Source organism: Prinia subflava, chromosome Z (assembly GCF_021018805.1).
Source record: "Prinia subflava isolate CZ2003 ecotype Zambia chromosome Z, Cam_Psub_1.2, whole genome shotgun sequence".
In the NCBI taxonomy this organism is placed as follows: domain Eukaryota; kingdom Metazoa; phylum Chordata; class Aves; order Passeriformes; family Cisticolidae; genus Prinia; species Prinia subflava.
Genome location: NC_086283.1, coordinates 2,193,539 through 2,309,984, shown reverse-complemented (window position 1 = coordinate 2,309,984; position 116,446 = coordinate 2,193,539). Strand labels below are relative to the sequence as shown.

At 38.0% G+C, this 116,446-nt stretch overlaps 4 protein-coding genes across 5 annotated transcripts; 2 read left to right on the top strand and 2 right to left on the bottom strand.

Moving 5' to 3' along the window:
* Nucleotides 1-4,709: 4,709 nt before the first annotated feature.
* Nucleotides 4,710-47,449, top strand: GUCY1B1 (guanylate cyclase 1 soluble subunit beta 1). 2 transcript variants are annotated; one of them, XM_063421824.1, is made up of 14 exons: nt 4,710-4,817; nt 5,079-5,152; nt 21,285-21,385; nt 22,400-22,518; nt 26,906-27,103; nt 35,594-35,824; nt 36,217-36,333; nt 37,170-37,303; nt 37,998-38,195; nt 39,898-40,135; nt 40,959-41,099; nt 42,245-42,399; nt 42,696-42,822; nt 46,124-47,449. In XM_063421824.1, exons 1-14 carry the CDS (start codon nt 4,815-4,817, stop codon nt 46,145-46,147), a joined length of 1,860 nt encoding a protein of 619 aa, XP_063277894.1. In that variant the 5' UTR covers nt 4,710-4,814; the 3' UTR covers nt 46,148-47,449. The 2 variants fall into 2 exon arrangements, with proteins under 2 accessions (XP_063277894.1, XP_063277895.1); XM_063421825.1 differs by lacking the exons at nt 4,710-4,817; nt 5,079-5,152 and having other exon boundaries at nt 21,285-21,398.
* Nucleotides 47,450-57,648: 10,199 nt separating this feature from the next.
* ASIC5 (acid sensing ion channel subunit family member 5) lies at nt 57,649-76,679 on the bottom strand. Its single transcript, XM_063422032.1, has 10 exons — nt 76,640-76,679; nt 74,175-74,481; nt 72,046-72,277; nt 70,794-70,913; nt 69,722-69,871; nt 69,007-69,154; nt 67,454-67,510; nt 65,286-65,454; nt 61,645-61,736; nt 57,649-61,011 (listed from the first exon to the last, which is right to left on the bottom strand). Exons 1-10 carry the CDS (start codon nt 76,677-76,679, stop codon nt 60,812-60,814), a joined length of 1,515 nt encoding a protein of 504 aa, XP_063278102.1. The 3' UTR covers nt 57,649-60,811.
* Nucleotides 76,680-84,656: 7,977 nt separating this feature from the next.
* Nucleotides 84,657-98,480, top strand: TDO2 (tryptophan 2,3-dioxygenase). The gene is made up of 12 exons (XM_063421817.1): nt 84,657-86,454; nt 86,814-86,919; nt 88,035-88,125; nt 88,946-89,016; nt 90,717-90,844; nt 92,509-92,695; nt 93,453-93,560; nt 94,525-94,636; nt 94,767-94,824; nt 95,345-95,424; nt 95,977-96,067; nt 96,914-98,480. The coding sequence occupies exons 1-12, from the start codon at nt 86,420-86,422 to the stop codon at nt 97,065-97,067; spliced, it is 1,221 nt and encodes a 406-aa protein (XP_063277887.1). The 5' UTR covers nt 84,657-86,419; the 3' UTR covers nt 97,068-98,480.
* On the bottom strand, nt 97,771-106,783 carry CTSO (cathepsin O). Its single transcript, XM_063421818.1, has 8 exons — nt 106,500-106,783; nt 105,819-105,924; nt 104,674-104,807; nt 103,433-103,600; nt 102,310-102,431; nt 100,953-101,116; nt 100,408-100,500; nt 97,771-99,057 (listed from the first exon to the last, which is right to left on the bottom strand). Exons 1-8 carry the CDS (start codon nt 106,644-106,646, stop codon nt 99,023-99,025), a joined length of 969 nt encoding a protein of 322 aa, XP_063277888.1. The 5' UTR covers nt 106,647-106,783; the 3' UTR covers nt 97,771-99,022.
* Nucleotides 106,784-116,446: the final 9,663 nt, after the last annotated feature.

Below are 116,446 nucleotides of genomic sequence, written 5' to 3'. Positions count from 1 at the left end.
TTTTCTCAGATCTACCAAATGGGAAGAATGTTTAGAAGGGAATTTCTTTTTGTCCCTGGAAGACAACTATTGCTGGACTGGATGATGGCCATGTTTAAAGACAAATTCCATACAGATCTGTCATTACACAGGATGTTCATAATGGCAGTTCTTGATACATTCTTTAGTGGTGACAACCTTCCAGGAAGAATTCTGATATTGTGCTTTAGTGTACACAGAAAGCAGCATGCTTGAGTCTCAGTGAAGTAAATAGGATTTAGGCATGTATTTAAGACAATGATTCATGAAAGTGCTTTGAAATGTTGTTGTGTTCAGACCTGTTCTACAAAAACCCCTGTAAATGTCCGTTTAGCTTTAAACATAATTTAAGAATTTAGGTCTCACTGAAGCTGTTCCTCTGTTTAAATTCTTTTGCTGAATAAATATGTATTTAATAAGGGACAAATATTCTAATTGGTCTTTTCACTTAGATCTAAAATATGCCTTTCACCTTTTAACTAATCATTTAACTTAAATTGAAAAAAAAAGGATTCAGAAAGCTAATAAGCAAATTGTTGAGAAAAATGGAAGGCAATTTAACTGACACAATACTGGGACATTTTGAAAGAAAATAATAGAGTTGTTTTTAAGTTGATCTCTTCTGTAGTATAGTGTATGATATTGTGGAAATTTTCAGAGACTATGCAATGCTAGTTATATAAATATAAAAATACCTTAGTATTATGTCCAGAAACAGTTTTGTTATGTGTGAAATTTTGTTTTATTAGTTCATAGAGATTCTGTATGGCTGATTCCTGCTCACACTTACACTATGTGATGGAAGATACATTTTTATCACCGCAGTTTCTTTGCCAAAGAAGTGTAAATGGCCCGAGAAATAAAAAGTGGGTCTTTTGAATCTTAACACTGACATAGTTAAAGTGAAAGCTATGGCAAAAGAATTCAATTAATTTTATTTCGTTAGGCCTGACCTGATAAGATTTCAGCAGGATGCTGGAGAAAATTTGCATTGCTGGTGTCAGAGGAAGTGCAATTAGTGTGGAGCTGATGCTTTCATTCTCTCTGAACTGCTGTGCAAAACCAGAGCAAAGGGAGTCACAGAAACTGACAGAACAGTGAAGTGCACAGATAATTGAGCCCCTGGGACAGATCTACTTCTTCCATGGAAAACTTGTGAAGGCAGAATTCAGACTTCCCCCAAACCCAGTTTATTTCTCCCATCATTTTCTTTTGCAGTCTTTCCAGAAACACCTGCAATAGTACAGGGGCCAAAATCAGTATTTCCAACTAAAGACCATCAGAATTAAGGGAATTGCTCTTGAATCTTGGCAAGGGGACCCTTTTTCAAACTCCACCCATCCTACAACCCAGCAGGCCACTCCAGCTGCTAACATTTTTGTTATGCCTGCCCATTGTTCTGCAAAAGCAGTGGGAGATTTGTTTCCTGCAACAGCAAGGACTTTTGTGGCTGTTTGCCATAGAGGTACTGAGCTGCTTTCAAAGATCTGCTCCAGTTTATCATAAGTGAGCTTGGCAGGAACCAATTTAACTTTCTGAAATGAGATTTAGGACTTGCTTTTCTGCCTAAAATGTCTGCAAGGTGTGTGCCACAATAGTCTTTTGGGACTTCACTTCTGATGGTATGGCTGCTCACAACTGCATAGGAAGAAAATAATCAAATATAAGGTTTGTTTGGGTTTGTTTTTATTTTGAATTTTCCAATTCCGTTTGCATACATTGACTGGCAATCCTTTTCTGCAGAGCATGGAGGGAGAGTAAAAGCCACTGTCTTAGGTTACTGAGCATTGCTCTGGTACTCAAACACAAATAGAAGATAATCAATGATTCTGGAACCTTTGCTACGTCCAGATGCAACAGTTTAAAGATACATACCCTCCAGAGCACAAACAGTAGGATCTGAATGTTAAATACGCAGTTAGGGTGGAACATGAAGCTGGAAAGCCAGTCAAAGAAATAATAAACTGTGAAAGAATCTGAAACAAAGTAAACAACCTTATAAAGTTGTGTGTCTCATCTGCTTCGGCAGACTTTTGATGCTGAAAGCAGAGTCAAACCAGTGTTTTCCTAATATAAATGTAAATGAGCACACTGCTTTGCAGCCTCATTATAAGATGGCCTTTGAAGATCTCTGCTAAAATTGCTTTTCATTTTTTGAGCAGTACAAAATTACAACATTTTGTGCCACTACAGCAAATGGATATCCTGCACACACAGCAGCATGTAGTGGGAAATAATCGAGAGAATACATGCACTAGCATCCCTAGGATGTGAAAAGGGGTGGGTTCAGACATAGAAACATTTCCACTCTTCTGAATTTTCAGCCCAAACAAAACCTGCCAAAGAAGTATCAAGGGCAAAGGCATTCCCATGGGCTTTGTACTACAACCATGTGAAAGTGGACAGGAGTCTTTCCACTGATTGCAGATGATGTTGGGGAAAATCTGTACACATGATTAATTTGCTCTGCATGGCTAAGATTACATTCCTCTAACAGAAGGATGCAATAGAGCTCTCAGTTTCTCAAAGGTACACATGTTACTGCATTACAGAACAGCATGGAAATATCGGGGGCTGGATCATCATAGCTTGTCAATACCAGGACTGAAAAATTAATGGTATAGGAGAACATTGTATAGTGGTACGGTAGAAATAATGAATCTTGCTGAAGTGAACTTAAGAGGGTATTTCTGCACCTGAGAAGTATTCTTATGACAATTCCAAATATCAGATCTCAGTCCACAACTAGAAAATAGTTCAGTCCGTGTCAGTAAAGTAACTCCCTCTTCAGTAAGTGGAATCCAGCAGTACCATATAAAGCAGTCTTTTTATTCAGGACTTCAGTAACAAAATAAACTGTAAAAGCAAAGTCAAAAGTAAAAAATGCAACTTATTAAAATACTTCCTATGTTTTATAGTGCTTGTGCATTAACACAAGCCATATTGAGCTGAATGCAGATGTTCTTGGCCAGCTAGCAGTTTTCCCTAAGCAACTGCCCTTTCACACAACATAAAAGGATCCTTTGCTACATTTTGCTTTCATGAATCTCACCACAAATTGCCAGATGAAGTCAGCATCTCAAATCAGGAAGAAACATGTTTAAAAAAAGCATGTATAATGTGTACCTAGCTCATGAGGGTCCCCAAATGGGAATATGATTGTGTGCTTTAGTGGAATAAGCTGCAGGCTTTATGGAAGTGCATCAGATACAGTCCAAATGTTTGTGTGATGTGCATAATGCATGTGGCCTGACAGTCCTGATACTGACATGGTTGGGCCTTGGAAGCACAGCTCAGTATTAACAGCTTAGTTTGACATTTATCCTACTGACTTTGAGCCTCTCCTTCAGATGAAAGCAAATCTTGTTGCCTAAGACTTCCAGGCAGACTTGACTGAGCAGGTATCTGAAATGGAGGCTTGTCCTTCTCAACAAATCACTTGGTTGAATTCTTTAATTCAGCATCTCCCAAACTTTTAAAAGGAGACCCCTGTTTTAGAAAACGAAATCAGTCACTGCCTGCTTTTATTCTGACCACGCTGTTTTCACTTCACATTTTACAAATTTCACCGTGGCTAGAACTTCCTTTTGTATTATACTGGGTTAATCACAAGAACAGTCTGCAAATGCAACCTACCAATCCTGAACCAAATAAGAAGAAAGGCAATTTAATATTTATCCAAGGAAATTTTGACCCTTGTAGATATCAGCACTTTCGAAAAGGTGTCACTTAGGTACACAAAATCACCAGATAATCTACCTTCTGAAAACTATAACCAAAAATAATTTCATATAATCTCTCTAGTACTTCATGAGCATGAGGGCTTACCCCATATACAAAGTGGATTCCCTTGGAATCTGTGAAGAATGAGAATATTTTTTTTACACGTATTCTCAATATCATCAACTTGTTTCCTGCCTGGGACATGCTGCCAGGAATTCCTTGACATTTGTATCCTCAAAACTGTTTAATAAGTGCTTGAAGGAGAAGTAAATAGGATTTACGAGGGCAAAAGTCCCAGGTATTGTCTTCACTACCAGCAGTGACAGAGTGTTACTTCCAAACTGGCCTTGGTATATTGTCTTTGCTCAAAACCTCCTTTTGCAAGGGTCATACCTTACTTAGAGAGCCCCCTAAGTATTCCTATTCTGCAAGTTAATGATACAATGCAGTGTTTATTCACACTGACACCTGAGAAAGACTCAAACCCACAAAAAGCTCCATTACCGAAAGCACTCATTATCATGCTTTTAACTTCACTGGCCTTTGAAAAATGAATGCACAGCAGCAGAAATGTCTGCGATCACTTTGTCACTCAGATTCTTCCCTTTTTTGGGGACATTTTTCTTCCTAAAAGCCTAAGTGGTTGCGTTGGTTCAAGAAACAACTGAAGCATTCTTGGGAAGGCAATCGCTGCACAGGGAACTGACAGCAGGGCAAGCACGCGTTGCCCTCCAGGTACCCCCTCAATCGCTTCGAGCAGATGGGGTCCGAGCAGGAACGCCGCGGACACCGGGATCAATCCCGGCTCTGCGCCGGAACCAACAGCGGCCGCCCCCCAGCCCCGGGCGGCGCCGGCCCGCGGGCCCCGCGCGGCCCTGGCCTCCCGCAGCCCCGCCTCCGCCTCTGATTGGAGGAGAGCGCGGCGGCCGCGCCCGCCATTGGCCCCCCGGGCAGCGGTCGCGCTCGCCATTGGCTGCCGGCGGGTGCCACTCGGGGCGGCGGCGGCCGGGGAGGCGGTGAGGCAGCCGGGCCCATCCTCTGCTGGCGGCGGCGGCGGCGGCAGCACCGGCACCATGGTGAGCTCCGCCGGGCCCCCCGCCCTGCCCGGGGCCGGGGCGCGTCCGCTCTGCCCGGCACCGTGCAACAGAGGGAAGGGGCTGAACCCGCTTGGGAAGCCGGGCCCCAGCCCTTTGTTTCGGGGGGGATGGGTGATGTTTCGGTGGGGTCGCTTCCCGCCGGGGTGATGGGAAGGGTGGAGTGGGATGCTGCGGGGCGGGGGAAGGGGCTCCCCCGCCGCCCGGTGCCTGACAGTGCCATCGCCTCATCCTGTCCCGCAGTACGGCTTCGTCAATCACGCCCTGGAGCTGCTCGTCATCCGCAACTACGGCCCCGCCGTCTGGGAGGACATCAAGTAAGTGGCTGTGCGTGTGTTTTGTGTGCGTCCGTCTGTGTGTGTGTGTGTGTCTGTGTGGATGTGTGTCTGTGTGCGCGCCTGTCCGCGGGGCCGCGCAGGGCCGGCAGCCGGGGCCGGCCGGGTCCCGGGCAGCGGCGCCCCGTTTGCCGCCTCTCCCGGCCGCCGGGCGGGTCTGCGGGGCCGGCAGCGGCACCCGCGACGCGTCTCCCCGCCGTGACAAGAGCAGCGCGGCTCCTGCCGCACCTCGTCCCGCTCGCGGCCTCCGTCAGCGCCTGCAAGACCCGCTGTGTTCCATCTTTCCCGGTCTCCAGGAGCCGCAGCGGGGATCCCCGCGGTTCCCCCGGTTATATGGAGTATATGTGTCAGAAGTAATGTCCTTACATCAGGCCACCAGGTGAACCGTGCAACAGTTGCATCCCTTTGCATCGCTGAAGGAACTAAGATACAATGTTTATTTAATAAACACTGTCTGAAATACTGTCAGATTTTCACAACGTCCTCAGCTTGAAATCAAAAAAGTCACTGATTATTTTAGGGAAATATATATAAGAATGTAGTAGAAGAATGGTTTTTGGTTTCATTTCTTAAACCTGATTTCTTGTGACCTTGGTTTTCTGGAGTTATAACATTTTTCTAAGGAGTGACTGCCTTCACTCTAAACCTTTGATTAGTGGTGAGATTGCACAAAAACTTTTAAATGAGTGTGCAAACAAAATTCTGTTTACATGAAAAACGATAGTATGAATTACTGGGCAAAACTACAACAAAAATTTTTAAAAGGACAGTTTTAATTACCTTGCAGTTGTAGGCTTACTTCATTTGGCTTTAGGCAACATGTGGTCAGAAGAAATGGTTTAATATGATCTCTTGATAAGGCAGAAGTAGATTATCCAACTTTGAGAAAGTGATCCTCTTTCAACTGGATGCCTTGTGTATCCCTCTGTCGCATTTATTTTGGGTCAGTTTTAATATACCAGTGTTGATGTTGATTTTATAATATATTGCTGTTGTCTTAATACAATTTTGGAGTCAAAGGCCAGTTTTGATTGTGAGATTTTTGTTACCATGACATATTTTTTTCATCAAACATTTGTTGAGGATGTGGTAACCTTGCTCAGTACCATGAAATCAGAGAATCATAGAAATGTTCTCTGGAAGAGGCCTCTGAAGGTCATGTAGTCCAGTTTCTGTTCCAGCCTGGATTGTTACAGGCACTAGATCAAGGCTCAGCTATGACTTTTGTCTAGCCAAGTCTTTAAAATCACCAAAGGTGAGTCCACAGTTGTGGTTCAGCAGGCATTCATTGTTCTATTGATCCCTGACAGGTACTGTGTAAATTACTGTTTGCAAATACAGTTCTGTGCACACCACAGATGAACCTTTAGTATATGCCACAGAGTTTTGTGATAGAAGTGCGGCATTTATTTTCCTTCCGTACGAAACATTTCTAAACACAGTGATCTATTTTGAATGCCTAGATTTTGATTTTTTAAAATTAAATATATAAATTAAGAGGTGATAAAAGTGACACGCATCATTTTCCATGAAAATTAAAGTAAGTAAATGTATCAAATACGGTGTTCAGTCTTTCTTGGCATGGCATCCCCTAAGAAGATGCCTTTAAGTATCGTGGACCACTTTTTTGTCCAGATTGCCCGCTGAATATGTATTTGTATTTAAGATCAATCAATCAGAGAAGATACAGAGTTTCATCTTGTAGTGTAAGACCATGCTGTCAGAACACAGCCATAATTCATGTTGTGTTCTGTCTCTTTAGATTTTGGAAACACCTAATAGAATACTGAAGATAACTAAAGCCCATGAGGAATATTTGTCATATAACATTTTGGAGAAATTTAATAGAAATATACAAAATAATTTTCTAAGGTCAGCTGTGAAAAATCAGGAAGCTGCTATGTCCTGTTTCTTCTTTTCAAATGAGAAACATTTATGTCTTGTGGCAGCCCAGCAGGTAGGCTCTGCTGTTAGTTCACAAGAAGATGGCTCTCTGGAAGGAAATTAGCATGACCACCCAGCAGAAGACTGGAATGTGGTCTCCAAGAAGGACCCAATGCATTTGCAACAGCTGCCGTAGTTCCTTATGTGAAATTGGTCACCATGGGGTATTTATTCAGCAGGATTTCTCAGTTGTGTATCCTAGAGTTTAGAAAGCAGTAAACCAGCCATCTCTGGAACATCTTATAGTGGTGCTGATTTAGGGAATGGGAGTGTCAAACTGGTAGCCAAGTGATGTTGGGGAAAAGCCTGGGTGTTTTATAAGCAAATACAAACTTCTTGCAAAGGCCATTTTGTTAGAACTGGTCATTTAGGAAACAGCAAGAAAGTACAGAACAATGTTGTGGCATGCTGAGCTGAATCAGTTGAATCACTGTGACTGGAGAAATAATTATTAAAGACAACAGTCTTTGGCTGTTTCAAAAAACCAAAAGGAACTTTGCACTATTAGGTTGAATTTGCAATAAAACTTCAGCATTTTTGTGAAGTAGAGAGGCCTCTGGGTAGTTCAGTACAAGATTTCTTATCTAAGCTTTTTTGATTTTGGTTTTTTTTTCAATGTTGAGCTGATCACATATTGCTATTTTGTTCTCTCTGAGGTCACCACAGAAGACGTGAACCAGCATTGCAGAGTGATGGGTTATGATTGCTGAGTGATTCTCAAATGTCAGCAGGTGAACTTGTACTTAATATTGATTGAAGGGAGAAGAAAACATAGAACTAAATGAACTGAAGTAATGAAATCTGGTCATTCCAAAAAGTGCATTTAAAAAAGTTAATACTGAATTGAAAAGGTATACTCCTCCTGAAACATGGAAAATCTTCTGTAGCTTGTTCAGTCAAAAGTGGTGTCGAATGAAGTTTTTACGTAGAGAATTTGGGTACACAAATTTGATGCTCTTACAAGAATGGTGTTTTCAGTGCCATCATTTACTGTTAATTGAGTTAGAATGATAATTTCAAGTCTCCATGTCTGTTATTTTTTTAATTTTTCAGCATTATTTTCAAACCATGATCTATCCGAAAACAGATACATACTGATTTTCAATGGCCCAGAGTGGAATGCTTGGGGAAGCTAGCCTCCATGTTATTTTCATCCACTTTTAAAAAAGGCATAACTAAACAACAGGCTTCTCTTATATATATATAATAAGACACTAAGTTCATGGAAAAATTACAGTATATACTTTGATATAGGGCTTGGCTTTCCTAAAGAGCGAGAATTAAAATGCTTAACACACAAAATGGTTCAAAGCTGCCTATTTCTGAACCAGCATTCTGAATCCCAAATAGATTGAGTTTAAAACAGGACTAAGAAAGCTGGCATGTAAGTATTGAAAGTTAATCTTGATTTATTTTCTCAACAGTAGAGCCTCCAGAATTTGCTTCTCCTTAGGGTTTTCTCTGCCACTTACAGAACTGAAAATTTGAATTAATGAACAGGGGTTTTGTGATGAAGCCCTAGAATCATTAGAGGGATTTGGCAAAGAGGATGAGCAAGAGGGAGTCAGAGGAAAGTCCTTCTGTAGTTGCAGTAACAATAAAAATCTGCAGTAGCAGATTTTTCTTGGTGGAAAGTGACGATGATTCACCACAGTCCTTTCTTTTGCTTACTGGCAATTGTAAGCTGCATGAACACTGCTCATTTTGTCATTCATTATTTCAGTCCTTGGAAGGGGAGACTTACGACCTGCAGTGCAATGAAAGTAGACTCTTTTGATCAGTGCTTCATTAGCTCTGCAAAGAATTGCTAGTAAATAAACAGTTGGTTGACATCGAACTGTTAACCACACTTTTGCTGATAAAACACTTTTCATTTGTTTCTTTCATACTTAAGAGAAGACCTCTTCTGAATCCTTTATTTTGTGCTTGTTACATCCAGAGGGCTGGTTTAGATCGTGTGGCCACAATTGCAATGGCTGGTTCTCAGGGGTGGTTCTCAAGATTCCTTTGGCATTAGATATCTTCAAGTCCTCTGCAGCCAACATAAACTAAAAGTTGTCCGGCCTGGCCATTCCCACATATGTGCAATTCCGTGCTCATGTCTGTTTAAGGCCAAGTTTGTACTGCTGGGTGATACGGTAGCGTGTGCACACATTTGTAAGTAGTGCACGTGGAATTACTGTCCATGTACCTGTCCAAAACAATGCAGAGAGATTACTCATATAGTCAAAACAAAAAAAAAAAAATTCCAAGGCTTAAGAAATTATATTCACTAAAATCTGAGCTCTTCTGCGGCAGGTATCCCTTATGGCTGAGCTGAACAGCCAATATGTGAAATTCTGATCACTCCATTCAGCAGTTTGAGGGTTTAATTGTGTAGCAAGCATTGACAGGGATGTCTTCTTGAAACAGCTCCAGGTCAATATGTGGGAGCTAGGACAATGTTGTCAGCTGGGAATATGTACAGAGTCTTTTTTTCCTGTGTTTCCCAACACTATTCCTCTGTGTTTGATTAAATGAATACAGGATTTTCCCACAGGCTCCTAAATCTGAATTGGGGCCAGGTTAGATGCTCAAACTGTGACACTGAAACATTCTGCCAAGAAAATAAATGAGAACTCAATAAATCTAATAAAGAAATGCATTAAAACGTTTCATCACAAGCCTGTAGAGTAAATTAGTATTTTCCCCACATAGGTATATGAAATATCTGGATTTGGAGAATGAAATGGCACAGCTACTCATTATATTCCTTCTGTTTTTATGGTAGAGGTCCCCACAAACACATGTAGTGTGGAAAAACTAGAATGGAAGTTGAAACTCAGCATTTGCTAAAGGCAACTACCTTGAGGTGAAAAAACTTTTTGTTTCATTCTGGAGAAGTGTTCAAACTTGCACAGTAGAAAAATAGGCTTTTTTTTTCCCCTTTGCTGTCTGCACCTTAGTGTGGGGATATGTGTATATACCAAGTATAGCCTTATATCTCTGGTGCTCATGATGCCTTAAGTTTTAGCTTTCATAATTTTTAGATGCTGTACTGCCTTATTGTGTAATTCTAAACTTCATATTAAATGTTAGTAAGCTCTTTTCACAAGGTAGTTAGACAAAACAATCCTTTTCCAGCTTGAGAACCAAGGACAGCATTGTGGCTTCGGGCCCAAAAGTGTAAACAACAGTGAACTGAAGAGAGCAAACCAGGAGGATGGGACTTCATAACCTGAAGCTGTAATTGGACAATTAACCTCTCAGGGTTGCTGTTCCCTGAGATTCTCCTCGGGGTTGCTGTTCCCTGAGGTAATAATGTTTTCTCCCAAGGTTGCTGTTCCCTGGGAGTTTCCCCTGGGTTGCTGTTCCAAGAGGTAATAAGGTTTTCAGTCTTCTCTTTGCCCTAAGTGTTACACACCGGAGCCAGAGACGACAAGCTGAGTCCGCCGGTGCACATTTCCAAGGTTGTTTATTCTTCATTATCTCAGTTCTTTTTCAGCTCTGCCAGGCCTCCCTGGCAGGGTACATTATCTTAGTTCTTTCTCAGCTCTGTGAGGCATCCCCAGCAGAGCAGGACACGCGGGGGACTGGGGCGGATCAGAGAGCCCGACACCTTATGTACAGTACCCCTCACCCAACCACCATCCACAATGTACTTTTTATTTACAAAATTTTACCAGTGCCTACTACCTATGCTAACATGTCATTTCTACTCTAAACCAATCTCTAAAATCCAACTCAGCAAAAGATGGGGGATGAGAGCAAGAACAAGGAGCACAGGGGCCACTCCCCAATTCCTCCATCTTGTCTCTTCAACCCCATATACTAAAAATCCTAGATTCTTCATTTGCGTATATGGTAAACTAAATACTACTTATTTTGAATTCTGTCAGCTTGTGATTCTTCATACAATGTGGGCATTCACTCCCGTGGACAGGGATCAGAGGCAGTGTCCTCCTGGGCTCTGTGTGAGGCTGGCTGACCCCCTTGTACAGATCCCAGACCCCCCTGTCTGGTCTCCAAACTCTCCAGGGTGGCCCGAGGGATGTTCTAGACTCTGACATTAACCCCAATGTGTAAATGGACCAAAACTTATAAACTGTGAAAACTCTGGTGACTGGTCGTCCATCTTGCATCCATCTTGGGTCTGTCTTGAGCAGAGGCCTGGTCACGGTCTTGTACTGCCCAAGGTGTATCTTTTTAAGGCCTTTTATAAATACCTACTTAACTCTCTCTGGCCTCTGTTCTAGTCAGCCTATCAAGGCATCACTCAGTGCTTAATGCAGAATTAAAGCATCTTCTCCTGCCTTTACCCTGTTTTGTCTTTTAGAGCCGTTAGGATGGCATGTGCTGTCCACACTCTTAAATGCCACAACTCCAGGCCTGGGGAGCCTTCTGGCCAGCACAAACTTTACAGGGCCCAGTGATGTGGAAGTGCATACTACAGAAGAGCAAAAGTCAATTGCTTGTCCCAGGAGGAGGGAAACTCTTGCTTCCCGAGCTTCACAGAATGTCATCTACCTAGGCACCAAGCTCTTAAAAGATTTTTTTTCTGTAAGTCTCCTGTTATGGTTAAAATGGTGTAACGCTGACAATTGAGAAATTGTCCTGGAGCAGTGTGGAAAAAGAAAGTGGAAAGCTCTGCTCAGTTTCAAATTGGGTTCAGCCGAAGTGGTAGAAGACTGTACCATTTGGGGAAGTGAAAGAAACTGCTAGGCCTGAAAATGAAAACTAAGCTAAACAGACAGTAACTTCTACATCCTATTGGTGAAGGTTAGCATAGGTCAGACTGTAGTGACTTGGTGTGGCTTTTGCAGTGAAATTTAGGTGATTTAAGAATAAATATTTTTGGATAAATTTTCAAAGTCATTCCTAGCAGTTAGGTTTATTAGTAGGTTGCTTTCTTAAGTCAGAAGAGGTAGATGCTTTTATTCATTTACATGTCTAAAAATGGCACTCCACTGATTTCACTAGCATTTAGATAATTAGGGACTTATTGACAGGATGTGCTATTCTCATGAATTATATTTATAGTTACATTCTAAAATAGTAAATAATGCAAATAAATAATATAAAATAAATACTAAATGCCTTTAAGAAGATATTTAATCATTTATTTCACAGGACATGGACTTGGACTGCATTGTTTCCTAGGAATTTCTCACATAGCAAGAATTGTCCATTTTTATGCTACTTAAAACAAATAATAAAAAACTTTCTTAGCTGCAGAATGAAGGCCCTAGTTTGGCTTACTGTGTCTATATGCTGAGTTCAGAATGTCACTTTGTCAGAGATGTTTTATTCTTTTTAGTAATATATCAAAACACAACTTATATTCGTTGACAAATCCTGCAAGAAGCAAGATTTTGGCCTTCTGCTATTGCTTAGCCCAGTGTTTAGAAGTAGTAATAGCTGCTACGACAGTATAGTTTGCCTTTCCAGAAACCTAGGAAAATATCCACAAGAGCTCTAGTGAAAGTGTTTTAAGTTGCAATAGTAAGATCTTAAAATTTGTGGGAATTTAGATAATTTTTAGGTCTGATTCTGGCTGTAAAGTCCAGAAAAGTTGTGTTTTGAGCATAAAAAGTGCTTAGTATCTTCAAAAACCAGAACCACTTGTCACATACTGGGCACCCTAATGAATGAAACCTTTTTGATCTGTGGTGTTCTTGCCTATTTTAAATGGAAATGGTATAATTGGCCTCATGAGATTGTTGGAGAGCTAATTAATGCTTCTGCATGCAATTAGTGGACATCAATTCCACAGGAATTAAAATGGAATAATTCTGTCGTCAGAACTGGGTTTGAAAAGTGTTGCAAATCAAGCCTGAGGTTATATATTGAGGAATGGGATAAATAAAACACGAAATAGTTGTGCATTAGTGGAATAGGATCTAGCCTCAGCACTGAAGGAACTGGGAAGCCTGGAGGAAAAGGAACAGGTTCTGTGGGCTCATGGGTGTGGCTGGAATGTTGCGTCATACAGGCTCAGGAACAGAAGGGGAAGTGTGGCTTGCAGCAAACTGCTGTAATATTGCTAAGCGAACCTGAGTCTATCTTTCCTGCTTTCACTAAACTACAAAAAAAAAAAAAAAACTTCACCAGACAGTCATGGCTCTTTATGAGATATATTTTATTTCTTTGTAATTGTTCTGGAAAGTGCTTTTCAAGTTTTCAGCTGACTGTAGTTTCTATAAATAGGGCAGCCTTTTAAAAAGCATGTAAAACAGTACCACAATCCATAACAGTTTGTCTGCAGTGGTAACAGCATCACTTCTGGTAGAAGCTGGATAATCATCAGCTTAGAATGTAAAGTTTTTGGAGAAAATCTGTTCGTGTATGTAGGTACATATGCAAATAAATGTTGATGTGCATGCCTGTATGTATGTGCAGATTATGTCTGCGTCATCTCCATTGGGTGGCCTGGGCAATAAAAATGCAAACTAAACAGGAAATAAGAATCAAATATCTGTACAAAACGTGAGATGGGGCACTTAAGTTAGTAGTCATCTGTAATGGACACAAGTGAAAAGTATTCCAGTTATCTTTGTAATTTCTTGTCAAGGGATTGATTTGCAGGAGAACCTTGGTGCCAACCTCCTTGTAAATTTCTAAGTATAGGTTTTGGTGTGTCTCGGACTTCAATTTTGTTTTATCCTACTAATGCCTTTGGGATTTTTCCCACCAAAATGCTGGCTTTCCTGTTCCTGTCTTCTGTCCTTTTCCCCCCAGGAACTGTAGAAGTCTGGGTGGTGAACAGGTGAGTTACAGAGTTTACCACGTAGACATGCATACCTGTGTCAGTACACAGTGGTGGCAGTCAGTGCCCTGTGAATCTTCTTTTCTTCTTTGTTGAACTGCTGGGAGTTTGCTCAATACTTCCCTTTCCCAGCCCTTGACTAATTATTGTAAAGAATGCTTGCTTTACAGTTTACTTGAACTTACTAATTCTTTCATGCTCAAAAGTGTTGCAGATGTAATGTGTTAATTATCTTAACTGTCTTGTCACAATGAGCAATGGTGAAAAAAATTAACTATTCACTAGAGTTTAGATTGTGAATCCGTTCTTATTTTGGATCATGTAGTTCTCAATTGTAAATAATTGCAGTGATCTGTTAAAAAGCAAGAAAATGGAGGTTTTGCTGCCTCTTCTATCACCCAGTGCTGAAGGCAGTGGTCTGTTCAACCAATCTCAATAATTTTGAAAAAAATACAGATTGCCTACAAATACATATGAGAAAGACACTTTGGAAAGCTCTTAGGAGTGAAATGACAGTAGATGATTTCTTTTTAATCCATACTCTGTCTAACATTAATGAGTTTTTATCCAGAAAGTGACATTTAATTTTGTTTATGTTTTTAAGTCCTTATTTCATACTATTCCAAAGGTCTAATGAGTATTTTATATATGTATATTTTTAAATGATGCTGATTAGATGATTCTTCATGGGTAGGGAGGTTGATATTTACAAGCTTCATAGGGTTAGGACACTGTGCTTCCTGCTCTTTCAATTCCTCACAGTGGAAGGACCTGCTTTGAAGGTCAGGAGTTAACTGAGTGGATACCAAATTCATTAATTCCTCTGTAAGAGGTTGCCTAAAAGGAAATACTGGCATGTTATGAAACTTGGTATAAGTGTTCTTGCAGTATCTCTCAGGTACTTTGCAGTTTTTCCAGAATTAAGGACTATTAGATGTGCCAGGATAACAGGTGTTATAAACACATCATTCACTTTTGTTAATGAAATGCATGAAAGAGTATTTTTAAATACCATTCTTTTTATTCCACTTACGTAAAAGGAAGCAAAATAATACTAGCGTTATGTTTTTAATAATACTTTTAGTGTTTGTAGTAGCAACAACGAACTTGTACTTTTGTTAACTGTATCTTTTAGTATTATCTTGTTTTGAAAACCTACATTAAACACTCCTGTATCCAGCCTGTAAAACTGGGAAATAGCTCAGAACTGTGAAGTCTATAAATATACCTATTTACTTTACCCAGAACATCATTTTCCTGGACAGATTCCCATTTTTATTTAATCTTGTAACTTAATATAATTTATGTTCTTCCCAGCTGGGTATTTTAAAATATCTTTGGATCATACAAAACATGTACAAGTTTATTTGGCTTTTTTCCTTTTTTGAATGGTGGCTCAATGCTTTTTAATAACTTTTAGTAAAGCATCTTTGTGAAATACATTAAAAACAAATGGGAAGCATTTTGAAAAAAACAGCTGTCTGTGAAGAGGTATGAGCAGTGAGTTTGCCATTTTAATGTAAATGAGATGCAAAGACAATGATTCTGGGTTCACAGATACCATCTTTAGTTCTGACCCATGTAATCCTGTTTAAGAGTGCTACTCTTGGAAGAGAATTACACTTGACTTGCTTCTATCAGTGAGATCAGAACCATGCTGTGTTTCTAAGTGCAGTAGAGTTATTTTGTCATTAAGATTGTTTTGTCTGATCTCTTCAATTTAACGAGCACTTTTTCCATCCTTGGTACACCAAGAATACTGAAGCACAATGGTGGCAAAAGTCCCAACAGAAACAATGTGTATCATGGAAGAAGTCCTGGAGGTGGTGTTGGAACTAGCTGTTGTTTGTGGTGTGTTCAAGGTGACACACCCAGTGTGCACACTTTGGACTGAGTTTTGGTAGGCAGAGATCCAGTTGTGCTTTTGGGATACTGGAAAATCCCTTAAAGTGACTCCAGCAGCTTCTAAGTAATAATCATATATCACAAAGAAGCCTATGCATCTTCAGGATGCAAAGTAATTGTTCCGTGCAGTCTTCTACCATATCTTTTTTTCTCAATATTTGCTGCATGCAAATTGAAAGGCTGTAAGAATTTTCTTTGAGTGCTTGTCTACACATAGCATGTCAGCCATTTCTGTGAATTATTAACATTACCTTTGAACATTAGTAGTGTGTTTAAAAATACTGAACTAGTTGCACAAGGGGAAAGATTTTCAAAGGGACCATTGTGTACAGATATGTCACCTGTAATGCTGTTCTTTGCTAAATCAACTAAATCAACAGCAGTTTGGGGGGTGTTAGCATGACTGATGGAGGAAAAGCTGTTTTAAGTCTTGAACCTGCATTGATCTATTCAGTAGGAATTTTTCCAGTGATTTCAAGGCCAAACCTTTATGTGAAACATATCTTCTGTATAGCTGTTATTTTCCATGGTGCAATGGTTAAGCTTCTACTCTTGCCCAATTAAACTGCCTCACATTAACCTGGATAATAGAAACATTCTGGAAGAAAACAAAAGCATTTTAGAAAAGTCTGTGCTGGAATCTTTGTTTCCCACAATTGAAATAGCTCTGTGTAATCATTCAAAATTAGTCTAGAGTAAATAAAAAGGGCTGCCAGACTGTAGAAGTTAGGACAGGCATGTCATACGATGTAAGTTCTGAACCATGAAATATCACATCTTGTGTAACAGGAGTCAGTTTGTGTGAGAGCACTAAAATCCTAGGGTGTTTTAACGTATTGAACATAAATTTACAGGGGAGCAAAACCCACGCTTATTTTGTCACTATAGATGTAAATGAGACAATAATTGTAAATTCTGTTCTATTTGACTTGAAAGTTATTTTGAAAAAACAGGCATATAAAAGTAAAAAGTTTGCTACTGTAATACTGCTTTTTTACTAAAGAACTAAGCAGGGCTTGGGAATTTGCCAGAGCTTGTTGCTTTTGGCTCATTTCCAGTCAAGTTCTTAAGAAAGCTACCAACATGTTATTGCGGTTCATGTCTTTGTGATCAAACACCGCAATCTGCAGAAAACATTAGAACTATGCTAATTTCCTCCCATAATTTTATCTGGTCAAAACCTCTAATTTAAGATTGCAGCAAAACATTTCAAGGGAAATGCCACAGTTTTTTTGCAAAGCTCTGGATTATGAAGTTTTCTCTGAAATGTGGTCAGCCAAATACAGTAAGGAATTACGCTCGATGCACAGCTGACCACAGCAGCTCTGCAAAGCTGACAAAACAGCCTCACTCTTAGCTTTAATTCCAGCAGTTGTCATGACACTATCATATATTTCTTCCTATCACCCTTGGTATAAAGCTGTTCCCTTAGTGTAAGTGCATGCAACTTTGAGAAATAGGTAGGGTCAGGTAATTAGGAAAACTGCAGCCATGAGGAAACAATTTTAGGTATTCACCTGAATGACACTGTCCTGTTTCCTGAGCTGCTGGAGGTCACTCATGGTCAGTCTCTGGTGCTGATAGCTGTGATGCTGTCTCAGACAGGTTCATTAGAAGCCCTGCTGTTTTGTGGACTTGCTGAAGGACCAGTGCATCTGAAAAAATAGGTTTGCTTTCACTTTGCAATGGCCATTTTGGATAAAGTCCTGGCACCATTTTCCTCTTACATATAGTCTTAAGACTACTGTTTCAGGGAGAAAGACTTTTGGAAGCGCTCACTGCTGTTAGATTGCTGAGGGAAGCAGAAGGCCTTCAGAAGCCTGTCCACAATCACTCTGGCTACGTGTTGTCTGTATGCAGAGCAGCTTCTCTGAACAGGTGATGGAGCAGACAGGAAAATTCATCTGGCAAAACAATAATACAGAAAAACAGATATCTAACTGAATTTTATTTCAGCTGAACACCTATCTAAATTGCTGGGATGTACCAGCACAACAGATCTTAGAGGTATGGAGAAGAAATTGACTTGGAAAGAAAAAAGAAAGTTCTGAACTCTAATAATTCTCAAGCATGCATCTTAAAAAAGCAGTTTATCTTTCAACACAGGCTTAGATTAGCCACTGTCATGGTATTTACCATATTTGTAGAACAAACCAAGAAATATTTGCCCGCATGGTTTTAACAACAGGTGTAATCCCCTGCAGGAGTAAATATTTATTTTGACAAATTTTCTAGAAAATTTTGCTCAACTTTAAATATTTTTAATGTAGATACATCAGTAAGGCTACAGAGATGGCTGTTGAGTTGTACAAAGGATCTAGAGTAAACTAGAAAAAAATAGTTAAAATACTTAAATGGTGTAGACTGAAATAACTGAAATAACCAGTGGTGATTTTAAAAAGTGGTTGCTCAGAGAAATTGAAGATACTGACAAAAACTTTGACAGAGTAAACTAAAGACAAATAAAATCAGAAAGAAGAAGCATGGCTTGGCACAGAGAAGTAATCAGGAAAAGCTCCAGTCAGTGTAGTTGTAAAGATGTGCAAGAAGTTTTGAAGGAGACACCAACATCATCAAACTGGGTCAATCTTTCATAGAGAAAATTCTCCCACAGAAAAGCTGTGTCTGTTGGACTGTGCAAGTATGCAGTATTTTTGAGGATGTTCATTGCTTTTCCAGATGTGTGTTTTATCCTTTGTGGTTTGGCTCAGATCAGAGAGACTAAAAAAAAGCACAGCATGTATCAGAGATGTGGGAAAGTTTGTTCACTCTTTGCAAACATCCCTCCAAACTGTAGCTGACTTGTAGTTACATACCATGTTATGAGAATCAAATAATCAAGATGGTTTTCTTTTCTCATATTCATTTCAGTTCTGTTCTTAGGAAATATAAACTTTACCTTCTTGTCCCTGACTGATCTCTTATGCTTCAAGACATCATTTCCCACTAACAACTCCTCCTGCTTAAGATCCTGCGTAATTAAGGTTATTGTAATATTTTTCATGTAATTGGATGGAGAATGATGTTTCTTTTATGTGGAATTATGAGGGATATTTAGTTGCACCTCCTCTACAGCTTTGTCAAATTCCTTTAGGAAAATTGCTTAGCTTGTTTTTGGTTCATCAGTCTTACAATGGGTATAAAAATGTTTATTTTAAGTAACAGTTACAATACATCCGTTAATAAATAATATATTTTTGAAATATGGAAACAATGCTGTGTAATTTTTGGGTGTTGGAAAGAATGTGAGGAGCAAGATTAAAGGAAGATGAAGAGGAAAAAGAAAATAATGAGTTCCAGATATCGATTAAGTGAACAGATTATGAAAGACTGAAGATTACAAACTGGAGGGTTAAAAAACAAGTAATTTCACTTAGGTCGGTAGACTACTGCCATATGAGATTGAATCAGTCTTTCTCAGCAGTACCGTTTGCCATCTAGCAGTTTTAAGATCACCAAGAATACACAATTCTCAGACCTCTCTACTTTCCCCTGGAGTACATCAGGAAACATTTCTGTTTTAATGGATGGGTAATTCCCCTACCTCTGTAAGTGCTTGAATTGTTCTGCAAGTATTATTATTTTGTATTAATTAACTTTTAAAATCAATGATACCACCTTATGAAATTAAACCAAGAGAAATTCAGAAGTTAGAAATTTCGTCTGTAGGCTTGAGCCTTGAGCCTACCACTCATACTCTGGTAAAAGCTCTTCATTACCATGGTACTAGTAAATAATTGTTTACTCATTGTCTTCTTTCATTTGTACATTAGAAAAATAATTATACTACTACCAAGTTGATTAATGTCTTGATTTGCATCTTTGTGCTTAGATTTTTTTAAAAACCTACCTCATAATCTGCTTTTTTATAGTTTTTCTAATGCTAAGGGTTTTTTTTTTCCTGGAGAAACTGATTTTTTTCTGGTGTGATGTAAGATATGATTCATTAATTCATTTCAAGACTTTCTTGTCTCTTTGCCTTTCTTTTGGCTTCCTGAAATGAACTGCAGCATAGAGATAAGTTTAGATGAAAGGGTAATTTGCTTTTAATGAAGTAGCTGTGACCCTCTACCTGCAAATATACTAATGATGCTGTGATCATGTTAGTTTTGCTGAGCCAAACATCAGTTAGAACACGAGTGCTTACAAATGTCTCTCATCACTATTTCTGCAAAGCACACTATCTCTATAGAGAGTCATTGTAGGCAACACCACAGGAGGTGAACACCTATTTTAAAAAACATACTGAGAAAGCAGGCTGTGCTCATTTTCCAGATGACGACTTCAACAAAAAGGTCACAACTTCATCTGAGGGCACAGCAGGCCACTCTGCACACCTCATCTGCTGAAGGAAAATTTGCAAGGGAAATAAGAGCAAATACAGAATACTGCTATACTTGAAACTAGGCAGAGACAGGGCCATGTCCATCGCCATGCTCTGTGCACAGCAGGACCAGCCACATGGGCAGCTGGCTCTTCAGTATCCTGGGGTCTGCCTGCCCATGGAGATGCTCCCTGTCCCCCTCCCAGCAGCTGGGACTTGGCCATTCCTGCAGCACCAGTGCCCTGGCTCCTATGCTGTGCACATGGGGTAAAGCAGGGAGGAAGGCACTTGTAGGTCCTCCCTAGTAACTCGCTTGTGCCAAATGCAGAGCTTAGAAGACACAACAGTTCATTCATTGTCTGGGGATTAACTTGTTTTCCTCAGTACAAAAATATAACCTACAGATTTGTACAAGCCTTTTGGACAAGCTGCTGACTTGATGCTCAAGTTGAAGAGAATAGTAAATAACCCGAAAAACAAAGCAGTAATTTGTTTTGGTTTTTTAGTTAGTAGCAGTAGTAAGTGTCCAGAGGATATATATATGAGTCTTGTCTTGAACTTGGGGTAGAGAGTTATTTCCTTTATGAAAAGAAGAAGAAACATGAAGAAATATGCATTTCTATTGTGCTTTAGGTAAGTAGTGACACATGCGAATTGATGTGCAATGTGAGAACAAGGCCTTGCAAAATCCTTGCATCCTTTTTCTTCCTATCTACTGGGCATGTGCAGAATTATGAAAAAAGATGTTTGATTTGGTACCTGCATCTGTATTTTAAATTCCTCTTTGGACATATGTGCAAATGGTTGTTAAAAACATCCAATGCCTTTTGTAAATAAAGTGTAATTAAAATGTGATAGAATGAAAAAGCTTATAAAGTGTTTAAAGAGCCTACCATGGCCTGCATTATTGGATAGTCTCTTATTTTAAAATGCAGAACATGTCTTTATTAGTACAGCAACTTTTTTTTGAGGCCCTGGACTGAAAAATCATGTTTATGTTCTTGTTGCTCATTATTATTTTCAGAACATTTGCGGTCTGAAATATCTGTATTGTACACTAATGACTGAGATATGGAACAAATTTATTTCTAATTTTCTGTCTTGAATAGCTCTACAAACTTATTTTATTTAAAAAACTTTCATCCATATGGTGCTTTTTCCTCAAGCAAAAAGATTTTATTCTATTTTCTTTTTAGGAAGGAGGCACAGCTGGATGAAGAGGGACAGTTTCTGGTCAGAATAATTTACGATGATTCCAAAACCTATGACCTCGTAGCAGCTGCAAGCAAGGTTCTTAGTAAGTAATACAGGTATCTACTTTGCCCATTCATCAAAAAAAAGTAATACCCTCCTGACCCCCAAATCTGTGTAGCAGAGAGGAACAAGATTCAGCATGGGAAGTGAAAATAGAGCATTGGTCAGAGAATTTTTTTTAAATCTTAGGAGAAAGAATTGTATTGTTTTTATTTTTCTAAGAAAATTTTACTCTTTTTATTGCTTGAAATTAATTTTATTCTTTCTAAAGTATTCCATTTTAAGCTGGAGAAATATACCTCACCCACACAACATGGGCAGTGTAACAAGCAGTTGTGAAGTAACAACATCCTGCTGCAACTGTCTTCCAATACACCCAAGTTTCAACCACTGCTGCAAGAGCAGTGAATAAATGAATGAACAAATCCTTGATCTCTTTTGAAGAATAGTGCTGAGTCACAGAAATGCTTGTGGCATGGACACATTTCATTTAATTGCATGTCAGCCATTGATTTGGGTTGCATTCATTTTCAATCATTGCAGCTCTCTGGTCTGGAATTTAAACGGTAGAATTGTGCACATCAGCATTATTTTATCTGCAGACCCAAGTGTGGTATGAAATCGTTCTGCATCGGTAATTAGCCAAGAATCTATAGGACTGATGACTGTAGTAATGCTGAATTGGAGCAGCTGATGTGGTTTCATGCTATTGTAAATTAGAATTAACTCTGCTGAGGCGAGCACTACTAACAACCAAGTTCCTTTTTTTTCAAGAAGTGATTCATTTTTCTGCATCAAAATCTAAATGCTATATATGTATGAAGCATACCATACGGTGAAGTTATAATGGTAATTGGTAAATCTTAAAGAAGTTCTTGTATTTCTCAGTATAGAATACTTAGGATTTATAGGATACTCAGTATTTGCGACATGAATCCTGAATCTTGCTTTGTTCTTGACCTACTACATCTGTGTAGTGTTCATGAATATAGGAGTAAAGAAATTAATGCATGAAATACAGTATTTGGACTGAATTGTATTTTCCTGTTTTAACTAGATCTGAATGCTGGGGAAATTCTACAAATGTTTGGGAAGATGTTTTTTGTGTTTTGTCAAGAATCTGGTTATGATACAATTCTACGTGTCTTGGGCTCAAATGTCAGAGAGTTTTTGCAGGTAAGAATTCTGTGCCAAATTGTTTCAGATACCAGACAGAATTATGGCCTAGTCAACAGAAATTTAATTTGAAATTCCAAAGAGAAATTTGGAACAAGAATATTCATATGCAGCAAATTGGAGGGGGTGTATGTGTTAGATGGAAAGACTTACCGTATTTATAGTAACAGAAAATGTGATGTTCAGGTTTTGTGATATTTCTTCTATTATCTCTGACTAATTATAGATACTGGATATTTCTAATAGTATGTTATGAACAGAGCTAGGGCTCATAAGAGCTTATCTCTTAAGATGTTATCCTTCATCCAAGAACTGAGGATGGGATACTGCAGAACAGCATGATATTGTACTATAAATAAAAAGAAATAAAAAATGATTCTTTAATAGCATGGAAGAAATGTACGGTCTTCTCTAAAGTCTTATTTCTAAGTGTAGAAAAATGGCCTTCCATTTTATGTCACCTGAAGATTGTTCACTTCAGTAAGCACTTTGTATTTAATATTTGTGATGTATATCACTCTTGGAGAGAACATTGTACTGTAATGAGGTTAGAAGCATTGCACTGAAGACTGCCCAAAAGCTGACTGTCAAAACTGTTGATTTTCTCTGAAAATGCAGTAGCCTCTTGTCATCTGTACCCTTAAAATCTCTCCAGCATTGAGGGAAAAAGAATCATAGTTTGCTGGATTACTTGAATATTTAATTGTGTGTCTCCCCAAAACCTGGATCATTCTATAGCATCCTAGATACAGTCAACCCAGACTTCTTGTATAAATCCCACAAACTGTAGATGCTGGGCAGACAGGGTATGTGTATGTTGCAACATGTGCATATCATGACAGATCTGTAAACCACTGTCTGCCTACAGACAGCATCCTTTATATTTTATAGCTTCCTTCACAGGCTGCTCTCAAAGCAAGCCTTCAGATAAAAGTAGTTTCCAAGGATAACTCATGTACTGAACTCATGTACTGAAGTTGTGGCTAAGGCTGAGCAAGAATAGGGGAGGAAATAAAAGGTGTAGCTGGCCCATTGCATTGTCCCTTTGGTTACTCATGTATGGGTCACAAATACAGATACTGTTTGCTTTCCTTCATGCCCTTTTCCATATAATATACTTCTCTTCTCATTCCTTAGCACATGTGTTGGTGAAAGGACGGAGCATGTTTGTTATACACACCAAACATCTATGAAAGTGGAAACAGCTTACATTTATATTCTTCTAATGACAGCATTGTAAGCTGCTTTGAATTTCAGTGTTAACAGATGACATTGGCTATTATATACTTCTCTAAATGTTAACAGGACTAATGTATTAGTAGCTATGCCAGAAGTGTACTTTTTAGCTTTTTATTACAATGGAAAATCAACATTATCTGTGATTTATTACTTTTGCATCTTCCAGCAGTCATATTAGGTCAGGAAACTATTTTTATACCTGTTACAAAAATAAGTATGGCTCGAGTTTGTCCCAAACTTTTCTCAGATTCTTAAAATACATAATAGAGTTCCAAAAGTGCTTCTTGAAATGTATACTGAGTCAGGATATATAGAAAATAATTGAGAACTGCAGCTTTTTAAAATATATGAAAATAAATCTCACATTTATGTTCTGTTTCCTTTGACATCTCAAGAAAATCTAGTTTATTCATAGTTGAAGCACAAGTACTTCAAGCTTCATGAAAGCGGAAAATAAAAAGGGCAACTAAATCAAACATATATACTTTATGTGAAAAACACAAGCATGGAAAATTAGCAAATCATTTGAAAGAGACTGTGCCAAAGGAGAAGCAGTGTGAAAAGAGGTATCTCCCAAAAAACCCAGAGTGTGCTTTTATGTTCAGTTTAGTAGCTTTCTATTGAATGAAAATCAAAATGGTTAGTGCTCTCATTTAAGGAATTGTTTACATGGCTATTTAGGTTTTTGTGGTTGCAGTGCAATAAAATTCAGGGGATTGACTCCTCTTTTAGATAAGTCTCCAGGTGCTGTGTACCACACAGCAGTGAACAGCATATCTTTGTATTTCAGGTGCCAACCACAACTCTCACTTTTAGATAGATCAGGATCAGCCCCATGTAGTATGACTGCTTGTTCTTGCTTGGACATTCCCTTGTATTTCCGCACTGAGCTGATCACTGTTCCTCATAGCTCTAGAATTGCTTCTTTGGTCCCAGCACAAGCTCTGACATACATCTGAGCAGTCTCGGATTCAGAGAGAGCTTAACCTATCTGTACCTGACCTCATCTCTGGCTCACAGCACATGAAGACACAATAAAAAAGACAATTTTCTTTCAGAAGCTGCAATATCAATTTAGAATGGATCGAAAACAGCAACAACAAAAAAGAGGAGTAGGACTAACAATGACAGTGTCTAGATCTAGAAGTGATTTCAGCTCCATGATCTGGAAAAACATGTCTACTCCTTGCCTATGGGTCAGAGTGAGGTTTTACATACAGTGAGCTTTAGATCCCCCACTCTGGAAGCTTAGAGAGTAAAAACTGAAGGACATATCACAAGGGCTTCACCTGGGACACTGCTTTGACAAAGTCAGCGGTAAAAAAGTGGAAGGGTGGTAAAGTGGTTTTGCTGCCAGTTGTTGGTCACACTTGTGCCAGACTTAAACACTTAGACAACCATTTTACAACAATTCTGTCCTTGACACTGGCTATTCCCTGTTTGAAATTCTTCAGCTGGTGACTGTGTAACTGAAAGATTATTGTCTTTTCCCATGTATCTCCCTAAGTTTTTTTCCAAAAGGTCAATATATCCCAGCTGTTTCTGAGGCATATGTACTGAAACTGCAGTTCTGCATGCAGTTAAGGAGATGGCAGGGCAGTCCTTCAAAGCCAGTCATCTCTCCTGCTCTTTTCTCATCCTCTCTCTTTCAAAGCAGTCTCTTCCAGTTTCATTGTCTTGAACCCTGGAAAGACTGCCAAACCCTTGAACCCTGTTCTTACAGAATTTGTCTTCAAGAATTATGTTTTTTTGTCAATGCCCACTAACAGCTGGAATGAATTGACACCCAGATTGTTGCCTCTTCATGTTCTAATTTGGAGATGTTGATATAGCAACAAAAACATGAATTTGAAACAAGCTAAAAAACTGAAGGAGGAAATTCCAGGCTAAGTGCATCCCACGGAATTCATTGCTAAGAGTGTCATTTTGTCTGGAGGTCTCCAGGAGAAGAGGCAGCTGTTCAAGCACTTCGCAGCTCACATGAAAACAAGTTCAGTATGCTTCCACAAATTTGATGATCGACAGATGCTCATGAAAGGTGGAGAATTTCCCAGACAGCACAGTGAAAATATTTTCACTTCACTTCCTATGTTGGCAGAAAACAACATGCAAAGCCTGTGATAGCAGTCACTTGCAGGGCAGTGAGAGAACATTTAAAATACACAGTAATGTTCTGGACTTAAGATGTAAAGTGTTGTATGAATTTTACATCATAAATAAAAAGTTGTGGGTTGCAACTCTATCCTGCAAACTAGGTTGCTCTTTTTATGTTAAATATACAGTAAGTAGCAACTTGGAGCCTTGATAATTGCTTCACAATCAAAGTTGAATCTAATGTTGTGTTTTAAGTGGGATTTTGATCTCATTGTTCTCTTTAATGTCCATATTAGCCATGCCTATCAGTTGATAATTTTGTTTTCCTCTCCAGATCACAATTGGTCTGGTTAAAATTTAAAGTTAAATACATGAGATGTCTGGGACAGTAGCAGGAAAAAAAAATCTCTTCCCTTTCCTGAACAACTTTTTTTGATACGTTATTACAGTAGCTGTGATATTTCTGTTTATTCTGTGGGGTTTTTCAATTATTGTCAAAGAAAAGATATACTTGAATTTAGTCTTTCAAGCATTTAAATCTTTACTTTAAAATTTGAACTTGGTCAGACCCTGTAAATTTGATTATTATGATGTCAAAACTAGGCTTTTTCATTAGTAAATGTTGATGTTTATTCAGACATGCTTATTTGTATTTGGCTTCTTCATTAATATTTGAAGAGGAGGTGATAAAGACTAGACTTGGAAGGAATGAAACTGGATGAGGCACCAGACTGAGAAACACACAGAAGGTCTTTAATCATCTGAATGTTTCAAAATACGGCATAATCAAGCACGACTTCTTACTATCTAGAGTAATTTATAATAGTCCTAATTTTTATGCCATTCATTGTTCAGATGTTACCAGGGTAGATAGAACATTTTGGGCTACCTGAAAAGCCTGCTGTGATGACACTTCTACAGAGAATAAGGCAAACGTGTAGAACTATGAGCAGTAGGAGAAAGGGGATGTTCAGATTGGACAAAATATGTGCTTACTTTCTTCATAAATAGTAAGTGAATGCCTTATAATCATGTTTTTCATTTCTTGTTCCAGAACCTGGATGCTTTGCATGACCACCTTGCTACTATTTACCCGGGTATGCGAGCCCCTTCCTTTAGATGCACTGACGCGGAGAAGGGGAAGGGACTCATTCTGCATTACTACTCAGAAAGAGAAGGTCTGCAGGATATTGTCATTGGAATCATCAAAACAGTAGCTCAACAGATCCATGGTACAGAAATAGATATGAAGGTAATGACTGAAGTGGTACACTCATTGAAAATTTATGTCAATAGGAAAAAACCAAGAAAATCAAAAGTGAAGTGATGACAAACAGTAGTTTTCACTGTTGCTATCTTCTCTGAAGAAGTGGCATCAGTACTAACTCTCAGGAAGAGCCATCATCATTTGTGTTGTGTGAAGGACACATCAGCCATGTGCAGAGCAGGCCAGCCCTAATTGGCAGGCAGACCTGACTGGGAATGGTACAGAGCAATATCCTCTTATTCAGAAAAGGATTGTAAAGAGGACATGTAAAGAAATTAGATCCTGGTGTATTTGGGGTGTTTTTTTCCCCCTTTATTTTATGTTTGGCATGTATTTCTTACTGTCTGCTGTGTTCTCTGAGAACACAGACATTTCCTCTGTCCTAGATTCTTCATCAGTGTGCAGACTGTGAGGCTGATGTGCACTGATGAGGTCTGGGTGGCAAGCAATGTTTTATTCCCAGCCAGCATTCCAGGTTCTTCCCAGAAAAAAGATATGTTTGTGGGTTTCTCGCTGTCATTGCATGGAAGTATGACTGGATATGCACCTAGAGCCCCAAAAGTGAACAAATGTTCCTCAAGGACAAGAGTTTATGTAATGACATGTTTGCTCAGTCACTTGTGAAACGAGAAAGAGATTCCTGCTTTGCCCACAGCAACAGGGAGATTTAATTGATCAGGCCTTGCATATATAGTAGTATAAGATCGGTTTGGTCCAAGGTGTAGATATATGTGGAGGGAGAAACAAAAAAATGAAAGCTTTTTTCTGTTAGGAATATTACAGTTGATACAAGTTTTTTTTCATCAAGTAGAAACTAATCTGAGCAGGTACACCAGCCATTCTTTGGATTTTTAAAATATTCTTTTCCATAATACATTTCTAGCACAGTTTCATTGTATGCTTGTTGAGAAAATCCTTTCATTATCACAAAAACTTGACCTTGCTCAGGTAAGAGATTTGCAGGCAATCCAATGATAGTGATATTTGTACTGCTATGTTGGAACATTTGCCTTCTAGGTTTCCTGTTCTAAGCTAGCTCAGGTTTATAGTAGATGTCTAGTTGTGTATAGTGTGGTGACATACTTGTGCCTTGTTTAGATTCTATTTTGTAGAAAAACCACAGTTTAAACTTTTGCAGCTGGTGTTAGTAATTAGATACAGAAGGATTCAACAGAATCAAAACAATCCCCTTTTTTGGATCCCTGTTTATTTGAAGTGTTGAGACAGACAAAAAGGACGATGTTGGAAAGCTGGCTGCAAAAGTGCTGAAGCTGTCGCTTGACAAGCATTTCTTCTGGTAGCACAGGCAGCTTAAGCAGTCCCTGTTCTCTCAGTGCTCAGGCTTGTCCTACAGCAGCTTCTTTGGCTGTGCCTTCCAGCTGGTGTCAAGTTATAAAATAAACTCTACTGAGGAAATGAGCTGGGTTCAAAACAACAGGAGTTTTTTGGATTTTTTTTTACCTTCACCTGTTCCTGTACATGGTTTGGTATTCTGTCTCTCATAGGGTCACACTGAGGCAAAAGTGATCCATGGGGCAGTGGGGGAATCTGGGTTGTCCCAAGCAGCTAGCAGCACAAACTTTTGATAAACTGTGCTCTCAGTCTTAAGGCTACTTTGCTGAGAAAATTGTATTAATATCCATCTAAAACTTCTCACAAATAATATGTTCTAAAGAGGTTTAAATATTTATTATATATTTACTTCTTATTTTAATTTGACTTTTTTAGGCTTTTCTGGAAATTTTACTGTTGTACTGTAAGTAAATAGATATTTAATAATACTAGTCAAACAAAATATTAGTCAACTAGAAATGAATGCCATGCCTAATTTAAATCTACACTATTTTTCTAGACTGAGGTAAAAGCACATAGGTGCCTAAAGAGTTTTAACCTCTAAACTGAAGAAAGTGTATATTGTCTTATTTTGTCTGTTATCCCAGTTTTAACCTTTTCCCTGTTAAAAAGTCATGTACTCTTAATCCTGAACTTTTTCATGACTCTCCTGATTAATATAGCCTATGTCTTGACATTTCTAAGACATTACACACAGCTGTACTCCACAGGTACTCAGAAACTTCAGTGGTATGTAAGCAGAGAATTGATTCTCTAAGGTGAGAGTGGTGAAATTTGCAGCTTATCCACAGACAATGAAAGTCTTCCTCCATTACCCCACAGGTCAGATATTAATCATGAATGATATGAAGATCTTAAAGTCAAGTCTGGCATTGTAATAACTAGGTAGTTTTACTATTCAAAATATTGTGAATAGGAGAAAAAATAGACCAACTTCTTTCATCTCCATTCTTTGCCACACAATTTAGTAAAGTAATACTTCTGTGTTTTAATCTGTTAGCAATGCATTGTTTGAAACAGCACAGCACAGAAAAGCAATGAAATTGCTTTTAATTCCTTCAGTTTTTGTGGACCAAGCAGTGCCTCTATTGTAAAAATTTTGGTTTGGACCTCAGTTAGAATTTTGCCTAAGGAAAGATGGAAGTTTTTTTGAATCTGATAAAAAACCTCAGTGTCTAGCCCAAAGTTTCCAGTGTTACTATGGGAGTCGTCTCCTGTCTTGCAAAAAGTGATTCCTGAGTTGTCCTTTCAAATCCAAACCATTTACATAACAGTTGAACACAGGAGTGACTTAGTAAGTTCTGCAGTTCTCTTTATATTAGTATAATGTTGATATTTGATGTTTAATACTTTGTTACCCACTTTTCTTCTCCATCTGTTTTCAACAAATGCTTATATAAATCTGCTTGAGAGAATACATGCTTCTAAGTCTGTATTTTCATGAAACTTTGTTTGAATTCGTCTAATATATTGCAAGTCTCTGTGAAAGTGGTAGCAGATCTTGTTTTTGATAATGCTGGTTTTGTTTCATTGAGTGGTTAGATTCTGTTTCATGGGTTACAGGGTAGCTGAGATTGGAAGGGACCTCTGGAGGTCATTTTGTTCAACCTCACCTGCTTATGCCTGGCCACTTAGGGCCAGTTGTTCTTCCAGCTGTCTCTAGGGATGGATACTCTGCAAATTCTTTGCACAACAGGTGCCAGTGCTCCATCTCTCTCACAGTAAAGTAGTGTTTCCTGATGTTCAGACGACACCTGTGTTTCAAGTTGTGTCCATTGCCTCTTTCCCTGGCACTGGGCACCACTGAAGAGAGCCTGGCTCCATCCTCTCTTCACCTTCAGATATTTGTGTGCATGGATGAGATCCTGCTGAGCCATCTGTTCTCCAGGCTGAACAGTGCCAGCTGTCTCAGCCCTTTCTTTTCTGAGAGATGCTCTGGTGCTTTGATCATCTTAGAGGCCCTCCCTAGAGGGAGTGGACTCTGTCTCGTAGCTCTGTGTCTCTCTTGTACTGAGGAGCCTACAGCTGGACACAGCACTCCCAGTGTGGCCTTTCAGTGCTGAGGAGAGGGGAAAGATCACTTTCCTCAACCTGCTGAAAAAGCCATGATCACAAGAGGAAACTAAATATTAAGAAAAATATTGTTCTGGTTTTGTCACACATTGTTTCGTTATATGGAGAAATCACTAAATAGAGGAAAAAATATCACCGTTCTTCAGTCTCTGACAGAACAATTTTGTGTATATAAATATATATATATTTTAAAAATCTATAAAATCATACACCTTCTTCTGAAATAAAGTATTCCTTTTTCCAGAATAGTGTCCTTCAGGAAATGTGTATTCTCTTTTAGCACCTAGAGTATGTGTGTGCAGAAGGAAAGGGGGGACAGGAGGGGAAGTGTCATTTTGTTTCTGTTAGGTGTTGTTAGCACTGAAAGGAAAGCAATTTGTTTTGAACTTGGATTCAAAAATCCAGTTGAATGATTCAGGAAAGTCCAAGTTGACATTAATTGATTAATTAGTTCAAATCCAATTTGCCTTATCTTCTGGGATATGGTAATCAGTTTTTAGCAAATATAGCTAAGACTGTATCATTTTTGCAGCAGGTATTGTCTCAAAAATAGTTGCTGACTTTGTGTATGCACTAAGAATGTTCATGTTCTGCCAGTCTCAGCATGAGAACTAAAAAATCATCACAGTGCTGGTGACAAACTTTGTCATGAGATCTCTGTTACCAGCCTACTGGCTATGCCTTCTCTTGCTTCACTTGTCAGAGGTTGTTTGTATATAAATGAGGGTGACCTGTGAAGGTGAAGTCAGGGCAGGGGTTCCCTCAAGGCTACTAATAGTATGGGTCAACAAAGAATGTTGTACATAATCCAGCAAAGCCCAAAAATCTGTTGGGAGAGCAGACTTTTGCAGTTCTGTTATTTGAGAGCAGACTATCAAAATATTTTACATAGGGAAGATGTTTTACAATGTAAAATGAGAAAAGAACGGGGGAAGTTCTTGACAAAATGGTAATTTCAGGCTTACTATTGGCAATGTAAAAAAAACAAAGCAAAGATGTGACCAGCTGGAGAGCTGATCTAAAAACTACTTGGGTGCTTGTCATGGTGGACAAGTGGTACTGGTCCACCTATTAAAATGCTAACTGTGTGTGAAGATAAGTCAGTCATGGAGCATGATCAGCCTCTAATTTTGGCACTGAGGCAAGCTGTAAAGCTCACTATCTCTAGGCACAGTGGTTTGCTGCAGTGAGACAGTCTGCACTGAAAACAGCTGCTAGGGGAAGATATGCACATGGTTCTATCTTTGAGTATGCAAAAGTGAAAGCGGTGCCATTTTCACAGTGAACTCCTTTGTCTTGGGATCATCCTGAAAAAGCTACAGTGAGCTTTATTAAGCAGCATTGCACAGTCAGTTTTGATCAGAAGAGGTCAAAAATTTCATCCTGTATTGACCTTTGAAGGGCAAACCCCCCATTTTTGTATTAGTTTTCACAATCTCATCTAAAAAGATCCCTGTCCAAGGACATTCTATACTGCCATGCTGAGATATGAGTTTGTCCTGGGGATATCTACAGAACTGAGTCTTGTAGACACATCAGTGACAGCTTAACAGATAGCATGTGCTCATTATATATTCTGTATCACAGCAATACTTGATTTAATATCTTGTGTGCAGCTCCAAATACACTAAACCACATTCATTTTCAAATAACTTTTCTCTGAATTGTTGTTTCCTGAAATATTGGTGTGACTTTTCACTTGATTAGGCAAGGACAAACTCTGAAGGTGTATCTCCTGGAAGGCACAGGCAGGTTAGCAGTTAGATGTTATATATTCTCTTTGAAACCAAGAGAGTGATTCTCCCTTCAGTTTTAGCTGCAGTTACTATGGTGATTGAGCTCTTAGACGTTGTGAACTGATGTCACTTCACCAGCTAAGACTGCAGGGCTAGGAAGAATTAGACTTGATTGCTGGCTTTGTTGCTTTGTGACTGAACTTTGGTTTGTCAGGCATTTATCAGAGGCTTCTTCACCATATTTAAATGATACTGAAATTTTGTGACTTGCAAACCTTGGTTGCAGAATGAAACGTGTAAGTTCTATTCTATTTAAGCTTAGCAGAGTATCTAGAGCAGGTGCTTATGCCAGACAAATTTCTGCCCAGTTAGATTGGATCTGTAGGTGCAAGAGTGAAGGAACAGAATTTAACATCTTATGTTAACAGTCAAAAGTGCTTATTTTAACTGTACTGACAAGGTGGATGAAGTAATGAGATAGGAAGATTAGATAGTTCATAAGTTGCTTGAGCAGAGAAAACATCATGAAGTTGAATATCCACTGGGAAGTTAATTAGGGATGCATCAGTAGATTTCCTAGCCTGCAGAGGGGTACGATTAAAGCATCTGTTAATAAGTGTCTGTGCATGAATGATCAGAATAAAATTGCATAAACCAGCCATGTCCACAGCATATCATGTTTACCAGGAATGTGCAGCTGGTTCTGTGTCTATCTTGGAGGTCTGACACATGTCCATGTGTTTGGCTTGGTGTTCATTTGCTGCACTAACGTGTTGCACTAATAAAGCAAGCATTTCTAGATGCCCTGGAGTCTGATGAAAAATAGTTTTTCAAATGAACTTGAAGATGCTTGGGAAATTTGCAGCTTTGCACTGTTACTGGCACAATTCTAATCTGTAAAGGTTAGGAAAATAGCACAGCATGTGCAAGGACTGACTTTGTCAGTGTGTGAGCTTGTGAGATCTGCAGAGGGTCATGGCTCAAACTAGCTAGACATCTTGAAGCATATAGCAGTTCTATTTTTATCTTGATTTTTTAAAATCTAAGCCCGAGTTTTGTTTACTGATGCATCATTGATTTCTAATAAATGAAATAAAATGGGAACTTACTAAAAACAACCGGTTAGGTGCTGCATAGTAGCAGAAAAAAGTCTGTAAGTACAGGTAGGTAACAGAATACTAGTGTGCAATGAGTAAGATGGCTGTAAGGAGATAATATCTCTGGAAGGTGATGTGCTGTAAATATGAACATTTCCTTAAAAAATATTATCTTCTTTAAAATCAGTTTTGCTGAATTTAGAAGGGTTTTTTTTTTCCTTTGTGTGAAGAGCAACACTTTGCAGATCCAAGACTAGAAATTATCTGGAAGCATAGATCAGTTCTAGAGATAAATATGCACAATTTGAAAAAGGTTTCTGTGTGTAATCTCAGCTATCTCTGGCCACAATAACAGTGCTGTTAAAATAAAACCATGTGGGAATGTGCATGAGTGATAGAAAGTAAGAACTAAGACTCTTAACTGCATTCTGATAATCTTCAATATGACCACAGTCTCATAATATCAGGGATAATGATTTAAAGGAAGACCTGGAAAACCTTTAAAAACTGAATTCAGAGGAAAACTAGATGTCCATCTACTGTGTTCCACTCTCCTAGACAAACCCACTTAATGTGTTTTCCTCAGATGACCACCATATTTTTTTTTCTGAGGCTTACCCCTTATTAGGTCATAATTTCCCACTTCCCTTTGTCACACACTGGCATATGGATTATTATATTCTTGAGGCAGTTAGGTTTTATCATCATCAACATTTGAATTTATTGGTACATCCAGCTTTGGTTACCTACGTTAGCTGGCAAATTTAGTAGGCTGATCTTTATCTAAGTTACTTACATAACTAATAGAAAGAGAAGAATAATGCAGCACACAGCTATAGAGCACCTAAATTGGGCTCCTGCTCCAAACAGTCCTCCAGAAAAGCCTCTCTTTCCTTCCAATGAGTAGTCAATTTGTAGGTCAAAGAACACTGCCACATTAAATTAAACATCATTTAACAATAAAATACTGGTTTTCTTTTTAGACTCCTTCATTTGTGTAGGAACAAATAAAGGTGTCAGGACTCTCCAACTCATCAGCTAGTATTTTTGGCAGTTTTGGAGAACCAGTATTTTATAAGTTTAACATCTTAGGAATCAGTTGCAATGTTTATGCATATCTTTTCTGTTTTCAAATTGTAACTGTTAATTTCTGTGGTTAAGACTATGTGTTAAGGACAAAATCATGATGGCTTAGAGATGTTAAGAAATCTTTGGGGTTTTTTTTGCTCCAGTGGCTTTAGGATCAGACTCAGCATGAAAGTAGAATCAGTTGGAACATGTTCCAGAAAACTGCTGCTAAACAATACTATGGAAATAGAATTGTTCTTTCTCCAATCATTAAGTCTAATTAAATTTGGAAAGAGGTGACTTTGGCTTCTCAGAGCCAAATGATATTATTCTACTAGTTATTAGCTTAAGTTATATTGCCATACATGACTCTTCGCTACAAACAAAATAATCCCTATTAATTTCATATTTTTTACTTATTTTGAGTAAAATTACTGAAGGGTATAATGCTGTGTTAAGGACACCTTTCTCATCAACACTGATGTAAATGATTCTAGTTTTGTTGTCAATTCCTTTAATATGGAATACAGCCTAGAGAAGATTGTAATTGCTTTTAGTTTTATCTGTTGGCTCTGATCTTGCAGTCTACTGGAATGTATAAGGACTGTGTATCTTAACATCTCCTTCATCCACTTTCCTTCTTGCTGTCATGTAAGACATGCCATGTGACATGCCTACCCTCTTAGCACTATCTAGTCATCATGAAACAGTCAGCACTATTTGCTGTTGTGTTACAGACTTTGCAAACAGCTTTGGTGAAACTAAGGATTCAAGACTCACACAGGTTCATTTGAGGGGAAGGGGCCACCCTGTTTTCTGGCAAATACCAGTAAAAGCAAGCACGACCTGAGCCTTGACCCCTCATTTCAGGATTTGCATTTCACTCAGGCTTAATAAATTGTATTTGAGTGATCTTCAATATGTGCTCTTGCAGAGAGCCAACTGTGGCTAAGCAAAGATGTAATTATTCACCTGGAATTACAAAGACTTAATTACAAATTCTTATTAGAATACTGCTTTTTCAAGATGTGAATATCATTTTTGAATTTATCTTTCTCCTCTAAATACATTCCTATCTCCATAGTAGCATTCCAGTTACCAATGATTAGCAGAGTTTTCAGTTTTTCTTTTTTTCTTCATTTCTCTAGGTTATTCAACAGAGAAATGAGGAATGTGACCACATTCAATTTTTAATTGAAGAGAAAGAGTCTAAAGAAGAGGACTACTATGAGGACCTTGACAGATTTGAAGAAAATGGTACCCAAGAGTCTCGCATCAGTCCCTATACTTTCTGCAAGGCATTTCCTTTCCACATCATATTTGACAGAGATCTGGTGGTCACACAATGTGGCAATGCTATATACAGAGTCCTTCCACAGGTTAGATGATTCTTATACGTGGATAGCAGTAGAAAATTCATAGTGATAGATGCTTCACAGGTTAATTGTAAAGATGAATAAAATAAATACAGGATTTTCTGTCTAAACAGCATTCCAAAGTAAGTGTGTAATATTTACTAAATTGTGCTTCTCTTGTTAGAAAAAGGACTTGAAAATATCCAAATTCTACAACAGCTTTGTTCTTTGTGGTCATATGCAGTAAGAGAATAATTTAAAAACCTTGTGATTCAATGGAGAAATGCATAAAGTATATATTCTCTTCCATTCAGTCTTGTAATCTAAGAAAATGGAACATAATTGCTATATGTATATTTTCATTATAAAGCATAACTGTCTGGTTTTTTTCTTTTTTCTGTTTTTTAATATTCTAGCTGCAGCCAGGCAATTGCAGTCTGTTGTCAGTTTTCTCCTTGGTCCGGCCTCATATTGATATCAGCTTCCACGGGATCCTGTCCCATATCAATACGGTCTTTGTACTGAGGACTAAGGTGACTAGAGAATATTTTCCCAACTTTTCTTTAAGGAAGTGTGCTTTGGAGAGATAAGAAGTTCAGAAAGCTCAGAAGTCTTCAGAGAAAATTCTCTGTAGTATCCTCAAACCTTTTTGAGTCTTGAGCCAAGAGAGGGTCACAGGTTTGAATTTGTGGGAGGCTGTTAAGCAGAATGTTTTTATAGGAATGTTGAAGTAAATGTACTTCATGCCTGATGCTTTTTCTGCAAGGGGCCAGTTTAGTTTATGGTCTTGTATCAAAGCAAATGTAGAAAGGTAATTACATTTACTTTTAGTCATAAGAATGTGGGAGACAAATATGAAATGTGTTCTTGCTTGGGCCCATATGTTCATACAAAGGTCTGTGTCCTGTTCTCTAAAGAGGGGAGGAGACAAGGTGGGTGATAGAAACAGATGCGGTGTGTAGAGTAATACCTACTATATCAAGGAGCCTGTTTATTTAAAGAACACTGTACCTGAGAAAAAACAGGATGATTTCTTAGAGATGGTCCCAGACACAGATAGAACTTCACAGAATAGGCAATTCTTTATTCAGATTGTCAAAACTATTGTTAAGAAGTTATGTGGAAGGAAACAAAGAGTTACGAACATGAATGTAAAGAAGGATACCATCCTTTGTGTCTTCAAGGTAGCAAACCATAGTATTAAAATACAGGTAGTGCATGGTGTTCAAATGAGAAATTAATCAGGGTTTAATTTAATCTGTAAGTCTATTCCAAATATTCTGACTGCCTTCATGGTGAATGCACTTACATACAAGGCCTGGTGCCTACACACCATTGCCCTTTCACAATTGTGGCTTTTCATCACCAGGAGGGGCTGTTGGATGTGGAAAAGTTGGAGTGTGAAGATGAACTGACTGGCACAGAAATCAGCTGCTTACGCTTGAAAGGGCAAATGATCTACTTGCCTGAAGCAGACAGCATTCTCTTTCTTTGTTCACCAAGGTACTTTGAACCTAAAGAGTTCTATAATACTGATTTTCATTTTACAGTTACTAATTTTAAGAACACTTCTGAGAGTAGTACTAAAGAGACTAATTGGTTCAAGTATTGATTTAACTGGTTTTGATGTGTTTATGCTAAAAGAGGTAGGAGCATTTAAACATTGGAACTTAACTGATTATTAAATACTCAGTATAAATATTGGCTTGCTCTAGTTTGTACAAATGGTTATTCCTCATATTCAGTTGGGGTTTTTTTGGCAAGTTTTATCCTATGTTTTTTACTCAGGGAATGCTAAGATATATGATGATGATTTGGTTTTCTGTATAGATTCATGGATTTTTGCAGTAGTTTTAATGTAATAGATTGGTGATAAAGAAGTGGTTGGAATGGAGGACTGAATGGAAAGATTCTTTACATAATCTCACTTTTTGTGCTGAAGTACATACATTTGATATATTCATGGAATTCGTGAGAATTCTGTATTTAAACACAAAAGTCAAGAGCTGTGGGTTAAAGTGAATGGTCACAAATAAGGTGTTCCATAGAAGGGATATTCTAATATCGTACAGCTTATTATAACTCCAGAAGCTTCATCTCTCTAATGATATTCATCAGACTCTGCTGTTTGAGTTTTAAATGTTCCTTTGGCAAGTTTAATTTTACCTATATTATTATATATTTCTCTGCTTTGCAGTGTGATGAACTTGGATGATTTAACCAGAAGAGGTTTATATCTGAGTGATATTCCATTGCATGATGCTACCCGTGATCTGGTTCTTTTGGGAGAGCAGTTTCGAGAGGAATATAAACTGACCCAGGAGCTTGAGATCCTCACTGACAGACTGCAGCACACACTGCGTGCACTGGAAGATGAAAAGAAAAAGACAGACACGTAAGAACCAAATCCCGATTTTGAGCTGAAACATTCAAAGCGATATAGTATTTATAGCTACCTTCTTTAAAGAATAACAGAATCTTGTAAGGAATATCAGAGATAGTCAGGACTGGTAATTTTGGAGTCAAGAAAGAACATTTAATAGGGTATTTCTTTATTTAGATTGTCAAATGTCACCCACAGTCTAGGCCATTATATGCCTAGATGTTTTGATGGCTCCCTCCCTGACAAGAAAAGGTATAAAAAATGAGCTGACAATTCGTTTTTATTTGTGAGTTACCTAAAATTTTGGAAACTTACATGCAGTCACTGTAGTGAAGGTGAATTTGATGAATACCCACCCAAGTGCTGTTATTTGATAGAGTTCAATAAACCAACTTTTATCTTTCTGGCACAGGATAACAGAACAGAAAAAACATATCCTATAAACCTTGAAAACAGTTTGTGTAAAGATGAAATTTTGCAATAGCATAATGCTATAAATTTGATTTAATAGTTACTTGTAGAAATGAATTTAGGTTTACCTAGATATAACACATAACAGTAAGTGTGCATTGGGCCTCAAATCCAGTTCTACAGATAACTATAAAGTCAAAGTCGAATGACATTACTCTGTGGCATTTCAGCTCAACAGTGACTGGCAAATTAAACAGAAGCTTATATGAAATGTAGCATGCAGTTCATGATTGACTCTTACTTATAAAACACAGTCCCATATCTGTATTAATTCTATTGACAGATATGTTTTTTCTCTAATGAAGTAATGGAAATTATTTCAAAAATATTTGAAAGGGATGGACAGGAGAACAAGAGACAACAAAGCCCAAGAAGTATTTTTTCTCTTCATTCCTGTTGACTTGCTTTATAAAGGCATTTTTTCTTCAGGAACTCTAGCCTTTATGGCAGCTGCTGGAACAGATAGTGTCAGTTACTGTATGATGTGCCAAAAGTATTCACTAATTATAACTCAAGTAGTCAACTTGCCAAAAATGCAACTAATGAGGGTTTGTGCAGGAGGCTGTGTACAAAATGATGTTCAAGATTTGTGAAACAGTCGGCGATCTTCAGCTTGTCCACTTAGCTGTGTCAGGAGGGAAATGGACCTTAAGATGGCAGTTGAAGGAATACACATGTGAACAGGGTGAATTTCTGTGTATGTGATTGGATTTTACTTGCATAATTTGTAATATGAACAAGGGTTACTATATTGTAGAGACTATTAATTTAAAAAGACACTTTAGACCCTAAAAGCAGCGTGCTCAACAGAGAGGAAGCATTTAGAAATGCATGAATTGATCAGAGATGGAAAACTGTTTGATCTCTTCATGGTCTTTTTTTGCAGTTTTTATGGTTCTGTGAGCAAAACCATATTATATGAGCCGAGGATGGGGCAGAAAGAAGTAAAAATGATCCAAGACACTATTAACAAATCATGTCAGAAGAATTAGTAATACATGTCTCATTTTGTTGATAATTTAGGTGTATTAATGTGTTTGAAATGGTATGCTGATGTAGATCAGTTCCTGTTTTCTGAATAACATATTCTTCAGTAAACACCTTTTCTATTGTCTGTTGATGGTGGGAGTATGTTGTAAACCCTGTGGGGGGTAGGAAGTTAATATATGAAGAGTGCTGCTGTAAACATCTTTCTCCACATTCTCTCTGTTTTGCTTCTGCCTTTCTTTCCTTACCTGTGTAGGTTACTGTACTCTGTTCTGCCTCCATCAGTGGCAAATGAGCTGAGACACAAGCGTCCTGTTCCAGCCAAGCGCTACGACAACGTCACCATTCTCTTCAGTGGCATTGTGGGATTCAATGCCTTCTGCAGTAAACATGCCTCTGGAGAGGGAGCCATGAAAATTGTCAACCTTTTAAATGATCTCTACACAAGATTTGATATTCTGACTGATTCACGGAGGAATCCATTTGTTTATAAGGTAAGCATAAGATTTTTAAAGTATCTAATCTGTTACTTTTCCATAATTTACTATGAAGTCAGTATTTTCCACTCATTTTCTGGACTTTAGGCTTTTTTAAAAAAACTTACGTTCTCATTGTCAACTGTGTTACCGGATATTAAATAGCTACAGAGCAGCGTGTTGGTTATCTCGAAATGTCTAAAGGAACATAAAGTGCTAAGTTCTCATCATGATTTCTGCAGTCACCCATTAGGTGGACATATAAATGTACTTGCACATTTACCAGATGTGAAGGCATTTGTGGTCCTTCTGACCTTGTGCTTTAAGATTTTCAGTTCTATTCCTGCATCTTCTAGTTATAAATTATTACTTATTATTCAGTTCCTCAATGTGAATTTCATTCCTTCATAAGGAGTGAGGTGTAGTTGGCAAATGTGCCCAATAGCAGGAAGGTACCGAGATAGATCCATATATATGTACATGTGTTTACTTGTGTTTTTATATCTATGGAAGTTCATTCCTAGGTTTTGCTAAAACTGAATTTTATGCCTGTACCATGTGAATCAAGGGTGTGAGTCAGAACAAAAATAGAGCTAAGTTTCACTCAGAAGACACTAGAGGAGATACTCAGGTTTACAGAATCACAGTGTCATTATAAGTTGTTACATTGTGGGTTTACAATAAATTCTCTTCAATAACAAGCAGAGATGACAGTCATTAGAGTGATTTGAATGAAAGGGAACTATTTTAAAGGAGAAGCAGTCTTGAAGGAAGCACTACACCAGTTGTAGTACTCTAAAAGCCATGATAATGAAGTAATTGAAAAATACTGTCTTCATAGGTGGAAACAGTTGGGGACAAGTATATGACAGTGAGTGGTCTGCCAGAGCCTTGCATGCATCACGCACGATCTATCTGCCACTTGGCTTTGGATATGATGGAAATAGCAGGCCAAGTTCAAGTAGATGGTGAACCTGTACAGGTTAGTAAATGTGAGCCTGAATGAAACACCCATTCTATGATAGGATTATAATGTTTTGAAATAAGATGATGCTCTAGTTCCAGTCCATGCAAGCTTTGTTATTGTTAGATTTTGAGACTGATAATATACAAATAATATGAGAAGTCACATGTAGCTGTGACATGTTCAGTTCCCAGACCTTAAATTGCTTATTGTGCTTTAAAAGATAAAGGACTAATTTAGATCCGTATCATTTATGTCTGTGTTCTGATCATTTCAACATAATCAATGAATTCCTATTGTGCATCAAGTACAATCTGTTGAGTCTTCAGCTCAAGGAGCAGAAAATAATATTCCCTCCCTGATATTTTTGATTACGCCTCAGATAATCATGTCAGAATGAGAAACTACTGCATTAAAAAGAGGATTACAGTTCCCTAGACAGTTACAGCAATGATTACTGACACCTGTGTATATTAGTGGAATTTCATTGTGGGACTTTCTGGAGATGTTGTAGCACTGGTACAGAACTGGGCAAGCAGCATTGATTGTCCTCATCAGAAGGCTGTGAGTGGAAAATGATTAGTGAGAGCGATGCATATTTCTATTTACATTAATGCTGCTGTTCCATCACCTAGCTTAGAGCTGTGTACTTCACTTTATCATGGAGCAAAGCAGTGAGAAGGTTTGATTTAGGACTTTACAGTAACTGTAACATGCTACAAGAATGAGCTTCTCCAAACCTCTGTCCTATCTCTTGACCTTCTGAATAAAAAATACCATGATTGTTCTTTGAGAAACATTTTTTCTTGACCTATGCCATCCTTTTCTGCACCTTCTGAGCACTCATTAAACACAGACCTGCAGAGTATGCCTCTCTGCCCACCTCTTTTTTTATTTTCACAGTACATCATAACAGCAGGGTGCATGCTGGAAAATTACAGTTTGATTGTTCATGTGGAAGGCAGTGGCACAACACTGTACTAAAGTAAAAAAAAAAAGAAGTGGCAAAACCCACAAAATGCAAGGCTTTGTAGAAGCAGGAATAGCACTTTGGAAAAATAAACTCTAGTAGATATAAGTGGCATGTTGCCTGTATTTAGTCAGAAACATCAGATTAGTTACATTAATTTTGAGTATTCAAACTTATTTTTTTTTCTCTAAAGATAACCATAGGAATCCATACTGGTGAGGTAGTCACAGGTGTCATAGGTCAAAGGATGCCACGGTACTGTCTCTTCGGAAATACCGTCAATCTAACAAGCAGAACAGAAACTACTGGAGAAAAGGGGAAGATCAGTGTCTCTGAATATACTTACAGGTGGGTGATGTGTTATTTTTATTGGTGTTGACATCTTAAAATAAATCAATTTGTCAGTATACCATAAAAGTTTTTTTGGAGTTGAAAGTGAAAGTCCTCCTGCAACCATTATTTAAGTATGTGAGTTCTTATGAAACTGTATTATAATATACAGTTATTAGTATGCAAACATAATAATGATAGATTTGAATCTTTTGATAGTTTGCTCATGTACATGTAGCATGTTTAATATTTTACATAGTGTGTGGCGTGCATGCAAAGTGCATTCATTTCCATGTTTTCTCTTTCAATTTCAGGTGTTTGATGACACCAGAAAATTCAGATCCTCAGTTCCACCTGGAGTACAGAGGTCCAGTTTCTATGAAGGGCAAAAAAGAGCCAATGCAGGTTTGGTTTTTGTCCAGAAAGAGTACAGAGACAGAGGTATGAGTAACTAGAGTGTAATTTTGGGTTTTTTTCAAACATAAACATTAAAAATTTAATCTAAACCACAGAGATCCATTTACATTTGCAAAACTAAATGTTCCATAGGAAAAAAATGATGAGTTTTGTGCAACACTCTTTCATTAACACATTTATTATCTTGACAGTACTTGAAAATCCTTGATTATTTGTCTTTACAGTTTGTGCTGTTCCTGAAAGAATACTTTTGATTTCAGAAAGTCCTTGAGGGAATGCCAAGTGTTTAAATATTTATATCTCCCTCTTACAGATTTCTGCACTGTACTAGATTTTGCAATATAATTTCAGTTTCTGTTTAGCTGACATGTCTGGTTATCAGCACTTCAAAATTTGCCATTTGCTTTCTTGCAGTGAGTGAAAAAATATGCCTTCCAATATTTAGGCAACAGTCAAGTAACTATTTGCAAGCAGGTTCACACCTTATGTATATGGTGGTCTCTTAACCGCACATGGCACCTGCTTGTTCAGGGACTGTTGCATGGCTTTGGAAATATACGAGGTGAAAACTGCTTCTTGTAATTGGCATATCAGCCTAAGTCTTATTCTCAAAATGAGGCAGGGTAAAGCTCTTCTAGCACTGAGGGACCTTTACGCTTATGCCTCAGTTTCAGAATTCTGAGCATGTATTATCCAGAATTTCAGTAAAAGCCAATGAGCAATAAACTCAAAGTGTGCTACAAACTTAGACAATAAGGTTAGAGTATGCCAGCTGCTTTGTCATAGCTGAGCAGGTGCATACATTCCATCCGTTGTCAACAGGAGGAAAAAAAAGATGAAAGTAATTTACATAGCTTGACTTTTGCCCTGAAGTAATACAAAAAGAATGAGTTTTCAGCTAATGTATTTAATTTTAAAAACACACTTGACTAAAATAATGAAAGTCATCAATTACCTTGGCTGAAATAATTCTTGTAAGTCAGAGGAAATTAATTATGTGTCTGAATGCTTGTGTACTTCTGAAAACGTAATTTAGGCTGTTAAACTGTTCAGGCTTTTTAGGAGATCTAATGCAGATTTATTACCACTGGTACCCAAGTATTTGAATACTGAGTTTTTAATGGTAACTCACAATATTAACGCCCTGTACTTTAACTCTACATTTTAATTCTGTACTTTAATATATATTACTTACAATTATATTCTGGATGCCACTTTTGAGAATACTTTTCTATTCTTATTCTACAGTAAGATAACTACAATTTCACATGGCTACCATTATTTCAAATCTATTGTTGTATTTAAAATATATTTTAATTAAACACCTTTCACTTATTTTTCTGCATTATAAAGTCCTATCATTTGTAGGAAGGCACATTATAATTTTAAATGTAAATTCCAGAGAGGTACTGAGTCAGGTGGGTATTTTCTTTGTTTCAGCCTAACAGATGTTTAATATGAACATAGGGTTTAAGTGGTTTAAGACTTTAAATATTGCAATTGCTTTTCAGGGATCTTGTACAACAGCTGGTTTTGTTAATCCTCACAGCAGTCCTAAGAGACACTTGCTGATACTATTATCCAGTAATTGAGCTTTTTAGAGGGAGATATGGGGGCAGGAATAAACCTGACTGAGAAATACTGTGTGCCTGATTTTCAGGAGCACTTAAGACTCACAGTTTAAACACACTCAGTCTTTCTAATTTTGTTAGTTATTGTTAATTCTGAAATTCAGATATAGATGTAATTCTTAGAGACCGAAGGACTTCTCCCAAGACAGGTATCTCTTCTAAACTGTACTAAATTAGGGAGCATTGGAGAAAAAAAAAAAGTGACGATGTGAACTGATAATCATTTTGTCTGAGGTGATTTTGAAAGGTGAAAGAATAAATTCCCCTAACCTTTTGATTCTTTTTCACTCCCTGCACAATTTCATCTGTCCATACACAAAAAGTGCACAAAGTTTTATTCCTTTAAGATTTTCTGAACTCTTCGCAGTTTCTGCTGTGAAGGTACTCTTCATGTTTTTTCCTGGCACTTTATAGCCTGTGCATAATAGTTTTAATCCAAAAGCAGAAATCAGATAACCAACTTATTTATGTTTGATCACTTTAAAATAATCACTTTGCTTTATGAAAATATGTAGTCTTGGTTTTATTTCCAGAAATTTTTCAGAATGCTAATGTATTATTGTGTGCAGTGCCATTTATTTCAGGGGGACTGTACATAACAATAAATAAGGGCATGTTAACATATATTGAGAAACTATATGGTAAACTTCCTGAAAGGTCACTCCAGAGTATTGCAAGAAGTGGCATATAGAAGTAAGCATGAAAATATTTCTTAAATCATCCTGAAGATATTTCTGCTCATTATGCTTTTACTGTGAAGTTGTCTAACCTCCAATATCTTCAATCTAGGATTGATGCACATTAGTGATGTATTTTTCTTTTTATTATATCCATTAGAGAGTTATTAGCTCAACATTTGCAAATCTATCAGCGTGATATTTTACTCTGAAGATCAATAGTAAGGACATGGTGAGGAAAAAAGGACAAAATATTTGCAGATGCCATAAGAGATGTGAAACCAAGGCTTAAAATATACTTTTGCTCTACTAGGCTGGTAGAAAATGATAGGGCTGAAGCAGCTCAGCAGGCCTCAAACTTGATTCCTAGGTTGACATCTCTAATATCAGTCCCCATGAGCAGCAGTTACTTCTGAGAAAGACCTAATTTATGAGAACAAGTGTTGGTTTGGAGTGCTGCTCTTTCACCTTTTTTCTTTGATAGCTCTTCCATGATAGCAATACAGCAATAAGTAGAATTGCATCAGAATTACACATAGAACAAAGCAACTGTGACCAGTTTTTCATTTTGCATCTGCTTGTTTGCATGTTATTAGATTAATTATTACTGTTTTCATTATTTAAGCAGAGGTTCAGCTGAAGTTTCTCTCTTGAGAAACAGGTTTGTTGTAAAAAATAAATCTTGTCAAGAGCCTCAGATGTATGACTGCAATTTAACTCCCTCTCCAGTTTTTAATATCTTTCTCTTTTGCCCTGTTCCCACATTACTGGTGGGAACAAATTGAAATATCTCGAACAGAGCTGGTAGTTCACCAGAGCATGTAGGAATTGCTTCATTTCTACATACAATACATAGGAAAGAAATACATGCACTATGTACGCTTTTTGGTTTTTAAATTTTTATTTACTGATACTGGTTGCAACTTGTAAAATGTATTTTGTCACTGCATAAACCCACCATGTTGTTGCTTCAAAGAAAATTCCTTACTTCTCAATTTCTGCTTGCATGCTCTCAAGGAAACAAAGCAAGATGCTTTCTGAGCTGAGGGAAGAGGAGGAGGACGCTGAATAGGGTGCAATACTGTCTCCAAATAGGGTGCCAGGCAGTAAGGTTATGTTATGGATGTTCTCTGACATTCTATCTCCCCTTGCCATGTGCAATATTGTTGTCTTTTGCCCTACTCCTGAAGTCACACTTACCATTTTTCTCCAGGCTTGCTTGCGAATTTTTTGTCCTTATTGTTTGGTACTGTTGTATCTCTGCTATGAGCATGTATTTCAAGCTTTCCTTTTTTTTGATATGCATTTTTGCATGTCAGTCATGTGACCATTCCTACCATCAGATAATACTGAATGAAACCATGTAGTATGCACACCACAACTAAGCACTTCAATCTGATGCTTCACATCTTCATCTTCATCTCTGAAGTACTGTGGTTATGTGAATTGATGACATTTCTGGAAAGATAGATGTTTCAGTTGATAGGCAGAACAATGAACCTAAGGAACTATATTAAAAAAATACCTAAAGCAGAAAAAATACCTAAAGCAGCATTATGGAAATTATTGCATAAGTATCAGATTTAGTTCTGCTGTTACCATGCTCCTCATTCATTTTGTGAATAACACTTGATGCTCTGTAAATTCCTGGTTAGAAAAAGATTTCTCATTTGATATCATCCTGCATTTTCCCTTTGTGAACACTGTAAACATCTTCAGTATTGGAAGGGGGCAGCTGTTTTTCTGATACTGCCATTTGAAGCATGTGCCAATGTACTTCTACTGAAATGCTGTTAACTTGCAATGTATTTCTCATTGATTTATATAAACTAAATTAAATTGTCATATTAATAATAGATTGCGGGACAATTTTAGACCACTCATAGTGCATTGATTCTCATCTGACGTAGCCCCTGGAGTTGGACGGCATGCTGCTGGAACATGGCTGCCTTTTGGTTTGGTCTCTCTAATTTCAGAAGTGATCCTATTTATTCCCTGAGAGGACCTGGTAATATTCTAGGCATCATGACATAATTAAGAGATGTAAAGCTTGGAAAGGGACATAGAGTGTTTCATCAGCTGATACAGTTAGTAAAAGTGGACAAGTTTTCAGATGCATAGACCTTCCATAACTTTGATATATAGTGCATTTTTATGTGAATAGTATCTGTTCTTATCTGACTGATCATTTCTGAATATTTGCATTATAAAATAGAATAGTGCAATTACTTTGTGTATAAAAATTGTCTATATCTAGTATACCTTATTAGCACAGAATATATATGTATAAATGTTTCACGTTAATGTGCAAAAGAAATTGCAATAAATTATTTTTTCCACTGACTTCTAGAAATCTTGTGACTTTCTTTTGGTAGAAAACTTTATTTCATTGTTTGATGCAAAACAAGTATTTTCTCCATTAAATATTTTGCAGTTCAAATTTAAATTGTTGAGTCGTTGTTTCAATGTTTGCAAATGTCCACGTGTCTCACACATTCAGGTTAATGGATCACATCCTCAAATTAAAGTAGTGTTAAAAATGTATAAATGAATTGAGGTTAATGCTTCAAAAATAGTAGATGAGGTGACAAAAATGCATAAAACATTCCTTTGAAACTCTTGGACAACATTTAACAATCCAAAATTGTTAGCTGTACACTTTGAGCAGAATGTGCATTAGCAACCAGAGCTTTAGGAATCTGAAATGAAGAGAGGAGACTGCATACTTTCTACCTTATCATCTTACTGCCAGACAGCAACACATCCCAGCACATCATCAGGGGTTACCCTCTCTCGGGTACACAAGAGCAATTTGGATTGATCAAGTTATTCAAGCTTACAAAAACTTTATTGTGACTCTGAAATACATGGAATTTGTGACAGCTGTGATTGTGTATTGATATAATTCATATCCAAATGGTGAAACTGAAGTTCTGTATCAAACTTAAAGTTGATGGAAGATGGCGTGCCAGAAAATTTAAATAGTGCTCTGGGTTTATACTGTACCTTCTTAATAATTTCAAAAGATTAAAGCTCCCATTAAGCTACTTTGTAACATAACTGTTTCTTAAAGCATAGAATAATAGCTCTTATTGTATTCATGTAAGATCTTTTTATCTCAGTACAATTTAGGCACTTAACCACTTCTATTACTAAAAATGGTCTTCACTTAAATGCTGCATTCAACAACTAAATTCATAGTTTGGTTAAATATTACCCTCGGCTAACAGTTAAACACTTCTGTAGGGTTTCAGTTCTTTTATGTGTGTTCTACTGCCTCTTCTGTTTAACTGTAATGATTTGCTTTTTCAATAGAAGCTCTCAATAGCTGAAACATGAGGCAGAGTAATTACCAAAGTCTGTTTCAAAGGTCTTTATAAATGGGTGTATTTTATTCTTGTATTTTTTGTAAAAAAAAAAAAAGATTAAACAAGGAGAAGAAAGGGGAGATCAGCCATGAAATTGCAAATTAAGGAATGCTTAGTTGTTTACAATCTGCTGGATCTTATGCTTTTGTTTGAATTCAGTCAGGCAAGGGAAATTGATTTTCGGTGGCTGTGCTTTGGCTGCGCAGCAGACTCTGTGACTCTTGCAGTCTTAAAGTGGGCACTGCAGTTGGCTTCCAAACCGCTGGTTCAGTCCTTGATAGGAGCAACCTCTGGGAGCATAACTTCATGTCTGATTTTTTTTTTTTTTTGACAGGATGATAAACAATGGATGAGGTGCTCATTTGGATATCTGCTTATAGGATTATCACAAAGGGTCTTCACTGAAAGGGTAGTCAGGCACTGGAACAGGCTTCTCAGGGCTGTGGTGGAGTCACGATCCCTGGAAGTATTCAAAAAGCTTATAGATGTAGCCCTTGGGAATGTGATTTAGCAGTCAACACAGTAGTGCTAAGTTAACAGTTGGACTTGATGGTCTTAAGAGTTGTTTTCCAAACTGATTCTCTGTAAAGGACATCCTCCAGGAGGGACAAATGAAGATGAAACCAATAAGGTTATGTGAGATGTTTTTTACTTGGTTCCAGTGTTTAATGTGGTACTGCAGATCATACCTGATTGGCTCCAAGCTCACTTTTGAAAGACAATCACATGCACAAGAAGGAAATAGGAAGGGATGTGCGAGCATCTGATATGAATAAAAACTGAGTGGTGCTGGAGGCCCCAGAACCTTTGCTTTGAACAAACCTCTAGTGAAATCTGAAGCTAATAAATAAGTGTGCTGCAGGCAGTTGTGCACTACAATATGCACTTTTGTACTCTGAAATGACAATGACCTTGTCAGTAACACCTATCTCCATGGAGCCAGAGCAAGGCCTGAGGCATCTGTATCCTGAAATGTGTTTTTCATTCACCATGTAGATGGTCAACACTTTACTGTGTTGTGACAAACTGTGAAACAGTTATTCCATGCCTTTCTAGAACCATCAAATATTAAAAAAAAAGAAAAAGAGAAAAACGTTGGGTCATTGGCTTCTAGCACTATTAGAACTTGAAGAAAATTTTGTATTCATATTCTCCAGGCAGTCAGCATACTGGTACAAATGGGAGCTTTTGGGCACTTGTAAATTAATTCTGCCAGTCACTTTGTTGGCTTATCATATCCAAGTAAAGGGAAGTTACTGGGCTTATAGTCCTGTTTTATTTTTACAAAACTTTATTTTTTATTATAAGATCCTTTCTTTCCTGAGGGAGAGTCTGAAACTCTTGTCATTTCATGCACTGAGAGTTTCCATTCCCCAATCTATAGCTGCAAATACAAGGGTTTTATCTACTGTTCTTTAGATGTCTGTCTGACTTTGGGTGACAGTTTGGAAAAACTGCAACAACACATGCTGTCTCCACCAATTCATTCTTTGTTATTAACAGAAAAAGGCTAATGTTCACTTTCATCATAATCAACGGGTCTTTTTGCCAATATAAGTGTTTTGGAGATAATGACAACAGTGGAATGTGAAAACAGTATTATTATTATTCTGGGATGAAGATGTGTTATAAAGGTTTTGTTCCAGATTATTTCCTGTATCCAGCAGTCAGATTGGCATTATCTTTGTTACTGTTTTTTTCCAGAGATGATTATGGACCTAGTACAGACTCAACACCACAGGACAGCTGTGCTTTCAAGGGCAGCATTTCTGTGTGCTGAGGATCTGTCTGTTTATATGCTAGACACTTTGGCAGAAAACTTGTATGCCTTTTTATATTGCAGGTTCTCAGGGTCATTTAGCTTTTCAAAACAGATTTTATGCTTTGATAAATGTGCTAAAATCCTGTCTAGTGCTCAAACAACTGACTTGTGATTAAAATGACAGAACTTAGCTGAGTCCCAACAAAAGGCTGAAAAATGTTCACGGTTCCTAGCTGGTGTTAATCATGATCCTGAACTGGAGACCAATTAAGCCAATAGTCCTTGAGCCTTTGTTTAAAAATAAAACTAAACAACACCCCCCCCCCCAAAAAAAAAACCCCAAAAAACAAACAAACAAAAAAAGCACTACATGGCCATAGCTTTTAGAGTTCTTTTCAGATGAGAATTAAAACTTTGAGTTCAGTATTGCTGCCTTCAGCACCTATGTCAGTATGAGCATAATGCTCTGATGAAGTGTATGAAAAATAAACCACCTTCATAAATTACACTGAAGTATGCAGTGTATTAAGTGTGAAGAAATGGACATCTATTTCTTGCAAGTCCTAAACACTGCGTGTAAGGTTCCTGGAAGGAAAAGGCAGTCTGTTATGCCTTGTTATTTTCAGATATTTTGTGCAAATCAACTTAATAAATGTAAGCTTTCCTACGCAGAGTGTTCAGAAACAACCTAATTTCAAAAAAACTCCATATAAACAGGTTGAATAGTAAGTATCCTTTTTGCACAGAGGGCTTAGTAAAGCATACAGAGCTTCAACTACGTGTACAGGAAATTAAAGCCTTGCTTTCTGTCACATTATAGATGTGTTTCTGGGCAATTTTGTAATGATCTAGAGGATAAGAAACTTGCCCCCAAAATAAGGATACATACCTTTTCACACAGCCTTTCCCACATCATCCTACCCTTCAGGCTTTATCGATGCATGTATATACATACACACACACACATTTGAATGCTGCATGCTTTTGCATAGGGTAGCATGAGTGATGCTAAATCTAAAATCAGTCTTGGAAGAACTCACTTTTCTGAGGTACTCAGTTCTCCAAAGGAAGACCATGGAAATAACTACTGAACTACTGTTTTGTTTTTGTCATTGGAAGAAAAGATCAATTTTGTTTATACAGATAAATATTTAGTTTTAAAAGCAATTGCTTCCTTCCATTGCTCATTTGATAAGTCTGAAAGGAAAGGCTAGCTGGGCAGAAGTGCTGGGTTAATAATAACATCTCTGTGAGAGACTCAGTCTCAATTTTCACTTGAACCTTATTTTCCAAACCATGCTGCATATCTGTTGAGGAACTCTGTCCATCCTTTTGGTTCATTGGTTTTGTTTTTACTAAGTGTTAAATTTTCACTTTACCCTTGACTGCCCCTGGCACCCTGAAGAAAGTCAAAAGCCTTTTCCTTCTTGACTGCTAACTCTGCCTTGGACTTCAGATGTCAGTGCAATATTTGTGGTTGTTTCATCTGTTACTGGTGCTATTGATGCTGTACAAAACCCATACATCATGTAGCTCTTTACACTTTAGTTCAGGAATACACAAATCAGGTGTTTTGTCTCTGATTGATGTGTCAGTACTTTGTATTGTAAGATGTCTCATGCATAGAAGTATGTAACATAAGCTGCCATTTAAAATGAATATACAATATTCCAACATCTAACATAAAACATGGTTACAATGGCATGGATCTTTGGTAACATTTTGGATTATGTAACAATAGTGTTGTTACTTCAGTTCAAGAAAAGGAGTTCAGCTTTGCCCAAGCAGCACCCAGCATTCCTATAGCTACATTTACAGGAAGCTCTTATAAGGAAAGCATCCTAGAAATAACTAAAGGTTGTTCCAGTGTAGGTAATATTTGTAAAGATAGTTTGTTTTAACCATTCAAGGATTACAAGCCAAAGATACTTCACTGACAGGTCTATCTCAACATTTGAATTTATCATTCATATATAGTTTCTCATACAAAGATTTTTGGGTTGTTTCTGCTTGCATAGTGACTGATTTTATTGCCCCCATGAATGTGGAGGCCTGTGGCAAGTGTAACACTGCTGCAAAATATTTATCTGGTCTGTTAATTAATTGTTTGAAAGAGCTTGTCAGCACTTCAGGAGTGGCTTCTGTTGTAGAGTCCTCACTTTTCTGTTAGGACTTTCTACTGACCAACAGTACTCCTGATGCAGAGTAGTCTGTTTACACAACTCTTTCTGTACTTTATGTTCATTTTCCCTACAGCTCTCTGGTGAATACACATGAATAGTTCTAGTGAGACAAGCGCTACTGAAACTGTCTCTGAATTGAAGACAGAAATTAAAACTGCTTGCAAATTGGGAAAAACTAATATATTATTTCCAGGCTGTTGGTCAAACCTGGAGTATGCCAGAAGTCCATGCATCTGCTTTTATTCTGTACTGCAGTTCTTCTGTCTACAAACTACTTCCATGGTTAATTGTGAAGATGTGGACAAACTGGAGGGACTGATGTTAGAAAGCACTTGCTTCTTTCCCTCAGCTGTTTCTGTAACAATTTACTTTCTCTTCTGTGGGTCTTGGTAATGCAGATTTGAACTTTGGGCTCCATTTATCAGAGCTGTTTTAATTGGTCAGCCTACTTGAAAACATCCACATGTCATTAGAGTTACTAACTGCAGTCACTAGGTTGGAACATCTGCTCCAAAGCAAAAAACCATATACTGTAAAGCTCCCTTCTTGTGGGAAAAACAAAAAAACCAGCTTTATTCTGGCTGATGTGCAAGTGAGTGAATTCTATCAGTGCACAGCTTGGTGCAAAAAAATTTAGTAGTAATCACTGGAACAGGATTCTGAGTGGGAAATTAGGCTATGAAAGGAGTACTCCCCACTCACCAGCACACAGCTTAATTGGGCAATAACTTTAAGCACTGCCATGGCCTTTTCAACTATGCTTCTTTTCTTCCTGCGTGGTCAGGTGGAACAGATAATCAGGAGGGTGAAGAAAAAGAGACTTCCTGACACCAGGCCTCATTTGGGCTTCTTTCATTGTCTGGAGACTTGCTCAAGCAGCAGCGTTTGGGATGCACCTGCCCTGCCCTGTAGCAGAGGCAGTGTGGCTCTGGGGATGCAGGGGACCTGGGCAAGGTGCTGGAGGCCTAGGTCCTTGCTGAGGACTTTGTCTTCTATCAGCATCCAAAGCAACAACAGCACCAAACAATGTTGCTTCTTTTCCACTTTTAACAAGAAAAAGAGGGACAGAATTTGAGCACTAACAGATTCTGTAAGCATGGCCGAAAGAATTCTTTTGGGTTACAGATCTGAGAGCTGCCTGGCATATGTTTTGTGTTCTGCTGTCCTTCACCCCCTTAGGGCAAATACTCATCTACTGATGCATGTGAACTATGAATTCATTTTAATTATCAAGTCCTGTAAATACTATTTAATTAAACTGCTATTGGTAATACAAAACCAAATGCATGCATTCAGAATATGTGATAGAAATTCTTTCCACTTGTAGCTTTCTCAGCAGGAGAGCCATTCTGTTCAGCTGATTGCTGACCAATCTCAGAAATTAACCCTCAACCTCTTTCTACTGACTATTTGAAGACAGAAAGCTTTTGAGTAACATAGTATTTATAAATTAAGACAGAGAGATTAAAAAAAAAAAAAAGCAGTCAAACTTTGTCCTTGATGTAACCTTCCAGAATTTTGCTAGCTTTAACAACTGTTGCAGAGAGTTTGTTGTTAATGACATTCATATTGATAAGAAGCTGTTACATATTTTCCTTACAGGGCATCCTAGGTCTGGTCTTGATATCACATAAATTACTGATAAGTTTGTGGACTTGTTTATAGTCTTTATTAAGGCAAAAATGTCAGAATTATGCAGTTGAATTCAGAGCTATATTGATTTTACACCGTGAGAATGTGATGAGTGTTTTTTGTAAGCGTTAATTAATGGAGCTGAAGAGCTCAATTCCATTGCTGAGTGCAAACTTAGTGGAAGATTATACCTTTAGAAGGTTTATTTCCTGTTTGGCGTTATGAAAGACATAGAGCTTAAGAAAGCAAAGGTATAGTGTTTCCCTTAGCACAGTAACTGTTTGGATCCTCAACCCTCCTGATTTTCCTCAGAGATATGAACTATACCATTAGGAGAAATACTCTCGTCTTCAATTGGAAACTACCCCTTCCTCTTCCCTAAAAGACGGTTTTCATCCTTGGATGTATCTTTGGAATTGAATACCGTTATTAATTTGCTAATAATGTTCTTGATTTTCAGACAGAGTTTTCTGGCAGAAGTTTCTTACTGGCTTATTGTACTGAAAACCTCCCATGGAGTCTGCGGAAACTGGCATTGCCAGCCAGTGAGAATTCAGTCATGTGTCAGCAATAAAGAATAAATAGATTGTCTCCAAATATAGATGGAAATTTCATAATGCAGTATTTGGTAGTGTCACCAGCAGAGCTTATGTGGGTGATTATTTGCTGGAGCAAACCCAAAGATGTCATCCAAATAACTAGGTGATGGGAAGTTGTGCTGTCCATATAAATGAAAACCATTGTTTCTCCAGCCTTCTTCATACACCAGGTGCAAAACATGTCTGCTCTGCAAGAGAGGCCCAAGAAGAGTCACATCTATCACATGATAGTGCTGTTGCTGTTCTCTGCTTACTATGAAGGCCATTTGTTTTGAGACATCTAAACTTTCTGTGCAAGCAGGGAGAATGAGAGGAAAGGTAGTTGCCAAAGCCTACCCAACCACACTTTCTTATCTGACCATGTAAGGTGGCATCCCAAACACACAGGTACTTTGAACTGAGGAGCAAGCCAGGCGCCTTACAGTTTTTTAAAGCTGAAGGACCTTTGGAACAGGGTCTGCATTTTGTGAAGAAGTTCACGCAGTAGTCCCCTTGTCTGAAGTGGAATACTGGAAAATAAAGAACAAGGAGCAACTTACACTTCAGGGCAAATTAATTCTCTAAAATCTGGTGCTGTGCTGCATCTATGACTTCACTTCCCTCAGATTTTTTTTAGAGTTATGTATGTCTCTTATTAACAATATTGCCTTTTTTTTTTAAAAAAAAATTGCTTCTCCTACTTGCTACTGTTTGCTTGACTTCCATGTTTAAACAGTGGGCAGCTTCTTGTAATTAGTTTTAAAACAGATTTTTGTGATGTTTCTCCAGTCAAATAGGGCTTTTTTTCTCATACCTGGTTTGTTTCATATGGGGCACTGTTTGCCACTTTGATTCATACATTGCTTAGATGTTTGGACTAAAACAACCTCAGAAAATTCCATTTATTCAGACTGCAGGAGAAGATTAGGATATGATGCAGCACTCTGAGACTAGAGCATGGACAATTTGTAAGTGAACTGTATATTTAGGTGGGCATGGTCTGAAGTTGTTTGGCATTTTAAGGTTGGAGAATTTCTGCTGAACTCTGGATCAAGTGTGTAATAAATAATCTGAGTTCTGTGCAGTGGGGCTCGAAACAGTTAGTTGTAATTCAGGTTTACTAATGTAGTGGGCCAGGTGACCAACAGGAAAATATTCCTGGGCTAGTCCTATTAGCCAGGATTCACAGTGGACCCTCTAAATATGTTTTCTTTGCAGTACACAAAGACCTGTTGGTTACCCCAAGAAAAGGGGTTATATTAAAATTCTTAGCTAAAGTTATTGGGAGTATCAGTTATGGAAACTGCATAAGAATTGAGTCATTGTTGTGGGAGGCATATGGGTTGAGTTGAAAAACACCAGAATAAAATTTTCATTTTTAATGAACAGTTTTTGCATGTTCTGTGGTATGTGTGCAGCCCTGACAAGCCCACGTTTTTTACAGCTTAGGCATGAAAGCATTCCTATTGTAACTGTTGCTATTTCTTATCTTCAGCTGATTCACAGTATGTGAGGGATACATCAGGAACGGTCAAGTGTGTAATCATCAATCCTGCCTTGCATACCTATTTGCCAAGTCTTAAATAAGTAGAAGTAGATAAGGGAACCCAATGCTGTGCTCAGATTGAGACCCACAAGGGACACAACCTGTGTTTATTTAGTGTTCCTCTCTAAGTCAAATGACTGGCTAAGGTGAGAATGGCTTTGCAAGTGTCACAAAGTAGGCAGAAATACTAACAAGTATAATGTGGACTATCATCCTTTCCATTAAGGACCTTGAAGTGTATTGGAAGTGTTACTAAATTTTCTAAGGCTCAGAGTTATTTCTTTGAAAGTAATCCCCAAGAATTAGCAAGGCCAAACTAGATATGCACTTGACCAGGCTTGCTGTTGCAAAATGACATGCTTCTCTGGAGATAGAAGCATGTTAGATGTTAGTATTTCACTCTGGAAAGCTATATGTGTGAACCTCTCTCTCCTAGTTTTGTGGAAGTACTCCTGATCCCAAAAGATGCTAAAAAAATAAACAACCGAAAACCCACAAAACCCCCACCACTTTGGGCATTTCTGCCCTGAGACAAGAGATAGGTGGGGATTTCCTGTTTAAACATCAATTGTGTGTGTAGTGGGAAGAGCCATTTAGAAATTTTTGTGTTCTGAAGAAGCTTTCCTTCATGTGGTGACTGCTTTCAGTGAGGAGTCAGCAGAGGTGAGCATCTCCTGGGGGATAAATGTACAGAGTGCAAGAGGGTGAAGAGTGCAGGATGGCCATAAGCAACATGAACGAGGTGTGATGCTACCCCTGGGTCTGCAGCAGTATCCTCACCATACAAAATTTATCATTTATAACCCTGTCATGTTTCAACATTGCACTAAGTAATTAATATGGTATGAAATTGGAGATATTTCCTGTATCCTGAGTTTATTAAGCACACCAAGTACCAACACAAAAATGTGTTTAACTCTGGATACAGTTAGTATGACAAGATGTACTAATGTTTATAGCCTAATAAGGGATATTTGCTTCTGTGTACAGAAGTATGAAGTTCTGGAAACACTTCATACTTCGAGAGGCGGTGTGAGGGAAACACTATGGTTTATGTTGGTCTGGGAGTTTTTAGAATTGCATGATGATGTTTGGATTTCCAAAATACTGAGCAACTGCTAGGCAATGTTTATTTGTAAGAAACTTGGCTGTTTCATGCTGCCATGAGGTACTGCTTAGGTGAGAAAGGGTTCTTTTCTGAAGTTTTGCCAGCACCAGATTCACACACAGTGCAAACACTTGTATTTGAGCTAGGGTGTAGGCACAGCTAACTACCTTCCAACTTGAGTGATTATATAGGGAAATACTTTCTTCCCTCCTTGCATAGTTTCAGCTTAAAGAGTTGGTGAGGATTGTATTACTTTAACCAACACTTTCTTAAGCAACATTAGATAACTGGCTTGTGTAAGCTCCTTAAGAAATGCTTTGGTCAACTTATTTTGATGCAGAGTGGGGGTGGCTGTGTACTTTTGTTTGTTTGTTTTCTTCAGAAATCAATCTAAACAAAGTGCTGTAAAAATGATGTCTCTCAGTTCAGTCTAAACAATGGCAGGTTTGCCAGCAGCTCCTTTGAAATATTTCCCCATCTGATACATCATTAACCAGAGGGAAACAATCTGACTTCAGTTACACTGAGAAATTTTATAATAGGTGCTGAGAAATCAGCAGGTGCAAGAGAAGCCTTATGAACAGCAGCCTAAGGTAAGTGGGGCATCTACTGGTGAAAAGTTGCAGTGATTTCATCTATTCCATGAAAGTCTGCTCTAAATCCTTCTGTACAGGCCATTTTATACATTCTACATTTTGCTTTGCCCAATAAGGAAGTGCCAGACCTGTTTCCTGAACTGTCTGGGAAAAAAAAATGCAATTTCTTCTTGAATAATTCCTTACTTTTTGGTACTCCTTTAGAAATGTCTACCATGGACATTGCAATAGTCTTGTGAGACAGTTAGAAGAAGAGAAATGAGCTAAAGAAACTTGTCAAAAGGTGTGATTCCTGTCTTTAGCTATCTCCAACCTTCCCCTGCCCCAGTTGCTCATGGCAAGTTCTCTGATAATTTATTAAGTCTGTGTTCTTTGTACCAGGAGCTCTGACACTCTGACCAGCTGTCCAGGGTTGGAAATGAATACTCTGCATAAGGTGATTGAACAATTCTCTGTGAAAAATACTTGTAAGATTCATAAGAGAATGCAACAATACTCTATAAAATCCAGAGTTCCCAAACACAGGTCATTATCCACATAACTAAATTGCCTCCCTCTGTTCTTTATAAAATGTATGCAACAGTGTGAGAGTCTGTACAGCATTAAAGAAAGTTTAATGACTTCTGCAGAATGTATTTAAAAATGTATTTTGAAATTTTTTTACTAAATTCTACATTGCATCTCTTTTTGCACATTAGACAAAGACTTGGGAGGAGCCCAAGGGGGCTTTCCCAGTCATGTAAAACTAATTGTTAGGACTACCATTTTAGAACCAATGACTGTGGGAAAAGCTTGCCAGTATGTTTACTTGGAGTGTGGTTGTTCACTTGTGAAAATGAAAGCTGAATAAATAAGCAGTAAAATAATGCTAAACTAGGAGGTGATGTGTTCAAATTTTTAAAAGATCTTGCTTCTGTTGTCCTTATAGATATGACATTGTCACCCATCCAGTAAAGCCAGACACTTTAACACTTTTTAAAATTGTATTGCCATAATAGAGGAGGAGTGATACATCAAAATACAAAAGCACCCTTACTTCTGCTCTGCTGCACAGCACATTTGCTAAATTTAGCTGTGCTGGGGAATCAATTGCTTTATATAATCTTAGCACAAACCATTGCTGAAAAAAACCTATCTGAGTCTGTCACTTGACCTTGGGCAAAACAAGTCTTTGTGCTTTCTTCAGAGCTCCTTCTGTCACGTATGTTAAAAGAATCTGTAACCAAGCAGTGATTTCAGCTGTCCTTGTCCAAAGTCAGTGGAGTAAGCAAAAGTCTTTTTTTAGTCTTGTTAAACAAAGCAAAGATTCCAGTACCTTCCCTTTCTGGGCACTGGTGCTTTTTTTGGCTGATCTTTTAGCATGTTCTGTGCTTCGTTTCACTTGAACCTTTGGACAGAAACAATACCAGTTCTGTTTTGTTTAGTCCTTACAATACTAATGTTCTTTTATTTAGCCCGTATTAGTAGAAGCAAAAAACCCAAATCATTGTGATTGATAGCTACAAGACACTTTGATCTCTGAAATACAAGGTGTGCTAGATTACTGTGTTTAAACTTTACCCTGCTTTTCTTTTTATCCAGAAGTCAGATAATACCTGGTTGCTATTTCCAAACCTATAATTTCTTTTGGCTTAAGAGTTCCACAGTTAGAAACTGTTTGAGGCTGGGAGAAGTCCTTAGAGAAATACAGAAAAACATGCAGTATGTTTGCTCTGTTCTTTCCATTCTTCCTCTGTGTTGTCTAGTACACACCTTGGACAGTAGGGTTAGAATGACCTTTTTGTAGGGCTGGTGAGCCAAATGTGCCTGTGCTTGGTAACGGTGCGGGGAAAAGTCCCAGCAGAAGTGGAGTGACCAATAAAAAAGAATAGAGAAAAAAATCTTTGACTTATGCTTAAGGTTAGAAGAAAAAAACCAAGGTATCTCTTTCTAGGCAGCAAAAACATTTCCTTTGTTTCCTGAATTGCAGATCCTAGGGCTTATGTTGGAGGGAAACTGTTGCCAATGATGGCCAAAGGGTAGCATTTTCATTACTTTATATCTGACCTTAAGGACCTGGCTCTTCAGTAAATGCATTTATTACTTTATTTAATCATTGCAATCTTCTTTAAAAAAATAAGACAAAACCACTACTGCTCTATAATCCTAAACAGATGCAGGAAATAACAGAAGCTTTTCTGAACACTTTTAAAGAAATAAATGTTCAGGAAACCTGAATCAGCACCAAAGCCGCAAAATTCTTACACTGACTTATACTTAGTAAGACTTAGATGAGACTTTAAGCTTTTGTTTTCATCTTTCATGGCATTAAACATTGAACTTGACCCATGTTTTCCCATTTTCTATCCACTTGGATGCCTGGTGGTTCTCTATAGTAGCTGGCAGACTGATGAGATTTTTTAAAATGTGTTTCAGAGAGATGGTACTGTAAATTTTATTGCTATTAGGCACATTGCTAATTTTTCTAGGTGAAGCTACCATATTCTTCACTCAAATATGTTACAATGACAACCTGCTGGAAGAATTGTTAATAAGGAACCTGCATTTTAAGAAAAGCAATGCTCCATATTTATGGTAGTCAAGAAATTTCTGGGAGATAATTTGGCATGTGTATTATTCTAATCATTCAAAACACAGAAAATAAAAACTGGGTCATGAATGCTAAATTGTATCATATGTCAGCATCACTTGCTATGTTATTAAAAAATATTAAAACGAATGTAAAGACTGCATTTTACTGTATGTGAGAAGGAAATTGAGACTTTGTGAAATTCACTCTTTAAAGGTATTTAGCACAATTAAGTAGTTTTAGGGAGTAAAAGGGAGAATAAAGAATCCAGAGAAGGGAGCTGTATAAAATATTACGGTCTCCTTTGTATCTTAAAAGAAAGGGAATTTGCAAAACTAATTAGTTCTGGACTTCTGTAAGCCCCTAACATTCTTGTATTCCCCTCTTTTTTTCCATGTGTGTTGATTGATTCTGGGATGGGTTGTTCCATTGAGGCATTTCAGGAGATTTCAAAAGAAGAAAGATGCACATCCAACAGAAGTTAGTAAAAATATACTCTAGCAGTTCTATGATTGTAATCATACTGGCACCACAAAACAATCCAAGCTGGCCACCTACATCGGCTGTAATAGAAGGAAATAAACATGTGTCATCTGAAGCATCTGGTTTAGTCTAGCAAGCAAACATAACCCTGCCAGGCTCAAGTGTTAAATAAATTCAATATATGTAATCCATCCCTTTAAGAAAACAATTAATATTCTTAAGAGTGTTTACCGAAGAAGAGTAATGTGTTTTTGAAAATTTTAAATAAAGCAAGTACAACACAAGACATCCTACTGTGAAACAGATACTTAAAATATTTACTACTTCTATGCCTTTTTAAATGTTACATTGCTTCTCATCCCCATGTTCTCCCTCTTCTCTCCAAATCCCCAAAACATCACTATTCTTACAGTCCTGCCTGTGATAGAGCAATAAACTATTGCCAAACTTAATTCTTACTCTCAGCTGCTGTCCATACTACAGCTTTTTTATTGGAATGACAGGAGACAGTATCAAAAATGACCATGAGAAAGACATAATTATTATTATTATGGTATAAAAATTATGGCTACTTTTTCAGAAGCCCACATAGTTTTTTATTCAGGAGGTGAGAGAATTTAAAAAGTGGTTTTTTTTGTTATCTGGTGGGGTTTTAAAAATTATGATTTTTAGATTAATTATTAATCAATAATAAATATTAAGAATTCACTTACCAAGCAACTCAGAGATAGTCAAGGCCTTCTGCTGCTGTGTTATTTTGTAGCTCAGATCATGATATTTAATCTCAATACGCACAAGGTTTTGCCTAATGACAAATACATAGAATTTACTTGAGACAGGAGTGCTGATTGTTTTACTAACATCTGTCAGCATGGTCTGAGTTCAGGGAGAGTGATGGTGTCTTTAATAAAAAATTAGATGAGTGTTATAAAAATCAATTACATGAGAGAAGGGAAAAAACCCAAAGTCTGATAACAAGAGCAGTTTATCAGGAGTAGATCTTCCTGCTGTGTTGAAAAGGTAGCTCTAGATCTGTACAGTGGGATAGACTCATACTTTTTAAGGGTCACTGAGAGAAATGTCAAGCAAAGTGACCGCTCTTAATTATGTGCAGCTGCATATTTAGTTGCTGGCATGTTTGTGCACAGCAGTGCTTGTCCTAAACTTGGATGTTCAGTTCTACCCTCTGCTAGTAGCCTCACTTAGCTAATTATATTCTTGCCTGCTGCAAAAGTAGAAGAGTGGGTAAATCTCAGTTGGAGCAAGACCTGTGTAATGACTGAGCAAAGAGATCCTCTTTGTGGTATCTTGTCTACAGAAGGACTCTGCCAAGTCTTAAATATATAAAATATAAATGAATATTAAAAAATGGGCTTGGAAGAAAACAGACACAAAACCTGATTCCACGCATGTCAGTGGCTCAATGTCCAAGTGGAATATTTGGACCAGCGCTGTTTAATATCTTTTGTAGTGGCATGGACAGTGGCACTGAAGGTTCCTTCAGCAAGTTTGTTGATGACACCAAGCTGTGTGCTGTGACTGATTTGCTGGAGGGCAGGGATGCCATCCAGAGGGACCTGGACAAGGTTGAGAGGTGAGCCTCTGTGTACCTCGTGTAGTTCAGCAAGGCCAGGTGCAAGGTACTGAACCTAGATCAGGGCAAGCCTCTGGAAAGAAATCATAGTGGCCTTCCAGTACCTAAGGGGGGCCTACAAAAAACATGGAGAGGATTTTTTTACAAGGACATGTAGGGATAAGACAAGGGGAAATGGCTTTAAACTGAAACAGGATAGATTTAGATGAGATATTGGGAAAAATGTATTTACTCTGAGGGTTGTGAGGCACTGGAACAGGTTATCCAGAGAAGGTGTGGATGTGCCATCCCAGGCAGTGTTCAAGACCAGGTTGGGTGGGGCTTTGAGCTACCTGATGTAGAGGGTGGTATCCCTGCCCACAGGAAGTGGAACCAGGTGATCATTAAGGTCCCAATTCAAACCATTCTATGATTCTTCAGAAGTGTTAACAGCTACAGGTTTTTCTTTGACAGCGACAATGAACTCATTAACAACATTGCTGAAAATAAAGCATTTTCTATACAAAATCATCCCTTCTAGCTCTTTGGGTGATAATTCTAAAACTCAGGTAGCATTAGTGTATAAAAATAATCTTATTCCCCTAGATTCTGTTAGTAAGGCGCCTACCCTTGTAATGGATTTGCTAGCAGAACTATCCAATAAATATTTCACTTTTTCCTCCTTACATCTTCAGAAATAAATACATCTCTGTGTTTTATCATTTGAAATGTGTACTCATTACTGTGTTAACAGGATTCCTATTGGTTAAGGCCTGGTAACAGGGGAATTTCCTTTTTGTTCCCTTGCTTAACTGAATAGTTACTGAGTTGCGCATGATGTTTACAGACAATAAAATAATCAACAAAGATAAAATGTCCTGAAGGTATTAATATCATTTGCATATAACAACAGGTTTAATTTTCATAATGTTCATTGGGAACAGACTTTTTAATTGGGCCTGTAGATACAGGACAAGAGGTAAACTAAGAGAGGATAGATCCAGACTAGGTATAAGGAAGGCATTTTTACAACAAGGGTGGTGAAACACTGGAACAGGTTGCCCTGAGAGGTGGTAAATGACCCGTGCCTGGAAACATTGAAGATTAGGTTGAACTGGGCTCTGAGCAACCTGATGTTGATGAAGATGTCCCTGCTCATTGCACGGGAGTTGGACTTGTTGACCATTAAAGGTCCCATCCAATCCAACTGTTTTATGATTTGTATAGTTCCTGTGCACGTATAAACAATGCAAGCATTTGCAGACTGATGGCTTCAAAAGTGAGCAAATTAAAATCACTGAGACAATGGAACTCATAAATATTTCATGAATCAAATTTTCTACAGTTGTTTATAGACATGCTTTCATTTGTATATACTGTGAGTTCATGTAGCACCTGCCTTAATACTTATTTGTTCTGCTGACATCCCTGGCTATAAAAGGCAATTCAGTGTATGAAACAGTACTCAATTTTCTTTGACAACTAGATCATATCTTTCTAGCAAAAAAAAAAATCTGGGAATAATTCAATTTTTGTATATATAATGCTTGTGTTTGCGAGGAAGTCTGGCACCAATTTGTTATAACAGTAAGGCACATATGGTCTGCTAAAGCGTAAGGACACATGGCATCTCTGAATCTAACAGTATGAAGATTAGGCTAGTGCAGTCTGCATACTGAGCAACACAGCTCTATGCATAACACACGTCCTGTCACCTTTTCCTCCCTAAAAGTTGTAGTCAGTACTGTTCAGATGTTTTCACACTAGAAGGTATCTTCTGTTGGGTGGAGAACTACCTCCTTTTACTGTGTGGTGCTTTCAATCACACAACCATCCTGTTTCACTCTTCTGCTACCTTGTGAGAATTAATGTTATATAAAGATTTTCTAAATAACTTTTATAATATAAATGGTATTAGGGAATTCTTCTAACAATAGGAAATCTTACTGAATCTGTGGCATTGCTGCTACAATAAAACCAAGGTCTTCAGTACTTAAAAAGCTTCCTTTGGTAATAGGCTCAAAGGAGAAAAACTTTATAGAGCATCTATTTGTGTTTTTCCATTGTCTTAATCTGTGGAATTGTGAAGATTTGTCTTCTCCACTGAACCGATTATAAATAGGTTTGATAACCCTACTTTTTTTATTCCTAGTTGGAACAGTGATCAAAAAACCTTGTTAGATTAGCAACAGAGAAGGTAATTGAGAATATTACCTTATAATTGCATTATCCATTTTTTAGATTACCTTTTTATCCAGTCTTAGGTGCATCCAAATAGATATATGTATATATAATATATATACATGTAATATATATCTAAATATATCTATAGTATATATGAATATAACTGTAGGATATTAAATTCTACAGTTATACTGTAGTATTTAAGTATAACTGTACTTAAATATATCTGTAGTATATATCTAAATATGTATGTATCTGTGTATAATCCATATCACATCATATCATATCATATCATATCATCGTATCATCTCATCTCATCATATCATATCATATCATATCATATCATATCATATCATATCATATCATATATCATATCATATCATATCATATCATATCATATCAATATAATCCATCAATATAGATAAGAATTTGTATAAATCTTAACCAGTTTTGTCAAAGAGATTATATTGTCTCAGAGACAATGGTAATAATACCACACAAAAAATATCTTTTTAAGGTCATATTTTCATCATACATTCTGCTAACATGGTTAAAAGGAATTGATAATTTGTTAGACAAGATGTTAAGCAAGATTACCTGATGTATTCTGGGTTTTTCTTCAGTTTTGTAGAAAAATATTTTATGGCTTTTTCTCCTCCAAAGTTTGAATAGGTGACAGTGGTAGGATAATCTGTTTCTTCACATGGGGCAGGACAAGTGGAATTGTGTGTTCCTACTGTACATAATCCTTTTATCTCTATATCATCTGAAATTTCAGGAGAAATAATTTATATAACATTTCTAAAAAAGCACAAGGTTTAAAAACTTTTAAAAAAATACTTCCTAGATTACTTTTTATTGGTTTTGATAAATGTGTGGATTAATTATCCCAAGAAAAGTGAATACTTATCAATTTTGAAGGATCAAATAAGTATTTACAACTGTCATTTGAGAAACTGGTGCACAGAAACAAGGGCTGAGATATTTTTCTCACTTTTTCTGTAAAAATACAGCACCTCTAAGTCTTTCTGCCTTCATTGGGGCCTTATGTGCTTATTATTTCTCACTCACAGTTAAGCAAAAAGACAACAGAAGACTTTCGATGTTCTGTGCTAGATTTCTAATTAAGTACTTAGGTATATATCTTTGGTCTTGATGCCTTAGTGCCCAGCTCATTTCAGTGCACAGAAACAGCTTCCAGAGAAATTCCAGTTGTAGTTGGCTATCAACTGATAACTATAAAAACCTTGGTAAGCTAAGTTCACTTTACCTTAACCCCTGCCTGACATTTGATAATTGGGCTCAAGACAGGGCTCAAGACAGGTAAGAAGGCTTAGGGGAAGCTTTCTCTCTTCAAATTCTGAGAAATCATAAAATTCTGCAGGTCTGGCTGCTCATGAAAGTGGGGAGCTGTTCATCTCACAAGGAATTACAGAAAGAATTACAGAAAATAATCATTACAGAAATCTGGGAAAGCTACAGGAAAACACTGTGGATGAACAATTGTAAGGTATAAATATTTCCAAATCATAAGCTATGCTTGTGAGATGAGTACTGTAATCTCCTGCTCGTGATGCTCTATTTGTCCTGTTTGTGGATTGGCAGAGGTTGTGTTTGTTCACTCTGCTTGTGGGCTTCTCACTTTTGCAAAGCACAGAGGAGGAGATATCTCAGCCTGTTAGCTGATGATTTGAAATACTCTCCAGGGATGCTGGGGTTGTGGATTTTATTCTGGAGAGGCAGCCTTTAGAGTTCTTAAAATAATGCTCTTAGTAGGTCCCATATTCTGGGATCCAACTGTCCATCCTGTCCAGTCCTGTCCATCCTTCAGAGGAATTTGGGGTCATTTTTGCTTATTGCTCTGTGGTTTCTTTGAAATTCAGTCACTGAATATCTATTAAGTAAAATAATATACATCTTCCCTCATGAGTGGCTCTTAAAGGTCATGGTTATATAAGAATATGAACTCAGTGGAATTTATTTCAAAATAGCTACAGGAAAAAAGTAATTGTTCACAGTAGTACACATGGCCTGAATGTTGCACACACCTTATCAAAACCCCCCACCAACTTCTGAGTCTACTAATCACTCACAGAGAGTCACATTACACAATAGAAGCCAAAGCAATTAAAAAAGAAAGCTTTCTGAAGTTCATGAAAAGTTACTTCTCAGATTATCATTTTAAGTATTTTCCAGTCTGTTGTAGTGATTTACAAATTTTATACCCAGTGTGTGCAGATTATTTATTTATGGAAAAGAGTTGCATTTGGAGTGTTTTCAGAATTTATAATTTACTTTTAAAAAGATAAAACCTTAAAGTCCAGTGATTTATGTTTTTACCAGTTAACAAAGCTGTTACTGCAGTGCTGTTTGCTCTTCTTGCAAAAAGAACACAACCTTGGATCTAGAAGGATACCATGAAGATGTGAAAATGCTAGCCAGAGGCTTGGTGATTGAAAACAGATTAGCTGGATGTTCTTCCATTTTAAACCATTTAGATTGCTAAAATGAATTCTTCTATTAGTTTTTAAAAAATATATACATACATATATATACATACACACTTATTTTTGGGGATATTTTTTGCGTGATTTGTTTTTTAATAGGCATATATTTCATGCTCTGTCTGGTCTTTGTTTTCAGAATATTAAACGAACTGGGATGTACTCCATTTCAGATTACTTTCAGTATTTTGGTTTAATTGATAGATATTGTCTACTATTTGGAATTGGTTTGGAAAGCATGAATATGAAGTTATTACTTACAGACTGCTGGATAAACACATTTGTAAAACTTCAGCAAGTCACATTCTGTTCCATTTCCTAAAAATAAAATAAAAAAAAAGATTAGGAGCTTCAATTAACCATTTAACCCTTAGCTCTATTTGTACTAAACTGAAATGTAATGTAATCAAAGTCTGCTCACCACTTCATGCTAATGATTACACAACTGAGAAATACATTCAGTTGGGCACAGTGCAGTTGCCAACACCAGAAGGAGTACAGAGTGAAGAGACACAACAGACCAAGCCAGGAGGCTGCTGTTGGAGCAAACACCATTATGGGTATCACTCTGAGCTGCCTTTAAGTTGTGGCTCACTCTTTGTCTTAGCTTGTTAAAGACAGGAATTTCTGCTTTTCCTAGTGGAAATGAAAAAAAAATCCCAAAGTAAGATAGATTTTATATGTGATTAGATGCCATGTGTTTCTGCAGAAATTTTGATCTTCATGCAGGAGTTTTTTTGAGACCTAGGGGGTGAGATAGTATGCACTGCTAGAGCAAACTTTTCAGATTTCAGATGGCCTCAGTTTCACCCCATTTTTAATTTTTTTTCCCCTCACATGGAAATGTTGTGTAGCAGTTTAGCACACCGTTCCAGAAGGCATCACTCTCCTTTATCTAACTGTCCTTGTATAAAGTTGTATAAAGCTGTCATCTCGGGAATGGGAGACCCAGACTTAATTACCTTGACAACCCCTTTTCCATGACAGTTTGCAGAAGACTGCCAACCTCCTTTCCCAGGGGTTCTCAAACAAAAGGCCTAGAGATTACACAGTAATGGGTCTACTTTAGTAAGACTATTCTGCCTTGCTTGAGCATATTTAAAAATACAATGAGTCAGAAAGTGCAGGCTTTCTTGTGACATTTCTTGTCATCTAGTGGCTTTCTTGCCCACCAGATGTGAAAAAAGATGTGCAAGAACAGAAATTTGGGTTCCAGCTCTTGCTTTAGGTGACAGCATTGCTGTTACATTTAATGCTGGAAAGGTGTGAGACCTCAGTGTTACTGCTTTGCATTTCTAAAATGATTAAGAAGCCTGGATACTGTAGAGGAGTCTTACAGCATGCACCTGGTGCTCCACATCTGAGGCTGAATAGAAGGCTCCATACAGCTTTTTGGCTTTTGTAGAGCCTTTGCTGCTGCCAGGCTCTTTCCATGGCTCATATAGGGGTCCTCAGATTCTGTCTTGAAGCAAGCTCTTCTGCTGTGGTTGCTGAACACCTGCCTGCAAAGTAAGTTGTCTGGATTACGTAGTTCTAGCCCCTTAGGAAGTCAGGCTGAAGACTACAGGCCTGTCTCACACTCCTGAGGCACAATTTTTTTTTCTATTTTATAGCTTGTCTCCTAAGAATAGACAATGACCCAGATGCGAAGTCTAGGCTTGACCAAATATCTTGCTTGTTTCCTTGGAATTTTAATTAATCTCAGATGGATATTATCCGCAGATATATGCTCTGTCTCCTTGGCTGTTCAATAATATGTGAGGTGTTCCAAGAGGATGATCAGTGTGTGGTATGAGGATACTACTGAGAAATACCTGGAAGAATGAATGGCAAACAGCCACACCAGTCCTGTATGTACCGGGCTTTGCATTCCAGCAAACATCCATTAGTACTATAAATCTTGTGGTACTGAAGCTTTATATCAGGCTTGCACTCTCCCCATGGGTATTCTTGGATAATTGACTGTAGGGTAATAATAACAAAAGATGTGATTTTGGGGGGTCTGTTTTAAACACAGATACTGCTTTTTCACATTTTCAAGTGCTGCAGGAAGCCTGTTGAAGACATAAGGTGTAACACTGTGATTTTAATTAGAGGCAATTACAGTTCATGCTCTTGGGATTAAAAATTTATCTCCCTTCTCTTACAGCAAAAATAGGGCCTGATCAGACAGCTTAGTGCAAAATGGTACTCCGCTCTGCCTGGATTCTGCTAGGAATGTGAGACCCCCTTAATGCTAGCAGGGTATGTTGATAAGGAAATTCTGTGGTTTTTACCATTATCTGTCAATGAGGCTGTAAATTTACAGGAAAGAAAGGCTGACTTTGACAGAGACAAATTAGGAAAACCAGTGATATCCTCCCCCAAACAGCAGTAATTTTGTTTGTCTGGAGGAAATGTAATTTTTTTGAGTCACTAAGACATAATAAATATTTTACATTCCAGAATGTCTAATTCATTGTCATTGCTTCAGAAGAGAACTAGAGACAGTAAAAAACGTTACTTCCAGTTCATGGGCTAAGTCCTTACCTTCAGCTGGCGGATTGCGACCTGTGCGTGCGTCCCCACTGGTGTCAATAAACCTAAACCATCAAAACGTGGAAGCTCTTGGGGTGAATGGATAACAAAAGTTATCCCAGCATCAGTGTAACCAAGAGTAGGTTCATCAGTGAATTTGTCCTAAAACAAAAAGAATTGTTTAAAGTAGTTTTGGCTTTGCTTACCATCTCAAAAATTAGTTATATTTATTGTGGTACTATGCTATTTAGTAAAATTTTGGCAATTTACAGGAAAGTATAGAAGCAAACTGACTTGAATTTCCTTTGTTTATTACCTCCTTGGGTTTCCTTCCAATTACTATAAACTTTTAATCTTTTTATTACTTTTGGCATCCCTCAATTTTAAATACAAGAAGTCATAGATGAACATTTACTGATAACTTGGAGATTTGTTCCTTTTGCTTGCAACTACCCATCACATTTCAACAAACTTTCCATTGTCTTCTTCAGAAGCTTTCACTCCTGACCCATAATTCCTTGAGAGCAAAAGCAAATATCTAAGTCATTTATCAATCTGTTTTCTTGCCCATTCTCACAAGGTGATATTCCGTGTTTTCTGCTTTTTGTTGGTCAAAGACAATTCTAATTTCAGAAACAATTTACAGTTCAAAGACCAGGTCTTGGCTGGCACTGAGTTTCTGCCGCTGCTGTAACTAAAATTTGGTGCTACTTAGAAACTGGCACCAGGTGACCTTCCCTACTGGGCCTTTTATTAAAATGAACTGCTTGTATAAAATTAAATTGCTCTTGTGATGACATGCTTTAGTTGTGGGTGGACAGTGCATGTACATGCTCATTCACAACCTTCTCCCCCTTAGACAGAGTCAATAATAATTCTGTCTTTTTAAAATCTTTATTTGGGCCTTTCCTTTAAAATACCCTCTCACTTGGAAATAGTCTTGATTTTGAATTTTCCGTATGAAATTCTGGAGGTCTGTGTAAACTAAATCAAATGAAAATCCCAAACCAAACCAAAAAAACCCCTCCACTAATTTGTAAGTTAGTACACGATTCATTGCATATAATCCTTAGGATAGCTGTACCTGCTGGACATCAAAAAGCAAATGTAAGCCTCTTCCAGACAAACTCACTCTTCTTGCTGAAAGATCATTGTGATTAAAAGTAAAGCAGTTTCCAAATTCAGTGAATACATGTTCAAAATCCTTCAATAAAGGAAAATAGGGAAGAGTGAAATGAAAGAAAGAACATTTGCAGTTTCCTTAGTTAATTACAATGCAAAAGAGAGACTACTGGAGTTGTTGGGTTATTTTGTTGTATTTTTTCCTGCAAAGTCCTCAATATTAGAGTCAGAAAAGTGGGAGTTGATGAAATATTCAAAAGTATTTAAGCCCTTTCTATAGAAAATGAAGTTTGAGGAAGAAATTTCACATTGTTTATTAACAGGAGCTGCTCAAAATAATTTAATGTGGTCCTGTGTGATTTCTATACCTGTTACATTATATAGAAATTATATACTCAAAAATAACTTTTTAATTTTTCCATTAGTTGCTTAGTGAAGACTGCTTAAAAACTAAATGTCATGTTACATATGAAAATACAGTATTTGAATATTTTACCAAAACCACCTCATAATTTAATATGACTGCATCTCATTGCTTTAGTTTTAGTTCTTAGCGCTAATGTCTTCCAGTTAAGAGAAGTCTCTAATGCCTAATTTTAGAAACTACAGCATATCTAAAGGTTAGATTAAACTGAAAGGATATAGACTTGGCTTCTTTGTTCACATTTTCCATTTAAATTGGGAATTCCTTTACAGAAGAATTGACATAAAAATGGGATGATCATATTTTTGGCTGTTGTCCCAAATTCCCAAAAATGGGCTACTTTCATTTCAATATTTAAAATTCCTGTGGACTCTACATATAGTTACCCTGGTTGTCTAAATTCTTAACTTCAGGAACAAGGCTACAGAATCACATCATGCAAAAAACTTTGTTCAAACTGTCCTTCATTATAGCCACTGCTGGAAAAGGTTGTTATATCCAGCCTGGAGGTATGACAGCTTTCTAAGGCTGCTGTCTGTGCAGAAGTGGCATTAGGCAGAGAGCAATTTAAACTGAAATCCTGTCTTGCAGCTCAGACAGTCCAGCAGGCTGCCTCTGCAGTCAGTGGGAGAATCAAGACCCTCAGGGTAATTTAGACCAGGACTTTTGTCCTCTGTTGTTGGACTGTGAAGGAACATAGAGGAGCAGCTGGCAAAGCTAGATGTCTTGAGTATAAGAATATATCCCCCTTCTCTCTGTGTTGCCGTTTTAATAAAATAAACACACTTACCTGTGGGTAACATGGCTTTCCAAAAAAATCACATTCTAGCAATGTGCTGCTGTTCAGATAAAACCCGTTTTTCCTTGTAAAGTCTTTGATGCTGAAGTTCTGGTTCCCAAGAAGGAAATAATTTAACTCCTGGGAGTATTTATCATCCATAGAAATTTTTTGCAGAATTGCAGATACAATGTTCCAAATTAAAAAAATTACTTTCAGGTTACTCACTGCATGAGCTTGAAACCTGTCAGTGAGAAGGAGAAAGAATTGGTTGGGATACTGTAGTTGTAGAACTGATCTCAGGGCTGCTCTTGACAAAACTGTGACACAATTTGCGGTCTGCTCACAAACTATAAGTGATTCTTGCCCACTGGGTTGCAGTTTGATCTCTACAACATAAGTAAACAGTATAGTCTCTATCTCTAGGAGTGTATCTTCCATATCTGGAAAAAAAAATAAACACCTTCCCATGGCTATTCTGGTCAGTCATACAGGAAACACTTCTGTTGGGTGTGGTTGTTTATTAAACATTAAAACCCAACCCCCCTGAGTAGATTAACCATTCACATAAGCCAACAACCAGATTTGTAGAACCGGTGACAAGCTGAAAAATTGTGTTTGCATATGAGAAACTGGCTGAGAGGAGCTGTTCCTTTCACAAAAAAAGCTGTCTTCCTTAATTTGGAGAATCGAATTCTAAGCACATTTGCAGTAGTCTCATGTACCTGCTTTACTAAGGCACTACACCCCACTGTAGACAGTGTACCTTCCCATGGTAGCATGGTGGCTTAAATCAAAGATGATCTTTACTCTGAATCCACTTCAAGAGTCTCAAAAACATGATGAGACTTTGGTGATGCTTTCCTTATGTACAACACTGAAGTAAAGTGAGGCTTTACAGAAATTCTACATTTGAAGAGAGAATAAACACAAATGAAATTATAATGCCATGTTCTCTAGAACTGACATTTTATCTTATTTTTAAAAATGTGTTAATGTAACATCTTTGCGTAATAGATCTTGATGCCCCAGTTTAGGGAAGATTATTAGAAACGGCTCTTCACAACTGAATTTGAGTTAAAAAATAAAGACAAAGGGAGTGCTGTGCCTCTTTGACCTGCTAATAATCAAACCCCCAGTTAATAAAAACAGGAGGGGAGGATAAGCACAGCATGACTGGCAGATGAATATGGCAGCAAACTGTTACTTAGATGGAAAAATGCCATGCTCAGTAGCTGGCTCCCTACAGTGTGCTGCCGCTATAGTTACAAAAAGCGAGGCATGTTCATGACAGCCAGCCCACTGCAACCAGAGGGACTTCTGTCTGCAGTGCACATTGTGTGGTATAACCCAGGGTGGCTTTGTGCAGGTAATGGAAGGTGGCATAGGGAGGCAGAACAACTTCATGTCTTTGAGACTTGGACTTCTGGCTGATTCTGCCAGCCAAAAGGTAGAACATAAAAAAACTTACTATTTTTTGAGGAAAAAAATGTAGATAAACTTTCTGTGTTCCTAAAACTGTTCCTAAATTATGTGTTTGCTCTAAAAACCAGGCCACAATTTTATTAAATTATATTTGAAGTGGCTGCACTAAATGTTGGCCACTGTCTTCAAATGTAGAAATTTGTAGTGATTTGGAAATCATGCTTAGACACATGATTTCCAAACAACCAAATACTTTCCTCCTGCAAAAATCTCAGACATCAGCTGGAGTTGTAAATGCTGAGCACCTCTGAAATAGTATCTGTTTTACCTCAGATTTTTGCCTCTGCATGAGGTTTCTACTTAAAATTATTTGCAAATCTTGCCTTTTATTTTTAACTTGAATGTGGCTGATGGCTGGCCCTTAGTTACACTGAAAAGCAACACTCATACAGAGGAGTTTTTCTATTCCAACTTCTGTTGTGAAACTTAAAAATCATGTCTTCTGAAGGAAGGGGAAGGTTATAAAAACAACCTCCCTTTCTTGTTTCTCATATTTTCATCTTCATTTAAGTATCACGAGGTGGTGTGGAAGACATGGCCCTCATACCCATATTTTCCTTGGTTTACGTGATTTGTCCAAACAAGTTGTGGAGCCTGACTGCTTTCAGGTAAGGATGCGTTGTGTCTCAAGAGTCAATAACAAACATAATTTTTACCTGTTCAAGTTGCAAAAGGTCACAGCGGGGAATTTGACGTTTTCCACATACTGAACCACCACTGTAGTTGTGGTTGGCCAGCTGAAGTAGTAGATGAAGCGACTGCAGATCTGCCAAATGACAATGGCAAGGCAGCCTAGGACTATCAGCAGCCACAGCGCCCTGCGAGCCTTGCTCTGCGTGTGGACAATGTTATGCACGCCATGGAATGAAGTGGATGAGGCAAACTTCTCATGATATTTCCTCCTGTCTTCCAAATCTGGCAGCAGTTTCCTTATTAAACACAATCGTACCTTTTCCAGTATTCCTGAATATGGAACAAGGTTAAAATTTCAAAAAAATTAGCATTTAACTAATCAGTTAAAAAAGGAATCCACATAATTCTGAAAATGAAAAGCAGATGTAAATTTTTCCTTTAATTGTGAATTCTCTCCTTAAGTAATGAACTTCCTTCTGAGGATGGAAGAGCTGTGTGCTAAGAGATGAGCTCAGTTCTGCCCTAAGTACAAATTATATCTTGCAGTATTTCAAGCCCACAAATGTTTAAGCACTTTAACTTAAAAGAATTGTTCTGTTTCTGGGGGAAGATTGGATTTTGACCAATACCTCAGGGGTCTGAAACCATGAGCTGCTGTGAGCTTATGTGAAAAGTTAAACATCTCATTTTTAAAGTAACAACCCAATAAAGGACTGGTCCTTCCCACATGCTCTGACAAATAAAGATAAGAACTAAGGAGATGGAATGATATGAAAGGGAATTTCACTCTTTCACTATTAAATTTTTTAGGATAAGGCTTGGAAGGTTGCAGGTTCAAAAGAATATCTAATCTCATTTTCTTAGGTTCATACTTGTCTGATTCCATAACTTTGAAATAGGATGGGTTTAGTTTTCATTTGTGTAAAAACAAAACAGTTTTTAAATCTAAGTTTCAGGGCTATAACTAACAATGAATGTAATCAATACCAAGAACAGCAGTAACTTTCTTATGCTTAATGCTGAATAATCTTTTGGACATGGATTTAAGCATCATTTTTTCTTCCAAAATATCCAGATGAGGGAAATTTCATGAGACCTTTATTTTACCTCATCATAATTGGATCACTCTTTTTGCAAAGTTCTTTTATGGATTGTTATCCACTACTTTATTTTGGCATTAAGTAAGACCATAAGAAGAGTAAATCAAAGAAAGTTTGTGAGACAGTTATATACCTGAAAAATGTATTATTTAAATCAGTGTTTAACAGCAATTAAATGCTTCCCTTCTTCTGTTTTTAACCAAAAATTGGGTTTAATAGTTTGCATGTGTGGTAGGAAGAGAATAAAGCCTTTTTATGACTGACTTACTTGAGGCTATTACAGCTGGGCAAAGGAACAAAGGGATGTAAGAGTAATCTGCCAGAGCCGCATCAGCCACATCGTGACCACATCAGTACTCTGTGGTGTTTCTTTGGTCCACAGTCTCTGGACCGTGATAATGAAATCCTGGATGGATTTCAAAATGTTTCTGAAGGGAAAGAATTTACTTTATGGTGTTCTTTTAAGGGCTGTGTGAGAACTTTGATCAATGTTATGTAATTTACTATGACCTCGTTTTATCATCAAACAGTTTTCCACAAAACTGTTCAGAAGTTTCTCTCCTAGCTCTAGTGAGTATTGAAGCCCACTGCAAATCTGTTCAGCCACGTGTGGTTTTGTACATCATGCTGGAATGGAGAGGACTTCAGGTTTTGCTGTAGGCTTCTCTATTATTAGCACGTGGGCAGTGAGGCAAGTTCTTTGCATGCTACCCGAAAAAGAGCAGAGGGAGGAGTATGTTCCTAACACGTCTGCATCTGCTGCCTGTAGACTCCAACAAGAGACCACAGGCAAGTCAGATCCTTTTCTCCAAGGATAGTGCTGTGAGTCTTTATTTCTCCTATATGCACTGTTCTAGGTATGAGAGTGATAGCATATCCCTACATAAAAGTCCAGTGCCATCAAAAAACACTAGTTATTAATCAGCAGAGGTGTAACTTTGAATCTAAGCAAACATGAAACTAAACTGTATATCAGCTCTGGAGCATAGCTAGTACAGTAAATAGTAGTAAGTAGAAATGATGTTTCACCTGAGAAAAACTTTAAAAGTTTTCTTTTATTCTGATGTGTAGGATATTCTAATAATAGCATGCGGCTGCTTTCATTACCACTACTTTGTGAATGTCTTAAAGAACCCTTACTGCCAGATTTCTTACAAAATGCTATTTAGTAATTACCCAGTTAAAACTGTATTAACTTTTTTCTAAATACATAGAGGATCTAAAGACTTTTTAATTGCTTAAGCAAGAATACGAACCTTTTTCTAGAAGCTTTTTTTGAGCTCTCCCTCCTTTGTTGTATCTTAAAAAGGTACATGATTGCTACTATAGGACAAGATGACAAATAACAAAGCTCTTGGTCAAGTATTCTAATATACCTAGTCACGTACCTTTGGCATCCAATTGAATGAATCTCCTGAGCTGGTCCATGAGGCCGTGCTTATTTCAGTGAGGAAGGGATGGATAACGAGCTGCCTTACCACTGGGATCACTGCTAGGTAATGGCTTTTATAGAACTCTAAATGGGAGGTGATTCTTGATGACACATGAGACTGGGTAATTTACCTGCCAGGGTTGCTATGTTTTGCCTTTTATTAATACGGTCTGCAATATGGAGGAGAAGATAATTTTGATTACAGGATCAGATGTACACATTTAGATACATTTAAATTACTTATTATGCTAATAGTAGTACAAGTGCACTTGTGTATTGCATCTCCTTACAAATTTCTTTCATATATTTTCCTTTTGTTTTAGAAAGGCCAAAATACTGTGCTGTTCATAACTGAATAGCTTCTCTTGAAGTAAATAAGGAGCCCCTTCCTGGTCTGGAGGGCAGTAAATGTCTCTCTCTAGGTTCCCCCCAGGAGCAGGATGCAGTTCATCTACACTTTGAATAGCTGTCTTCATAAGCAGCTCCAGATTTCGTGTACTTGTGGACATTTCAGGAAAAATGAGTGGTTACTCCCAAGAACTAACCCTGTAGGCCAGGATGAATATACCTGCAGGGTCAATCATTCCAGCAAGACCTTATGCAAAAGTACAGAGACTTCTTTTTTGTTAATGTGCAAATATTTTTTGTTTGAAATTTATTTCAAGAAAAGAACTGAATATCTAGTAAAAGTGAATAAAAACGCTAGAAGATTCAAACCTGGTATGTACTCAATGCTTTAGGAAAAGCTAAGAAAAAAGCCCCTCACATTCTCTTTCTGACCTCTTTATTTCTTTCCCTCTGTTAGCAATTGTCCTGTTGGTCACCTACAGAGGTCTTGGGTTATCAAGATAAGCTTGGCTCCTTGGTGCCTCACTGACTTGTTGCTTGCGATTTTCTGGCTGTGTTTTTAATGCTACAAGCAACAAGGTAAAGCACTGAACTCCATTTAATTATTCCTGGCTGATAGGATTCCATACTCCTTTGAATTCCCAGCTCCATTTGTCACTGTTGCCTCACTGGTGGGGCTCTCAGCCAGGGCAAGCTTTGCACAGCACCTGTGTTGACTCAAGCAGTTTTGAAGATCTGTTTGTACTCGAGCTCAAGTGATGCTCTGCCGAGCAGTTTCCGAGCGCTGCAGATCCACTGACTCCTATTAATGCAAACCCCTGTAATTCACAGAACCCAGACAACACCTCTTGCCCGAGTTGCTTGAGTTCACAAAACAAATTATGTCACTCTTTTATACTGTTATGTGCAAAGAATTAAAAAGCACAAACTATAAGTTACTTGGCTCTCTATATGGTAAATGATTCAACTTACTTTTTTTGTTTTTAATCGTATTGCGGCCTTACAAAGAGTTGTTATGCTTATGCAACATTTTACATGAGGAAGGCTTATGTTGTCCCCTTGTGTTTTATGTAAGAAATTTGAAAAATTTCTTTCTTTTATGGTTGTTTTATATTAATTCTTAAGCAAACACTAAGGGGCGAAGACCAACCATCTTTTGTTTGTTCATCATTCCCAAATGGCTTGAACAAACAGGTTCCAGGTTGTAAATTGGTCACAGGCAGCTTGCTCTGTCCACTCAGTCCTAGCATATGTATCTCGTTGTTTAAACCACACATTCCCTAATACTTAATGCAGTAAAGATTAGGAAAATCAAGTGTTTACAGAGACTGTCACCATTTTTTGCATTCACACATAATGCAAATTTTGTACTCAAATTATTATTATTTGAAGTCAGTCTTAAGTGCTGTTCAGTCCTTATGTTATAGTCCTAAATTCAAAAATAATGCTGCAGCCAGCATAACTACATAGCTATTTCCTGAGACAAATAGATAACATGTTTCTGATAAAGTTAATTCTTTATAGCCTAGTTGCAGCAAAATGTTTTCTGAGAATTCTTATGGGTTGCTGAGATAAAATACATGCATACACAAGTATGTATTTGGTGTATATTTAGCTTTCATGGACAATATTGTATTTTTTAGAATATATTAAAGTGTTTCTTTCCAATGCCTGTTACATTGCATGGCTCTATAAGTGCTTTCTTGACATTATTGCTTCTGGTGTTTTGCTTAGCTCTCTCTTTTAATAGAAGCATCTCAAATATTATCTACTTTTACAAGAGAAGTAATTTGCTATTTTGGCAGACTACAAATACTTTTACTCAATTCATACAAAAATATTCACAAAAAAAGGCAAAACAGAGGAAGAAACAACGGAAATCACCACCTGGATTGTTTTAATGTATTGTCATTGCCATTTCATGGAAGGCTGGTAATTAATTCCATATGCAAACATCTGTCTTGCTCCTTCCTTTGAACATGTACTGAAAATGGATTCAGCAATGGGGGGCAAAAGGGGCTGCAGCAGGAGATGCTCAAGAAGAGTTTGAGGACTCATTGAGTCTCTTTCTACATTGACAAGAAATCAGCTATGACTGGAGAAATTATGAGCTCTCATCATTGTTTTTAAATGCTTAAAGATAGTAGAATTTCCTTATTTTTTATTTTCTCATGTCTGTATTATCCTGCCATAATTTAAACTGGTTACTCCTTTTCCTGTCCTGTGGTGTATTGGAAGTTGGTTATTGCCTTATTCCTTTTGAAAGGAAGGTATTTCTCACTTTTTCACCCACAGTCTTCTCTTAGTTATACAGGTAAATGCTTTCCATCTTACAGGGCTATATTTTCTACATCAAACATTCATTGTTCTTGCCATCCTCTTCTGAATGCTTTCCACATTTTTTTCATTTATTTTGAATGGTGGTGCCCAGGACATAATGTAACAGATAAAGTCATTCTGATGCTGGATAGAAATGAGTGATTCCATGCCATGTAGAAAATTGCTATTTAGCATAAGATTTGCTCTAAAGGATTTCTTACTTGCAAGATTGGTGTCATGGGTTGGCACTGGCCAGATGTTAGTGCACCCATGAATATATGTTTTTTCTCTAACAACTACTGTGGGATGTGATCAGGAACAGAGAAGAGCAGGCTTAAATCTTGAAAACAAAACAAAAAAAACCCACTAAAACTTTATTACATTACGTAAGAACAGAGACAGAAAAACTCTTAAACACACACAGAGACAGAAATAAAAACTTCTTAGAACATTTCCTTTTTTCTCCCAGTTTCTACCCCTCACACATTACTCTTCACAGACCAAACCTTTGGGTTTTAGATTAAACAATTACTACTCAAAAAAACCCTAATCTTCAGTTTAGCAAGGGAGAGAGGAGTCTCTCTCGCACCACAGACTGTTCTTTAGAAAACACGGGTCCACCCCTTATGTGTTTCCATGTCACCCGTGGCACTGCCCGGAGAAGTCTGCCAGGGTGACACTCTCTTTTTCCTATGTCCAGCGCTCTCACCACTGTCTATAGTCTAAGGCTGCATACAGGGCTCTTTTAAGGATACTTGCATGCCGAGCTCTCCCCTTTTCACCCAGGGGCCAGGGTTCCAGGAGCAGGTCTCCCCTGAGGGCAGAGGGCTCCACCTCACCCTCCCCCTCTCTTCTCTGCTCCCTCCACTCTTCAAGTGCCAGTCACTGTAGCAAAAGCAGGGCAGCTGCATCTACCCAAAATGCAGTTTATGTTCAAAAGAGACTCAAGTTCAGTCCATGGCTGACATTATGCAAGAAAAGTCCAGCTCAGAAAGCTACTCCTCTCATTCTTTGCCCATCGGGTTCCTTCCAATAGTGCTTTATCATCTCAGTCCCAGGCCGCTTCCTTCTCTTTTCTGAAACCACCAGTCATGAGAATCAATGCCTAAGAAAAGTTTCTTTCTGCCAAGCAAGGGTTAACAGTTTCTAGCTCTCAGCAGGGCTGCAGGATCAGGCACTCCCAGGCTTAGCAACCCCCACCTGGCTCGGCACCTTCTCCCGGAGTTTGAGGGGGAAGGGGGGTGAGCACACAGAGAAGGCACTTCTACAGTTTTCCACCCCTCCATCCTGGACGGGGCAGCTCAGTTCCAGTCCTGTCCACTCTCTTCTCCCCCCCGGGGCTCCGGCTTACCTGAGCCCGACCACGTGTTTCCCCTCTCCCACCCAGCCTCGTGGCTGGGCAGGGGAAGGAGGCTTGAGACGTCTCTCTGCTTAAACTAGAATCTAAAAAGGAAGCCGAACCCCCCTGGAGTCCTGCTTTTAACTCTTTGTGTCCTCAGAAGCGTGTCCAAACTTCTGAGTGACTAATCTAAGTGCCAGCAGAAAAGCTGATTACTGACTGGCCTGCTTACATCTCCTTAGAAAAATTAACCTCTCCCCGCAACCACGACAATTGGTTATCGCAGCTGAAGTTCAAAAGTACTGCTTTTTGCATCAGAGAAGCTGCACATTATTAATTTTAGTGAATTAAGGTAATTCTGAATTCTAGTTCTATCTTTCAGCATGCTATTAGACTTTTCAGGCTGCTCTCATTTGTCAGTTTATGAAGTGCACAACCTATTCCACCTCTCCAGCCATTAATGATAACGCTGAACAGGATGAGATGAGCAAATTTCTATTAACATTTGTCCTAAACCAGCCCTTTGCACTTGCCAGACAGCTGCACCATGGAGTAAACAGCAGCACGAACTGAGCCACGTGGAGGCATGGGAGTAGCTTGTGGTTCCAGGTTTGTGCTTCACTGGACACTGTAACCAGGACTGGGGTGTCCAGAAGGGGACAAACAACCCTTACTAAAGAATTTCACCCTACAATGTGTGGCTGCAGGGCATTAATACAGGATATGTTTGTCTTGGGACAGCACTGTGGAATGTTTTCATGATATGTTGTTTCTCCTAAGTTTACAGTTCTGGCTGGCATTGATCCATTTACGTTGATGAAAGCAGGGTTTTTGGGCAAAAGAAATAAAAGAACATTTTCTCTATACTTGGGGAATAATTATCAGTGAAAAATTATCAGCATGTGAAATAAATACTGCTGCATTCTGCTGAGCCACAAATGAAAGACAGTGAGGGGAAGATTGTGCTGAGATGTGTGAAACATAAATGAAAGTTGAAAGTATGCTGGGAAGTGATGACACAGTTATTTGTGTTTAAGAATTTGAACGATTACAGTATTTAAAAAGAAAAAAATATTCTTTCCAGCACTATCTCATCTCTTTGTTTGTACTTTGCAAGACCTTGAGCTCTGTTCCTCCCCCAGGTACAAATGTCTGATTGGATTATTAATATTGCATCAACTTCAAGCTTGTTTGTTTTAGAATGGAGTCACCAAATTTTAGTTTTCTTAAAACCAACTGTTCATTTCAAGTGCTAGATAGCAAGTCCAGTTTGGAAAATCACAATATCACTCACGCAGAGGACACATTTTGATTCCAAGTTTATCTTCTGCACTTCACTTTCCTTTTATGTGTATTTATTCACTTATCTCTTGTTATGTTATTAAATTGGGTGAGGAAGTGATTTTTGTTTAGCTCTGGCAGAGTAGCCAACACAGTGAGGTTCTGGCTTAGGACACTGGGGGTTTCACCTCTACAATTTGAGTTACACTTTGTCAACCAAAACAGTAGCTGCTGTACTGCATTTCACTATTATAGTTGTGTGTTTGTTATCAAAATTATTTCATCACTATAATTGTATGAGATTAATAATGCAACATCTATACATAGAAAAGATATTTTCCTTTTAAGTACTTCGTCTCACAAAGGTCACAGCAGAATCTGCACAAATGCAGAACAGGGTGACTGGGGCTACAAAGGTGTAGTGCACCTATTTATCATTAGCCATGAATTAGTACCAAACAGAAATGAAAATTACTTGATTTTTGGCAGGAAGTTTGAAATTTGCACATGGAGATAATCCTTCACATGGTATGTATTTCAGTTATGGAACTCATTGCTGCAGGCTGTGGATTCACAGAATCCACAAAAAGGTTATTAAATGTGAGGGCACAGGTATCTTAGGAAGTCCTGGGCTATCAAAACTGGGAAGTCACATGGATGTTGTGAGGAAATTATTGGACTGTAATCTTGCTTTTTAGTTAGTTGGGATTTTTTTTTACTAATGGTGTTTTGTTTTGTTTTTTAATGTTTGTTTCTTTTGTTCAAATAGCTCTTCCCAAGAAATCTTTTACTTTCTCTTTGAAACTTTTCAGCATGGCATGACCTACTTGGATCTTTGACTCACTGCAGGCATTGTTACATAGGTAGAAGCCATGTGGGCTGGGTAGCTCCTAGTCTGCAATTGTTGGACAAGAGTGTTGGGAGCTTCAAACGTCATTTGTTTGCAGTCAGACGTTCTCTGAGCTCTTTCTTCAAGTTAGCAAACGCTAGACAAACAAATTGATTTGTGATGATTTTGTAATCAGAAGAGAGTTTGAGCAGTAGAATGGGAGGCATTGTCCAAACCGCTTGTGTGTGTACTTTTTGTTCTCCATAAGTGATTTCATGTAGAAAAAGTTGAGATTTGGCTTGGGTGAACAGATTATTTCCAATTCTTTTTTTTTTTTTTTTTTTTTTTTTTTTTTTGATTCATGACAGTACATAGAAGGTCAGCATTACTTACCTGTCCTCATCAGACCATAATGTTTCAGACAGAGAGCCCCACAGTGAGAACATGCAAACTCTTGGCTCTGGCTGTGTCCATAAATCATCCTGCAGGCCACCTCTGCCTTACACCGCACCTCCCTCGGCCAGGCTGGAGAGAGGCTCCCTTTTTGCCCATATGAATCCCTTCTTCTCAGTCCAAGTAAGTTCAGTTTGTCTCTGCTCTGTCACCCTATTGCAGCCAATCCAGCCACCCTACATCCACCTAGGGAAGGGGATGTAAACAGAAAGGGGACAAGGGTGAATGAAGAAGGGTGCTTAACAATCCCATGCTTGGTCATGAAGGCCATGACAATCCATTTGAAGGCCACAAAGAGCAGTTCTGGGAAGCTGTGGGTTTGGTGGGGCTTTTTTTTTATTCATGCTGTATGTAACTGTTTGTCTTGTATTCAGCCCAGTCACAAAACAGAACATTCTCACTGTCTGCTGAAGGTTAGAGTCCCCTGTGATGAAAAGAAGGCTTTTTATCTGACTTTCATGCATTAAAAGTAAGTAAAGAAATAACTAAATAAAAGCTCAAGGGCGCACACTCTCTTGGTTTTCACAGCCTTGCTCAGTCATCTGCAGCATGAAGAGTAAGTTATGTGTATGGTTAGATCTGCTTCTTTGTGGTTCTGAGTGTTCAACATGAAAAAGGGAAATGAAGGTACATTTTGAGAAAAAAAGCAATTCCATCAATTAAAATTAAGATTATGTTTTGCTTTCAGATACATTCACATTGAAGAGTTTTTCTCCTCAAGTCTTGTTTATGATTATGCTAGTAGGGAGAGATGAAAAAGTGGCTATACTTCTCTGTCAGGATATGAAGGACACTCAAAGAAAAATCAGGTCCCTACAGTGAGCCCCAGATTTGAGCAGCATGGCAGAAGCACATTTATTTCTGAAGGTGTCCGCAGCCACGCCAGAGCTCAAGGCTCTGAGCTGATCCAAAACTGAAGTTTCTTGTAAACTGTGCCATCATCTACACTGCCAACAGAAAGTTTCATAATTAGGTCATCAAAGCCACTTAAATTATTTTACTAACAAGTCCATTACACACTTTGAAACCTTACTGAGATCAGATGAAGGCAGCGAGTTAGAGGAATGAATGACCTTTATTGTCTATGGTTTTATTTTGGGGGTTTTCAAGTCCTCATCAAGACACCTTTTTCCACTTTGATATTTGAGAGTTTGAGATCTACTGTAGTTGCAATGGATAGAGAGCTGAATTCAGCTAGTGTGAGATTAAATTTTCTTAAATGAATGGATGCAAATATTACCCATAACCTTACCCAGTTTTTCAAGAATTGGTCAGTTTACAGCTTTGGGTCCAATTAGGCATGAGGACCTTAAACAAGGAGTTTGAAGTGTTGGAAACACTGGAAAAAACTTTCTAAATTGCTCTTGTCTGGATGATTTGATTGACTGAAACCCATCTGTTGCTGAATGGGAAGGGGAATTTGTATAGTTGTTGGTTAGACAGTATCCCCAGTTAGACTTCAAGTGAGTTGGCTAACCGAGTGAATTAATGGTACTATTACTTCCCAAATAGGGAGTTAATGTTTTGTTAACTACAGAGTGTAAAAGGGCTCTGATACTTCAAAGTCCTTTGCCTACTGAGTAGAGAATGTAAAGGTTGTCAGTCAGAGATAATTGCACTGGAAGTTTATTATTCTCTGTATTCCACAGAAGAAAATAAAACTGCACAAGAAAACACACATTAAAATATTTTGTGAGGTTAGACGTTCAGTATTTTCCATCTTTCCTTATTTTTCTTAGTTTCACATTCTTTGTGTCATGAGAAAAGATAACAGCTTGATTTCATTATGCAGGCTCAGTCTGGATGTTTCAGGTGAAGATATACAGGAATGACAAGATAAACCTTCTTTTTCTTTTGAGATCTATGGATGTGCAAGATGTCTGCATTTGCAAATTGTAAATCAAGCTGTTTGAGTGCAAATATGTGAAAAGCAGCTTTCAACATTTAATTTCTGATGTCTTCACTTCTATCTCCAATTGTCCACATTGCTGACCACATGTCTAGGTGTGCGTGAAGAGAAGATTGTTTTCTTCTGTCAGGTTTTATATCATGAAGGAAAAAGTCCTTAACCTTGTTTGGTGGGTTGCTTTAGTATAAGTCCTACATTTCATGTGGCTCAACTTAATTTTCAGCTGATTAGGGTAAACCCTGACAAATGACATCTGGATGAACAGAGTATCCATCCTATCACCCACATCCTTACATCTGAATTTTTTTTGTGAGCAAACTACTCTTAAGTGACTGGAGCAGCTGAAACCACCACACAGACACCACTAAGCAGAATAAATTTTGCAGAGAGCAAATGATCCAGGGTCACAGAGGTCCTGTAGTTTTGTTTGCAGTGAAACTGAGCATTAACTTTTTTTTCAGAAAGGTCTGGCAGGCAGAAAAGAAGTGTATGCTAGTTACATGTTACTTCATTGTGTGTTAAGCTGATGACCAGATAGAATTGAGTAACATTTGTCAATAAATGAGAGTGAAACTTTTGTGCAAGGAGATAAAATTAAGACATTATTCTGAATTAAATACTTGGAAAACCAGCATGAGAGGTTCATGATGCTTTTAGTTCTTTACTTAATCTGTGTACATTTTTTTTTTGAAATCATATATATTATTTGAATAAGCACTATTTAGTCTGCCATAGAAACATGCTTTTCCACTTCCCTCCACCCATGTTTTCTCTTTCCATGTGTTTGATTTTTTAAACTTTGATTGTACCCTGATATAAAAGGCTGCAGGTTAAAAACCTACTTTAACAATTCCTGCATTTATAAAATACTGCCTTTTTATCACACACAGACCTCCCATTAACTTATACACTACACCTTACAACTGTGTCCAAAGAAGCAACTGATGGAAACCTTGCAGTAAAAAGCACAAAAATCTTGTGCCATAGGATAAAACAAGCATGTCATCCATTCATTTTTTAACTGGCAGAGAAAAACACAGTCCTGGAGAGCCAACAACACATGAACTTCCTGACCTTTGTACTGTGATAGTTTCTGTAATTATTGAATAGTGGGGATGGGCTGAGGGCTAAGGAGGGGAATTTGGGGGTTGGCCTTAGCAGTGAGATAAGGCTACATATAAGGGAGCTGCAGCAGGTTTGGGAACATTAACAGGGTATTTTCCTGGCGTGCAGCTCAGCGAGTCTGGATCCTGAAATCATGAGCCAGTGCCCCTTCGCGGGGAAGAATTACCTGTGAGTCCTTACTCTCTGTGTTTTGCTTTGTAAATTCAATTCAAATGATAAAGTGTTAGTGCAAAATATGAAATCTCAGAGAGAAAGTACTTATTATCAATAAATAGATAGCTACAGAAATCGCTAAATTAATAGAGATCCTACAAGGACTTGTCTGGGGACTTGTTATTTGATTAACTGAATGTGATGTTACACTGTGACAAGAGGAATTTCAGTTTTTATCAAAAGCCTGCTTTACTGCTTCTGTTTATCAAAATAAAGCATGGTTTGAATTGTAGATGCATCCGTTAGAAGAGAGGCAGGTATATTCATAGTTCTTTAATTAAATAGTTCACACATTTTCTTCATTTTCTGCGTAGATTTAATTTTAGCAAGCTATCTTTGGAAGATGAAAATGATGACAAATCTCAAGAAGGAATAAATAAAGCCAGCAAAGGTGGGCTTATCTATGGAGAATACCTACAAGTAAGTGTAAGGATTTCATGTTTGCTGTGCTGGTTGCTCTTGTGACTTAAGGCAGGGCCTGTGTTTCACACTTCTCCCAGCAGTCAGTTGCTAAGACAGGTCTCCAGGTGTAACAGGCACAGGTACTCATCTCATCTGGGACCTCGAGGTGGTCTGTGGGCAGACTTTTCAAACTGCAAAAAAGATGGATATTTTGGGGGGTTTGGTAGGGAATTATCCATATTGGCATATTGGTAAGCCTAAACTGTAAAGTGACACACCACAAAAGGTTTTCTTGGATCTGACAATAGTTACTTGGCTATTTCTGCATGCCAGCAGGCTCTGTGAAACTTCCTTGAAAGCCTGGAAAAATATATTTCAGAAATATAGGGGGTAGGATGATGACTGGGGGGGACATAATAAAACCCAACTAAAACCTGAAAAAATTAGAAGCAATTAAGAAATAAGTAAAAATAAAATGCCATGGGTAGTTAAAGAATCCAGATTTTTTTTTCTGACAGCATGAACTGAAGTGAGAGGAATTACTCTATGCTTGTGAAAGGATTTGTAGATATTCTGTTAGGAATCTTACAAGGATTTATTTGGAAACAGCTATGATTAGATTGTAAATTTGAATAAGAAAAGAATATAGCAATTTCAGAATTGAAATTATTATTACTGCCTCAAATCAGAGCTCTTATGCCTATGTTGTACTCAGAATTCTCAGAATTTTACTACAGGAACTTTGTTTTCATGGGACACGCAGTATAGATCTAAAATCTGGAAAATATGCTGGATATTTTGTTTTCTCTGGTGGGGTTTTTTGTTTGTTTGTTTGTTTGTTTTTAACTAAACATATATACCTATAGTTAAAATTACCCTTAAAATTATTTTCAAAACTTTATTACTTGAGGTACCTAAATGTTCCATTTCAGGAAAGATTTTTTTCTAATCAAAAAAGTAAAAATCACACCTAAGACAGTTTAGTCAAACTTCTCATATAACTTAAAGTGTGAGGTCTATATATGTATTTTTAAAAATTATTATTCCTAAAAACTAGCTGTACACAGTAAGACTGCCATTGCTAACAGTACAATTGAGAGCTTTACAGAACAGTTCTTACCTTTGTTTTTAAGCTGAACAAAATATTGAATGCTCAAGAACTTGAGAGTGAGAAGAAAGGGAAAAAAATCCATGATGAGCACCTTTTCATTGTGACACATCAAGGTAAGTGGAGGAGTGCAGTGGTGGTTGACCAACATTTTTGCCACAGGGAGTTATTTGGTGCTGACACATGCAATACACTATTTGTTTTCATTTTAGACATTAGCACAGCAATAGCTCTGCCTTTTATCTGTTTTATATTTGCATATATTCGTATATGAATTTTAAGGCAGTAATCAACGCCTTAAAATTCATGCTTGCGAAGCCATAAGCATAACCTTAGGATCTGGTAAACCAAGACATGGATGGTTCTATCCTTAGTGAAATTGAGGTGGTGAAAATCTTGGTGTCATCCAAGCAACAGGCTGCTATGCAGGTTCTTGTAGGCAAACTTTGTGTGTTGCCTTGTGCCTTCTCTGAAACTTTACTTTTAACCATCTAGAATCTGTCTAGAAATCAGCACCCCAGTTAGGCACTCCCTAATGCCGATATCTGCCTGTTTTTCAGAGCCTGGCCTGATGATATTTTCTGTTATTTATGGAAAACACATAGATCTTAAGCAGGTGTGGAGTTAGATTTTATTGAAGTATCAGATCTGGATTTTATCTTTCCTCCAATCTGTAGATCAAATATCTAATGTGTAAAACATATTTTAAAAAATTTTGTCAGTGTTCTTGACTATAGATTGTTTTGTCTAATACTTTAGGTAAAGGACAGAATACTGTAACAGGTAGTAAGTGTATGTGTCAGCACCTTCTTGCACACTGGCAGTGTCAATGTAGGCTATTCATTTCAAATCAACATGTAAGAATTTTTCTTTCTTGGTGCTAAGAAGAACAAAGTAACCTTGAAGTTGATGCTAACGGTGTCTTTCTTGTTGTAGTATATGAACTTTGGTTTAAGCAGATTTTGTGGGAAATGGACTCTGTGCGAGTGATCTTTCAAAATGGTCACGTAAGTTAAAAACAAATATTATTTTGGGAAAATTCAGCCCTGATTTTCTCTTGCTTCCTGCCTCTCAGTCTGACATACTTGGGTTTTCTAAAGCAACATGTGCTTTTTTAGAAACTGCATCAAAAGACCAAGTAAAATTTGGCTGAGTGGCTCTTATATCTTGATAGTACAGATTTTTGGTCAGCAAAATCTTATTTCCTCCTGAAGTATGCCTTTTGTGTAGGTCACCTTCCAAGGACAATTTCATTGGCCAAAATGTTCTCATACTCTCCTGCTAGTGCTGCGTAACTGCAGAAACTTAAGCTGGAAATATTCTACTGCAAAAAAAAGTAGGCTCAGAGGCAAAACTGAAAATCAGAAGGCTCACAGGTATTTTTATTCTGAAAAATAATTTCTGCCTTTGTTCAGTTTCTGAAGTCTACCTACTATCTCCTTCCATCCAATATCTGCTGAGAGGTGAACTAATTTTTGTGATTACATAATAGTAAATCCAACAGAGAAGCAGCAATACAAACCAGTGTAATACTGTGTGAGAATTTCTGCAAATTACAAATATAAGTAACTCTTCACATTTGTCCAAAGCTAAACACAAATTATAACAACAGGCAAGAATGGAAAACTCTTGAATTGATATTACATCCACAGAAAAATCTGACTGCATGCAGTTTGAGAAATACTTGAGTACATCATTAGCATTTGTCTACAAAGAAAATTTGGAACTAGACCAGATTGAAAGAAGGAACCTTCTTGAACCATAAGGTCCAATAAAAATGTTCTCTGTTGTCCACTATATTCCTAATTTCATTGTTTCTTTAGTTTAATACTTTATCAAATTATAACTGAGCATAATCAGTTCTTAAGAAGAATTTTTTTTTTCTGTGTGAGAAATGAAGCTTTGCTTATAATCAGAATTTGAAATGTCAGTGTTAAGGTCAAGTATACAGACAAGCAACTAGGGAAATTATTATCATCTGCCATATTTTTTGTAGTTTGATATTTCCTGGTTACATGCCCAGATTTTAGAGGGAATTTTAATCCCATTGAAACTGAAAGGAATTTTAGCAGACTCCTCTGCAGGTGAAGTTTTTAACTTAGCAAAAAAAAAAAAAAAACCACCCAAAATCTTCTGTGTTTTCCATTTAATGTTTTCTATTTCCCACCACATGTAATCTTTTCTCTTCCTCTCTGCTTGCTAATGCACATTTCTGATGAACATGTTTTAGATGTGCCCTCCTGATGTAGCTGTCAGATTTTCCTTCTCAACTTTTAAGTAATTTCCATACCTGCCTTATGGCTTGTAGAATAGAACAAGAATAGAAATTACTCTAAAGTAATTAAGTAGAAAGTATGTAATTTTCATATTATATAATATTGTTACAATAATATTGTAATTATTGGAGAATATAAATTATTTTGCTTGAGAATGTAATTTCTTTGACATCTTTTAGTCAAAAAGAAAAGAAAAAAACCCCTGTATGATAGGCCTACCTGTAATGTAACATCATTCAGAAAAAAACAGATTTCAATCTTTGAAAATTAGAGTTTCAGTTTTAAAACCAGAGTGCTCTATTTCATATGAGATTCTGTCTCTATGGATTTCACATGGGAAGTGAAATGTACAACAGTGAAAAGATGTGAAATAACTAAGTAGGATCTAGAGAAAACACCGTTCAGGTTATGATCTTTATCTTTTTCTACAGGTAAGAGATGAGAGGAACATGCTGAAGGTTATTACTAGAATGAACAGAATTTCACTGATTCTGAAATTACTTGTGGAACAGTTCTCAGTTTTGGAAACTATGACTGCACTGGATTTCTTTGATTTCAGGTAAAGACTTATTATTCGTCCGCAGCAATCCATGAGCTTGTAGTTCTCATCCTTAGAACTGACTGTGAATTTTGCATGTGTGCTGGTGTCTGTCAGCAAGCTGAGAGCTCACCTTGAAGAGGCAAACCCGACATTAAAGTGCAAGGGTCAATTATGAAATTGACCCTGACTGTGAGTCCAGCGTGTTCTGCAAAAAGTACAAGTGAAATGTTGACACTTTTGCGTAGGGTGCTGCTGACTGGTTTCAGGGTCAAAAGTTAAAACAGCAGAAACAACAGAAATAGCTCATGGTTCTGCCAGCAATTTAGTTGAAAGTTGGCAGTGCAGATTGAAGCCTTGTTCTATGGCAAATCATACAAGTGCTTGGAGCAGAGACATGCACTCTCTCTAAACTATCAAACAGGTATTTCAGCTGTCTTGGTTTGCATGGTGTTGCCTTTGGTCTGCAGTGCTGGAGGCTTCAAGTGGCTGAAGAAAGCATTGCTGTCCATTCTCCTTTTTCCCCAGTAACTTCTGCAGTCCAGTAGCAGCTCAGTGTATTGCTGGGCTGGATGGTGGGTACCTCTTCTGCCTTCTGCTCAGGCCTTCTCTGGGATCCTTTGTCTTCTCTCATCTCTCCCATGGCACTTCTCTTCCCTTACTACATCTAGGTCCTTCCACCCCACTACCATGAGTTACAGCTTCATTCACTGTCTTCCTTCCCTGTTATTCTCCTGCTTGTGTCATTTGTGCATATCTGTCTGCCCTGCCACCGCAGTGCCATCCAGCAGCCCATCCACTTCTGTATTTTGGTACCATTTCCCTTCTATCTTTTAATGTTCCCTATTAAAAACAGCAGGAAACTACAATTTTTCTTCACTTGTTTGAATCTAGCATTACACTACAGCAGGGTAAATCCATGGGCTAATCACCCGTTTTGATCCATACTTCAGCTTTTCAAACACATTCTGTCATTTGATAAGTAAACATAAGATTAAATCAATGATGTGTCTCTGTCAAATCTTGTACTCGCAATTCAAAATGCATTACAATTATCTAGCAATGTAGGATTTCAGGTTACTTTTATTAGTGATTGCTTTTCAGCATGGTCAGATGACTGAACTCTTAAGATTCCCATTAATTAATCCCTCAGAAAAAACACGGGAAGTTTTCTACTCTATAGACAAAGGCAATATACAATATTGCACATATATTTTGCATGCATAGACTATTATATTTAATACTATATAGGAATTATGCTGTATATCAGGGCTACTTAAAATGCATTCACTGGCATGTTATTGCTGTGAAAATTTTTGTAACAGCTTTTTGGGGTGCAGCTGCTTAGTCTATTTGGAAAGGAAATGATATTCACTGACATTGCCTCCTGTATATCACATGCACAAAGGTGCTTTTTTAAAGCACAAATTCACACACTTACATTTACACTACCTGTGTATGCACAAACAATATAGAACTAGAAAATGAGATTATATGTACACTGTAGTTGCATTAAAATTGCTTGGCTTTTTTCCTTTTCCTAAAGCAGTCATATAAAAAATTCTCAAATAGCTATTTGATATTCTTCAGATGTGAGATATGGTGGGTTTTTTGAGAACAAGAGAAATTCGTCACTGTAAAATAACATCCAGCATTTTTTATCTTTTTTTCTTTTGATCCCAAAGATACTACCTAAGCCCAGCCTCAGGTTTTCAGAGCCTGCAGTTTCGCTTGCTGGAGAACAAGATTGGTGTTCCTCAAAGCCTGAGAGTCCCTTATAACAGAAGGCATTACCGTGATAACTTCAAGGGACAGGATCGTGAACTACTGCTTCAATCAGAGCAAGAACCAACACTTCTGCAACTTGTGGAGGTAACAATGTCTGTCTTGGACATCGCTTCATTTCCCCCCATCTCCCAAGAATGTCCTTCATTAGTGTCAGTGACAAACTCTCCTGCCTTAAGAGGAACAGCATGTTGGCAAATTCTGTCTCAATGGTGTTTTGACAATTCTTCATGACAATTCGTCAAATTCTTGACAAATTTGGCATGAAAGAGAGTTAGTTGTTATAAACCAACTGATTTTTCACAGCATCTCCCTTTGGTCTGAAAACCCTGGCTGTTAAACTGGTAAATCACATTATGGGAGTCTGAGCTAAAAATGTAAATGCACTGTTTCATTTGCATTGTTTTTCATGACCATAAGCCCTTTTGGGAGGAAAACTTTAAAATTAGTCCCACTGTTAGTGATGGCTATTAGGAGGTTAAAAACTACAGATGGCTTTATGTCTTCCTTCTGAGATTTATCATTACTACTATACCATATATATATGTGGAAGATTTGTTTTTCTGTAGTTCGTTTTAAAGATATCCTCAGAACAAGAAAGCTTCTGTCTTCCAGCAGTGGCCATGCTATCTGGGCCCTGAGGGGGTTGGCATGGCACCATTATGCAGGTGTAAATCATCCACATGGACATGCTGAATTTAGCAATAAGCACTTCTACAGGATACTAAACCAGGACCGCAGTAGTAGAGTTTATGTTGCTATAACTTGTAACTCTAGGATAATGCAGTTGCATTGTTATTGCTTGAACATATTATTATTATTACTACTACTATTAATATTAAAGGCATGGCTGGAAAGAACTCCAGGACTTGATGCAGAAGAATTTGATTTCTGGGGACAATTTGAAGAGAATGTTTTAAAAGGCCTAGAGGAGGAATTTGCCTTGATACAGGTATATTATGTACTCTTGAACTACCTATAAGCAAAGACATCTGACAAAATGATACTCTGACATAAATTTAACTTTTATCTTTAACTTGATTTTTTAACTTTACTCAAATTTTCTCACTCACTTCACTTAATCGTCATCAGTCTTTGTCTGCAAGAAACAGAAAAAATTGAAAATCCTTCAGGAAATAGCAATATTTTTTTTAATTTGACATTTAAGATGATTTAAAGCATGACATACATGGATGATTTGGATTGCAAAAGGGATGGATTAGCATCAGTGGAAGGGCTGAAGTTGATTTTACTGAAACTACAACTTCACCTTTAGTTAATACTTGCATGAACACCCTAGAGTAACTACAAAGTTTGAGCCCTTGAGTTGCGGATATGGAATGTCACTATTAACAGCCCATTTCTGTTTTACAGTATATGGCAATTTTCTGCTCTGTGATAATTTGAACTGCACTGGCAAATAAGCACCAGAAAATCCCTGACTATTTTAAAACCTGCAGCTTTAAAAACCATTTTTTAATTTTTAAATGAAACAAATAAGAATTTATCAACTTCCTCAGAATATGTTTAACTTTCTAACTCATCTAACCTTTTTTATTTACAGTTTTCTTGCCCACAGCTCTGCAACGATGTAATTTTTTTGCCTTGAAAAAAAACAAATCAGACTTCAAACAAATGATTAATTTTTTTTAAGACCTCTAGACCAAAAAACGTGATAAATTGCCAGTTTGAATATTAATTTATCTGAGTTCTGGAATCTATTTAATTGTACATTTCTTGGTACTTGTACTTCTCAAAGGACAGTGACTCATGTACCTTATTTGAAAATACAGTTCTTACATCTAAGATGCAAATTTCAGAGTATTTATTTAAATAGAAGTTGCATAATGAGTCATTCAAGTGCTTAATTTTCCCTGTTGAATTCTAAAACTTGTCTTTGTTTTAAATACCAAAAGGCCAAAGCAGAATCAGAAGAAAAAGATGACTTATTGTCCGAATTCCAAAAACAGAGAGATGTATTACTTTCGTTATTCGATGAAAAACGCCATGAACATCTGCTCAGTAAAGGTAGATTTCATTACCTTTGTCATGTCCATAGGCACTTTGTATGTTTTATACATGTTATTTATAAACGTTTGTTATAGCATTACAGTTGCAGGAGAATGAGCAACAAACTAAGGATGCTTGTACTTTGCAGGAGAGAGACGACTGTCCTACAAAGCACTGAAGGGGGCCTTGATGATCTACTTCTACAGGTAATGTTGTAAGATGTCTTTGATAGTGACTGGCAGGAGGAGAGGTGAAGGTGAAGAACAGCAGCACAGAATGGGCTGTGGGAAGCAATCTATTTCAGCCCTCCACAGGAATCCTGATTAGCCCAATACAGCTCGAAGGTTGGACCAGGTTGCTCAGTTCTGAGTTCTGAGTTCTGGACCAGGCTGCCATGTCCAGCTGAGTTCTGAGTGTCTTTACGGATGGAGTTTGCACACCCCCTCTGGGCAGCTGGTCCTTGCTTGACCAGATGCTGCTTCTCAGTTGTAACTGGTAATGCCTTGTTCTACCTGTACTAGAAAGTTCTGGAGCCCTTTTCCAAGTTCAAAAATAAAGGGGCAGATCAAGACTTACATAGCAGAAGCACTTGTTAAAATATCTACTGATATTTCAGTACCAATTTAGGAAAAGTATACTCTGAGTCACTAAGCACTGGTGAAATGCAGCTTTGAAAAATACAGCTTATGCTGAGAGGTCTCACTGTCTTCTCTTTCATTTTCCAAGGGAGGAGCCCCGTTTCCAGGTTCCCTTTCAGCTTCTTACCTCCCTTATGGATCTTGATGTGCTCATGACTAAATGGAGATGTAAGTTAGACTTTTTTGACTGTGACACTCCCTCTTCTGGATGAAAATAAATTCTATCTCTGAGGTACATCCAGTTTTAGAACTGAGCTTTGGAGTTCATGCTTTAGGAATGACTTTTTTTGTTTGTAGTTCAGCCAAGAGGAAAGATAAAGAACTGCTTCTGTTATCATTATATACATAGGTATAGCTACCACTTGTATGACCTGTTTGAAGTGTACTATATTATTTAAGGGACATGTATCCCAAAAAATCCTAATGATGTCTTTATATGCAAACATTCCTTCTGCCTCCTTCCCTATCAAGACATACATAATGGGTGTATAATTCTGTATTAACAGAGCATAGTAATGTGTAATAATTAGTGTGCTCATTGTGAATTAACAATCATTTCGTATTTATTGACTGAAGAATGGCAGAATTAACTCCTGCATTGCTGAAGACCTAATAGTTCTATGTCCCTCTGAAGATCTCTGAATGACCTTTAGTAAGTGTGGCCCTTTAGTTATACCTAAGTACTAAACATGTGCCATTCTCTCCTATTGTATCATTTAGATAACCATGTCTGTTTGGTGCACAGAATGATTGGCAGCAAGGCTGGCACTGGAGGCTCATCAGGCTACCACTACTTGCGTTCAACAGTGAGGTAGAAATAACATGTTTCCCCTGTTACCTGCAATAATACAGTTCATAAGTACTCTAATGCTGGGAGACATATTTCAGATGGCTCACTGGAGGCCAATGGGCTGCTCACTCTCGTCTGGGACTCCAGCACCTTCCCTTGGTTGTTGCACATTTTTTTATCTGTCATACAAATTCCAAGCCTTCTAGGGCAAAAAAACTTCCTATGGATCACTCACACAAAGTGCCATCTCTAATTCTCAGTCGAGGGGTCCAGGCATTACGGTGATAGCAATAACATTAACCCCTCATTGTTCGGTCTGTGTGCCAGCTAGCCCAAGTTAATGAGGTGACAGAGGCTGCAAGTGAGCCCCAGCTACTGTGTAACTGAGTTTCTTTATTCCCCAGCATGACCTCTGATTGTACAACCTCCTTAAAAGGGGATCTTCTTTGAGGTTTGTTCTCAAAGAGCCTTGAACCTCCCTGTAGTCCTGCGAGCAACTACTATCACAATCAATGGAACAGAGGGCAGAGTAGAAAGCAGATGGTTAGACTGATGTTGAGGATTGAATGTCCACTGTCCTTTTTAGAAAGCTCTCCCACTGTTCCTTAATGTCAGGTTAACATGATTGTTCCTAGATAAATTCTACCAGAGATCACATCCTATGGACCTTGTATTTTCAGGAGAAATGTTACATAGATCTCTTTTAAGCCTAGTCTGCTATGCCCTAGAAAGTCAGGACTGCATTCTGCAATATTCAGGAGGGTTAGTGCAAGGAATCTTATTTGCACGGGAAGGAATGATTACTGAGGATTTAGAAATTATGGCCTTCTATGCTGATGGATTTATTGTTCCAATTGTCTTTTTCAGTGACAGATACAAGGTGTTTGTGGATTTGTTCAATCTTTCAACATTTCTAGTGCCAAGACACTGGATACCAAAGATGAACCCAAGCATTCACAAATTCCTTTACACAGCAGAATACTGTGACAGCTCCTACTTCAGCAGTGATGACTCTGACTAGCCTGCCTTTCTAGGCTAGTTGCTGTAAAAAACTTCCTGACTTTCACCTTGAGTGGTGCTCCCAGCCATTCCCACAAAGAGTGTGGGTGTGTAAATATGTATTTATGTATGACAGCTTTGTGAATAGTACAATTGGCTTGTGGAAGAAATTAACTGCTTGTAGAAAAAATAAATCTGTATTGAGTTAGCCTATGTTAGGAGAAAAATGATACCTCAATTCAACCCAATGACCAATTTAACTCTCAGTTGGCTTCTTAAAGCCTACACCTAGATAAAGGGAGAAAATTACAGGCAGTTATGATCATGACTTTATTTATACATATTTTTGTATTTGGTTGTGTGCCTAATGGTTGTTATTAATTTATGTCTAGCTGAGGATATAATCAATCTCATCACCTTCAGAAGAATGTTAGGTTTCTGAGCTCTAGAGCAATTTCAAAAGGAATTTTGGATTAAAAGTTTCAAAAGCTAGATTCAAAGAAGTAAGTAAGTCCTGAATCTACAGAAACCAAACCATCCTGAACTTGTAATACATCAACAATCATGTTATCTCTTCATGTGTGAATGTAAATCCCTTATGTAGAAATACTGTTAAAAATAGCAGATGCAAGTACTTATTTGCATTTCAAATAAAGCAGTATTAAAGCTCATCTTTTGTTGTCTTCTTCTAAAGCAAACTATAAAGTGCAAACAAGAGTATGGCAGGCATTTAAAGTGATTTTTATTCAAATTGGTATATAATAAAAGGCAACTTTGGCTATAGAATATCGATAATGCAGTGTCATCTTCCCATTGAAAGGACTTTTCTCTTTTTAAGTGCTTCCTTTGGAAAGACACAAGCACTGTAGGCTGGGATTTCTGGTAAGTTCTCTCTACCACAGCACTTCAGGTACTTATACCCGGCAGTAGTACCTCAAAAACACTGGAGGCACGTCTGTGTTTCATATTGCTATGACTACATTACTCTCCTCTATGCCCATTGGGGACTTTGTTTTCCAGTTATGGAAGTGTGCTATCTGTTGTTTGTAAGTCACTCAGGGAAGGCCAGACTATACAACATTCGTGAGTACAAAAGACTTCATATTTTTTAAAACTGAAGTTTTCAGCCAAGTAAATTCAGTAAGTAGCAAAACTTGAAGAAACATCATACTTGGTCTTCCTTTCATTTTAAATATTAACAGTTAGAAGGACTAAACCAATAGACAATTATAAATACTCATTGCATTTGTCATTAAAAGATTATTAAAAAATTAATCTAAAACCATGGCAGAGTAATTGAGTGCAAAAATTACAGAATTGCTTCAATACCTTTTGTAGTCAGCCACCTTAAAAGATACAGGTAAAGCATTCCAGGTGAAAAATTCAGAGCATTTTAGAGTTACATGTTTCATTGTGAGTCCTAGCTGCATTTGCCCACAGATGCAGTTTCACAGCTCAGCAAAGCTGGAATACCTTTTTATTACCAGCAAGTCCCACCTTTGAATTCATTAATGAGGGAAATACAACACTCGCTCTATTGGATATATTCTGTAATAGCTGACTTTCTAAACCGTTAGTCATGATTCTTTTATTCAAATCATTTCAAATATACTCTTATACTATTGATTTTTTGATCCAAATTCCTTCTTATTTGTCATCATTTCTTTCCTTGTAAGATTTTCTCCTATGGAGTAGTTTTCAACACCTGGATAAAGCTTATATTTGAGGCTTAAGTCCATCTTTGTAATTTCTATTTGTACACTCTGTAGTTCAGTCTTCTTACTCCATGAGAAATTTGGCATTCAACACAAATTCCAAACGAAAACATTTTTAAAAACTTCAGCCAGGAGTTGCAGGAATTGCCCTTACAGCCATTTCTTTTATTTGAAAACGGTGTTATGAATTACATCTTCATATACAGTGTCTGTCCTCATGATACTTGTGGTTTTTGACCAGTTGTAAAGGCCCAGAGACATGTCAAACAAATACTGCTGATACTGTGTCTGCTATACCTAGAAAGGACATAAAATTTGGTTTTAATAAATACTGAAGTGGAGACTTCCCAGAATTCGTATTTATGTAATGCCCTCTTCCCTCCAAGCCACGACAGTAGGAATCCAGGGAATCACCTGCAAACCTTTTATTTCTTCCTTGCCTAGCACTGTGTATAGTTGAAACCTAATCTCCTCCTTCCTCTGCTTTTATGTTCAAAATTTTATATCCTGGTGGTCTCAGAGCACCTCTAAATCAGAAGACAACAACTCTGGGAAAAGGAGCAACTACTGCCCTTTGCTGGATTGTTCTTGTCTGGTACACTACAGAAAATGTGAAAGATGCTGCTTTTTGAAAGAATAGGTTTTGAAAATAACACATCTGTTCTCCCTGCCATCTCTATAATTGACTTGCTTTATGACTACTTCTAAATTTCTCTTTCCAAACTGTTTATACAGTAACAGTATGAGCAAAGATTCAGTAACATGAGAAAGCTATGATTGGATACATTGCTCTGATCTTTATTAAGTGGAAGCAAACTGAATATTGTCTATTATTTATGTGCAGAAGACTTAGGTAACCTAACACCTCTTGCAATGACTGAGAGCTACTGTGAAACACCCACATGGAAGGGAAAGCCAGTGGGTTACTCCCACACATAAAATGACAACAGATACACAACACTTCTGATCTTGTGGAAATATCCCACCAATTTGGCTCAGCAATCTGATGATAAACTGGAGCTTGACTTGCCTTACTGCCACACCTAGCAGAAACTGGGTATTTAATGCTACAGAAATCCCTCAAACACAAAGAAAAAATTAATGCCAACAACAATAGGGCACAAAATCGAACTAGCACTAAAAAGATATATCTCTGTCCTACAGGAAAGGCCATGAGCAGGGTACACAATTCCCAGGTAGATTTGCTTTTTGTATCTGTTTGCTAACTGAGCCTAGAGATAACAGCAGCCACGAGACAAGAACAGCAGCTGTTTTACCTACAGGGAGTACAGCGATGGCACCCACCTAGAACCATCACACACGGCTGGGTATTTTACAATGCCATTACCTCTGCATGGTAAGGGACAACAGTACTTTGATTATTTGTTTTGTCCTGCACAGCTTTGCCTTTATGTGGTGCTTTTCAATCATACAGCTACATGGCTTGGTTCAACTAGCAACCGCTTTATTTATTTTTCCACCTGGACTCATTTAACCTCTTTTAAAGCATAGCAATGATTTGTACTGCCTCTAATGAGGATCTCATTATATCTTTACTATTATATATATTGTATTATGATTAACTTGTTAGAGACATTGAGAAACATATCCCAGCCCAAGGCCTTTAGCACTTTCTGTCAGACTTACCACAGACATTGCCGCCTATCTTAACACGAACGTAGCCGTCTATTCCCCACGTCGGCCCCCAGGAGTTCTGCACAATCCAGTAAGGGATGCTACCTGGAAGAGACATCTCATCAACAAGAGGCAACGTGAGACTTGGGAAGCTAACACTCCACAGAATTAACTGGCATTTCAGTAGCGCTCAGTTTCTGATGGATTGATGATACAGGCCAGTGAAACCTACTGCTGTTCACATAGATAACAGAGCTGATATTCTCATATGGGAAGACTGGATATGGGCTCTTCTAGCATCAAGACACACACAGCCATGGTCTTGACTTTAAAGGATGAAGTCCCACAGAACTGAAGAAGCAATAACAAAAAGAGGTTTTCTTCTGGTTGATGTGAAGATGATGTGATCTTCACAGAACTTCCAGAACTCATGTGACATCAAACCCAACAGCTTCCAACAGAAAACTGAGTTCTGGATTTTAATCACTTGTCCCACAAAAGGCAAATGGTAGGTAAAGTAAACCTCCTGTGCTGAAGTTCAGCTGGTGGAAACGCACCTGTTCTGTCAAAACCAGTGATAAGAACAGCATGGTTTGCTCTCCCACTGGAGCAGTGATATTGTATGATTCCACCGAGATAATCCTGCCAGCTAATGGCATCGACTGTCACTGCCAAAGGGCCCCAGCTGACAAGCATCCTCATCATTTCCTCTTCTTGACCACTGCAAAAGAAGTGAGTAAAAATACCAAGTTACTTAAGTTAGCACAATAAAATGATTTGAGTGACTGTAATCCACTCATTAACAGTTTAAAAATCAAGAAATTACACTCTTTCGTCCAAGTTCTACATATGACATAACACAAATCAGTAATTACGTATTTCATATACTACAACACAGTGATACAAATATAGGACACATGAACTATGGGACAGGTGCAGATCCAAATACAATGCTATTAAAAAGCAGCAGGTTTCTAGGTCAAACCAGTGGGCAATGGAGAGCACTACATACTTTTTGTACATCACTCTTCTCAATCAAAACCAGCTTTTAACAAACCATTAGTCTGTATTAGAATTTCCCACTGTTTTTTAAACCTACAGAAGTACCTCTTAACATAGTAACACACTAAAATATGTGTCTCAAACATATCAAAACTCAGGACATTTCCACTATCAGACATTTATCATCAGCACCTTCATACAGTTTTATTTATCTAATATACTGGAGCAGGAATTTTTCATCACTGCATAATATGTTCATTAACTAAATTTGGCAAATATAGACTAACAAGGATATGATTGATTTTAGTTTCTTATATCTAGAAGTAACACAATTCCTAGTCAGAATAATACTTCTTGTCTTTATTCAGTAGCTGTACGGTATTGATAAAATTAGAAATGAAGTTTCTTCACAAAGAAACCTAAAAAGCTGAAGTTTTTACAGAGTTCAGTTGATAACACTGTTTCTTAAGTCATGGGCTGGAGAGCATGTGGGTAGATATGTAAATGCATGAATACTGAAGTAATCTAATGCTTCCTAATTTTTTCAATAAATCCATTTACTATTGGTAGGATTTACTGTTTCTGACAAAAGCAGTGTAATGTTCATATATTAAAAACTGTAACTGACTCTATGTTCCACTTTATAGGCAATTAAAAGACAATTTTAAGACACAAGCTTTCTCATTTGAGCAGGCTTAGGGATGGCAGTGTTGAGTGGACTGCTTGTGGCAAGCCTTAACTCTCAAAGATGTGCATTAATCCTTCTCCAGCAAACAGCTAGAGAACTGATGCAATCAACCTCACAACCTTTGCCTGGTCAATGCATTAATGCATTATTCAGTCCACCTTACTACATGACTGCTGAACACAGAAGGAAAAGTACAGCAAAAGAAAATAATGAGTAATAGCTACCTGAAGTCATATGCAGCAAATCCTGTTATTGAAACTCCAAAATCTGAGCGCTCAAAATAATGGCACAGTCCTGTCTGAGCTTTAAAAGTGTATTCTGAATCTCTCACAAGTTTTACTTTTGTCTGCAAGAAGGTAATTGAGGAAGAATTTAAAGCATTTGACTTTACTACTATGCAGTCCAAAACTTATAGAGGATGACCACACAACCCACTCCAAATTCAGTGTGTACTGGGCAAGACTAGAAGTAAGAATGTCACATTGTGAAATAAGTATTTACTATCTCTAGTTTCCTTGTTCACTGAGCTTCAGAATGGATTCAAAAACCTTTAAGTAATATACTGAATTTAAAAGGCATCTCTGGTTTAAATAATCCTCATAAGCAATCCTGTCAATTTCAAGACACAGATATTAATTAATGACCTGATATTAATTCATGAACTATTCATTCTCTTCAAATGAATTCCACACACAAAATTATACTGTCCTTGGGACAGTTCAATAAGCACAGGTATCCCAATTAGTTACATAAAATACTGTAAAGTCCAATTCTGTTCTTAGCATGTAATGCTCATCATCAAGTTTGAATGCATTTCAATGGTTTAGGCTCCAAGGGAAACAAAGGTAAACACAGTTTGTTTTATTCTGAGGTTTTCTACACACAGTTGTGTGTAATTTTACAGTGTTTGCAAAAGAAACCATTGAAATCTGAAAACAGAAAATGTCAAGACCCCTCCTTTTCCCTGAAGGCTGATGCATTACATCCACAAAATGCTGTATGCATAGGTGGCTCTGTCTACACTTGTACTCTATGCCTGCAATTGAAACCAGGAACATTATTTCCAGCCCCTGTGGACTGATTTGTTACGTTCACAAGAACATGTATGGACCATAAAGTTCCAATCAAATTTCAATTCTGCTTGAACTAATTCTCTCTAGGTTCCAAACTAAATAAATAACCATACACACATATACACAGACATATGGATACATGTACATACAGACACATATGATTTAAAAAAACCCTGTACATTTCACCTTCCCCACCATTATTTTTTCCAATAAACAAGAATACTAATAGAGAAGCTGATGAAGTCTTTTGGGATTTTTGCAAAGAGTTTCAAACCTGGTTCAGCCAGCTCAAAGCACTAACTGTGGATCCCCCATTGCAGCCGTAGTTGTTGTATGAGCAGTCAATAACTTGCTGCACACTCAGCTCTTCCAGGGTGCTTCTTCTAATTGCATATGCAGACTCTATGCCACCTACAACGCTGAAAGCCCAGCAGCCTCCACACTGATAGAGAGAAAAGGGAAATGGCAGAGAAAGCAAAAATCAGTTTTGTTTTTGAAGCCTGATATGAAAAAAGACGCAAAAGAATCTTCCAATGCTTTTCATTTAACACATCATCTTTTAACTCTGTTTTTAAGGGAATGATAAAGAAATATTATCATCCATTTAAAATGCTGAACTGTTTTTCCCCTTAAATTGCGCTCTGAATGCTGGAAATGCATTACAGGTGTCTTATTTTAAGGACTTGTTGCTGATGAATTTTTATTCTTGACAATAAGTCTGAGGATGCCTTTTACTGCGAGATACCTATTTTCCAAAAAAAAAAAAAAAAAAAAAGTGGCCTCAGAATGAAATTAGTTTTTAACCAGATTAGTAAGTTTTTCTAGAATTTGTAAAAACAGATTACAGTTTAAGAAATGGTAAAGTGAAATTAAAAATAGAAATAATAGAAAAATCTTAGACAATAAGCACGTATTATGCAATTTGTGGCTCTTTGAATTGTGAATTTATTATTTAAAATAAGCAGCAGAATTTATTCCTCACAAGGTCCTACATGAGGCATAGGAAGGAGACTCTGGGTATTGAGTATCTTGTTTCTTCCCAGTGACTATAACCCATTTTGGATAAACTGTAATTGTGTGGGGTCTGATTACTTTCCTATCATCCCTGAGGAATTCACTGGTAAAGATGAGGGTGTTGACCAGCCAAGGGGATTCAGTCATGGGAGAAAAACAACAGGAAAGGATCTACACCTCTCCAGCTGGGATGAGATCAAGTACTGAACTTATCTTGGTTCCTTCAGAAAAATACAAAATGCACATGGTGCAAAATATTTGGAGATTCAGTCAACTAGATCAAAAAATATGCCACGGTTTATAAATGCACTACTTCTACACTTCATTCTTCTAAGTGTAATATTGCTTTGCATAAAATGCTACATGACTTTGTGTATGTTCAACTGGCCACTCTTGTGCCAGTGCTCCAAGGAGCCTTCAGGCAGAGCTGCTCCCTGCAAAACCTTCCCTGTGCTCTACAGCCCCCCGCTGAGAACCAGGAACAAAAACACCAGGACTCACGGTCTGCTGATTTCTCACTTCTGCAATGACTTTCTTGTCCCTCCAGTCAAACTTCTTTGGCAGAGCCTCTTCCTTCCCCTTTGGCACTTTTGTGTATCTGGGAAGTTTGTGAGGTATGCTTCTCAAGTAAATAGCTAAACAGAATACAAAAATCTATATATAAATCTTTGAAGAAAAATAAATCCCATCAACAACAAGTTTACTAGAATTCAGAGGTAACTTCGATCTGCAGTTGCAACCACCGTATCTCATTCTAAAATCCACAGAAAATTCATGTATTTTAAAATAATCATTATGGTCCAGGATGAATATAAGTATTTCTACAGTTTCAAAAAGAACATGAATACTCTATGTAGGGCATGTGGGTTGGAAGTGTGAAGATTTTCTGAAGTTGAACAATAACCACAGATACTCCATAAAACAAATTTTATTTGAAAATTTCCAAAACATTTTACTTAAATATTACTTGGTTTTAGCCCTGGGGAAAATAAGAGGAGAGTAAAGTAAAGATTCTGCAACATCTGCAACTTGCTGGGTTTTCACTACAAAATGTTGTTTAATTATTTAAAACTAAAACAAGATGTTAAATTTTCTGATGAACAGGATACGTAACAACAGACATGAATGGCAAGAAGGGAAGGTATCAGACAAATTTTCTAGGAAAAAAAATTAAGCATATCATATTGCTCCAGAGAGCTCCAGTTGTCATTATGCAGCCATGGACCTCCAAGCCTTGTTTGGACTGTAGTAAATTTTGTGCTAGGATAGAGAACATGAACTCACTGGAGAATCTTGTGTATATTCCTTTTCAAAAAAGGAAGAACCTTGTGGATCTTCCTTTCTTCTGCTGCAACTGAAGAACACTTTAAAACACAGTGAGAAGAAGGAAGGAAAACCAGAACTGCCTAAATACTAAAGCATGTTCAGGCTGTGGGCCATTCAACCTTGCAAGACTACAGAACATGAAGAGGACTGTTGTATCCTCCAGAAGTACTTACAGTTTGGTATCAGACATTGTAAATTAGCTGACTATCAGCAGGGGAAGAATTTGTAAATGTGAAAGACACAAGGTTCTGGGAAAGAATAATAAAAAAAAAACCAAACAAAAAACCAGAAAAGGCATTAGAAGCAACTAGAAAATGTACCTTTGAACTCTTCAGGAAACAGGTGAGAAAACTGATTTATTCCATACACAGCAGTTGTATTATCTTTTGCTGATGAATTCAATAATCTAATTCTTTCAGCACTTTCCTGAAGGAATAAAAAGATAATTGTGGGCGTTATTAATTTAGCAGCAGGGGCAAAACTGTAAGAAAAAGAAAAGGTTAGCAACAGTAAATATGAAATTAGGCAACAAGAGCCGTTGACTTCAAATTCATCCTGTATCCCTAGCAAAACAATAGGAAAGCCATTAGACTAATTCCAACTTCAAGAGGCACCAAAAAAAGCATTTGTTAAGTGCAGAAAGTTGACATGAAACAGACAAAAAAGGCAAGCCGAGAACAAGTTGTGCCAAACTCATCTGACGTCCTTCTTTGACAGCACAACAAACCTTGTGGTTCAGAGATACGCAAAAACGCCTTCAGATAAGAGTTAACCCCATCCCTTCATGTTTTTATGAAGCGAAAGAACAGCATGATGACCCAGCGGCCGATGTCGGTGGGCAGCCGCTCTGGCGGCCGGCGGTGACCCGCGGGGCTGGCCGGGCGGGCGGGCGAGTCCCGGCGCTGCGGGAGGGGAGCTCCGCCTGCCGCCGCCTCCCGGCCTCCATCCCCGGGGCCCGCGGAGGCCCCGCGGCGCGGGTGGCGAGGGAAGCGCGGACCTACCCGCAGAGCCGCCGCCGCTTCTCCTCGCTGCCGGCCGCCGCCGCCCTCCTGCCGCGGCCGGGCGCCGGCAGGCGCTGTGAGGGCGGCACTGCCCGGCCGCAGCGAGCACAGGAGCAGCGCCAGCACCGCCAGCGGGCACCGCGCCATGCCGGGCCGGGCCGGGCCGGGCCGGGCACGGCACGCACCCCCGCCCGCGGGGCTCAGGCCCGCCGGGTCCCGAGCACCTCAGGGGCTGAACCCTCCTTCCTCCCAGCCCGCGGCCGGAGGCTGCGCCCGCTGCCGCTTCCCGCGGCGCCGGCGGGGCGGGGCCGGGCCGGGCCGGGCGGGCCGGAGGAGCGCCCGCCCGGCCCCGCCGCTCCCGCACCGCGGTGGGGACGCTCCCGCGGCCCCTGCTCCTGGGCGCTCCTGGCGCTCCTGGGGGATGCCGCCGAGTCCCAGCTGTGTTTGAGGGTGCTCAGCAGCGCCTGAGCAAAGCCGTGTTTCCAGCGATGTAGTTCCATATGGGAGACTCGCGCCAGGCGCGCAGGGCTGCAAAGGAGGGGCGAAGGGGTGCTGAGCGTTCAGGTATCTGCCAGGTTATAATTTCGTGCAAGCCCTTCGCTGAGAGGAAAATTAGTTGGTACCTGCCAGTAGGAGAGGGAAGCAGCAGGAACGCAGGTTACAGGCTTTAGCAAAGGAAGGCACGGGTGGGGAGGGCAGAGCTGCCCGGCGCTGCAGCCCTTGTGTCCCAGTGAGAGAGCTTGTGTTGAAAGAATACACGGAGAGAAACCATGACTTTCCTCAGAAACTGGTCATGCTGGTACTTGAGTAAGCAGCTCAGTGTTCGGCATGCAAAAGCTCTAATAGGCCCCTACGAGTTAACAGAGCCCTCTTCGTTAGTTTCCGTCACCAGGCATTTTTACGCAGTGCCTGTAAGTAGAATATTTGTATGTTTTAAACCTGCTGTATATTTCAGTTCTCTCCGCTTCTTTCTCCTCACGCACTCTCTTGTTAACACAACTTGAAGGCCTTATAGCCAGTGGATGGAAGAGCTTGTTAGCAGGGCAGATTGTGTTGGTTATTCTTTATTCTGATATGGTTTATCACTGTAAACCCAGGACTGGGGTTGGAGATGTTATTACAATTTATTACAAACTTGGATTGACAGATTGAGGTCTGGGATCAGCATAGGGACTGAATAGGATGACAAAGGAACTGAATGGTGAAATCTTTTTAAGGATGGTTTGAACCTCAGCAGCCAAATTCTGAGCCAAATTCCATCAAACTGTGACAGAGCACTGAGGCCCTAGTGAGACGTGGAGGGTGTAGTGTCTGCAGGAGTGCCAAAGGACAGCTTGCTATGGTCACCACAGCTTTGGATGTACTGGCTGTGGGAGAAACAGAAGCGTTAATGCAGCAGTCACACGTTTTATTCTCTATGGTACAGTATAATGGAACAGGAAAGAAGTTACTTCGCCAGTTAGTGCAAGCAGCAGAAAGATGCTGAAATTATGCTTTATTTAAAAACATACTTTTCATTAAAAATTTAAGATTTTCCATCAGTCTAACATAATCAACTTTCTCTAAATTGGCCTGCTGCCCTTGAAAGCTGTTGTTCCAAGATTATGATTATCTCAAGCTGAATACTTTTTCTTATTTTTAATATATAGTCATTAAATTTAAAACCAGCCAACCTAGCTTTAATAGAACAAAGAGATCATCTTTCAGCTATTTTTCGGTTGTTATTTCTGTAGACTATGAGGTTTTCAAACAGATGTCATCTTGATTGGAGAGGCTGTTATGTTTTGTATATAGACTTCAAGAGTTGGTTTTCCGGTGAAACACATGGGGGCAGCAAAGGACTTCTGAAATGGAGTTGCAAATCACATGCTTTCATTTTTATTTTAATTGAAAAAAAAACCCCTAAACAAACAAGCAAAAAATCCCCTCCTATTCTGGGAAAATAGATGTATCTCAGATTGATTTGCATTTAAAATTCTGTCTAGTATAGGAAGAGGAAAAGGCTTGTTTCCCCTGGATTTGCCCTCTGTGTACTAAATAGATGTTTCAATTAATTTTGTTCACCAGGAGAGATTGTAAGAAAAGTCAGTGTCTCCTTTGGTGACTGGCTTAGGGGGAAGAAAGTGTAACAAACAGCCAAAGGTATGGGACTGACAGCCAAAGTGTTTTAGAAGGTTTTATTTTTCCCCTGAACTGCCTACCGTGCCATAAAAACATTTTGTGCTTGTGCTCAGATAAACAAAAACCCACCAAAGTACACTGAGAGCTCAAACTACAGCCATGCAGTCACTGCTCTGCTTTGAATTACTCCAGTATAAATTTAGCCATGCTTCATTAAGATAAACAAAATACACTAGTAAAAATAATATCAGAATAAGGCCTATAAAATAATAGGGTATAGAGGCATTTGGTGGGTATGTTGTTTTGGGTTTTTTGTTTGGTTGAGTTTTTTTAAAAGCTTTCTTGATACAATTCTTATTGGTTCATTGACACAGGTAAGCCATATATTAGCTAGACTAGTCACCACAATGATAAATTGTGATAAAAATATTTTTATGTTTTTTTTTTACCCCCAGCAACTCTGATTTAGGATTTTATAATTGTAAATAGTTTTAAAAAAATATATTCAAATGTAATTTTATGTATCTGTGTCCCATTCTGGCTATTCATTAGGAGTATTTGATGAGCCTAAACAATGCATACTAAGGAACATCTAAATTCATTGTAAGATGTTTTCTTTAAATTAAGATATTCCTTTATTAAGAGAATTTGCTTCCCATCAGCTGCAAAACACCCATTTCTAAAATTTCTTATAACAACAGTGTTATTAGTAGATGGGTTTTTATAGTATTATAGGTTCAGATTGAAAGATTGTTAATATTTACTAATCAGGCATTTTTTTCCCTCCAGTGATTTTTTGCTTAGCTGTTTGAAATTATCTATTAAATCTGGTTGGGCAGCCTAGCTTCAGTGCCCCCTGACCTCTGTATTTAGAATTAGCATAGCAAACAGGACAAAATACAAGAAATTACTTCTGAATTGGATACAGATGTTCCAAGGATGGGTGTTGCTGCTCCTAAAGGCATTAATGAGATGTATTAATGGACCTTCAGGTAGGAGTGGTGCCTTTATAGCACTTTGGGAGGTATTTACTTAGTAGCAGTTTGGACCCCTCTTTTAGCCATATAAGATGTATAAAAAATGGAAAGTAAATCCATTTGTGTTGAGTGGTCTTCAGCATCAGAGAGAAATTGTCTAAATCCAGCAGATGGAGCTAAGTGCCCTTTCTTAAAAAGGGGAAAAAAGTGGGGAAAAATTATGTCCAAGGATTTGCTTATTTTAAGACCTTTCACAGGTGTTGTTTGCTAACACAGTTGCACTGGTAGCAATTATTAAATATAAGCAAAGCAAGTGAAAATTGCAGTCTTGAGATGAAATATATTCCTGTGAGGGTTAATGAGTGGTGTTGATGTAGCCAGTGTTCAGAAGTTGTCTTTTCTGAGCCTCAAGGTGGACTTTTTAAAATTTGTGAGAAGCAAAGAAATTTACACTTTGGAGCCCTTGGGTTTGCAGGAATGACCAAACTGTGCCAGGGGCTGCCCTAGGTAGATCATGAAAAACGTGTGTTGGCCATGAAGTCTCTCCTGATAGAGTGATCTTCCTTTGCAAATAATGAAATATCTGCAGGATCTGCTTCTCAAACCTGACTTGTCTGTATCTCAGCTGAATATCCTAAACACCAGTAAGTCTTCAGCTCCTTTAAAAAGGTTTTTCCTCAATCTTGTCAGTAAGGGATGAATTATGAATGAAGGTGGCTGGCAGTGGAGCTGATAATTCAAAATCAAACAGTGAATCAAAAAATAAAAATGCAGAAAGGAGCAACAACTGTTCTGAGTGAGAATGAAGTAAGAAGTCTTGTCAGTTTTAGGGACCTGAAAATTGGCTTTTCTCTGAGAAATCTGATTTGCTTATAGGCTGATTTTCTATCTTCATTGCCAGTCCCACTTGCCAGTGGGGCAAGTGGGACAATGAATGACAATAAATGGCAAATGAATTTGTCATTTAATGTGACAAATTCACATTAAATATTCTCAGCTGAGAAAATTTCTCATATCCAGGTCATTCAGGTGTTATTTTCTTGTTGGCTTTTTCCTTGTTTGTTTCAGTCTTTTTAATATTTTATTATCTCCAGAAAGTGGGTTAAGTGGTCAGCTTTTCAGGAAGAATTTCAGGCAATATTTGGTGCAGCTTGGCTTAAGGGCACAAGTATCCATTAACATTTTTTCACTCTAATTGTTCTGATTTCTTCCATCAAATTGTTTGACCATGAGATGTGGACAAAGGACTTATATGTAAAAGTAATGCTGTTTTAGGGTCTACTTTGCATATTTCTGTAAGTGCTCCAGTTAATTTGTTTGTATATTCTTCATGAATTCATTATCAGTGACTTTGTTGGTAGAGGAATCCAGCAAGAGATTAAGAAAGCTTTCAAAATTTACCTAAAAGGAGAAACAAATTTTTAAAAAGCACCCTTAGGAATCATTTCTATCCTACACAGATTTTTGTGCTCCTTTTTGGAAGATCTGCTTGCTGACTTTCTCCATGGGTGATTGTAATTCAAAAATGCTGTTGAATCATCCCAACCTTATATTCTTTCTGCTTCATATGCAGTACCTTCCTCTTTTGTTTTACTGTGGAAGTTAAAAGAACAGATTTTACAGTCACATTGACGTGAATCAGTTGTGACTTACTGCTGTGATTATAATACTATTGAAGTCATACTTTGTCCCTGAAGTCCTTTTTATCCATAGAACTCCAGTGTCCTTTGTGGGAAGGTCAGCAATGTAAAACCAATGTCAAATTTGCACCTCAGGCATGAGGTCTGTGTCCATGACTAACCTGTCCACAGAAATAGAGGGTCTGTTTTACATCAGTGGTTGAGTTTTTTATTGTGTAAAGTTTTTCTGGAAGTTTAACTTGTTTTGTTGCTTTAGACCTTCTAAAGGCCTTCTAAAGGTCTAAAAGGCTTTCATGCAAGAGGAGTGACAGTCCTGCCTTCCCTACTGCTGCTTGTGTGAAATGCACCTCCATACTGCTACTGTTTCCATACATGATGCTAAAGGGGAGCTTTTCTGAAGTCTTGCAGCTCTGACATGCTAGGAAGGTACTAGGACCCAGCTGCCTGTTGAAAATGGCAGGATTAGTATGCAGAAAATAGATTTAGAAGAGGAGGTATAGGACTATGCCCTTGTTTACCTCTTTTTTTGCCATAGGAAGCACACAACTTGCCATGGTTGCCATCTTCAGTCTGCATCTATGACCAGTGTAAGAGTGCCATGTCATTATCCTGGTATTTTAATCACGGAATGGATGAGATTGGGAGGAGCCACAGGCAGTCATCTAGTCCAGCCTCACTGCTCAAGCGGGGTCCCTTAGACCGTGTTTACTGAGGATTGTGTCCAGATAACTGAATATCTCCATGGAAGGAGCCTCCATGACCTCTCTGGGCAATCTGTACGGGGTTGAGTCACCTGCACAGTAAAGTCTTTCCTCATGTTCAGATGGGACTTCCTGTGCATCAGTTTCTGCCCACTGCCTCTTGTGCTGGTGCTTGGCAGCACTGAGCAAAGCCTGGCTCTGTCCTTTTGCCACCCTCCCTACAGATACTGAGGAGATCCAGACTCCTCATCATTTTCTTAGCCCTCCACTAGACCTGCTCCATGAGCTTCATGTCTCTCTTATCCTGAGGAGTCCAAAACTGGGCATTGTGCTCTGGATGTGGCTCACCAGAGCTGAGCAGAGGGGCAGGATCAGCTCCCTCATCCTGCGGTAATGCTCCTCCTAATGCACTCAAGGACACTATCAGCCTTTCTGGCCCCAAGGGTCCTGCTGGCTCATGGGCAGGTAATTGCCACCAGGACCCCCAGGTCCTTATCTGCTGGGTTGCTTTCCAGCAGGTCACCCCCAGCCTGTCCTGGAGCATGGGGTGGTTCCATCCCAAACTCAGGACCCCACATTTGCCCTTGTTAAATTTTGGACAGTTCCTCTTGTTTAGTTGCAGGAACTGATTCTTTTTTTTTAAGAAAGAAAAAAGTGCAGTAGGAGTGTGTCATTTAGACTTACACTAATAAAAGTTTGGAGACAAAAAAAAGGTAAAAGTGCTTTTATTATGCAGAAAGGAAGAATGCTTCAGGATTCATAAAGCTGTCCCTTCACGTGGCTTAATGTAATCATCTTATAAATTGGAATGTGAGCATATTTTAAAGTTACAGGATCACAGGATAATTTATTATGCATATATAAAGCAACAGTCAAGAAAATTCTGGGCATGTAGTTGTTTATACTTCATGTGAATTTTAGATTCAAATTGTTATTTTAACATAATTTAAGATAAATGTTGACTTTTCAAGTGAGCTGATGCTTTTCTATGACTGTAAACAAAAGTTTAGTTTCACTATTCTGTGGTCCTAGGGATAGTTTTAGATGGTGTAAACCACGAGGAGCTTTGTGTGAGTGTGTAATTATGGTGATATGAAATTAATGTTATGGTGGGCACAGCTGAGCTTGTATATTTGTCTTAGTTACAGACTTTGAACTTGTGTCTACAGCTTTTCAGGGGGAAGGGAGAAATCCTATTACAGCTTCTAACTTTCTTCTTACAAACCACTACAATCATCCTCCTGTGTAAGGCCCTAAATGGCTGTGCACTTAGAGTTTCCCAGATGATTAAATTACATTGTTTTGAAAAAATTAGATTGTCAGGAACTGTTGCACAAAAAAACCCATTTCATTAATTACTCAAATATTTGTTGTATTTAGGTTGATTTAAAACATAATGACAGTTAACTTCACCCTTTCTCTGTTAGCAAATGTTAATTGTGGTTTTAAAAGGGTAGTGCTAGGTTTTGGGTCTTAAGATCTGATTTGTTTTGGTTCATGAGAATATTGAGCTGAATTACTCTTATATTTTTCCCAGGAAGTAGAAACTTTATATGCCATATAAGGTAGATTCTTAATGATGGGGTTTGTATTCTCTGTTTAGCACCCCATAGCTTCTCATGTGTAGCTGAGCACAAAGGAGAACTGGAGAGACAATTTGTTTTGGAAATCCTGATCATGGCAAGTGTTACATGTTTTCTTCTAAAAAGCAAAACTTTCTTGTATCTCAGCTTTTCCTTGGCCTATTGAGAGCTCATTCAAGTTGAAGCCCTTCATACTAGAGATCATTGGAAGCATTATTCTTTCAAAAGGACACAAGAAATATGTTCTGCTTTTACAAAGAGCCCTTGACATTATTATTTTTCTTGTAGTTTTTTGTTTAGATGTGTTTTAATAACCAGCCTAGCCACATCCAGAGCATTTACAGTGTTTGTTGTGATAGCTCAGTATCCAAAGGTTATGAATACACAACATGATAGAACTGGAGGGAAAGTAATACATATTTAATATTACATGGAAAGGATTTAATATCTAATTTAACACCTATATTTAAGTTTCACTTAAAATTAACAACATTACAGTAATATTTTTTAAACAACATTTTTAAAATAAATTGTGGTAATTCTTGAGGGAACATTTTGTCTGAAGATTTAAATATGTATATAGGATATATATGTATATGTTCATGCTAAAACTGTGTGAAAGCTTCTTAGACTTTGAGCCTGTCACCCCACTGAGATGTCTCCATTGAGTTACCAGCATGTCACTGGGTTTTAATACTGATAGAGAAACATTGTGTCAAAGTATGCTTTTTTTTTGGCTTTTTTTTTTGGCTTTTTTTTTTTTTTTTTTTTTTTGCATTTTTTGGGAATGTAAACATAATATTCATGGCCAGATGTGGATGTGTGGCTGAGATTGGTACATGCTCTGGCTTCTCTAAGAAAAGCAATTATCTCTGCTAGTTGTTCAGGGTGTGTTGCCAGTTGCTCTGAGTAGAGCACTGCTCTTTATTGACGGGTTACCATGCATGTTTCTCTGCAGACAGGATTTTTTTTTTTTTTTTTCTTTTTTGAGACTGAAATGGTTATCCTTCTTTTGAACTTAACATGATTTCTCTTTGGGGTGGTTAAAGAAGTTGTAGTAATCTCTACCAGGCTACCTAGGGTCAATGTCAGACATGCTGCTTCTTTTGGTTGACCATCAATATACAATAAAGTTAATCTTTTCTGTACTCAAACTAGTTTTTCTCATTAAATTAGTCATGCTTAAGTATTTTGAAATGACTGAGAACTTTGTGAAATTAAATAATGTATAATTTGAGCTAAGAGGAACTGCAGCTGTTTGGACTATGTTTTTTTACCCAATGTACTTCATTTCAGTGTTAAGAAGAGAGGATATTTTTAGTTAACACCACCATTCATTTCCAGCCAAAATGAATGCAAAGAGAGTATAAACACCTAAAAAATTAGATTTCACATTTGTAGACTGCAGAAGGAAATGAGCACTAACAAGTGCTTAAAAGATTTTTTAATATATACCTTTGTGGTCCAGTTTTGGGAAGAATATGCATTACCTGAGACATCATCCATTCACAGCACAGGCTGGCTGGACCTAATAGTGAAATAACTGAGATGTTACGTGCCTTAACAATCTATCATAATTCGGAGCCAAGGAAATGTGTGCAATTAAAATGGACACTAAATGCTGTGTCAAGAGATGCTGACTCAAGCCCAACTTCCAGAGCTTTCAGGAACTCATTTTCCCCAGGAGGCCTGCCGTATTACAGCCTGCCCTTGCTAATTACATGGGCAGGCTGCCTTAAACAGGGCTGAGTTTGAATTGCCATAGGACTTTTTCTTAATAAAGAGTATATTTCTTTGGAGCCTGCGACCACGCTGCATCTTTGCCATGCAGTAGGCAGCCTATGAAGCAGAGATAATTTGCTTATCAAGGAAGCAAGTGCTGGGAATGCATTTTTCCTTAAGATTGGTCTTATAGCTGTGGGAGAACTCTACTCAGACATGCTTTGTTTTGAATCTGAATAGACTTGGGTTAATTTTGCTCCTTTGTTTGAACTTTATTAAAGGGAAATTAATATTTCTTATTCTGTTCTGTTGAGAACGATTCTGCAGAGTTGAAGGTTTCCTCTGGGTAATGCAGCAGATGGGGAGCAGGTAGCCAGCTAGGCTGGGGCAGGCAGGCAGTGCAGGAAAGCACCACCAGGGAAGTGGCCACAGAGTCATGATTTCCAGGTAGGCCTGGCCTGGCTGTATTTTCAGGGTGTTTCAGGAAAGGAAGTAAGCCCACTAGTGTGGGGTGACTTTACCCTTTTATAACATTAAAAAATACATTCTTGTTGGAGTCAAATATATTGGAGAGAAAGCGTCTTCTGCCTTCACAGAGAGAATATGTCCCCTTCAAGATTCCCAGTTATATCCTGCAGCAGCCAGGGCTGCCTGCAGACTTAGCAGCCACCCACGTCCCTCACAAGGAGCTGGTGCAGCCATCCCATGCTCAAGAGCTGTCAGGTGATGTGCAGACAAAAATGGAGATATTCATTGTCTTATTTGGATGTTGGGACAAATGGCTGGTACTATCCATTTTCCTTTATCAAAGGTGTTTACCATTTTAAGTGCCACAAAGTCAAGACTTGAGACAATGACATCTCATTTGAAAGCCAAGTATGCCATGTGCTGTCTTTTCCTTGTTAAGTAGAAGAATATCCCATCAGACTGTATTGTTTTGATCACCCCTTTATTCTTATCCTCTTTGAAAGTGAAGATTGTTTTCCAACCTTTTGCAAATCAAAATAAGAAAGAAGACAAAGACCAGCAGCTCCTCTGCCTGCTATTAATCCAAGCATAGCTGTCTCCTAAAGTGCAGATGTAGTGTCTAACTAGAATTACAAGAAGTGCTGCACTCTGAAAACTTGACACAACATTGGTAATTTGCACACGCCTTTGGCATGCCTGATTAGCCTTCCTTAAATTTATTGAAAAGCTCTCAAG

What these genes read in the sequence shown, in the direction of transcription:
- TDO2 (XM_063421817.1), top strand. Translation starts at nt 86,420, where the DNA reads ATGAGCCAGTGCCCCTTCGCGGGGAAGAATTACCT. An exon ending in TGATCTTTCAAAATGGTCAC is followed by an intron (nt 89,017 to 90,716) that starts GTAAGTTAAAAA and finishes CTTTTTCTACAG; the next exon opens with GTAAGAGATGAGAGGAACAT. An exon ending in TGAACATCTGCTCAGTAAAG is followed by an intron (nt 94,637 to 94,766) that starts GTAGATTTCATT and finishes TGTACTTTGCAG; the next exon opens with GAGAGAGACGACTGTCCTAC.
- ASIC5 (XM_063422032.1), bottom strand. Translation starts at nt 76,679, where the DNA reads ATGGACCAGCTCAGGAGATTCATTCAATTGGATGCCAAAG. An exon ending in TTTGCCATTCATTCTTCCAG is followed by an intron (nt 67,511 to 69,006) that starts GTATTTCTCAGT and finishes TTTTATTTTTAG; the next exon opens with GAAATGGAACAGAATGTGAC. An exon ending in AAAAACCCAGAATACATCAG is followed by an intron (nt 61,737 to 65,285) that starts GTAATCTTGCTT and finishes ATTTGTCATTAG; the next exon opens with GCAAAACCTTGTGCGTATTG.
- GUCY1B1 (XM_063421824.1), top strand. An exon ending in TCTTTGTACTGAGGACTAAG is followed by an intron (nt 36,334 to 37,169) that starts GTGACTAGAGAA and finishes TTTCATCACCAG; the next exon opens with GAGGGGCTGTTGGATGTGGA. An exon ending in GAAAGAGTACAGAGACAGAG is followed by an intron (nt 42,823 to 46,123) that starts GTATGAGTAACT and finishes CATGCTCTCAAG; the next exon opens with GAAACAAAGCAAGATGCTTT.
- CTSO (XM_063421818.1), bottom strand. Translation starts at nt 106,646, where the DNA reads ATGGCGCGGTGCCCGCTGGCGGTGCTGGCGCTGCTCCTGTGCTCGCTG. An exon ending in AAGCGGCGGCGGCTCTGCGG is followed by an intron (nt 105,925 to 106,499) that starts GTAGGTCCGCGC and finishes TTATTCCTTCAG; the next exon opens with GAAAGTGCTGAAAGAATTAG. An exon ending in CACTGGTTTTGACAGAACAG is followed by an intron (nt 100,501 to 100,952) that starts GTGCGTTTCCAC and finishes TGTCTCTTCCAG; the next exon opens with GTAGCATCCCTTACTGGATT.